This window comes from Calonectris borealis, chromosome 3, assembly GCF_964195595.1.
Source record: "Calonectris borealis chromosome 3, bCalBor7.hap1.2, whole genome shotgun sequence".
NCBI classification, from domain to species: domain Eukaryota; kingdom Metazoa; phylum Chordata; class Aves; order Procellariiformes; family Procellariidae; genus Calonectris; species Calonectris borealis.
The window spans coordinates 102,955,014-103,098,584 of record NC_134314.1 but is presented as its reverse complement, the minus strand read 5'-3'; the positions used below and the strand labels follow the sequence as shown (position 1 = coordinate 103,098,584).

Here is a 143,571-nt window from a genome sequence, read left to right as displayed (position 1 = left end):
GCAGGACAAGGGGTTGGGGGTGAGAGGGAGAGAGACGCAGACTGGCGATACCTGTTTTGTGCTACTTCACCTTTGACTGCTCGTGCAGCTCTTCAGGCCTGCCTTTGTGCTTCACTTTTTAATCAGCTCCCAAGATCTCAAGGTAAACTAGCTAGGGCCAGCCCTCCTGTCTCTGTGCCCTCTGTGCCAGCCATGCTCTGTCTCCTTCCCCAGAAAGCTCGCTTCCCTCTGCCAGCCCATGATGGCTGTCTACAGCAGAAGCACCCGTTGGCTCCATCTAGGCAGCCTCTCGCTGTTGCAGCACACATGCACAGCCTTTATCATAACAGGGCAGCCCTCCCATCTCTCTCCATTCATTGCACCTCTCTCCCTTGTCTCTCTCCATATCTTCCTTCCGGCAACGATCACATGCTCACAATTCCCTTCACCTGTTTCTGTTCTTGAATCAGCTGGTACTCATTAGGCCACCTCTTAATTCTTCTCCACATCTCCCCCTTTTTTGTTTATGATTTTGTAGCATTGCCAAAGTCCTATCCGAAACTCCCGATTCCAGAATTCTTCTCCACACTCCCCACCTCATCCCCCTCGGATGAAACGTGGGCACCTGCAGACAGTGGTGTGATTTCGATCAGCCTCCAACATCATCACACTTCCAGGACGACTGTGGCTTTCAAGCTGCTTCTAGGAGGTGGACAAACATGTGCAATGTGTCCTGCAGAGCTTCCTGAGCTTTGGACAGGTGAATGGTTTGCTAGAAAGTGGAATATGACAATCCTGCCCTCAGTGGTGCCTTGGGTAGGTAGGCTCATCTAGACTTGAAGCGTTGAGACATGCCATCAAGGTGCAAAATTACATGCATGTTTTGTCGTATATGTATCCAAAGCGAATTGGGATATTAGAAAGAAGGACTAGACGCCCTTATCTTCCAGAAGGGAGCTGGCATTTGATGGAGGCCCAGACAATCTCCTTTGAAACGGTACTAGTTTACAGGGGAAGTATGGGATTTGTGTTATTTTGGTGTCCCATTCTCTGTTGCTTGTTCTCAGCAGGAACTGTGCTTGCCCGCAGTGGTGGTAGATCAGATTTATTCACATACCTCCTCGTGTTTCAGTTGCTTTGACAGCTCTCTAACTCCTGGTCAAGGTGGGACATAACTGCAGATGGGACATGCAGAGAGCATCCCAAGGAATTTCCCAGGCATAATGTCTCTCGGGACAGAGGATGGGGATGTCTGAGCACTGGGAAAAGGCAGTCATAGGGAAGATGGTGATGTCCCTTGTGTGAGGCAGGAAGGCTTCTGCTTCTGTCCAATCCCCAGGAGCATGTTGGGGATGACAGGCTGGGGTTCCTGGCCACCATCTGGCCAAGGCCTTGCCTTTTCACACCATGGAGCTTCACTTGCGGGCAAGACCGCAGTGAGTGACCAGCTGATGGTCTCCTGCAGCCCTGTGGGCACCTGGCCCCATACGGAGATGGGTACCAACAGACAGCTGAGACAACCGCTTACCAGGCAGGAGTCACTGACCTGCCACAACATCCTGAGCTGTAGCTTTCTTCAACAAAATCACAGCAAATCACTTTTCTCTACCAAATATGGCCTTGTGAGCCCAGGGAGATGTGATGCTGGTAGGCGTGCTGCTCAGCTCCCAGCCTGCCTGGCCTCCAAGATGACTGCCACGGGGGTGGTAACCCACCTTGTCTCCCGAGGGTGGCTCAAGATTACAGCCAAAGAAAATATGTTTTTGTCTGCTCCATTGGTCTTGTATGTGACATGTTACCTGCTAGGTACTCCCATATGACTCATGACCACAAAAATAATAAAAAAACCTAATGGGGAAGCTGGCCTACAAGGGTGTTACTTGCTTGCTGTTATTGTCCAGGACTAGAGACTGCTGCCGAAGGCCTTCTACTGTATAATTACAGCCTAGCCTTAGCAGGTCTGCCGGTCCGTACGGCACTGCCGGGTGGCGTATGTGTCTATCGCTTCCATGGATGTGGCTCCTGAGGATAATTATGTGCACAGGAGGAGGACAGGATAGAAACCTGATTGGGATAATAAGGAGAACCTGCTCCATGCCACCATGGGATTACATGCGAGAGCCCGGTATTGTCTGAAGAGAAAACAGTTGAGATACCATCGGCTACTCCTGTTATTACACCCCAGAATTCATCAAGGGCTGAAGACAAAGAGCCGGTTAATTATTTATGACATATGCATAATAGGGGAAAGCAGGAACATGCAAAGGGCTATTTCATCATTTTTCAGCCTAGCGAGGCTGCTTGGTTCATATTAACCAGCTCTACTTCTTTTAAGTATAATTTCGAAATTTGCCAACAAACTCTTCCCCTCTGGCATTGGTCAGGGGTGCTCTGCTTGCTTAATTGGTACCTTCGAACCTGGGGTTTATTTTGCCTGCCTGCTTCAGCTTGTCTCAGGCCTTGGTTGTGAGGTCTCTGGGGGAGGGCTTGTTATGTATAATGGACTAACGTTTTTCAGATGGCACGGCTTTTCCCTTTGGAAGAAGCTGATTCATCAATGCGGAAACATTTTGCACAATGGTCTCGACTTTGCTTAAATTTCCAGTTAAAGGAATGATCAAAGCGCCTCATTTTGATACGGCCAAAAGCATTCCTTCTTGTCTCGCATTGCAGTGTGATGCACCAGACCTAGCTGGCAAGTCGGGGGCCGTGCTTCCCTGGAGGACGTGGGGGATTGTGTCCGAGCACAGGCGCGGGCACTGCGGCCACTGCGGCGGCACAGTCTCATGTTGCATCCGACGCTGCGTGAAAGCCCTCTACCTTCAGCAAGGCTGGGAGCTGATGGGAACAGTGCTGAGCTTCAGGCCGGTCCCCCCCACTTCTCAGAGGTCCACCTCAACCATGGCCTTCTCCTGGGGACCCGTCATGTGACCCTCAGGCACCCTTTCCATCATATGAAGAGTGTCCACAGGCTGGTGAAACGCATGCCTGCATGTTTTCCTCTGCTCAGATGCAGCTCTTGCTTTGCCTTTGAGCATTTTCCAGCAAGACCGAAGCACATCAATCCCAGTAAAGGAATGGTGTGTCTGACTGTGGATTCCTTTCTCCACCAATTTGTTTTTGTGCTCTTGACTGTACCCCCTTTTTAGACCCATTCCTCAACAGCACTTTCATTGCAGCCTAACAGGAAGTTTTTAATGAGAACATTGTTGTTGGGATCCACAGAGCAGGCTTTGTGCTGCTTCTGAAGAAAGTACATTTGGTAGAGATTATTTTTCTGGAATGGTTTAAGTAGGCACATGGAGAGGAAACTGAACGTGTCCCCACAGTGTTTCCTTTCAGTATGAAGCTGCCAGAAGGGCTGGAGCCAAGGCCAGCCTGGCCCCAGCATCTGTGAGTGCTTCAGGAGGGGTCGTAGCTGAGCCGGTCGAAGAGGCTGACCTCTCCACCAGGAGGGATGGCAGCTTGCAAATGGTGCTTCCCGGTCCTCATTCCAGCGTGGTCACCTCTGTTGTCCTCCTTGAACACCCAGGAGGGATGTCAGTATGTCACCATTGGTTTTCTCCCTGTGCAGCATGCTTTGTTTTTTGCTTTTTAATCAGTTACAGCTGCGGCCTCGTGGATGGGTAAGGTGAGCAGCATGCTGTGAGATGTGGAACTGAACATGATTTCAGATGGAGAGGCTGGGGTGGCAAACCACGCTATTAATGCAGCTGTAATCACCAAACACTGCTAGCTTGCAGAGAGGAACCAGCTCATTCCCACCTATCTGTAGCTACTGAGAAAACAGCTAGGGGATAAAAAGTGAATTTTCAGTATGACAGACACCGTGGCATGGAGCTGGGCCAGGGGGTCTTCCCTCCCAGGTCCACCTGAGCAGAGGTTACTGGGAACCGAACACTGCTGCATGTGTGATGGCTTTTCGCTCTTGTTCCTAGGGTCCATGTCAGACACGTCAGTTGGGAGTCCAAGCAAAAAGAACCTGAAGTGAAGGAGTAGGAGATACAACTTCCTCCTCATCCTTGGTGGCATCCTGTTTGTCTAAGGCCTGAAGACATGGCTAAAGCCTCCTGCATACCTGATGAGTGCTTAATTCAACAAAATCGGAACAGGAGCCTGTGTATTTAACGGACCCAAAAGCCAAGAACATGACACCTGTTATTTCAGGAAGTCATGGGTTGAGCAGCTGAACTTATATGAACTTTTTCCTCAGCAGGGGATTTTGGCAGGAAATCGTATTATTTAAAATTTGATGACTTACCAGTAGTTTGCTTCAAAAGGATCTATCCTGCCCTTAATTACGATCCCTAGATCCAGGACTTTTATTTTGTTTAGGTGAACAAGTGTTGTGAAATGCCTTTGTGAATCAAATCTAATCAAGTCGGTATTCTCCAGCTGGAGCCTGGAAACCTGCCCAGAGTGCATGGCAGGGGAGGACGGTGCGAGAGGCAAGGAGTGATGACAACCTGCCAGAGCAGAGCCGAAAAAGGTGGAGCAGTGAACTGGCCCTAGCAGACAAGGAGATTTCCGCGCTTTTCTTCTCTAAAACGCCTGAACTCCAGGACACACTGGGCGTGTGAGTTTACTCCAGCGAGCCTGAGGCAGTTTCAATTTATGCAACTGCTGTTTGCTCAGCAGATGAGAGGCCCAGCTCTCTCTGATCTCGGTGATGTTCAGAGAACCGACTCTTCTGTAGCTCTCTCCAGCATTCAGATGGGCATCCGCCCAATGCCAGGTGTGGATGCGTTTTGCGTTTTTCCAAGCCATGTTTTTGAGGGGGCTTGAAAATGAGCATCTGAGGACCCCGTAGAGACTTAAGAAGAAACAATTAGTATTCAAAGGACAGAATGAGCAGAAGGAAGGGACGTATTCCTGAGTTTTCATTCTGGATGTGTGATGGTGACTCATGTACAGGGTTTGGGTGGTGCATACCAAGGGGTCTTGGGCACAAGGATATACAGCCCTGTCCGCCTCAGCGCTCCAATAGGGATTGCTGGTATGGTTGCAGTAGCATCTGGAGGGAGGACTGTCCTCCAGGGTCTCAGTGCATCCCCAGGCCTTCCCTGAGTGATCTGCCAACAGCACATGAGCAGGCGGTGACTCTTCTGCTCCTCTCTCCACAGCTAAAGACTTGCCCTTTAACCAGGTCACTTTTGGGAAAACCTGGGATCCGATTTCTGCAGAAGTTTGTGTCTGTGGTGCAGCTCCACAGCAGCATCATGTGCCAGCAGCGTCTGCAAGCACTGGTGTTCTTATAGGAGACACTGGCAGTCCTGGTGCGTTGCTCCTGCAGGGCAGGCTGGCCACATGGAGGGAGCTGCGGCTGCAAATTGGCAATTCGGGATGTGCTGGTGTATGTATTCTGGACTGATCTGCACAGCTGGAGCGACCAGCTTAACTTAACATATGCTAATCTGAGAGGCAGAGAGGAGTCGTCTTGTCCTCCCATGTCTCCTCATGGGAGTCTGTGGCGCTGGCAGTACAGCGCCGTCCGGCACCAGCACTTACCACATGCTTATTAATGGTAAAATTAGGAGAAAGGTACCCAGCCTGTCAGCTGTCCCAGCTGACACCGCCAGGCTCACAACCTTCAGGAAATGCTGCGGTTCACAAAGTTAAATGAGAAGACTGCTTCAGCTCACTCCTCCTTCACAGCAGACAAACAAATGGGTGCATCCTCTGGGTGAGCATCGTATCCACACGCTGTGTTGACGTGCTGTGCTGCGCAGGGGTCTCAGGTCTTTTGGGGAAGGCGAAGAGCCAGAGCCCTGAAGCACGTGAGGCTGGAGAGTTCCATTGCTCTTCAGTATTGAATCCAAAGAGCCCGACGTGACCCAGAGCAGAATGTAGGACAGCCTTGCATCATGCTCGAAGTACACACCTGCCTTTTAAAAACAATCGGCAAGTTTGATTACAGTGCAGCGTGGCAGCCTGAACAGGGAGACAAACAGTATGACTGGTATTTATCATCGGGAATGTAATTATGCCTGCAGGTCCCATGCTGCCTGGGCCCCAGTGTGGTAAGGGTTGTACGAGACATGATAAAAGATCATCCTTGGCCTGAAGAAATTAGAATCTCATTTAAAACATCCCAGGAGGGCGAGCCAAATGGGGATGGTGTAAGGGACTGAGGTTGGGAAAAAGCGGGGTGAGTTTAATTACAGATAAGGCTGCTTCCTGGAGGCTCCCGCTGAGCTGGGAGGGTTTGCTGGCACTTTTGCCGTGCCACGTAGGCCTGCTCATGGAAACGGAGGCAAGACGCGGTGGCGTTACAGGCTTTGACTCAAGGAGGAGGGAGGTGGGCTGCAGCTATAGATACGTGTGTGTCTATATCTATATATATATATTCAGAAGGGGAGGAAGGAGAAGGCTTCTTTTCTCAAGGCTGGTGGAGGATGAGGGCACACCGAGCCCTCCGCAAACAGCCGAGACCACCGTCCCCGGTAGAGCAGGCGCTCCCGCTCGGCCTGTGCCCCCGGCGCTCCCCGGGGCCCGGGGCAGGAGGCGACCGCCAGGCGCGGCGAGGCCGGGGCCGGTGCCGGTGCCGGTGCCGGTGCCCGCCGCGCGGTGTCACTGCCGGCCAGGCGGCCGCCGCAGCGCAGCGGGGGTGCGGGGAGGGGTGCGGGCTTGCAGCCCCGGGGGAGTCGGCAGAGCCCCTTCTCTCCCCCGCCCCGTACCCTCTGCAAATCCCGCGGGCGGAGGGATGCTCCGGGAGAGCTCCCGGGAAGGGGCACCCCGGGGGTTTGAACACCCGGGAGCACGGCAGGCGCCCCTCACCCTTCCCGTGCCGCCCCGCCGGGTTGGAGCGAGCAGAAGTGATGGGCGAAGCCGGGAACAATCCCCTGTCCCCGCCGGGGGCTGGCAGGAGGCGCCCGCATCGATACTGCTCGGTGTGGGGCCCAGGCAGCTCCGCTCGCTGCTCAGCCCAAGGTTAGCAGCCAGAAGTGACTAATCCGCGCTTGGGGCAAAGCTGGGCTGAGTGCAAATGCTCGCTCTTTGATTTATTAGTAGTATTATTGATTTTCACTTCTGTCTCAGCGCGGGCTTCAGAGCAGCTTCCAGCTGGCTGGCCTCCAGCTGCTACAAAGGGACCTACAGCTACTGCCGCCTCACCTGCCTGCTGCACCTTTCCAATGCAGGAGGCACTGGAAGGCTCAGGCCTCACATTTCTCCTGGTGAAGACACATTTGGCATTCCTCAGCTTGCCTGCTGGTAATTATTCACACCGGACATGGTAAAAAAAAAAAAAAAAATCATAACTTTCTGGTTACAGGTGGGGCTTTTACACTACTGGAAAGGAGTCCAGGGCAGTTAGTGCTATCTTGGCGCATGCTAGATCCTCTTATTTGGGCAGGGGAGGCTGAATTCTGCAACCCCTAGGCTGAACACGCTTTCCCCTGCATTTTACTTTTAAAAACAGTCTTCTGCAGGGTGCAGATTCGGAGAGCTCTATTTGGGAATCTAGCCACAGGGAGAAGGGAGGTCCCTCAGTTCCCCAGCAATCTCCATGAGTGTGGTATTAACCCGCTCACCAAGGAGAGCCAGCTTTCCCCTTCTTGCCAGAAGCCTGTTCAGCAGGGTTACTGCAGGTGAGTCTTTCCTCCTGACAAGCAGACATATCTGAGCCAGTAACCTTGCTCTCCAGTAACGCACAAAGGGCAGCATTTGACCATGCTGTATTTTCAAGCAACCTTAACTTAATTCTCCTTTGAGCGATTTTAATAGCTTTCTCTGCTTTCTCTGGCTTCAGAATTTGCTTTGATAATTAAAGAGCCTGAAATTTCATATGTTTCTTTATGATGCCTGAAATTTCCTACAGAAATTCATTTTCTCCTCCAGTTTGAAGAAGTTACCAGATCTAGTGTGACATGACAGGCAAGAACTTCATACAGCAGGGCATACACTGAACAACAGTGTCTCAGCAGGCTCCTGCCCTCAGATACAACTCACTCGCTCAGGGTAGCTTTGGAAGGAAAAGCCCAGTATTTCTTGGGCATACTTGATCTCCAGCACCCCTGTATTGTTTGTATTTCTGTGCAAAAGTATTTTGACCTATGTGTTCAAAGCACTTTGCAAGCAGTAGATCACTTTGGGGGGCTGGGTGTGGCAGGTAATCAACTGGCAACTGATGTCTGCTTTGGGTGCTGGTGTGACCAACAGCCCCCCTAGGCAAGGCAGGGAGCAAAACACATGAGCAGCAAACCTTCCTTCCTTAAGCTTCCTAGGGGTTTACTCCATTCACCGGTCTTTTGCCTTTTAGGGGTGTTCCTCAGTTTAAAGAGCTCCCACCCTAGATACAGGTATGTCTCAGTGTGAGTGATATGAGCTGCAGCAATACAGGCTGCACTCATCGCTTCTGTGCAAGGTCTTACAGTTTGTTGTTCTCCCTGAGTGCCACACAGAATTATGGAATTCTATGATAGTCTTCCTTTTGGGTTAAAAAAAAAAATCAATTCTAGCACTCATCTTTCTAGAAAGAAGCTTCACAACATAACTGGAGCACACCCAAGAGGCTGCAAATCAGAAGAGAAATTAAAATATCCTGCATTCGATTTTATGTTAAAGCTAGCAATTTTGAAAGTGCATTTTATGTGCAGGGATGGGGAATAAGTGGATTTTGATTCACTCCTTGATTTTGGAGTTGGAAATAGCTGCCTCAGTGCAGGTGGAAGTATTTGCTTCCGCCACATGTCTAATGCAGACCTGGCCTGTGCATAAAACTATAGAGTAAATGATGGCTGCTGAGACTTGGCAGGACTGAATTCAGTTCTCATCTGAATTAGTTTTAGAGACATCTGGACCTAGAGATGCAAGCTGGTGCTATCCCGGTTGTGCATTATGCCACCAAACCATCTCACGCAAAGCTCCCTTCCCACAGGTGGGTATTAACAAGCACCACTTGTTTCGGTGCTTGCCGGTGCCTTTCTTCACTCCCTCCTCTTTACCAGCTGCCGGTTTGCTAGATGATTTCTGAATGTGGCAGGTGGATGCAATTTCCTTTCGTGACTGTTGCAGCAGCTCACACCAGATCCCACTTACCACCCTTTTGGGAGGTGCAGAATTAGGCGCTGGTGGGTAGAGTCCTGTGGAGCAGCAATGACTTTGAGGGGGTTGAGGATCTGCCTCCCAGAGCACAGCTGATGGATGCTTGAGGCCAACACCAGAGCCCCAGCACTCAGGAGACTTCATGTGGCCCCTGGCAAGGGTGATGTCTCTGTCACCAGCCAGCTTGGGCCCAAGCAGCACTTCCCCGAGCATGGGACTGTCTGACCCCGAGGGGAAGGCTGAGCTGGGCAGGAAGAAACTTTCCGGAGACAAGCACCTGGCAGGACTCCTCCTGCCCGGAGGAAGGTGGTGAGCAATTCATGAATGGTAGGTTGCTGTGGCATGAAGGGAGTAACGCAGCATCTGGACAAAACATAAGCTACACAGTCATTTTAGCTGCGTTAATGCATGTGGTCCTGCTTGCTTGAGGTATTTAAGAGATTAACAAATTCCTGCACTCCCACAGATGAATTAGATGATGTTGTGTACAACAAATACTGTATAACAAGCTTATTAAAGGCTGGAGAAGGCTTGGGCTGCTATGAACAAAGATGTGGGCAGAGATGTGGATTGATTTGAATGCATCTACATGATATTTTTGTCTATGGGGGTATTTTAAACCAGCTTTATAATTGACAAAGTTTCCTTAAGTTGAAAAAAAAGTCAGACTGGATACAAGAAAACACTTTTTCCCTGTGAGGACAGTTGAACACGGGAGCAGGTTGCCCAGAGAGGCTGTGCAGTCTGCGTCCTTGGAAGTTCTCAAGATTTAGCTGTATAAAGCCCTGAGCAACCTGGTCTGGCCTCATTGCTGACCCTGCTGTGAGCAGGAAGTTGGACTGAGACCTCCTGAGGTCCCTTCCAGCCTGAATTATCCTTGATCCTGTCTCCATTTCTGGAATTACTGGGCTTTGACATGCAGCCACGGCTCAATCCGTCTCTGTGTGCACACCCACACAGACACGAGCTCACCCCTTCCCTCCTCCCTCCCTCCCCGAGCAGCTGGTATTTTGCTGGTGGGTGATGTCATCCCATTTGCTTACTTAAGAGAGGCATCGTTAGCGAGTAAGTAATTTATGTAATGCTGTTGCTAGTGCAAATTAAGGTAGAGCCGGGTTAAGCAGGCCCAGAGCAATGAGGGCATGCTCTGCATGGTGGGCTACGGAGAGAATTGCTGCAGGAGGCTAGCGGGCCGGATTATAGGAGATCAGAGGATCGAGGAACGCTGGGTTTGTTTCCTATTCCCCATGCTCTGCACGGCAGAGCAGCAATGGGAGAGTGTTTTCAGTCTGTTGCTGTAAGGGAGCTCAGTAAAGGTGTGTTCCCTGGCAGTACCCTTTACCCAAAAAGACCTGCCTTTGGAGATCAAATGCAGGCTCAGCTTTTTAAGAAAAATAGTTTAAAAAATCGGTCACTGTTGTAAGATCACTTTTTCTCTCTGCCTGTGTGGATTTCTGTACCAGTTCTGCCTTCTGAGGCTGTACCAAACCCCAGAGCTGCTGAGGTGCCATAGCAGCTAAGGAGCGGGGGGATGTACGGACCTCACAGCAACAGCAAAATCTGCTCTGCCGGCAAGAGGGAAAACTTTAAAGGCAAAACTCAGGAAAAGAGGGAAGGAGCTGCTTGGAGGGTGTTTGAGCAGTAGATGCACCCTGGTGGTTTCTTCTCCCCTACTTGTGTACTATTACTGCTTAAGCTCCAGTGGCACTTAGAAATGACGGTGCTGTTGTGGAGCAGAAATGGTGCACAACAGAGTGTTTGCCACCAAGGATGTATCTCAGACCAAACAGAAAAGATGGATAAAGGAAGGACAGCAGCTAGCGAGGGCTGGCCAGGGGACATGGCACGCTAAAGCACCTATCTCCTGACTGTACCATACACCTTACCTTCGGAGATGTGTGTCAGACTCTCCATTCTCCTGAACTCTGAGGCAATATGAGTGTAGAGGGCTTATACCTGTCATAGCTGAGGACAGAGTCTGACCCCCCCCAACCTCATGTAATTTAGCAGATAATATTCCTGTGCAGCTTAGCCTACACAACACCGGTTTGCCCATGTTGCTAATGAAGGTCTGGTTTGGATTAGCATGCAGGGCTAGGTGATCAGAAAGGAAAAGAAATGCAAACATACAGCCCTTTGGTAGGCAGGATAATAATCGTTACTCACTGGCTCACTAACAAGGATCTTGCCACTGTAAAAGAATAAGTGTTATTGAACAACATCCTAAAAACGCCATTCTCTCTAAGGAGGGAGACCAGACCCATGGAAGAGAGGAAAAGAAAGCAGAACTGGTGAACCACATAAACATTATCGATTTTCAGAGTTTTAAAATGTTATTAGGAAAGCTGTCAGCATATCTTAGGTGACTGGAGAAAGGCAGGGGGACAGCTTCTACCTTCTACCCCCTACCAGGGGTTCAGGGCAGCACAGTCTGTTCTCCTGCTGATGGGTGGGAATCTGGCAGCCGTGAGCGCTGAATTGAGTGCTGGCTGAAGGCCTGGAAAGCCACCAGTGGCAGCTGCAAGTCAGAGGAGCACTGCTGGGCACGCAGCTGGGGTGCAGGGTGGAGGGTGCTCCGAGATGGATGCGACATGCTGGTCCCTTCTGGCAAAGCAGCGAGTGCCACGGGAGCTAAGCTGCGAACCCCGCGAAGAGGAATTATAGTAGTCAAGCCTGTGTCATCAGTGCGTGTATTTCTGCTGAGAGACCCTGATGGGATCTAATGAAGGGATAACGGGTGAGGAATACCTTTGAACCGCGTGAGCTCTCTCGGGCTTTCCCAGGAAAGGAGTGGCTGAAAGGACTGTGGAGGCTTGCCTTCTGCATCCACCTCCACCTTATCCCTGCCAAGAGGCAGTTGGAGAGGAAAGAGGGGATTTTCATCTTGCCAGCATCTGCCAAGCACTACATCTTTGCTCTAATTTGGGCTAAGGACAAAGGATCCCTGGTTCACCTGGGAGATTCCCGCTCCCAGTGTAAATCATAGCAGAAGAGATACACAGCTGGTATTAACCTAACCTACCTTCCCTCAGCCTAATGTGGGCACGACCCCTACTAGCAGTTTTGTTTGTGCATTTAATGACAAGTTCGTTTACCGCTGGGGACTGATGCTGGCACCTGAGCCTTCTGGGCGTGATTCCACAGAAAGTGGGAGCGCACCTCTGCCCCTCAAGCCGGAGACCTCTGAGATATCGTAGCTCAGCTACCCTCCGCGGAGAGGATGGGCTTGGGACCAGGAGAGGATGGGCTTGTGATCTGGAAAGGACCCGCCTTCTTGCACTCCTCCTGGCTGATGGACGCCATCCGCGCACCCTCCCTAGGGCAGCCTGCCTGACTTGGGAATCCATCCCCGGGTGCTGTCCTTGGGGTCGTCTGGCCAGGGAGAGCTGCTCTCTCCCTGGCTTGGTTTCTGTACGTTTTTGGGCATCCCAAAGGACTGTACACCAGTGTGTTCAGCCAGTCTGAGGGTGACTGAAATTGCACAGAGTTCAAAAGTAAAATTATTTGTTACTACACAAACCTAACTAAATGCACACTTATTGTGCTATGTATTGTTTTTAAGCAAAGCTATTCTTATAATCATATTCATTGACAATTAAAAGTTTATATATGGAAATCTAGCTAAAGATACGAATGTTGCTGCTTGATTATAATGACAAATTGCAAAAAGAAAGAAAAAAAAATAGTAGTTCTCTTTGTTCTGCCTTTCTTACCTGAAGTAAGAACCTGGTTAAATCAGTTAACCATTATCCTACACTTCAGAATAATGCTGCTAAAAATGAAACATAACATTAGGCTGTCATTTTTCTGTCGCTCACTTGAGATTCAAGCTGTCCTTCTGCAAAGCTTTTAATTTCCATTAAAATACCTTGTAGCAGGTGTGTGGAATTTCAGCAGCAGCAATCGACACCAAACTGGTCCAGCCCTCGCCTCCTTCAAGCACACCCTGCCTGGCCAGGGCTGTCCTGCTCACTGCTCACTCAGAGGGAAATTTTGCTTCTCCTCCCTGCAGAGAGCCTCTTGTAGCAAATCCAGCCAGAAGTGCAGCCCCACTCTCCTGCCTGCATGCCCTAACTGTGCTCCATGGGGTGTCCAGCCCTTGCCTGCTGTGCCAGGGAGGCTGACGGTTACTCATGACTGTGGCATGGAGAAGTGGGGCTGGCGGCCTGCCCCAGCACAGCCCCCCGCGTCGTGCAGAGAGCCGAGGTGGCTGCGTGGCTGTGCTGCTGTGTGCTGGTGTTGGGAAACGAGGGGTGGCTAGGAGAGTTTTGCTGGGAGCTTTGTGAGGCCAGTGGGAACCTGCTGTGATCCTCAGGAGCAAGCCAGGGGAGGAGTCCAGATGTGAGCAAGAGCAATCTCGTTTCCTTTACGGCAAGACTCCAGTGCTGGGATGATGCTGGACTTGGCTCAGATGGCACAAAGACCAGCCCTGGCAAGAGCCCAAGCATTTGCATGCGAGGGCCAGAATGAGAAAGACAGGTGGGCTGATGGTCTCGGCACGTGCTGTAAGGAACCATCTTACTCTGGTGAAAGCAAGAGGTGCAGGTCAGCTCTAAGACAGCACTACCCCACTAATGCCAGCGAGAGTCCCTCCAGAGACACAGCGCTGGGGTTTCCGCTGCAGGCAGAATCCTGTCAGTTTTTGCAGCACATCATCGGTTACGAGTGTGCCATGTCTGATGGGCAGGAGGCAGTGCTATTCGGGTAGTAATACACATTCTCATTCGGTTTGGCTATTTTGGTACTGGAGGAAATTTTTTCTCTGTTGGATCATGAAGAGACCCACACTGCTCCCATCTGTTCGAATAGTGAGTGTCTGATCGATCGGCCAGGCAAACTGGCTAAACTCCCTCTGAGATTCTGCTCCTTTGGGGGTTTGCTTGTCCTGAGCTTCTCAGTTTTATCTTTGAGCCGTCAGGATCAAATGGAGAATTTTTAAAAGCTGAGGAGAGTCTAGAAGTGAATTTGTTTCTAGTTTTAGCTGGAGGACTCTGTGCATGTGTTGGCTGGCACACAGCTGATGCAGAGGCCCTGCCTGAAGCCAGCCAAAGCACTTCGCCTGATGCAAATTCTCAGTCTCTCAGTTTTATTTCTTCCATTCACAGGCCGCCACTCTGATTTTTCAGACAATCCCTCTGCTTAATGGTAATTTTAGGATTTCACCAGTAGTTTCTAGACCTAGCTTGGCCTTGCTTTTCCTCCCCAGGTTGCAATGTCTATACATCACATCACTAGGGCTAAAAATATGTGCCAATTGAAACCAGTTTTAGCCATGGTGCAGTCCCCAAGCAGTCCTTGTGTGCAAGTTTTCATGCCAAGTCGAAGCAGGCATCGTCCAGCATATATAGCGGTGACTGATCCTAGGGACAGACCTAAGGCAAAGCCAATTAGTATTTGCCATCACATCAACTCCTCCCAGAGCAGTGCTCAAGGACATGATGTTAGTAACTTGGTACAGACATGTTCAGGCACAGGTGGTGCCTGGCGGTGAAATCTGGGCTAAGTTGTTTCTAGCAGTTCAAGTTCAATAGCTGGTTACAGGCTCGAAGGTAACTGTGAACAAGGGTTTTTACCGGTGGCAGAAGCAGGCTGTGGGAGGAAGGGACGTCTTGGTGCTTACACCTGCCACATTCAGAATGAGCAGTAGGAATCTTAAAAAAACTAATAGGCCTGCCCATGGTGCAGGGGTGCGTGATCTTGCAGTAAAACTGCCCTGCTTCTAGTAATACAGTCTTTATTCCTGTTCATTTAAAAGCTGTTGTGTGCCTTCGGTGCTGCTGACAGGGAGTGCTGGCCAGGGCCAAATCCTTCCTGCAGCTCTACGCAGTGGCTAACTTTTGACCTGTAATATTTGGTGGGCTTTTTTTTCAGCAGAAACTGTCAATCACGTTAAGCAACGTGGAGGACATATGCTACAGATAGGCAGAGATCATCAAGATTTGGGACTAGTTTGCTTATTGTCACCTCTAACCTGAGTTACATCAGGAAAGGCTGCTCATTCCTGGGCCCTGGTTCCTACCTAGGAAGAGATGTCAGTGCTCCTGGCAGCTCACCTCTGCTAGCAGGGATCAGCCCACGCTCGATCCCAAATTCCCTTGGAGTGCAGGGAGCTCAGCTCATCTGTAGTTTGATAGCTATTTTCCTTTCAAAGGCAGCGGTGAATGCAGTTGAAAGGCATCCCCCCTCCTTGAAAATATAGTTTTTAACTTTCTCAGAGAGCCTTGAAACTTCTGTTAGACTCACAAGAAGCAAAAGCAGTGATGTTAGGAATGAATGAATGAAATGTGCCTCATCTTCTGCTGAAGTTTGCTGTGCTCAGAGCTGTCACGCCTGGGACTCCCTGGCCAGCCCATCACAAGCCTTTGGGGTGAGCTGTGACTCATTCCCCTCATTCTGTTTTTTACACCTCCTCACATCTGCCCGTGTTTTTAGAGTTGTGCTCCAGTGAGAACAACAGTTTGTTTGCTCAGTGAAGGCAACATTACCAGTGCCTCAAAAAGCTCTAGATGGTCCTACTATTGGTGAATGGCATCAGCATTTTCCTAAGTTATGTGAAACTGTTTTGACATGCTGTCAGAAATATTATAAAGAAATAAATGGACGTTTTTTTTCAGTAATTGTGGTCTGACACAGGATGAGCTGGAATTTGCACCCCTGTGGCTTGCAGGTTGCTGAGCCCCTCTGCAACCAGCCTGTACTGCATCATGTTATTCTGCAGCAGCGGGACGTGGGGTAGTATGTGACCACCTTCCCCAGAAAAACATTTGGGGGGAGAGGCTTTGTGTTCACAGAACCCAGAGAGACTAAGATACCAGAGGAAGAAGGACATTTCCTTTGCATTTCCCTGGGACTGTGATCGTGACTTCCAGGTGACAGCTCCCTCCCAAAGGCCAGGGAGATACAAGACGACTTTGCATTAACTCACACGCCAGAGAGAGTAGGGCTCATCTGCCAGCTTGGTCCTGCAAGGACGGGGATCCTTGCAGGAGGGATGCAGGCAATTCCCAGTGTGTCAGTGGTCCCCTCACAGACCCTGGTGAGTTGCTGCTGGGCTGTCCTGTCCTCCAGGCAGCAGATGCAGCTGTGCACAGGAGTTGCTTTCCACACAGACAGTTTCATTAGACCAAGCCAAGCTCTTAATACGCAGCAGGGCAGCGGTGCTGGCTCCAGCGGAGTTTCAGCTGTCTGTAGCAGAGATGAGGTCTCCTCTCAGGACCAGCATCTGGTGTAACTTCCTTGCAGCCAGCGTGCAGAGTGAAAGGAGGCCATGGCTTTCCACAACTATTTTCCTGAAGTGACCCACACACTCACCTGAGTAGACGCCTAATCTGAAACCTGCTAGTGAAAAACCAGGAGCACTGTTTTTTTTTAATGTTAAAGGTACTGGACCATCTTATAGTTGAGTATCTTTTACTTCAGAGTCAGTAGCTTCCTCTTTTTAAGTTGCCTCATTGCACACTTATTAAAACCAGACTTCTGTGACCCTTATATTTTGTCCCCTTCACGACAGCTGCTAAATATGTGTTTAAAAAGCCCAGGTGTGTGTCTGCTGGTTTGTGCGTGGCAGGGCAAGTGGGAGTGAGAGTTTGTAATAGAGGACAGCAGGAGCTCTTGATTTCTTGCTCTTTCTATTGCTTTCAGATACCTCTAAAACAAAGTGCTCCACAGCCGTGCAGTGCAATCTGCAGCGATGAGACTGCACTCTATCTTTGTCATTTTGATTTCTTTCTTTTTTTGCTGACCTGAAAGACTAATTCCTGCCTCTGTGCCTTGCTGTCATTCAGTTCCTGCAGCACAACTCCTGTCTCCTGTAGTGCCCAAAATACAGTTTAACCAGTGACAGGAGGTCCTATTCCTCAGCCCAAAGCCTGAGAGGACAGCTTAATGTACATAATCAGCCCCCAAAATTGGTGTGCGTGGAATGTTTATGCATCATCCCCCTTTCCTAGACACATCCATCATTAAATCATCCCAAAACATGCTAAGAGCACACACACACATGTTCATCCTGTTACAGAAGAATCGCTCATTACAGATTCCAGGACTCCACACGTCTCAGGCAGGAGGTAAGCAACATGCCGGGTGCCAGCTGCACACAGACTGTCATCCCTCACATCGCACATCACTTGCTATGCACTGGTTGACCTCTGCCAAAACATTATCCCAGCAGTCACGCCACATTTGGCTGTGTAAGGGGTGCCAGTGGCCTCAGCCAAACAGAAGACCGTAGCATTGCATCCGTTAAGTGCAGGCTCAGAGAAGTGGCCAGATCCCTGGCTGCCATAAATTTTTGTTAGGGTTGCGCTAACCTCAGAGGAGCTACCTGCATTTGCAGTGCATAATCACCATTTAGGAATCTGGGCCATTAACAAGACAGATGGTCTTAATCCTCTTCTTATTGGGTCGTTGTGCACATCACAAGTAAGACTTATTGGACTGTTATGGGCAATCAGCAGAGACCTCAAGGACTAAGTGTCAGTGGAAATTGAATGATTGCTGCCTCCACAGCTGGTCCCTCCCAGCCAGGTTGGAGCAGATGGCAGGCGAGAAGCGCTCCGTATGGTACCTGTTCGGTCACTGAAAAGAAGACTGGTTCTCAGGACAGTTACAGCTTCCATAAAGAATAAATAAACCACCCACTGAGCCAAATAACAGCTCCAATAGCCAGGAAACGCCTTAAAGAATAAATGTGCAGGTAAATCCTGTCACAGAGCCATCTGAATCAGGATGCTGAAACCCTTGTGAGAGTTGACCGATGTGTTTCTGCTGAAAACAGCATTCCTTGCTGGTGCTATGATTTCATTACAGTTGGTATCATAACTCAAAAACACATCTATTGCCTTTGTCAAGCACCAGTATGGCATGACAGGGGAAAAAAAAAGAAGCGCTGTTGTACAAGCTCAGTGAAAACTTCAGCTTACTGCAACTCAATCTTTCTTTCTTCTTTCCCTTGTGCTATTGCCTTAGCCATTTTTGAATGCTGGCCCTGCTACTTTATAAAGTGTCATAACACCCAAGGGTGCCCACCTCCACCTTCCAGCTTTCTCTTGCTAGCATACAATGAACATCAGTTCAATGCCAAGGATCGGGCCCCATGAGTCAGTGCGATTTTTTGGCCACTCTCTGTGGCCCTTTTCAAATCCATAGCAAAGCCTTTCAGTAGAGTTAATGAATTATTCTGCAGAGGCCAGGCAGTTTCTGGAACGCTGGACTCAGACATCACAGAACTAATCCCCCTGTAGACCCATCACTGAAAACACATCAGCGTTTCTCCTCTTCAGCTTCCTTGCGTTCCAGCTACTGGTACAGGACTGGGTTCATTCTGGCTGAGCTGTGTTTCATGAATCATGGAAAGCCACTCCTTGCAGAGATGATAATCATTCTAATCTTCTATCATTATCTCCCAAAGCATCAGGAATGTGCTGGATAAATATTTGCAGCAAAAAGAGACCCTGTGACTGAGTTGGGTTAAAATCTGACCTTCTGCTTTGAGCTCATCTCCAGTCTAAAGCTTGAGCATATTGACAGGCACAGATGATTTGCTCTGAGCAGGGCTGATACAAGAGTAAAGAGAGGGTGAAGGCATTCCAAGCCAGATACTGCTCTGATGTACACATGGGTTAGATCCCATGGGTGTGAACAGAGGGAAGTCAACACAACTGTGGTGGTATACCTCATTTCTCCGGCTGAGCCATCCCGATAGATGCAGGGACTGGCTGGGAGCCTGGGCAGGGAGACATGCTCACACCCCCGGGCAGCGGCGGGAGGCCAGTGCCACAAGCTATATGGTGTGCACATTCAGGGGCAGTGAGGAAGACATACCACTTTGCAAGGAGGCAGGCTGCCAGCTGCTGGGCACCAAAACCCGAGGAGACAATCTGCCACTGCCGAAACACAGCCCACTCCTCAGAGCCAGCTTCCCCATGTTTGTGTGGCTCCTTCAGGGCCCACCACCACCACCAGGACGGTTTGCTTTCTGGTACGAGCTAACAGCGACTGGAGGGAAAGCTAAGATGGCAGTCAGACCCTCTGCTTTGAATGTTGCAGCTTGTTTGCCGTTAAAATCTCACTCTAGAAATTACATTTTCCCTCGGCATTACGTCTGTGTGTGCATTTCCCTATTAAAAGCACTCAGATTGTCAAAGGAAGTCGGTCACTGTCCGCAGGAAGCTGTGCTGGACTCTGCTCACAAAATGAAGACGAGCTGTCAGGCATGGGCAACATACTATGCGTTTATGTCTTCCTTGCTGAAAGACGATTTCACTTTAGCAATAAGCAGCTGAAAGTGGAACAGATTATTTGTTTCGCATTTTACTTTTTGTCAGAAATTTTCTCTAGTTCTGCTACTTGCTGCTAAAATGGATCCTCAGAGACAGCAGCGCCTAGCCTTCCCTCTTCAAGAGAGTAGCCTGGTCATTCAGGTTTCCATTTCATCTTTTTCTGGCACTTGATGTTTGTCTGCATGAAAAAAATAAGACAGCATTGAATATTATGGAATGTATTATTTGGGAGAATTGAGAAAAAGCAGTTTTACAGCAGAATAAGAGTGTCCTTGCAGTAGCTACTCTCAAATGAGACAGTCTCTTCCCCCTGGCAGGCGAGCTCTGAGCAGGCTACCGTTTCACAGTAATATCAGTACTCAGGAAAGAAAGGGGGCTTTCATTTTTAAACCAGGTCAGCCATGAGTTGAGAAAATAGTTGGTGTGAATTTAGTGCCGGCACCACTTAGAGACCGTCAGCCCTTGGTAAGCAGAGCTGCGGCATCCACCTCCAAACAGGCAGAGCCGTGGGAGAAGCTGTGCAGGTTTGTGTGCCCACTGCCACGAAGGACCTCCAGCCCCCCCGAGGCGCCGGGCCGCGGCGCGGGAGCACGGCTCAGTCTTTGTGCCCAGCTCCACGTGTGGCCTTTCTCTCCAGACCTCCAGCACTGGAAACAGGGGGTGCAGAGAGTGACCATCTCAGAGGCTGGACTGGGAACAGTACCCACTGCTGTACTTCAGACCTCTTTTTCCTCTGTGGAGGAGAGGCCAGGTGAGTACGGTGGCACAGAGACTGTCTTTTTACAGAGAATTAATTGAAGGCAATCTTGAACGGAGATGTTCAGTGGTTTTTTTGCTAACTTCCATGGGGGAATGGCTTGTCTTTTCTTGATGTAAGGGGGTGGACAGCTTTTGCATATGAAAAGAACTTCTGGCTTCTACATTTTCTCTCCAGACTGCCTCTGCTCTTGCTTGTAGAGCTGCCTGATCACCCAGTCCTCAGCGTTTCAGCACTTCCAGTCCCTTTATTTCAACAAATGATCCCATATATTAAACTGGTATTTTCCACATTGGGCCTAAAGTACTGAGATGCCTCACGTTCTGGGATTTTCTGTCAGGTAAGGGACACAGGGAGCGCAGTGCCTTGCAAAATCAGAGCCTGCATATTCTGAATTTTCTTCCCGAGACACTAAACATAGAAAAGAAACAAAATTCTCTGGTACAGTGGCAGTGATTTGCCTGGCTCATCTACAGGGAGGAAATCTTCAACAAAGTCTGTATTGGTTCCCATTTGTCCCTTCAAGTTCATGCAGATAATCCAGGATCAAAGCTTCCTTGGGATTTGCAAACAAGTTATAGCTTCAGCTTGGGAGGACACCTGCCATGTACTTCGGAGGCTTTGTGTATATATATATATATGTCTAAATGGGTGGCCTGGGAGTTATGGTTGGCCCTCACTGCCTTTGTCTCACAAAAAGGCAGTGCTTTGGGGGACATATTTCTCTGCTTTTCTTGCAACACTGTGCATTAATGTCATTCCTCAAGCTAAGAACAGATAGTCTTCATCTGATGGCTGTTGAAACAGCATGGACCAGAACAGAAAATCTTAGTAATATGCAGGCCAAATCCTGCTCTCGGCTGCACAGACTTCTGTGCAACAATTTGAAAGTTAATGATGCACTAGGGACACTGTGGTGTAGATGAAGTACCATAGTAAAGAAGCGCTGGTTGAAAAACCACTCTCAGAGCTCTCTCTGGTTCCTTTATCTCAGTGTAGGAGGTCATTTCAAATAAGGTCCCATGGGGATTTGCTATGAGCCTGGCTTTACTGGATATTTTTATTAGTGTCCAGTGGGACTGACTGGAGAATATATTTGTATCATTTTGCGATGACCTTCTTGCCAGAAAGGACTGAAAGCACCTAGAGTGAGGGCCTGAGTTAAAAATGATCTGGACTAACAGGGGAAATGGCCCAGAATGAAACTCGGTAATGACGAAGGTGAAATGGTATATTTAGGAATGTACTAGAGAACTATACAAGTGGCAGAAGTACTGCAAAATAAGACCCAGGGGTCACAGCAGGTCACGAGATAAATACAAGTCACAGGTATTCTACTGTGGCAATTGTTCTCCCCATCTATTTGATATCAAATGAGGACAAATCAGGTTAATTTGTGCAAAGGAGAACTTATGCTAGATATGAAGAAAAATGTTGTTACTGGGAAACTTGTGAAGCACAGCTAGTAGCCAAGAGAGGCCACAGGATCCCTGCCATTGTGACTTTAAGAATAGATGAGATGAAGACCTGTCAGGGATGGCTGCCGTGTGCTTCGTGCTGCCCCTGCACCGGCGGTGGGTGAGGTGACCTCCCCGGCCCCTGCAGCTCTGTGCACACTCAAGCCTGTGCAACATCAGTCGTATCTGCCTCGCAGCTTCTCCAGCAAAGTCCTTCCCCATGCTCGGGCCAGCCGATGACCCGGAGCTGCGAAGGGGGCACGCTGGGGAGCTGACACCAGCCACCACTGCTGGGAGGAGGCTTCGCCACCAGCGGTGGCCACCTTCAACACCTGGGCTTCCATGGCACAGGGATGGGCGAGTCAGGACCATTTTGCCGGTCCCTCCTTGCTGTTTCACTGCTAGGCTTGGAGCTGGTTCTGCCTTCATTTGGCAGCAAAGCGGACCTTATCCTTAAATCCTTATTTGAGGGAATACACTTTCACCACACAAATAGTCCCCAAATGTCAGTGGGCAGCAAGAATAAGACCTGGAGGAATAATATTTTTATTCTGCGCAAATTGTGGGACAATTGTAAAAACTTGCTGAATTTCTCCATGTGGAAGAAGAGGTCATAAGAGGGCATTTCAGCCACCATGTGCCTGTAAGGTCCTACGTGGACTTTACAAAAAGAAAAGGGGAAGTGACAGTCTTGTTGCTGCATTTAAGAAGAGGCAAAAGAGCACTGACCAGGCTTTGAGAAAATAATATAAGAGGATTGGATTGTGAAGTGCTCATGTACACTTTGAACAGCTCCCTGTCTGCTAAAACCCAAGATTATTTCAGAAAGTTGCCAAGCAACACAGAGACCATATATTGTAAAGACTATATAATCCAGACACTTGCTTCTTAAAAAATGAAAACAGGGTCTGAAGGACAAATCAGGAAAATCTTGCTTTTCTGAGCTTCTGTTGGGTTGCTTGTCCCTCTGCTCCTTCCACACACAGGACCCCCTCCCCTGCCCCCCATATTCCTTCCTTGCTTCATTTTCTGTATTGGGAAGAAGGAAAAAACAATGCGGTCAAAGAGACAACAAAAACCTATAAGAAGAAGCAAAACTAAGTGTGACAGCATTGCAGGTAATAAGAAAACACCAGTTAAGTTAGACATTAGCAATGCAGTTTCTATTTGAGCATTTTCAAATAGATCTTGATAAATGCAGCCCAGCTCTGCCCCATTTACATATCCCCCTTTGCCAAAAGGAGCAAAGGTAGTTGCTGTAACGCTCACAGGAGAGGAAAAGGGGGAAAAAGAGATGGATTTAATGGTACACGGTTTTGTCATTTTTTACTATTTTTGGTTCTACTCTCTGAGGGAGCCGGTGAATGAAAGGCTTTAAAGCAACTGCCTGGCACTACTGTATAAATGCTGGGGAAACGCATACCTTATATGTGCAGGGGGGTGGCAGGGACCTGCGCATAGTCCCCATCGTGCTACCTCTTCAGTCTCCTCTGCAGACTAAGCCCTACGAGCCCCTGCCTCTACATTCTGCACCACACTCATTGTTTCCCTGTGTCACTGCAAATGCCAGTAATAATTGGCATGCGCTCTTCTCTTCTAAAAATCTAGATGTTTCAAACTTTGTTTTTCAAAAACAGGTTGTTGGAAAAATTGTTAGCCTCTGAAATGCAGTTAATCTTTGGACAAATAGACTTTAAATGGTGCGCTGTTGTCTGGCAACTATACTATAAACAGCCCTCCATTTGTCTCCTGTGGGTAATCACTGATTTCTCGGGGATTAAAGCTTAAGTAACACTCCAATCTAGGTGCGTGCATCAGACCACGGAGTATTACAGCAGATTACTCCTCCTAGTATACAGCTTGCTTAACCATTTAGAATCACAACAGAAAACCAATGGCTGCAATGATAAGAAAATGAGCACTAGCTTGTCAAATAATTAATATTTTGAGTTATGATGTAGAACATTTTATTGGTAGGCTCACAAGGATTTCTCTCATACAGAAGAGTGGGGCAGCTGATAAGCATCAAATTAGAAGATCTCATCTAGGCTGAGCCTGAGTTATTTCAAATATGTCTTGATAGCTGCTGCCCAACAGCCTCTGCATGTTCTCTTACATTTGCTGCCTCATCCCGCAGGTATGGAGTTTTACCTTCCAGTGGCGTGCAGGACCATGCCGTAGTGAGATACTACAACTCACCCGTGGGCACAGAGGCTCAGGACTGATTGAACTGACTCTCTACGTGTTGTGAATACAATTTACTAGATGCATCTGCTTCCATAGATCACCGTCTGCTTAAGAGACTGAAAACATGTGCTATTGCTAAATCACTGCATTTAACACCTTCCCCAGTGAAGCTCCCCTGCGGCATGTACTGTCTTTGCTTGCTGATAGTCTCAGCGTAATGCTGGGTAATCGATGAATGGGGTGGCCTGGGGCTGTCCGTAAGGAAAGAGCAATTGTTAGGTTGAATTTAAATGAAATTTAAAAAAAAAAAATTAAAAAATCACAGGCTCTAGATTTAGAATAAATCTCAGCATTTGTGGGATTAGAGTTTCAAATGTTGACCTCCCACGCTGAAAGAAATACAGGTCTGTGGGTGGGTAATGCTACATATCTTATGGAAAACGGGCGTTTAACTGAAGGAATTATGTTCAAGACATTTATCTTAAGATTTACCTTAAAAATTCACATTTTAAAGAGAACAAGTTTGATATGATCTGAAAAACCAAACTCACGCTGGTGTTCCCCAGTTCCCCACCCTCCCTTTGCGATCCTACTTTAATGGCTTGTTCGTGACGCAGAAGCAGCTAAAATCTCCCCTCGCCCCTGCAAACCTCAGGCTCTCCAGGCTTTAAATACACAGTCAGGAGGCAGCAGAGGCAACATGCTCACTTAGCCTGTCCAAAACCTGGTGTGCAGGAATGGGTAAACTGTTGTGACAGCCCTCCACTTTTCCCAGCCCAGCTGAGTCGGAGCGGCTCTTGCAGCTTCTGCAGCAGCAGACCCCTCCGTCTGCAGGCTCAAGTGGAGAAAGTATGGGGAAAGCGGGGAGCAGCCTCCCTGAAGGGAAAAACCTCCCCAGGGCCGAGCCGGTGTGAAGGTTGCAGTATGCCAGCTTTTGTTTCCAGCTGTGCCAAAAGGCATTTGCTGCTTATGGCCAGTGTTTAAGCGCTCGGCAAGTTGGTGGAGCAGTGCAAGGAGCACCTCAAATGCTGCGTTGAAACCTACTTAGATACCACTGCTTTCCACGTGCTGTGTGGGTGTCCCAGGAAAGAATCTGTGGATATAAGTGCTACCCCAAGGAATGTGGGCTTAATTCAAATGCCCACGGGGTGCTCCCCTCTGAAACACCACCATTTCAGAAATGTTTATTCGTAAGCAATCGCTGGCAATGGGAAAGGGGTGATCTTTCCCTAACTGTGGGATGTAGGCTTTAAGGTCTTAGGAGGTAGTGACAGGGAGATTTTGTACCCTGCATCTTTTCTTAAGTATTTAAAAGAAGCATCTGTTAGCCCACTGAGGATACAGGCATCCTCCAGAGCTCTGTCTGCCTCAGAGCAGGAAGAGTTGACACAACTTTCTTTGGGAGGCACTACACAAACAGTGTGATCTCACTGGGACTTGTTTGAGTTTTCAGTACTTGCCTCCAGAGGATCTTTCCGCTGTTGTGTCCTCCAGTCTCAAATCCCCAAAGCAGTTTCATAAGTATACTTGTCGTCTTTCTTCCTACTGATCTCTTCTGGAGAGGATGTATCTGATAAAGTTAATATTTCTTGCACAATACATCCCATAAAGTTTCTGTGATATAAATAATTAGGTTATACGCTGTAGGGAGCAACAATTAGATTCCCTATTAGAAGAAACTACAGCATTATTATCCCCCCCCCCCGCCTTTTTTTTTTCCCCTGAATTCCCTTCCAGGTCAGCTCAAATCCCTCCATTGATTTCAGTAGACTGTGGAACGAACTCAGAGAGAGTATGGACAAAGTCTTAGTCCTGTTGAGTTTAATGGCAAAATTCCTGTTGTACCGAATGGATCCAAACGAGAACAAACAATTCAAAGCCCACTGCGACTAATGAAAATCTGTCAATTGCTGTCAGTTAGATCAACATCAAACATGTAAGATAAAATAATGCGTATTTGGGTAAGACAGAGGAAAAAACCATGCAAATATGGTGTGAAAGCAGTTATGTCTCTAGTACTAGAGGAATTTTCATCGCATAATGAAAATCAATGCTTAAAAAATTATTACCCCTGTAAAGGTGACATTATGGAGTGTGTCAGCTTTTGAGATGTGGTCATTTTAAAAGCCAACAACCTTGATAATGTCCTTTGGAGATTATTGTTTGTTAATAGTGTACATTAGGAATCAAGTAATCATAGAGAGTGCAATTAAGTGCATAATCACAGATATTTTTGACATCTGTCTACTTTTAGGCTCCATGGCATTTTTTTTGCATCTCCCTCCCCGCAGCCTAGTGTCTTCAATTAATTTATCATGACCATCTGTGTTGTAATTTTTGCTGCTCAGCTTGCCTTTCTACATCTGTTTTTTGGCTGAATATTTCATGACACTTCATCATTTTCACTCATAGTGCTAAAAATACGGAACTAATATTTGCTCAGTTAAGTTGCTCGGTTAAGATAATCAGCAGTTAAACAGATTACTACACTTCTGTTAAATGGCTCTTTATAATGGCAAACAGAAAGGCAAGAAGGAAGCAACAACATTTTAAAATCTGCGCATCAGCTTTTCTGATGCTGCTTACCTCTGATGCACAGAGGTAAAACCATCAGTGGTTCTGCCAGTGACTACAGTGCACACTTTGAATCCCCAGCTTACAGGATGTTTCAGAGAGAAAGGGATATGTCATGGCTGGAAGGTTATTTGGTTATTGTGCTCTGGATAGTCTCCGCTAGAATAAGTGTTTTTGAGGGCCATAGCTAACCACTGTCACTGCGTCAGGGTTAAGGATGCTCTGAAGTACATGAGGATCAGTGTACATCCAGCCTCTCTTCAGTGATACAGTATATCAGCAGTTAAAGCTGACTGCCCTCAGTGGGCAATGCATGCAGCAAAGAAGAAACATTTGTAGGTTTTTACTTCCTAGTGCCATTGAGGTTAGGGGTATAGTGCTCCTAGTAGGTAACTCATTCTACCTCCCTACAGTGAAGCAAACATTTTCTATTGCTTTCCCAGAGTCCTTTGAAATATTTAGCTTGGGGGCTCATCCACAATAAATATTTGGCTGTGATACAAATCTTTTATCTGAAGTCACTGCTTCTGCCTAATTTTCTTTCCTTAGATTTCTTCCTTTACTCTAGTTAATACTAATTTTAAGCAATCTTTTTCCACTCTTGCCATTGCAGCACCCCGTGATTCTGTTTTCTATGGCTTCAGAATCTCTAGGTTTTAGTAAACCATAGCAACTGTCATCTTCTCCTAAAAGAGGGAAGGAGAGCAAAAAACCAACATCAGAGCCTACCCAGGTAGAGTAACAGGCCTGTCACTCAGGAGCTTGTATAAGGTGACAGGAGAAAGCCTGTTCATTTCAGCAAGAGCTATCCTTGCAAGAACATTATGGTAAGTTTATCCAAGACAAAAGTCCTTGATGAAGTACAACCCTCTCTGCAATAGTCCTATCTAACAGGTTTTCCTGAGAAAGACCTGTATACTGTGCTCTTCATCCAGCTGTGCCCTGGATCGCAATATCCGAGTATCTGCCTCTTTTACTGACCCAGGATACTATTTTCTGAGTCATTTTTTTAACCTTCTGGATCGGTGGTCCCTGATGGCCTATCTCTTGGGTGAGGTCACACCCCGCAGCAGCTGAGGTATCAAAGCCAAGCATTTAAGCCTGGCTGAGCACAGCCCCATGCCCGTGACCCAGCAATGGCACGTGGAGGGAGAAAGGGGCAGCCCCACAGTGAGGGGGGACAGAAAGAGATATTCGCTGGAAAAGACATGGTAACATTGCCAGTTTTTCTCAAATGAGCCTCAGCTACGAAAAGGCTGGGGACTGCTGCTAAAGACTGAATGAACTTTCTCTTTTTTGCTCATAGTGCACTTCTGTGTGGGTGGGCTGACTGGATTTGAAGTAAACAGCAGGAAGAAGATCTTCCCAGTGAATGAAAAACTGCTTTGCTGAGGGAAAACAAGCACTACAAAAATATGACAAATAGCTCTGAAAGAGGCACTTTTCTAAGCAAGGTTTTAAGCCTATGAAAAAGGCAACGTTCCTTCTGTGAGCCCGATTATATTCATTGACGCACTTCACCAACTTAGTCAAAAAACAGCAGGCCCAATAAAATCCTACTACTTTATATTTTATTTTTGTCAGCGATTAAGTGAGATTATTTGCTTGTGGTTGGACCCATGCAGAAGATAGCGGCAGCATGATTGCTACCGATTGAAGAAGTCCACCTTTAGTGCCAGTGTCAGAGGTCTATGACTTTGACACTGAAACATGAAGGCTCTGCAGCTAACATCACGGGGGCTGCAGCTGCGGTGTTAGTAATGTGCTCAGGTGAGTCAGGGCAGCATCTGATAAATCATGAAAAAAAGCAGTCCCAAATGGACAGCACTACAAATTACAATATGGTGAGACTTGATTGTCATGGCGTGTCCTGGGAAATGTACTGCTGAATAAAGCTTTACTCCGTCTATGTTACCCGAGTGCTGCTACTAAGCAACTGATGATTTGAATGCTGACTGATCGGGTAAGTCATATCAGTACAATGGTATAAGAATCCTTAGTTTCAACTGCTAAATAAGGTATAGGAGAGGTGAATGATTTTTTTCCATTGTGAGGCTTATATGTCTGCAAAGAAATGCTCCTGAAGATATTCCCCAGTCATCAGTGTTTCTGATTCACAGCAGGAATTTCCCAGGAATTCACTGCATTGAAAATACAACAACTCATTTGCCTGATACCTAAGTATTTTCAAGATGGGGTTTGTTCTGCATTAGTCAGAGTTGATGACTTTTAAATAAGTTTTAATGGATGAAAATATAAAGGTCTTTAGTGATGTACGATGACTTTTAATTAAAACTCAACAATCCCATGTTGAGCAGAGCATATCCAGAATGTTATAAACCTCTGCAAACTGGGTAGTATGCTGGGCTGGAGTTGAAGCTCAGGACAGACACATAATCCTCCACAAATAATTAGAGCAGAAAATGCTTCTAATCTCTTTGTTAGTCTGGTTGTGTTATTTGATCTAATAATAAACTAGACATTAAAAAAACCCCTCCTCATACATTTTAATTTAGACTGCACGGGGCATCTTTTAACCTGTAATTTTTTAGCTGGTCTGTTTTGATTTATGCATGTACTGTACAGACATACATGGTCTGAAACGCCACTGGCCTCTGGCTGTTTTAAGTACAGCATAAATACCAAGATGTCAGAATTTGGGCCCTAATTTATGAAAGCTTTTCAGCAGGGACTTGATTGACTTTACACACACGATTAGGTTTCACGTGTCCTTGAGTGGTGTCACCAGTCCATGTGCTTTCCTTCACCAAGGCCGCAGCTCTGCGACCCTCTGGCGCAGCTCGGCTCCCCTTAAATTTGGTGGGGGTTTGGCCAATGACACTGGGGACGTCTCCGCACATTTTTGCACTGTGGGAAGAGGCAGGGTGAGGAGCCGCGGGCTCGCAGAGGTCACTCCCGCTGCCCGTGGCTGGGACCACGAGCGCGGCCCCGTCCCCTGACACGAGGCGCTCCGCGAGGTGCAGGGGCCTGCTCCCTTCACTGCCCGCGGCCCTGTGTAACACCCCTCTCTCCTTGTCATCTCACTGACCCCTTACCAAATACAGCTCTCCTCACTGACCTCTTACTAAATACAATCACTCCTCGGGATTTCCAAACTCCACACACATCCCTCGCAGCTCCCGGTGCCGGACCCCTTCTTGTGATGTGCTTATTTCCCAGATGAAGCGCTACCCTCTGACACTGCCTGTCCTTCACCTTCCCAACAGCACAGCTCTGCCTCCTCCTCCTCCTCTTTGCCTCCCCCATGCCCTTCCAGCTCCCCTGCCGACCCCTTGTCCTTCTTCGTCCCTCCAAACCCAGTGAAACCTGTGTGACTTCTGTGACTGAAGCCCCTTGTTCAGCTGTAGCTATTACTGAAGGCCCTGGCGATAAATACATTAAATAGAGCCATTTACTGCGCCGTTATTTATCAGTGCAAATTTAACTTATAGAGGTAAGTCCCTGCGGGGGGGGGTCGACGCCGACCCGGGGCCTGGGGCCGGGGCAGGGCGGACGCCCCAGCGGAGCGCGCCGCCTCCGGGCCAAATCGGTTTAACGTAGTCGCTATGGCAACAGCGGCTGCCGGCGGGGGAGCGGCGGGCGCACCTCCGCCCGCCTGAAGCCGGCGGCAGCGGGCGGCGAGCGGCGGCTCCGCTCAACTTCGGCGAAGGGGCGGTGTTGAGGCGGCGCTGCCCCGGCGAGGCGCGGCCGCTCGCCTCAGCGTCGGCGGCGGGACGGGAGCGGGTGGCCGCGGTAAGGAGGAGGGGACGCTGCTGGCGGCGGGCGGGGTGCTGTGGCCGTGGGGCGCCCGGCGGGACGGGGGTGGTGCCAACCGGAGGGGACCGCTGTGTGTCCCGGCCCTTTCCGCGAAGAGTCCGGGGTTGGGGTTTCCCAGTTTCTGCGTTTGCCGCCGGTGCGGTTATCGCTGCCCGGCCCGAGAGGCTCCTGCGAGGGAGCGGCGGGGCGTGCTGCCCGCCCTCCGCCGGGGCAGCGCCGTTAGAGCCAACGGCCGCCCGCGGCCCCGAGCCGTGAGGCGCGGAGCTGGGGTGGGCGACGGCTGGGCGGTGGAGGCGCGGGGCGAAGGCAGTGGAACAGCCACCCGGCTTTAATGACTTTAGAAAGTCCAAATTCCGTGAATTACGTTCGTTTCTTCGAAGTGTAGGCTCAGCTGCAGATCAGAAAACCCCACAAAGTTCTCAGGTTTTGGAGGGATTTTTAAACAGGTACCGAAGTCTGCCCAAGACGAGAGGCATCAGTTTTTTGACGTATCTTTTTAGCTGTATCTTGTAGAGGTACTGGACCAAGCCCTAATAGCTCAAAAGCACTGCTGTAAGCCTAGCTGTTATCCCTCATCACTAGGGCTAATCCATACCCCAATGTGGGTTTAAGCTGGCTACGCCGGTTTAGAGGGCTTGACTTTAAGCCACGTCCTCTCTCTGGTACCTTCTCCGCTCACTCTGGCCTGGGTCCATCTGTCCGCACAAGCAGCAGGAGCGCTGCTGCCAAAGGTGAGCCGGGATGGGTGGGCAGGGAAGGAGGCCGGGGTGCTCCGACAGCTCTCCCAGGCTGGGCTCGGACACGGCACCGCAGGGCTGCCAGCGTGGATTAGCTCTGGGTAACTGGTTACGTAAAGAACAGGCAGCCAAGGAGGAAAGCCTGGTTTATCCTGCCTTATGCTTATGCCACTCTTGCTTAAGATCTCTCAGATTAGACACCTGCCCCACTAAGTGTCTTCAGTGTGGAAGTCCAACGTATAGTAGTAACCCCAGCGTGGTACCGCTAAGGTCAGTCAGATAGCTTTGGAGTTATGGCAGTGTAACTGAGGATAGGCTACACTGCACATCCCTTAATGCGAACACAGTAATTAAAATCTGTCTCAAGGCAGCACTCTTCACAGTTTATATGGCTGCTCTTTGTGGATGGGCCAAAGGTGGGTCATAGAGCTATTACAGAAGAAAAGCGTGAGCTTTCCCAGAGCTCTGCCGGTTGCTCCCTATGCCGTATGTGAGGTCTACAGAGAGAGGCTTAAGTTTTCAAACTGTAAACTTAGCATTCTTTTTTTGGGTGCTAATTTTGAAACAATGTGTATTTTTAAGTAACTCCTGTCACAAGGACCAAACTTCATATACTGGTCCTAGTATTCTCCAATACAGGGAAAACTCCCTTATAGGTTAATAGTTCTGCAGTGAATTGAGACAGAGTGAGACTTTGGGGATCTCCAGTAAATATTCTTTCTTATAGATACTGTAACCAAGGTTCAGTACTGAATAGAATTGTACAAGCGTCTGTTAAAATGCATTCTCACCTTATGATGCAATGAGTTACTCCTGCTTTCACAGCAGAATCAGTCCTCAAGCTGGATGGAGAACGCACATCTCACCAACCCCTTTTCACAGCACTTAGTCTGGTCTACGCCACAATATATGAATTAAAAAAGCAAACTTCAGTCGACCTAACAACAGGTGAAATATGCTTTTGAGTCTGAGTTTCAAGCTCTTACTTTATATAATTATTTAGATATAAGTATCTGCAGTGAATGACAGTATTAGAAACTCCAGTTTGTGGCATTACTGCCCTTTAATAACATTGTGTACTTACAATGACAGTAGAATAGAGAAAGATGAGCTGGGGATCTCTCCGAGTTTTAATTTTGAAAGCCTTTTGTGTTGGAGCCTTCCATCAGATGCTATTGCTGCTTTATTGCAGCAATACTTTTTTTGTGGTTTGAGTAGTTTTAATAACAGGAAAGCTATGTGTCTGTGTTACCTTCTGAACTCTCATTTACATGGCTGAATGAATGGTGAAGAGTGCTTGAGGTCCCTCTGTCCTGACTGGAAACCTGGCTTTGTAGTCTGCAGAGATCAAAGTAAGATATAGAATTGAAGGTATGTTTGATCCACCACAGCAAGATAGCTGTATCTGAGCAAAATATAGGAGCTTTAATAAGAAGTTAGGCAAACAGAGCAAATCAGTGTGTTTTAACTTCCTGGCTTCAGTAGGTTTAGGTAACAGTCCAGTATAAGTTGTATATGATAGTGTTTTTATGGTTGCTATTAGAAAATATTGTTTAAAGCATGAGTGGGAATTTGGCATGAAAATAGTCCTGTTTCTCAGCAGATGGAACTCATTTGCGCTGATAAGTAGACAAACTGTAAAATGCTACTCTGCTTCATAAGCAGATTGAGTAACACCCACCCTTTTGCTTCTGCAGATAACACAGAGATTATCTTCTGTAGAGAGTCCCAGCCATTAGTAGAGCTTTAGGCTACTGGGCCCTTCCTTCACTTTTTCTTTAAGATCTGTAGACTGGATTTTCATCTGGAGTTAATCAACACAGCTCTCTTATTTCAGCGAGGTAAATCTGTTTTATATTAGTCCAGGTCTACTGAAGATCATGAAGCTGTACCAGTTAGATCAGCTACCTTTTCTCCTCATGTTTTGACTAATGATTGAAAAATGCCTTTTGCATTCGTGTCTGAGCTTGGAGCCCAGTTCATGCTGAATTCTTGTTTCTTTACCCCTCTTGCAATAAAAGTGCAGATGTAAAATGCACCAGATAGACTTGTTTTCTAAAAGATCGAAGCTCTAAGAATATATTACAAACTACACAAATGCTGGGGAGGTGAGAGCAGTATTTTTTGTGTGTTCTCAATTTTAAAGAGTTTAATTACAAAAAAAATCTTTTGAGGGCTACTTAGCTGTAGGAAATGTGACGTACCCATGTATACCATAACTGTTGTGGTATTTTCAGAAGGCCACTCAAGCTTTCCTTTGGTAGAAATGTTACCACTTTTGTTTCTCTCTTGTCTTGCAGCACCTTGTGATATGCTCTGACTGTCCTTCTGTTAGGCTACCTAAGCGGTGATTTTTAGAGTCATGCACATTCACAAATGGCTTAAGTGACTTGTAACTCTCCGTGGCAATTACACCAAAGACCCAGCCCGTTTCTATAATGCTGAGAATGCAAAGTCTGCTGGAGAAAAGCTAATACAGAAATTAGATTGTATAACAAACGACAGCATGGTTCTCACACATTTTTGAGAGCGCTTGTCTCTTTTGAGAAGCAGACTCAGGCAGCAGCAGGAGCTGTCAGCCTGCAGCAGGCTGGTCGGACTATGAGCGCTGCCCTGCTAGGGGCAGACAGGCATTACCTGGCATGCAAAGGCCTGCTGGGTGCCACAGTGCCCTGTCACAGTTAGCTCACTCTTAGACACCGCTGTGAGGCTCTCTTTGCTGTCCTTGAACACCTGCAGCCATGAAGACTTGACAATAAATTATGTTTCATTTAAAGTGTTGGCTTGATCCCCTATACTTCTGTTATTCAAAACTCCTTGCTACTTGTAACAGGGTCATGTCCCTGGATATATTTTAACCACTGTGAAATTTTTTTGTCCAGAAATAGCTTGTGTCCATCACAACAAGAGAATCCGTATGCTCATAAAGCAAAACGCAGGTTCTCTGCTGTGGTCTATAAGTAGACCCTTGCGTGTGCCCAAGAGTTCTCTCTCTTTATTCTGCAGGTCAGAATGAGGAATGCTGCTGTATTAATATCATGATATTTGCATTGCTTTTAAGTTTCTTGGTTGAAAAGCTCTATCTACTGCTTTTTCAGCATTAATTGCCTCGTAGCAACTTTGGGAGATAGAAGTCTGAGGTTATAATAATTTCCATGGCAAGTAGCTGTAAAAAAAATTTCACTAAACAAGAAGGGAGATTCCAGACAGATAGGAAGTAGGGTTCTTTGGGCCCTGGTAAGGTAAAAGTCTCTGTATGGAGAGGATAATGGTAAGTAACTCTGCAGAAAACCGGTGGAGAACAGGGATTCTTTTACAAAGCTATGGTGGACTATATAAATAAAATTGAGAAGGTGTTGGCAGCAGTTTCTGAAGTAGAACTTGCTAAGATTCTTTGTTTGGAACAAAATTAAAATATCTCCTATCAGGAGAAATAGAATGTGGGGTTCATCTATGATGCTGTCGCTACTTATGCTACTTCATGCAGGTATAGCCAGCACCATAGCCATGACCACAAATTCTGCCTGAGAAGCTGGTTAAATTGCATCAGTTAGCACATACAGACTTCAGAGATGGGTGTAACCAAACCAGCTTTAATCTATCTAGGAGTTGCAGTCCAGGGAGATACTTAGATGCCCTTTGTTATCTGAAGGACACTGGATTTTTCTGGATGATGTAATCCAAACTTTACTAAAGAAGCAAATAAATAAATAAAAAAATTAATATGCTCCACAGTTTCACATCATCTGTCTTCCCCACGACTGCATGTCTTTTTAAAAGTAGGATTATGAGCACAATTTGGGGGTGGAGCTTGTCCCACTTCTTTTAGAAATAATTTTCCTTGTTTGTTACCCTCTGATCTGGCATGTGTGGAAAAACGTTGAGTGGGTATCTTGCATGAACAAATTCTGTCTCTCTGCTCTCTGACTGCAGTAGAAAGGAACTACCACCCACAAGAAGGGAGGGAAGGCATTTCCCAGCTCCTCAGCCCAGTTTGTCAGTATGCTTTGCCTGGATGACAGGGGATTTTCTGGGACTCTATCTATAGCCAGCTGAGTGACAACATTTCCATTGACATCACTGGACTTTGGATTAGGCTCCTACTTGTTCAGCCCCTTGAGACTTTTCTCCTTCTGCTCTGACACAGCTGCCATACCCCTAGGACTAGTGAGAGTCGCTAAGGATTGTCAGTAGTCCTCCTGGACTGATAGACTGTGAAGGCAAAGGCAAACCACAGGAGACTTGTCAAACTGAGGGCATATCTTTATAGAGAGTCCAGCTCCCTTTTTTTCTCTCTTTTTCTTTTTTTTTTTTAATCACAAATGCACATTTCCCACCCTCTGCCTATTCCTTTCATGTCCTGGAGGGTGTTGGAAGCTGGGAAGCAGGAAAAGGATCAATGGAAAGGGAATTTTTTATTCTCAGAGGTTCATCTTCTACAAGGCAAACAGGTCCTGCTGATTGACTCATGGTTAACCAGAAAGCAGCCCTGCTGTAACAAGTTTTAGCAAGTGGTGATCTAGCCTGCAAGAGCCTGAAGCAGGCTGATGACTGTCGGGTTATGTGAACAGCCTCCAGTTGGACGAAGAACAGCCAGAGAGCAAGCTACAGAAACATACTTCCTTTGTTAGTAAAAGAGCTAGGAAAGGCTGAAATCCTGTTTTAGGAAGGTGAAAAAACAAGTAAGGCATGTGGACTTTGATATTTCTGATGATTCTTTGGTGCATTCTCTGGAGCAAGAAGAGGAAATCACATGGGGAAATATGGGAGAAGGTAAAAAAGTGGAAGATGAGGTAAAATTGTACAGAACATGCCATGAGAAGAGAATGGAGAAAGCTGCAGAGTACATGAGGAGAATGCAGGAATTGCTGACAATGTGGAGAACAAAAATGAGATTTGGAGAGAGGCAAAAAGCTTCTTTAGAACTAAAGCTAACAGGAAACTTTTACATGAAAAAGTCTCAGAAGGACTTGCTAACAGTCACTAAATATTGAAGAAACCCCTCAGAGGCTGTGTAAGAGAGCAAGCAAGGTATTCCAGACTTTAACATAGCTAAGGTAAATGTATGCTTAAAACTCTGTGAGGTGGTTGCAATCAACAGTGCAATCAACAGAGGGGAAGGTTTGTCTTCTAGACAGAAGTCTAGAGTCAATGAGGCAAAAGTCTTGAAACCCAGATCTGTTTCTGGAGTGGAACTTACATAAACCACTCTGAAATTTTGCTTGAATAACACCAGAGTAGTTCATCAACTGGATTATGTCAGCTCCCAGGATAGCCTCTTACAAGGAATCAGAAAATGGACTAACTGTACAACATAAATATCTGTTTTCAGATGGGGCAGTGTCTCTTTCTTTTAATAATTTTAACGTGAATGCTTGCAAAGTGTAAATTTGTCCTTTTCCCCAATAAGAAGGTCATGCTGAAACTTTTGCCTTCCTTTAGTTGCCCATATCCTGCCAACAGTCCTTTGAATCTTTCCTAACAGGAAAGCCATTTTGAGTGATTTAATGATTAGCCTGCATGTGAACTTTAAATTAAAAACAGCAGCTTACAATTAATGGAGCCCACAGTATCTTCTGCAGGCTGCAAAGACCAGTAGTGGGAAGAGTGGTGGCTTGTCAAGCCTGCTAAATAGGGATGGCCAGTTTCCAGCTCTCGAAAGGAGGAGATGACGGATGAGAGATGGGGAAGGAAACAATCTCATACAAACAAGACTCCCTTAGGAACAGCCAGCACAAGCTGCCAGTGTGCATGAAATGCTTGGATAGGATTTTTCCTTCATTTGAGAACAGGCCATTTAAACTGCAGATGAGGTGCTTTCCTTACTTTATACTCTTCTCACGAGGAAGTAGATTTTTCAAGTAATGTATGGGAGACAAGTGGAAGCCCCATTCAGAATCAGTGGTATCCGTGTTCCCATATCAAAAGCAAATCTGCCTGTTACCAGTGCTTTATGAAAGCTCTGGGACAGGGCAAAGCTCAGGTTCAACAGGCCTTGCTCAGACAAGGTATCCAAAATATTTTTCTAATTGATTGTCCTCTGCAATACTAGTGCTAGGTAAAATGGTTTTCCTCATGCAGAACTACTTGCTTTGAAAGAGACCTGTGAGATAAAACCATAAGGCAGTAAGAACAACCCAGGACCATGCAAAAGCCAGGGCAGGTCAAATGAGAGCCCAGGTCTCCTTGCTGTCTTTCCCAGTTCTGACCACTAAATTTCCCTCTTGCTCCTCTTCTAATGAAACAGCTGGTGAGTTAGGAAGAGCTGGAAGGACATTCCCTAAGCTTCACAGTTATACTGCTTTATACTGGTTTACCCCTAATGCCACCAAAGTCAGCAGAGTTAAACCAACGTGAGACCAGGTCATAGCCAGAGTAAAAGCAAAGTAAGCTAACCTTTTGCTGGTAAAATACAGAAAGGCATGCTCACCTTCATTGGGTGAAGGTGCAAATGGAAATAGTGATACCTTAATTGGTCAGATATCTGTAAAAGCTTATGAAAAATTGCTATTGTCACATAAGCTGAAAAGAAACAGGAGACTTTTAAATCTTTTACAACAGCCTGTGGTCTGTTCTGCTACTCACTTTTGCTAGCAGAGGGCTCACCTATGTGATACATAAGGGGTGATAAGACCAAGGAAAAGGCCTTGAATTTTAAGGATCTTCATCCTTAATAATGTGTAATGGTGAGTGGAGGCCACCATGTAGCAAGATCCAGGTACATGTTAGGATGGTGGGGTTATGGAGTTGAAGCTGTCAGCACATCAATTCCAGCCTGAGTTCATTCAAGTGTCTTGGGCAAGTAAGTCAGCGTCAGGCAGCCAGAGTGCTGTGCGGTGATTTGAGAGCTGTTAGCTGGAATCACCCTGGCGATGAAAGCAAATGAAAGGACCTGCTGCTCCTCCTCCTACAGAGCTCAGAAATGAGATAGGAGCAGGGTTACTTCCAGCAGCTGCTGGCTATGGCTGCTATCATAATAATCATACCTGATACTCCAAGGTGAAAACAGTGATCCCTCATGTATAAGCAGTGTAAACTAGCAAAGGCGTTAATGCGTATACAGTCTCAGAAGAATACCTGCGGCCTTACACACCTAGGTAGCTAGATCTGTGTCCTGTGGAAGTTTTCAGCCGTTTTATGTCTGTCTTCTGAAAAAACTGGTATTGCTTGCTGGGAGAGGTAGGATATAGGACTAGAGAAACTAGTCCTTTGAAGCAAAAGTTTGGCAAACTTCCTGATTCTAGCAAAGGCTAAGCATTAGACCCTGAAATTGTTTCAAACCTGGGACACTGTACAGACTATCCAGGTTTTTGAAGCGTTTTCCTTTAATGGTGTGACATAGTTACATCATATGAACATTTTTTGAAAGAGAACAAGACTACGTTATGGCAAGTGATAAAGGCATGAAAGCAGCTGAAGCTCCCTTCTCACCTGGTGCAGACAGTGACGGTTTCCAGGCACTGAAGGCAGAATCCTATTGACCATTACTTTTCTACGGAGTCTGGGAGCTCATGGCTCTCAGCTCTAGTGGGAGTACTGGGTAGTTATGAGCTTCTGGTGATTTGCATTGTCACTGAAGGCTCTAGGCCCGATATGGCAGCTTAAATCAAAAGCCTATTTTTCTCCCTTTTATGTCTGTCTTCATGTCTGTGTCTTAGTAGTGACGATTTGTTCAGGCCCTGCAGAATCAGGCTTTTTAATCCATTGCCCTCATGTTAACTTTTGACTCCACGTCCTGACTGGACTGCTGCCAGGAGTAGCCTTTTGGTAATCCCAGCTGCAACCATTATTTGTGCCACCCCTTCTCCCTGGGGGCTAATGGAAGGGAGCAACAAGGCACGTAACTGTGCTGTGTGAAGAAACAGATGCTGTTTTGCTCCTGTTCAAGTCCCTAGTGCCTGCTTTGGACTCCATTGTGTTTAAATACAAATACAATAGTTAATAACTTTGTTCCACTCTTGAAGTGACTACATGAAGGGATTGGCTGTGTCAGGATTTAATTCCATCTTTTGCTGAGCTGATTGGTGCGGTTTCTTCTGCCTTCTAAGTGCTGGGTAACTCCCCAGCAGCAGAAACCTCTCACTGAGAAGTAATAACAGTTTAAACCCTGGTATGTTGTCACTTCCCTCAGCCCAGCCTCAGCTCCCTTGGTGCTGGTGGTAGCACCTAAGGTGTGCTCTTCCAGCATAGCTGATAGTTGGACTTCAGCTTGTAGAATGTGCTGTAGTTTGTTCTAAATAATGATTAAAGCTCTGCCTGGCCTCCTAGTTAATGCAGCTGTTGCTCCTGCCAGTACTAGCTAAGTACAGACAAGCTCTACCACTTATGTTACAGCAGCAGCAAACCTACCCAGGTCACCTATTCTGCTCTCCCCCTGAGGATCCCCCGCTTGCTAGAACGTGGCTCCAGGACTAGTTTGACTCCATGTGTTGAGTTTTTGCATGTAGAGTGCTGCAAGGTCATGCCCTTCCATGAGCATTCAGACAGGCGAGCCCTGGCCCCAGCTCTTCCGTGTGGGCAGGAGAATGCTTCCCCAGCCTAAACTGGAGGGAGCAAGGTATCCTTATAACTTGACTTCAGACATAAGAACTGTGACTGTCATTTTAATTAGCTGGTGACTGGAAGTTCAAGGGAAATGGTGCCTCTTCACACTTGGTCTCGCCCTCTGCACACGTTTGCTGCTAGAGTTCTCAAGGTGCTCAGCACCAATTAATTCTAAATGGCTAATCCAGTAGCACTTTTAGGTGAACAACAGACTCGAGGGGTGTGCGGGGGAGAATGTTCTCAGCTGAGGTGTGTTGATGATGACACTGTTTTTTTTCTCTCCCTCCCTACCCTCAACCCACTCCCAATAAAGACACAGAGCACTATGTCACTGGCATCCTGGTTCAGGTGGAATGACCCCCCAAACCGCATTTCCCAGAGGAACCCCACAGAAATGGTGGTTGAGACGCTAATGATGGAGCTGAGCTGGCAGACCAAGCAGGCAGAGAAGCAGCAGCGAGAGCGGGAGAATGAGTATCGCAAGATCAAGACTGGGGTGGACTACGGCTGGCTGGTCAGCTATCCAAAGCAGAGCTATGATATCAGCCCAGGAGAACGGCTGCAGCTGGAGGATATGTGTACCAAAATACATCCTTCCTACTGTGGGCCTGTCATACTCAGGTACAGTAAAAGATCTGATAGTACAGACCTTTCCTTTCCCCCGCTCTATGATATGTGAGGAAGGAATGAGAGTTGTTAGGACCAACAGCAAAAAACTTGGCATCCTGTAGCATAAGTCATGTTGCGATAGCATCTTTGTGGAAGAAGGGAAAGCTGATGTTTTAAGTCAGTTTAACATGGTATCATTTCCTCCAAAAAGTTACTAAATGCCATTTCCCTCTGAGAGTGGCTCGAGTACTTTATGCTGCTGAGCAGCCAGAGCAGCTTTATCTTGCCTGATGAACAGTTACCATTTCGGTATTGTGATGGCTTTTGCTTCAGTCTTTAGAATCTTAGAATAACTGAGGTTTAAAGAGACCTCTGGAGCTATGTGCTTCAACCTCCTACTCGGAAGATGGCCAACGTCAAAGTTGGATCAAGTTGCTCAAGGCAACCTTGTCCTGTCCCTTGTTGAATATCTCTGAGGGTGGAGATTGCACAGCCTCTGAACAACCTGCTTTGGTGTTTATCCACTCTCATTGGAGCCCGCCTTCCTTGATTTAAGCTGTCCAGCAGGTCTATTGAGGTACTTGTCCCCAGTGTCCAGACTAGCCAAAAGGTGCTATTGTGTTTTTCAGCCTGTGAGCCAGGCATTCCCAGAGAAAGGAGGGATTGCAAGCTTCTCCCTCCCCTACCCTCCCTCCACACCCTTGACATGGAGCATGCAGGTGGGGCATGCAGTTGGCTTGAACAGCTAGGTGGTGCTTCTGCCTTCTGCACTGCAGATGTAGACACAGCCTCTGTGACTGCGTTGAGCCTTTCAAGTGCTAGACATAGGATTGCTGCTTGCCAGCTGAGTAACCTTCTGTGAGAATGCCTTCAGAAAGAGATCTAAGCCAGCTGTAGCATCCAAACTGGAAGGGAGGGAGGTGGGGGCTCTTCTAAGTTAAGCCCTCTCACTTAGCACAGTGCAAGTGAGGAGTAGTGACCTGAAGTCCACCTTAGCCAAAGCAAAGTTGTGAAATGGGCCTTCATAATCCACTTCCCCTGTTCCAACATGTTCTTCAGTTGGGATTAGAAAGAAGACAGTCATGGCAGGCCATATACAATGCGGTGCTCAGCACCCTGCAGTCCTTCACTGCCTATGCTGGCACCTGTTTTGCCTTGAACAAATAAATCTACAGGTCTTCAACTACAACCGTAAGAGGGCTGGAAATAGCTAGACCTCTATCTTACAGTGGGGACGGCCAGGAAAATATGCCGAAGCTACCTCTCTAGCTCTCATCTTGCCCAGGGCTGAACCTTGGAAGCAAGCTGGCACAGGGCTTTGGCTTTTGCAAAGATTGCCATGGTGGCAGAATCAGAGATTTGGGATCATTCAGTGGCCGAATTCTCCCCAGTGAAAGTTTGCTGGGAACAGTACCTACCTTGTATTTGTATAACTCCTAGCTATGCTGTAAACAAGCCACTATAAACCCCTTGGGGTTCAGAGTTATTTTCACCATCCCCAGGGCCACTGAGCAAGGGCTGTCTAGCAAACAGGTTATTTCCATGAGAGCAGGCTTCAGTTGCTGGATTTGGGAGGCCCCAAGGTTCATCACCTCCTTCAGAAAAGAGTATTAAGCTGAGCCATATGCAACTTGCTGCTGCTCTGCTTTTTTTTTTTTTTTTTTTTTTTTTTTTTAAACTGGGATCATGCAAGATGCGTGATTTCAGTGCAGCTTGTAGTGGTTGTTCACTGTTATTCAGAGTTCAGCGTACTGCTGATATAGATAAACACACAGCAACATTGGTGGGCTCTATGTGGGCATAATTGAAAAAGGATAAAACCATCCTCTTAAAAATCCTCTTATAAATTGCTATTATAGGCTATCACAAATTATATTACAGTATGATTCAAGAAGTGGCATGTTTTTGTTTGTTCCATACTATGCAGTTTGCATGGTTAGCAGAGCCACATTAAAAAAATAAGGCTTGCACAACCTTTGTTGGTTCAATTCCGTGATTGAGAAGGGAATGTCATAGCCACAAAAATGGCAGAACTGGACTGGGTCAAAGGTCTGTTTGATCTGATGTGCAATCTGTATGTGAGATAGAGGCCAGTAACATCAGCGTAAGGAAAAAAGAAAAGAACAAGGCAAGCAAATACAACAGTACAGACAATTACAGTATCTTGTATATAGCCTCCAACTTACTGTGCCTTGTAACTTGGAGACTTTTGGAGCCAGAAGTGGTCCTTCTGTCTATAATTGCCCTATGTGGCTTTTTCTTTCAGTAGTTTGTTTAGGTTGTGGGGTTCTGCTTTTCTTTTCTGAACTCATGTAAACTTTTAGCATTTGTGGTACCCCGTGGCAGAGTTCCACATCTGAACTACAACTCTGCTGTAGAAAACTGTATTTAGGTTGTCTCAAACTAACGTGTACTGGTTTTATCCAATAATCCCTTCTTCTTGTGTTGGAAATGTGAACAGCTGACCCCTCTTCTCTTCTACCTTCTAACTGAGAGCCCTGTGGTTCAGAAATCTTCATTGCTGAAATGGAAACAATGAAAAAGATTGGGGCTTGCCATGCTAGGAGCTGAAAATGTACAGGAGAAATAAGGAGCATGCAATCTAAAAGACCGCCAAAATTGGATAAATTCTCTCTCAGAAAGTGAGATAACATGGAAACTTCCCCAAAATTGCACAAGATGAGTGTAATAGGAATTCAACTGAAATCTTCACATTTCCAGTGAAGTACTTTTATCACAAGACCATTGCACTGCTGCTGTTTCTTCTTGAATACCCTGCGACTTTCTAATACGTAGTAACTTTTAGAAAAAAATTCCACCAAAAAAAAATCTATGAGCTTGCATTTGGAAATTCAGATGCAGAGCATGTACCTTACTGAAGCCCTTGGTTCTGTCTGAAATATTAAGCTTGATCCTTCCCCTTCCATCTTAGACATTTGAAGAGCTGAAGTCCTTTTTGATGTACTCAACAAGCATATAATACTTAAATAACACAAGTAGCATGCATCTTGCAAGACTGCAGTTTGTTTTGTTTGTGTCATTCTCCTCATACTAAATCCAAAACACAGCACTAGGAAGAAATTTAACCTTATCCCAGCCGAAACCAGGACACATGCAAGGTCTCCTCCGTGTGAGATTCGAAGCTCAGAGTCAAAGCCAGAACAAAACATTTTTGTATGAGTCGTCAGACATGTCACTTTATTTTCCAGAGGTCTAAATGATTATCCAAATTGTCCTTTTCTGTGGCTACAGTCACATCTACTGAGAGGCAGAGTTTCTATACAGTTGTTTCTTTAGATGTGGAGGAGGCGGGAAAGGAGCACTTCTTAAATGGGAGGGTTTTTTTCAGATCCAGTTTGCCTGTTTTGTATTTCAGGTCAATAGAAACTTTGAGTCTCTTGAAACTCTGGAAGGATTCAAGTACACCGCAAATACCATCGGGTATCTGGAGACTCTGATTCACCTCATACAAATAAAGCTATTGCATTCAGGTGTAATGTACCTTTCGGTTACTGGATTGGGGATCGCTGACTATATTTAAAATTAAATCCTGGAGCCATTTGAAGGAAGTGACAGTGACTTTGGTGAGGCCCTTAGTACCTAACTGCCATGGTTAAACTGAACAAGTAGACTAGTAGCTTGCTAATACAGAATGCTAGATTTTTGCCATCTTTACTCAGAGCTTTAGCTCTGTTATGGTCTGTTTCATTTCTTTCAGTTTCAGCAAAAGTGAAACAGTCCTTCTCTGCCCAGAGAGAAACAAACAAAAAATCCTGATAAGGAAATGTAAACCTGCATTTTGGTGATCTGAGATGTTATTAATGCTACAGGCTAAGGACTGTAATTTTCTAAGGATTGTGTATAGCTGAAGTGGACTTCCTAGTATGCTTGAATGCAAGACAAATGACTAAAATCAGAAATGGATTTATTTACAATTATGAGCTTAAGTTTGAGGTGATGTGACGTGAGTGTTGCCGTTAGTGTGAATGCCATAGTCCTTTGGGAGTCAAGTAGCCTTCTCTAGCAAAGCTGTTCATAGCTTTACAATATAACCAGAATTCCTGCTCAAAATATAGATTTAGGAGTCAGCAGCTAATTATTAGCACTAAGCACCCCACGTTTTCTTCGAATTACTAAATCTACTTAGAGCTTACAGTTCAGACAAGCACTCAGGAATACACTGGACTATAAGCATATTGTTTAAGTCCAGGGACTTCCATTGGATTTAACAGGTCTTTAAAGTTCAGGCTGTACTTAGGAAACCTACTGAACTGGGGACCTACAGAGTAACATAGGCAGGTGACACCGCTTTAAAAAAAGCAGTGCCAGTATGAGCCCAGCGCAGCCAGATTCTTAAAATCTAATGGCCATATGAGGAAATGGAAGGGTCACAATTTAAAGAACAAATTTGTTTGAACTGTGATTAAAACACAGCCTGGACTGGGGAACGTGCTCGTCCCTATGTGTACATATACATGCTCCTGTGCTGGCTCAAGGCGAGTTTTGTTGACAGTCACGTCTAAGACTGCGTGACTTGCATAATATATTACAGGTTAGCTACCAGTAGTATCATAACTTGTTTCACAAATAAGATAGATAGGTATACTTTTCTGATGAGTAAGGAAACCCTGTTGAGGGATTTCTAGATATGGTTGTGCAGTTGCCTAGTTTGAAACTATTCCATGCAAAAGTGCAAGGGCATTAACCTGTGCTAGAAGATAGGTGAGCCTTGTGCAATTCTGTGTGCTTAATTCCACTGAGCAGCTTTGTGTGGAGTTTGTTTCCCAGGATACAAGCCCATACTCCTTGATTCCAGTGGTTTTACTGTTTTTGTATGTTGAGTGTTTTGTGCAGAGAGCAGAGTGCCGGATCATCCAGTACATGAACTGGATTTCATTGATAGCTGGGGAAGATGGCTTCAATTATGCATAGGTGGCTGCAGCAAACATCATCTATTTTCTGACACACAGACTGGTTTAGCTAGGTCTCAGCCCCTGATAACCTGTCCATCTTTTCTGCTGAGAAATATTTGTGGCATGCACACCTTTTGGACTTCATATGTGGGCTGTCCCTTACACAAACATGCTGGTACTGAAGTTACATGGGCATTAATAAAGGGGCAAAGTTAGTTCATCCTGTTCGGGGAGAGGAAAGGCCCCCCCTTTCCCTTCCCCATCTGAATGAGAGTGGCTTTTCCTTGAGTGACTGGCAGACAGTGTTGGATTGCGTTCTCTTTGTTTCTTAGACCTGCTCAAATCCACATGAAGGAGTTTTTGTGTTGGTCCTGAAAAGTCAGAAGTAAATTTTAACAGCAAAAGCAGAGTTCACAAAACAATTCTTGCTGCCATAGCTAAGGAGAGTGCAAACAGGCAGATAGCTATGAAGGTGGAAAGTTACACTGATTTTAGAACATTATTTCAGCTAGATTGGTTGGGAGTGTTACTAGCAACACAGGGCATTAGCACTAGAGCTCTGTGTTCAGGGGGTAAATTTGCCATCGTACCACCCTTTCTCCCTCTTGTTCCCAGAGCCAGTCACTGGTCCAGTAATAGTCTGACACATTCTGCTACCTGCTCTGGAGCCATAATCCAACAGTAGACACACAGCCTCTAAAACTGGAGGCAGTGATAAGGCCTTTTGGGTGCACAATTGCCAATACAAAAGAAGAGGATGTACTGATAGATATCTATAATATGCCAGCACCTCTCTTTAAAATACACATGGAGATAAAATAACGGAATGACTCATTCAGTTCACCTCTGCAATAAAAGTCCTTTGAAGGTGCCTTCCCTGGTATAATAATAATAATGTTGCAAAGACTTGGGTTTTGATGGACTCATCTGTCTACGCTTCTGACTAGGATAAATGGAAAAGTGTATTTCTTGTGAAAACTGTATTTTTGGCTCTTTGATAATGCAACTGAAGTGCCTCCTCAGAAGACAGAAAGGATGTTTGCAATGTACAGCAAATCTGTTACCACTGTTATGTGCTAAACCTCAGCAAGACCTAGACTCTTGCTCTTAGAGGCTCTGCACAATTCAGTTTAGCATCATTGTGTAAGTACTTATGTACCAGCATGAACTACAGTGCCTCAGAGGCTTTTTGCACCCAAATGTTCAAAGTTTAGAGGTTTTTTGGTAGGGGGGTGGAGGAAGGAGTTTAGGAAGCAATTGAAATGGTTAACGAACATCTTGGTGACTTTGTAGGTTTTGTGTCAAACGCCTCTAGCTTGACCCTGAAAGGGACTGGTGCTTCTGCTGATACTGAGTTCCCTCAGCATGCGGTACTGGTGTCTCTACAGCTGTACATGTAGCTGCCAATACTTGCTGTGAGAAAAGCACACTGAAATATCAGGGATACGGCATGATGTTAAGATGTATGTCCAATACCAGGCCTCCACAGTAAGAGTCAAAAGGCATAAATGTACAGTCTTTTTGTTTTATCTCTGGTTTTCTTTCTGTCCTTATTATCCTGGGTTCCCTTTGGTACGCCATTAAGCAGTGCAATTCCATAGTGCACTAAACTCCCTGTTACTTTCCTAGGGCTTATCAAAAAGCCAAGAGGCAGGATCTTATTCTATCAGCTGCTGCTGTATTAGGGTTGTCGTATTTAAATGCAATCCTAGTGTTTTCCATCCTTGTTCAGTTCTGTTGGAGAAAAGTATCAAAATGCTTACAGACCTTATACACTTTAGCTTCCATTAAGTATAAATACCTGGATTTTAGTGAAGTACTAGGTTAGCTCTGTGTCTGCTTGTAAATATAATTTTTATATTAAGAACTGAATATTTATTAGAAGAGTAGCCACATTACCACCTGTCATAAAGGCATACTATTACAGAACAACTAGAATCTCTATGTGACCAGTGTGTGAGCCCTGGGAGTGGATCCCACACTCTCCAGGCTGGGGACCAAATCACCCAACAAGGCATCAGGAATGGTAGGTTCTCTTCTTGGCCCAGCCAGTGACCCACTCAGTGACTTCAAGAAAACTATCCTGCTCTGCATCTCATCTTCCTCACCTGCAAAATAAACAGTGGTGATTCTTCACTTCCCTGGTATTAAGCTAGCTTAATATATGTCAAAAAAACCATTTTGAGCTCTTTGCTGAGAAGGCACTGGAGTAATTCACAGTTGTCGAATTAAATACAGCATTGTGCTACCAATCAAGGTGTTATCAGCTGAGCCAGTCCATTATCTTACAGAAAGCCACAGGATGATGAAATACCACTTCACTGAAATTTAAACATTGAGACACTATCAAACATATAACAAAGAAGAGTTTTACAGGATTTTTGTTTGTCTAGTGGCTGTTGCGTAATGCTATGGGGGACGAGAACTGGCAACAGGGGAAGTCTAGTGGGACTTTCCCTGGTTTATCCTCAGCTTCTGGTAAGCAGCAGTTCAGGGACTACTTAGGCAAGGATTTGCACTTGGACAATCATGTTTAATCAGCAGTGATGGGGACATTTTCCACAAACTTGTCTAATCATTTTGTTTCTTAAGCTATTGATAGCACTGAGTTCTGATTTAATAGGTGTTGTGTGAAAAGAGCACTTCCTCCGGTTTCAAACTTGCCACCTTCTAGCTTTGTTTGGTGCTCCCTATTATTTCTTGTGCTTATGAGAAACAGTGATTCATTGCTTCCTTACATTCTCTGGCTTGCTTGTGATTTTAGAGACCTTGAGCATATCTTCATGGCCCCTCCCTGTTGTTGTTCCCTTCAGTCCAGGGAGTCCCATTTTGCAGGAGAGTGCAAGTTCCAGGCCTAGCACAGTGACTTGGCAGCAATCCCTAATTTGATGTTTTTAATCAAAGCTGTGCCTTGACTGTGCTTTCAGATTCCGGCAACTCATTGCTGAATATGAACCAGAAGTGCAGGAAGTATCCCGGATTTTCCGCTCTGTCCTGCAGGAAGCTGCCGAGAAGATCAAAGAGGAGGAAGATGCCAAGAAGCTTGCCAGGCAATGGAATACAAAGAACAAAACCAGCCTCTCCTTAACAACATTTAAATCCCGGTCCAGGATTTCCCCATTCATCAGTGACATCAAGACCATCTCTGAGGATGTGGAACGGGGCACCCAGCCTACCAGGAGGGTTTGGAGCATGCCAGAATTTCGGAATGCCAAGGATTACTGACTCTATACTGAACAAGGTTTTTAGACAGTGATCTTTCAAAATCCCAGTTAACCCTTTTTTAGCTCTACTGTTTCTTCCTTGTTCCAGCTCTCTCTTCCTGCCTGTCTCTCTCTTGGAAGCTGTGTCCATAGTAACTGCTGCTGCTGTCTGTGGTGTATGACACAATTTATTACCAAACATGCTAGCCTTTCCTTTAATTTAGTAGCTGTTCAGTAACCTTAAGGGCAAGGCTCACTTACTATCTCATTTTTATTACTGCTTCCTTGTGGAGAATGAATTAGTTTTGTGATGTCTCTCTTCTTTTCCCCCCCCAGCCTGGATGTAGTTATCTATAAAGGCTTTTGGCCCAAGCTAGTGAGAGCTGCTGGCTGGACCCATCTTGCTGAAAGCAAGACAGCCACTTACATGAGTAAGGCTTGCAGGATCAGGCCTGTGAGATAAAGCTAGTATCTGATTTGGAACTGAACTTCCTTTTCCAACTAATACTTTCCCCCGTGCTACAAGAAACTTCCCAGGTAACCTCAGCACTGCTCTTGATCAGCTTTTTGCTAACAATTAGCAATCCAACCTGAGTAGAAACAGACCCAAGCTTTTTGAGATGAAAGACCATTATTATTCCACAGCAACTAGTTTATGCATGCTCAGGTCTCTTGGGTATTTTCTCTTTTGTGCAGGCAGAACCCCCTGAACCTTGCACCTGCAGAGTAGATAAAAATGTAACAACCTGCTGTGTAGATACACAGGCAGATACATCAGTGCTGTGTCAAATGCTGTTCTTGGTCCTCAGTGTTCTGTGTGGCTGAGGTAAGTGCTCCACCCCACATCCCAGTAATAAATCAGTGGGCTGAAAGTAATATTTATGGCTAAGCGTGGAAGAGTACTGAAGTATAGTATCAATGTACAGAGAAGGGTGAAGGGAATCAGCATTCATCTACAGGGCTCTTTGTACAGCCGCAATAGTTGAGTTCATTTTAACAAGCTGCTGCTGTGAGTGACTGAAGGGCTCTGGTGGATGAAGGTTTGTGCCCCCAGTCTTCTCTCATGAGTGCTCACAAGAGAGCTTTCCAGTATCACAGGCTGCTGGCCAGTGAGTTGATACTATTACAAAAGAATCTTTAATGCAAACTGAGTAGCTTGTAGGCCAGCATGGTTCTGCAGAGACCTGGAAGAAACAGGAAAAAGCTGCTGAGGCCCCAACTCAGCAGCTGTAGGGAGAGCTCTCACCAGCAAAGAGAATGGCATGCTGTGAAAATCACAGGTCCTGTAGAGAAGCCAAGGGCTAGGATGCTTTCTAGTGACCAACAGCAGATGGGGAAGGAAGAACGGGATTTCCCTGTATGACTGGCTTTTGGGGAATCATCTCAGTGGGGGTGTAGCCTCCTGGAGGACGCTGTAGCTTTGTTGTTCTTTTGCCCATTTCCAACTCTTTTCCCTGGGGACCTTTGCAGCAGCATGTGGATACTACAGCCAAGATAAAACCCTCTGAAGCTGTGCCAACTCTGGGAAGAATTCCAGCACATGAAATCTATCCTAGAGTAGAAATGTGCAGTTTCTTCCAGAGATGGGGGAGGGCAGCATAAAACAAAGATCAAGATCAAACCCTCAAGAGCTCTCTAAGACTGTGGGAGTCTGCCTCTTCCCCTCTCCCCTCTGGGCTATCTAAGATTGCACATAAGGCTTTCTTACTAGCAGCAGGCTGTAGTTTCTAGTCCCTTGGTAAACTCTGCTGCCAGCAACCCTCCTAGGGACAGAAAGCAGAAGCTCACTTTTAATCAAAAACTCAGGGCTTCCAATTACAGCATCCAGTTTGGGACAGGCTATTTCAACCCTAGGTCAATGAGGGAGAGTTTAAAGCCTTCTGACAATCAGCTTGGTGTTTTTCAGCTGTATGTCCTTGTGAAGTAACGTGATTGTGTATATGAAGTAAAAACAAAGGCTTGACATACTTAGCATAGGCTTAGCTGTCTAGAAGATGTGGGATCTCTAGCAAGGGATCACCACACTTTGCAAAAAAATTCTTGTTTGGAAAAAAGTTAACCTTTTTTTTTTTTTTAATATATTTGCAAGCCACTGTATGGTACTGAAGGCTGAGATGAGTTAATGAATTTCATGCTACAGCTCTGTAGTCATTTTATTTGCACTCATGTTCTATTTTGACACCTTCAGTATTGACTGTATTGATGCAATATTTGATGGACTGCTGAGAGAGACGGGACATTCTGACATACTGGCATAAAGCTCTTTGTTACAGTACAGTGTCTGTAATGTGCTCACTCTTTCTTAAGGAGAATCAGGAGTAACTAACTTCCCTTCTCCAATGTACAAAGCCAAGGAAATCACCTGAAGGGTGTTCACACTATCACAGCAGCCTGTGATCATACTGTGTCCTTCATTAACAACCTCCAGCTAGCACATACCATTCTCATTTAACAGCCAGGAAAGGGAGACAAATCTGACCTTTGGTCAAAGCCACATGGCTTGAAGGCCAGGCTGTAGCAGTGCCTGTAGCTGCCTCAACTTACCTATAATTTCTATTTCCATAGTAAAATGTAATCCAAACTTTTAAACAGTACCATTCTCCCTGTACCTCTTCTGCAAGTTACACCAGGCTCACAGTAGCATCTGGTGATAAAGGGATATTCAGATACTAAGCTATAAGGTTTCTATTGTTACTACATGCTATCTAGTACTCTTAAAGGTATAGAAGTAGTATCATGTTTGCCTGTAGCCAGCTGCTTGGAGACTGACTGTGACCTTCTGCATTGTGTGTGCACCAGCAGGTACTGAAGCAGAGCTGGGGAGGTGATTAGGATGCACAACTGTGCTTGTGGTGCTCATTTTTCTTAGGAATGCTGTAGACTGAACCATAAATGATCCTTTGGTCACAGCATCTGGCAACAACTACCCACCCATGTTTGCCTTGTCCTAATTCCACATTTGGTGTGGCTAACTTAGCATCTTAGTTCAAATCAGGAGCATGTAACTCCTGATTGTCCCCACCTACTGTGCTATGGTCCATGGCACTGGGCAGGCACAGTGGGCAAATTAGATTGCTTTTGGATGAAGCTAACCCAAATGATCCATGGCAGCTGGCTCACAGACCATAACGCTGGACTAACACTGGTCTGAAGTAAACCCTCATGAAACTTGTATAGTGTGAACATCAGGTCCTCACCGACAACTGTCTGACTCTACAGCTCTGCGCCTCCTGGGTTGCACTATTTGCTACTGCAGAAAAAAAATTTCTACACAGCTCTGATGAGACCCTCTGATTTGTTCTTAGCCCGCCTGAGAGCTAGTCCAGTGTCTTAATTATTTAAGAAGAATAAAAAGTGAAATAGCAGCACAATATCATTAACAAACAAACAAGCGATCTGAACAAGAATCTTTCTAAATCCTCAGTCATTCTCTCAAAAATGAGCAAGGATTTTGTATCAGCCCAGAGCATCACTGTTGCCCAGTTGCTGATAGTGTTATGCTGCTCAAAGGACATTGTTATATCCAGGAAAAAGCAGTCCTAGACTTACTATATATTCTAACAAGTAATGGCGACACATCTATAGCAGCTCAGCTGCACTGCTCAGCTTCAAGGGGCCAACACTCCTGAGAGTCACTACTCACCTGGGAGAGACTATGCAGCCCTGCTTCTATGGCTTCTACAGACCAGCCTGGCCCACAGGCTGTGGTAGCCGGCAAAGGTGTGCAGGAGGTGAGGTTCCTCACCCATATCAGCATATAGTTCAGACAGCTGTCACGCCGTGGGGAATTGGAGTAAGCTTCGCAGGAAATACCTGTCTGCTGAGATTGCATTGGTTATACATTTCATCACGGAACCTCAGAAAATAAAAGCAAAGCTGTGAAATATAATTTTTTGTACTTGTCTTTAATTAAAGATCTCCTGAAATATAATCTGTCCACATCTAGCTAAACACAGCAGCTGTTCCACTGCCCTACTGTGCACTGTGTATGTATCAAAGGAGGAAGGCAAGAATGATAAAGGCACTTGATCTAAACAAAAAACCCCATCCCCTCTCTAAAGGCTACAAGTGCAGCCGCCTACCTTTATCTTGCTACCTCTACAAGCAGACCCCAAGTTTTAAGGTGATAAATAACCAGGAGCTCTGAAATTCTCTGAAGCTAAGTGGTTTACAGATACAACCTTGAATTGAAGTCTTCAACAACATGCTTCCAAGCACATCTTACATTAACGAGTATTACCACGAAATGAGAAGATGTAAGTGACAAAATGGATGTTTTGTCTCCAGATACTTTTGAGTCACTCCTATTGATTCTGTACCTGATCCTGGGTGCTAGAACATCTTAATACTAGCACATGGCCCCAGATGGCTCAGAGGTCCCTCTGCGAAGCATTGTACATGCACAGCATGCATGTGTTAAACAAAAGGAAGTAATTTTTTCCCCACACAAAGTATTACTGAAGTGTGGATTGCATTGCTCAGCACATTCTGGAGATCAGACAGATCAGTGGTTCCGAAAGAGGACTACACGAGTTGAGAGGGTTAGTAAACCACAGCGGTCAGGATGCAGCCTACAGCACAGGGCTTAAGCCACCCCTTGCCAGAAGCTGTGGACAAGCAAATCTCTCTGCATTGCTGCTTACGCTATTTCCCCAAAACATTGCTATAGGCCTCTCCCAGGAAGAAAACTATGGACGGCTAGGCCTTGACTGGATGGCCATTCTGGTATTCCTGTGTTCTGCTGCACCTCCCTGATAAAGGACAATGCACTGTAGTTTTGCCCCAACAGCATTCTGAGAAGCACTGGACTGCATGAGTCAATGCCTTTTTGGTTGTGCCCTGCAGCAGAGGCAGGGCTATTAAGCCTCCCTCAGTTCCACCCACCTGTGCCAGGCAGAGACATCCTAACTCAGCGCCTGGTACTGCCGTCCGTGCTGTGGGCTGTCAGCACAAGGGACCTCTTGTTCCCTTTGTACCATCAGACAACCCATGTTTCAAGCTGGCTTACATCAGAAAGACACTGTGCTGGCCCTGAGAGTTGGGTCTCGGTCCCAGGTCTCCCAATGACTACCATGTATTTTCTGTGCAGTTGCTGCACAAAGATATTGTCAAACTAAGGGAAAATCTTTGCAGGGTGAGATCTTAATAAACATAACAGAAAGGTGAGGAAAAGGGCTACAAAAAGCACAGTGAATTATGTGGCAATTCATGGTTATCTGTGTATACTGTACATTTCATAACCTTATAAATTCTTAGAGTTTTGGCTAGATAACCAGATTATAGCATCTCACCTCTATATTTTAGTCACAATTACATTTTGCCTCTACCAAATAAATCTAATCTGACACAGTAGCAGATACTGCAGCAGTGTGGGAAAGAGCATGTGTGTTTTCTAAATCAGAGTACCTACTCTCAGAATGTAATTACTGTTATACCTGTTTAGTGATCACAATGCCGTATTCTCAGAGGTCTCTATCAGGTCACAGTCCATGTGCAGTACCTTTTCCAACCTCATTCTCTGCAGTGTCGGGTTGCCTAAAGCAACAGATTGCACCTAATTTAGTCTGAAGACTATTTAAGTAACCAGATGAGGTATGAAGCAGTGACAATTACATACTCCTCAGTTGTGTTTTTTTTTTTTTTTCCTATATTCTGGCACCGGAGGTCTTCACTTATTTAAGAGATGGAGAAGAGCAGGGTGCAGTTTCTGAAGAACTCGGCAGCCCCAGGTAGCGATGGTGCAAGAACACCTGGTCCTTCCAGGTCCCTACTGTCTCTCAGCAACTTGCTCCTGTTGCATTCAACTACTTAGAAGTTAAAGGCTTCCTTTTGCCTTTGGCACACAAGCACCAGCCGGAGAGACTATTGTCTGTCCACAGCACAGCCAAGAGCAAGAAATTAACAAAGACTGGATTAAATTCAGAGGACAGCAGTAACAAGCGTTCCCCATAAACAACACATAATTAGGTCTTTGCAGGCTAATTATAGGGTTTCAGAATAAGAAAGTGCAAAGCCAATGTCCAAAGGTAAAAAAAAATTAAATTTCCGTGACAGTCGAGCTGGACAGCAATGCCACCTGCCGGCAGATTTCCCAGCACTGATTAACCAGCGAACAGGCAGCAGCTTTCTAACCAGCCCTCTCCTGACAAATACAGATTCCTCACTCTCGCGCTACCTTTCTCTCACACCCTGTCACCCAGGGAACAGCTCATGAACAGAGAGCAAAATGAACACAAGTGATGTTAGCTGTAGTGTTTAGAGCCTTATTGGAAGACAGCACCAGTGGCCAGCATGCTGGTATCAGAACAGTTGTCATCTTAAACATTATGCCTCTGTGGTCGATGTACACTTACCAGACTGGATATTCACGATGCTCTTCACACTGCTTGAAAAGGCTCAAAACATGCTTCCTTAGAGCCCTCAGCACCACGTTCTGCTCTTCCCTCAGAAAACACTAAATGTTTCATACTCCTTGTGAATCACAATTTAAGACTGAAAACAGGCAGGAAAAAAATACCTGTTGTCAACAGCCAAATAAATCACGATCTCTGCACTGGACAGTAATTTTGATGATTCATTTTGTCCAGAGATGGAACTAGAAGGCCAGGTGTTTGCCAACAATTTTTAGAAGCAGCTCCTCAAAAGCTTATCACCCTACAGCTTCAGGTATAACCAAGTAGCAGACTGGAGGATTTTCAGGTGTGCCCAGGACCTCATATCCTTCAGGAGAACCCACTACCACTTAAAAATCCAGCCATTTCATGGAGTGCCCAAATGAGAGTGGAGCTCCCAACCTTGAGAGTTGGGCAAGAACTTTGGAAACTTGTTTCTAAACACGCACAGCGAAGACCAGAAGGAGTACGTTTAACACGTACAACAAAGCATATCAGAGCTCCATCCAGTGGTCAAGGCCCCCACCTGCACCTCACCAGGGCAGGTTCAACAGGTGACCCCAGGGCAAGTCACTTCAGCCTCTCTGACCTCTGCTTTTCCCCTGCATTTAGAGCTCACTCAGTTTTCCCCGCTGCAGAGGATGACTGGGAAGCTCATATATTCCTGCAGCACAAAACATCCAAGTACATCAAAACAGCGTTAACTTGCCTAAGTTTAACCATACTAAATACTGAACAGGTATCAAAATTGCAAGCCCTGCTCAGTACTGCAGATGATATATCTTAGTTAAATGGGGGCAAGTACTTCCAAGACAAAGTGATATTTATAAGTATTTTCTCATCTTGATCTCTTGTATATTTTTGCACAGGCAAAGGAGTCAAGTTCTGGCAAGTCACGAAGGAAACAAGAGTAACAAAGAATTGCATTGCCCATGAGAACTGGCTGAATCACTTAATTACTTGCATCAACCATTCTTTCATGTTTGGGGTTTTGCCTGTTTTCCCTGCATGAGAAAAGAAATTTATGTAACTTTGCTCCATCCCCTTCTGATAACTTTTGGGACTACTACCAGTTATATCAATTGTGGAGAGATCTTTAGAAATACCTGGTTCCTTTCCTGCTTCATGACAATTACTCACTAGATCCAGGAGGTCCAAATGAGCACCCTCCACCATGGGACTGATGAAAACCACACAGCCATTTTACATTTATGCCTGCCTAACTACAGCACACAAGCGGGAAGTAGGACTAGTGTGGTAGCAAGAGCTTGAGGAACAACAAGCACAAATCCCAACGGACCAAGTCTTACCAATTCTGCTGCTTGTGGCACAACTTTTTGTAAATGGGATAGACCACTTAGAAAGAACAGTGTGCCAAGGAGGATGGGCATGGCAGCAGCAGCTCAGAGAATATATCCTTCCCCTCATTCCCACCCCAGTGACTTCTGTTTCTGGAACTTCTGTTCTTAAAAGAGGTCAGTTGAGTTCTGCATGATTCCCAGAATGGAAACCAGTGCAGGGACACAGAAAGTGGGTGTGATAGGGAAGACACACACACACACACGCACGCACACACACAAAAAAGTAGGTTTCGCATCTGAAAGACTTCTATTATTCAGCATTTTAGCAAGAATCTCAACCTCTCCAGCCAAGTAAGCTTCTGCAGCCCCTTAACACCTGACCTCTGCCACACTCCATGACTTCTGACAGCAGCAGTCTCCCTCCATCCCTTCCTCATACCTTTTCTATTGTTGCAGCTTTCATCTTCCCCCACGATATGCACTTTTTGAGACCTGGTAGCAAGGCTCTCTATCAGCCATTTGCGTATCAGGTCAACATCCCATGCCGCTTCACAGTTCCCTCGTGCAAATTTCTCAATCTATATTTCATCACATTCCTCTACGTCTCTTACCTTACTGTCATAACCTTCACTTCTGGTTCAGTCTTTGGTTCAGCTGCCACAATAGTAATCTGAAGCAGTATTAAGAAGCTATGCTTTAGTGAAAAGGTCAACAAAATTAACTTCTTTCCTGAGGCGGCAAGGCATGGACAATTATTCTGGCTGTATGGGCCTGTGCTTACTAGGGCGATTGGAGTCTGTTGGCCAGCTCCAAACAGCAGCCTCGAAGATACTCAGTCCCAAGAAGACACACGTGATCTCAGCGCTTGTGGGGAAAGATGGGGGAGGGAAGGATGCAACATGAACTCAAATCTCTGTAGAAACCCAAGAATCTACATGGAGATGGGTAGAAAAGGAGGCTTATAAAAGCAGCAACTGCTGGGAAGTTTCAGGCAGCACTTATAACTGACTGGGCAGGAGAGAAAAAAACTGAATCACTGCTACAGAACTTAAGCAGCTTGGCTTTCTAAATGATAGCTTAGAAGTAAATGCTGGCATAGAAATACTTTAAAGCGTCACCAAAGCATATCCAGCATGTCAAAACTGAACAGGAAAAATTCCTCCGTCCTGAAACAGCAAAAAAAAAGTTTTGTTTTGGTTTATTTTTAAAAGAAAAAGTGGTCTGAATCATTTTTGTACAGTCAGAGTTGGCAAGTACCAAAACCCTAAAAGAGGAAGAGACCACATCATATTACTAAAGGTCCATTGCCTTTTCCATACTAGCATGGAACAGTGAAGGAGTTTTTACCATCTAGACTGATCTTAAACAAGGCAGCCAAAAGGAGATTATTTCAATTAAGTCTGAACCTTCCAACCAATGCAGTTCTTTAAAAGTGCGATCTCTGGGTTTCCCATTCCTATTTGCTTTCTATCTTCCAAATGTCTACTTCCCCCCTCGCTCCCTAAATTTTCAGGAAATGATACTATCTTTACATAAAATATAACCTAGGGAATGGCAAGGATGTTAGTGTCTTTAAGAATGTGTTTGAGATTAACCTTGTTAAGAGAAGTCCACAGATAAAAGCTGCTTATCTGCGCAAGATGCTTTGGCATCGCTAGCTGCAAAGTAGCTACCAAAGTAGCATAAATCAAAGCATGATCCCCGTGAAAAAAAAGGAGGAGGGTTTTTTTTGTTTGGTTGGTTTTTCCCCTACTGACATTTCAGAACGGTGCTTCCAAAAAAAGCTTCCATCACCAGGTTAAAAGTCAAGGAAACTCCAGTTCTTACCTATGTGTGTTCACGTTTTATGTTCAAAAGGATGCAAGGACTTGCTCTTCGCAACCAGGGCTTTAGTCTCTAGAGAGTTACATCTCTGCAACAATTGCAAAATGTTTCACAACAAAAACAAACTAGGGAAAAGACAGGATTCTTGAGAAGGTTTCACCCATCAAAACAGTTTTAAAATTATCCCTTGAGCAATGGTACAAATCTTCAGATTCACTTAAAACACCATGGCAGACACAGACGCAAAGAGTTTTCCGTTTGTTTGCTCTTTAATGAACTCCCCATGCTCTGACCACTGTACACCTGATATTCTTGTCAAAGTCAACTATCCTTGACTCCTTTATCCAGGTATTCCTAAACTGTGGTTCCCAAGGAGCACTTGCTACACAAGGGATTCAAGTGGAATTCCCACATCAGGGTTATGTACACAGGGGCTTCCTGGATAATCAAAAGTCAAGGCTCTGGAAGGAAGTGAGCAAGCGCTGAGCAAACTACCACGGCTAACCCACACACGCAAGTTATGCTGGGGTCCAGTGGCATACCCAGACCTGTCTCATCTCACAGTGGACTGTCAAAACACCTGGAGGGTCACTGTCACTGCCTGCCTCAGCATCATTCCTACGGCTCTCTCTCTTTCCATTAGACTAAGATATGCGATATGCGTCTTGCCGCACTTCAGACAGAGGAAGATTTGATACACAGCTCACAGGATCAGAAAGGCAGGCCAGAACTCCAGAGTTTTTAGGTCTAGGAATTGCAACTCCAGAGGTAGGGAGTAAAGTATCTATTGTGAGCTGCCTTTGAACAGCTGATCCAGATAAACAAACAAAACCAGAGACCTTTCCTGCTTCTCTTTTAGGATAAAAATCATTCAGCTACCATTATTGCTCTAGAGTATTTTACTGTTACACTTTCTAGTGAGAGAGCAACTGTCCAGAGAAAGATCATATCTCAAACTCTAAAAGAAAATAATATATTAGTGAATGAACTGTCAACAAATCATTTATGTAAAAGCATGTTCTGTTTACAAAGGTCAATTTGCTCTTTAGGACAAGTAAAACCACTACTGGAAAAAATATACGTATAGAAACGCCTCATCTTTCAAATAGACATTTACAAATATTCCGCTTTGCTTAAACTACTAGAAACATTAAGACATTTGAAATTAAGAGTGCGTTCTGCATGCAGTTAGGATAGAAATTACATTATTGGACTTCAGTGTGTCATTTCTTATCATTGTCAATGACACACTCTTAGGTTCTTCTAAAACACCACAGCCTGGCCATTACCTTAGGATCTCAAAAGGAGGACATGGATCTTCATTAACAAGTTATCAGTTAGTCTTCATTTTGCCATTAAAAAAGGACATCCCGATTGTCTTCTCAGCAGGAGAGTCTGGTCTTGTCAAACTTGGCATCCTTTTCCCTGAGTTTCCCTTTAGAGTTTTGCTAGGCATGATGATCGTTGGCTTGGTATATTTACAAGTCCTTGGTCAGCACTCTTCCCATTATAACGCAGAGTTCAGAAATTCAAGGAGTTCTGCACGGTTCCGGTCTCTCTGTAGAGCAGAAAAGCAGAGGCAGCAGTTTAACAGACCTGTACTCAGTGGACCAAGGCTGCACAACCCTGCTTTCTGTGGGACTTTCACATCTCAGGCTGCACAACCCTGCGTTCTGTGGGGCTTTCGCATCTCAGGCTGCACAACCCTGCTTTCTGTGGGGCTTTTGCATCTCAGGCTGCACAACCCTGCTTTCTGTGGGGCTTTCGCATCTCAGCACGCTGCATAGCAAACACCACCCCATTCAAACAGCTGGATATGACTAGCTACCAGTTAGATTTGAGTGCCTGGAACAAGTGCAAGGCAATGGGTACTCAGGAGAGATGCTGTAGGAGACAAGCTGTCACTATCACTATTTCATGATGCATTTTCTAAGTGGCTCCCTGTGGAGGCTCCACCGGGTTGTCATCATGTAGCTCACAGCCTGCTCAGGAGGGAACTCACAAGCAGAACCGATGCAATTCTCTGGTGTCTGAGGCAACTTTCACGGTACACACAGCAAGTCTTGTGCTTTGCGAAGTTACCATTTTTTTCTATGCATAAGCAGGAGCTTGCAGCAAAACAGAAAGGGAACCATGAATTTAGATTCTTTCTTTACATAAGAGATGGCCCAAACAGTCAAAATGCTTGTTTTCAGTGTTTTTAAAATCACAATTTATAAAACAATTATTAAATCTTAAAATATTGTGAAGAATAGATGTTGTTCAATTCAGCATGTTCATGACCATGGACACCAATCAAAAAAGGACAAACATCAAATACTTGACATCAAATATTATAACAAGCAGGTTATTGGGATAAGGCTAGCAAGCATTCAGCATAATTTAACACAAACTTCAATGCCACAGAAAGAAGATAATGTATTTTTGATCAAATTTAACTTGGAATGCTCAGGTCTGCTTTGGTAGCTAAAGAATGAACTGTTATGGCTGAATCGGAATCCACCAAACTGGATACCTCAGCAAAGTAACACTTCTAACACACACTGACTGGTATCAGAAGCCCTCTGCAGATCACTCTAAGGTGTGGAAACTGCTGAAAAGAGTGAACATATTATTTAAGTTGTGAGTCCAAATACCCATAGCAATAGCACATAATGCTATTCACGATATCTAGCTCCCTGGGTATCTCGGCAAAAACACTTGACTGCTTTGAGAGAATGCATGCGCACGTGGTCCTAATACTACTATCATCTTTTTTTAATTCCTTTCTAAATAATGGCTAGCCTCGCATGCGTTAGAAAAACACAGTAAAGCAGCAATTACCACAATTGATCACAAGAGACTGGAAGAAGATGAGGACGATTAAAAACAGTGCAAATTAAATCAACAGAGAAAGCCACAAACCAGCTAACGTTACAGACTGAAATGCTAAGAACCTGCACAAGCATCCTTTGGTTTATCTACTAATGCCTGAGTATTCCAAGCCCACCCATAACACAAAACCTGCCAAAAGAATGAATTAAAATTTCTCAGATGACATCATAGTCACGTTAAAAGCTACACTCAATTTGCAACTCCTAACTGTAAGATCTACTCTTCTACAAAAGACTACTATTAGAAAAATATTAAAAGATACAGTATTTTTCCTTAGGGATATATAAACCATTTTAACTCTTACCTCTTTATCCTTCTTAGTCTTCTTTATTCTCATCTTAATTTTCTTTCCTGTTATCATGCTGTAGTTTTCATTTTTCTTTTTGTTTTTAAAGAACTAAAATGAGATCGCACATTAGAAAGACATAAGCTTTGCTTTATTTTGCAATGTTACAAATCTTAAATAAAATTACAGACAATACTCTTTTACACTGTCCGAAACAATAGAGATAGGTTTCTATTTGCTGATGACAAAACTGGTGGTGTTACAAACATTTTCATGACAGGACAGATTAAGTGGTTAGATGAGAAATATAACAGGACTTCAGACTCACACAAGCATACCTTGGAAAGCTGGACAGGTCCTGTTTTCTCTCTCTTTTTCTTCTTTTCTTTCTTTTTCTTCATTTTGTTCTCTTTTTTCCTTTTCTACAAGTATAAGACATATGCTCTTATGCTTACAGACTCACAAGGGCAAAAAAAGGAAATCGACAAGTAGCTCTCAACGCCCTGGCTAGTCAAGACAGCCACTACTGCTTGCCCTTACCACTGCTAAATAGGTACTATCTGAAGTACACAGAACGTCATGCAGCAGGGTTAGCAACCCTTGAGATCTTGAGAAACAGAAATGGTCTGATCCCCTATTCTCTCTCTTTTAATGTAACCCCAATATATAAAGTCACTGAAGGTCCTAATAAAACAAAAAAGAAAAATTACAACAGCGAGAATCTACTACTCTCTCACTGACTATAAATAGTTTCTTCTGACAAATTCTACAAAGTTATCAAGATTCTCCACTTCTCTTTTCTTCAGAGACTACTCTAAACTCTAGCTGAACCAGCAACGATTGGTAAAAGGAACCTTTAAATCATTTCTCCTTAGTATACACTCAAGTATACGCCAACCTATCAGTTCACCTACTGTAACCCTAAAAGCATGATTCAGATTTACATAGCCACAGACAAAAGCATTACATCTTACATGACATTTAAGGTTATTGCAATATGAGGAACTATTCTCTGTTTATTAATTACTTACTTCTCTTTGTAAATGTTTACCTTTTTGTTGTGTTTTTCTTTTTTCCTTTTCTTTGATTTAGATTTAGGAGAATCTAAAATTAAAAAAACAAACCAAACCAAAACAAAATCAAACCCTGTAAGTTTAGCATTCTGAAAAAGGCATTTGGTTTTACAGATAAGGCATATAGAAATGTAAAACATAAGAAGAAAATGCTTTAATTCAATTACATATATTAACACTGGTTGAAACTAACACTGAGAAAAGCAACACATTAAGTTACTGCCACTTACTGGTCTAACACAGAAACTGAAAATACCCGATTTACTCAGCGATTACTTATAGCAATATATTATATTAATAGAGACAATACTTCTCTCTTCTTTCTGCAGCTATGCTCAACAGATTGCAAATATCTGTTTTATAACCAGGGATCGTGACTCTCAAAGGAGGCAACAAAAAGGACTGCTGGGGCTGACAAACCACTGAAAATATCACTGTTCAAGGCAAATGAAAAACTTTTCGTACTTACTCAGCTCACCTTCCAACTTCAAGGTTTTTAGTAAATTTTGTAAATTTTTTTGTAAATTTGTAAATTTTAGTAAATTTAGTAAATTTTAGTAAATTTTTAGCCAATCAGAGATTTGAAAGATTACACTGTGACTGGTATGCGAGGAAGTTGATTTTGAAGCACCAGCTTTGACTATGGGACTGTAAACCTTGAGATTGTGAAACAGTCTTCCAACAGACTGCTTTCAAGCTATCAGCTCTGCAGTTTCTTTACAATAAATTCCAAGCAAAAGATAACATTATAGGAATATACCAAAGCACAGCCAGACTCAAAAGTTAGAAAGGGCTAAGGTAAGGCTGCCCAAGCAATCTTGTTTTGGCCTCCAAATGACAAATGCAGCACAAGCATGTCAGAAGAAATGATGAAAATGGTAATTCTATCACCACGTTCAGTCTCTTGGTAACAACGGACCGGACTAAGTGCCCACAGGGGATGGTGTACCTGGCCAGAAAGCTTTTTCCAAATGTTTGCCAACATCAGGAAAGGGGTACATTCAAGAACAATGGGCTTCCTTCCAGACTCTGAAATTCAATCAGTACACTATGGTGAACAGACACTTGCCCAGTTTTATCCCTTTGCCCACATCTCTTCCAGACTCAGTTTTTATTTCCCACCATTCTAGCCACGGTTCTCGTGACCACAAACCCTAGAAGAACTTCACTAGACTTCTGCACTGAACTGTTGACTTCCTAGGCTAAGCCAGGCCATCTTTTCCTCCTGTTCACTCTTTCCGAGTTGCCATCCCTTACCATCTGGCCTCCCCACTAGCTCAATTTCTTTCCATACTCGGCCACCCTACCTCCCTAGTTCTAGCACGGATTTGCCTGCTTGTCTCCTGTCTGAGGGAAACCCCCTTGCCAGCTACACCTACCAAGCTGCATTCCCAGTTTCTACATCCCGATGTCTCTTTTTCCACAGCAAAGTGTGTCCTTTCTGCATTCAAGTTAGCTTCATTTTCCATATAACCTATGTTACCAGCAAGGTTGGAGAAGGCGGGCTGGGCAAACAGCTCAAGGGAGCGGGGTACAGTTTCCCCCACTCCCCTCTCGTTTTTCCCAGCCACTGCCCAGTGTCTAACAGCCAGAGTTACAGCTGCACTCGCTAAATAAGAAAAGAGAAACACAGATAAAAAAATGCCAGAAGAAATCTCCATTTTGCTATCCCAAGGAATGTTAACTCCACTCCTGCTATACCTGACACACGAGACTGCGGCAACCTTTGTCACTCAAGGTATTTAACTGCAGGTTAGGCAAGATATTCCACTGTTCTGCTGCTAGAATGTATTTTTACTAGATCTAATTCAAATCCCTCCTGTTGCAATTTAAGGTCAGTATTCCTTGCTCTGAAAGTCACAGAATGATTTTTCACTCCCTCTCCATAATGGCAACTACCTACACCTATATATCTATCTTAGCTCAATTACCTCATGCCTTTTCTTGTCTAGATGGAGTAAATAGAGTTGTTTAAACATGCCCCTGTAGGACATTTTTGCTAGATCGTCTGCTCTCCCCTGTGAATGGGAAAACGTAGGGAATATTAGCTGTAAAGTTTTAGCAAATCTCTGAGCATGCAGACTGACAACTTGAGCCTAATTCAGAATGATTTTTTTCCTCAGATACATGTTTCTTGACATCCCTCCAAAAGATGAACCAGAAAGCATGCCAAGCATGTTCATACGACACAATATTTTAATTCTTTTTAGAAGTTTTAGAGTGTATCACATGAGATAAAATTCATTCAAGAAGAAAGGAAGACCTCCCCCTGTCAAATGTACAAGTTCATAGATTTGAATATTTTCAGAATTTATTTATGTCAGATACATTGAATCAAGCCACTGAAGTACGAGAACAAGTAATATTTCCATACAGATGTAAACCTGCTTCAAGAGAAGCAGAACTAAGTCTCTGTTAAACTGTGGAATACACAGTCACAAACATGAGGTCCTGTACCAGATGGTGAAGTTTCAGACGACCTTGATGTTAGACTTTTCATCAGGAGAACTCTAGTTCATACTACAGTTCTTCCCAATCATAGTAAAAAAGGATAAAATACACTTCAGTGTTTAGCCTAATACATTTTCTTAAAAAACAGCAATTTGGTCACTTTACCTGCAGTGATACCAAATATTTTGATACAGACTATCAAAACAATTTAGTCCTGATATAATCAGCAATGCATTCCCCCCGATGTCACAAGTTATACCCATAGAAAAAATCTGCACTTACTCCCAGGTAGTAGCTACCCCAAGCCCTCTAAGCAAGCAGCAGCTTAGTATGGAAAGTCTTAATCTTGCAATGCTTGCACATGTGTTCCCATTGAACGTGGTCATTGGTACTAATAAACTTCACGTGAGTCCTCAAAGCTAAACGCTTGAAATGTTAAGACCAAAGACTAAATCAAAAATCCCAGCTCTGGTCTAGATAGACGGGTGAAGTAGAAAAAGACGTGTGTTTTGAAAGTTTAATGAATACAGGGTTTTAAATATATACAGCATATTGCTACAAAGTAGCATTTCTTTGAATGGCAATTTCTATTTTGAAGTTATTTAAATTAACACAAGAACATTGCATACTGTGTGTAAAGAGGTACCTTAACACAGGAATAGGAAAGGGTTACGAGAGAAACACTCTGAACGGGCAGCATTGGTATTCTACACTGTCACTTTGTGGTGGTTTAGCCACATTTTTAAAAAAGCTTTAAATGTTTCCAGGAGTGCTATCAAAACTGGTAAACACCATGTCTACGCATGGAGGTAGCTTACCTCTGCTACTTGAAGAAGACGACCTTGATGATGAGCGTGATGGGGAGGAAGAAGTGGATGTAGCGCTAGAAGACGATGTGGATGAAATGGATGATGATCTGCTTCTACTGCGCTTTCGTTTCCTTTTTTCTTTTCCTTAGGATAACACAAGGCAACAGTGACAAGCATGCTAGTAACCGTGACCTACAGAAATGACTCTTCACAGAACTTAAACACAACGAACATCTATTTTGAGAGGTCGGTTGTGTTTTTTTCCCCTCTTCCAGCGTGCCATGGTCTATTACCATTAGCAAGTGACAATGCTCAGTATCAGGGTCAAACATGGTCACTGACATACAGGATAACACACATGACACCATAGCACAGAAACAGATTAGCAATGCCTACCTCGGACTTTCAGCCCTTCTTGTGAAGTTGCACACAGTGTCCTACTTTTTTCATCCTTTCTGTTATCCATATCTAGTGAGAGACAAAAGTACATTCAATAGCATCATTTCCAAAAGACTTTGGGAAAACAAAAAAAGCGCAGTGCAGAGGCAGAGGGAACCAGCGAGCACTTCTAAGGGCAGCCCCTCCACCACTCCTATCAAAGCACATCACACTATGGTGTCGTGCACATTTAGGCTCTCATCCTCTTGCATCAGGAATCAAGAGACCAAAACCCTGTTTTTGTGTCATCTTCGATGAATGTGCAGATGCAATTTTTTTTGCCACAGCAGCTCCATTGCAGGTTACCAGTGGATTACAGCATCCCGCCTAGCGCGGCCGAGGAAGCCCTCGGGGCTGCGCATAGCCTGCAGCCGCCGGAGGGCCCCGAGCCTGAGGGTCCCGAGCCTGAGGGCCGGGGACTCGCGTCCCGGCCTGCCCTACACCCGCCGCGCCGGCTCTCACCCACCCGCTCACGACCGTACACCAGCCCCGCCGGCAGTCCGCGGCCCGGAGGGGCTCCTCCGCCGGCCTAGCCGGGCCGGGCCGAGCCGGGCCGCTGGCCGGCACACGGGCGCGTACGGGCCGCGCCGCCATTTCGCGGGGAAGACCAGCTCCCACCCCCTCCCCGCGGCCGGGCTCGGCGCGGCGGCTCGCAGGACCCCCCTGCCCGACCCACCCCGCGAGCGGGGCGGCCGCTGCCGCTCCGGCTGCCTCCCAGCCGACGCGCTTACCAAGGGGCGGCCTGGGCCCCGCCGCGCCCCGGCTGGCGACCCGGAAGTGCTGGCCCGGGGGCCGGCGCTTCCTCTCCGGGGAGCTGGCGGCGGGTGGGCGGCTGGCCGGCCTCCCGCCCCTGCTCGGCCGGCACCTCTCCTCGGGACTGAGGGCTTCCAGCGGCCGAGGCGTCTCTGCCCTCGGCCTTCCCCCCACTTGGGTGGGCGCCTCGGGCGAGGGCGCCGGGCCTCGCACGGCGCGGCCACGCAAAGGAGCCCTGCCAGCCCGCCCCCGCCAGCCCAACGCCCCGGGGCTGCTGCGCTGGGCCAGGCGCCTCCTGCCAGGCGGGGACGCCAGCCCAACCCTGCGTGCTCTTGAAGCCCTACCTGGCCTGTGCGCTGAGCTCGGGCGGGTGTTTTGAAGCCTTTGCCGAACCTCGCCTGCGACTGAAGCAGAAGTTACTTATCCCGTGTGCCCGTTCAGAAAATTAACGGCTCCTGCCACAGGAGCCTGTCCCAAACAAGGCTTGTTCGGGCTTCCCGGGATCCCCAGGGCGTCCTCCCTTCCCCGCGTTTCTCACCACGCCGCCCACCCTGCCTGGCCAGCAGCGGCCACTGCCTTTGCTTGGTGCTGCCCCGCTGTTGAGTTCTGCAATTAGCCCTGACGGGCTGTGGCCCGGTGCATGGACTTGCCGCAGCTCCCAAGGAACAGCTCTGGGTGAGCCATGTCCAGCTGTGGCTCCTGCAGTGGAGACCCCCCAGCCCAAGCTTCCCCCGCCACCCTGTCGCTGTGCACCACCACGGACACAGTCCTTCTGCATGTCTTTATCTCCACACACGCAGACGTGAGTCAAGCAGAGTTGGCTGTAAATCAACTAAGGGAGCTTAGGTCCTGCCCTGGGACCTCGTTTCCCACTCCCTCTCGCAGTGCGAAGGCTGCTCTCGCGCTGCCCACAGCAGCAGCAGCAGCACAGTGCTAAGGCTGTCCGTCACCTCCACCCTACGTCCCGTATTTACGGCGCTGGGACACCCCGTGGCACTGAGCGGGTGTTTGAGCTCTCACACAGGAACGGGAGTCAGATGCTAACATTTTTCCCAAGCTGATTTCCAACACTTTGGGCTTAACCCCGCCAAGTTTTCCATTCCCATTTTTAAAATACCATGTTCTCAAGCATGAAGTAATCATGGGATATTGAAACAATTCCTCTTTTACTGGCCTGAACTGAAACAAATCCAACCTCAGCTGAACCCAAACCTGCTCCACACTGAAATAACGTCCTGGTTTGATTCCGATGGATCCTCAGACCTCATGGATCTTCGTCTGATCTAGTTTAGCTTAGAATTTACTGAACAGCTAGCTTAGGATTTACTGAACAGCTAGCTTAGGATTTACTGTGCAGCTGCTTTACGATATTCACGTATAAACCAAAATATCTGTGAAGCACATTGATTCTTAATCTAAAGCAGTGTCGGGGTTTTCTTTGGATTGTAAACAAAGTTTTGGGTGCAAATATCCAGTACTCCACACCCTTCTAAAAAGTCTGCTTAAATCCAGCCAAAAGGAATATATGCCACACTCACTCCAGAAGGATGGTAAAATTATTTATTCTTACATTAGTTTACATATACAGTGATGACATTTGGCTAGAAAAATGCCTGTATCTTAGTAAGAGATATTCAAACAACTACAAACTGTCAATAAATACATTAAAAACATACTGTATGCTGATGTAGAAATACCCTAGGCTCTTTTGGTTACTTACCCATTACAATATTATTGAAAAGTTTTTTGGTGTTTTTCATGCAACATCAAAATTTTTCCCGACCATTCATGCTATACAACATTTTTTTCTTTATTAGGAATGGGATGAAATTTAAAATCCTGTTTGTTTACAAGTAGTAAAAATCGCTGAAAATTTTAACATAAAACTCTCAATTGTTGTAATAAAAAGAACCAATTTAAAGAAGGTTGTCTTTAAAAAAATTGATTTTCTCAACTAATTCTTTACAAAATAGGCAGTATTTCAAAAGGGATGTTTCCATCACCCAGGATGAATCATTTGTGCTTCAAAATTTTAAAAGGAATATTCGTGGCAAAAACCTAAGCCCAACTGGTAGGTAGAGGAGAGACTGCGGTATGGACTGGCTAAAACTGAACATGCTTTCAAAATCTGTCCAGGAACACACTAAACACTTATCCACGTCACTATGCCATCACCTACTCTAACAATTAGAAATGGAGTTTTAATAATACTTAGCTCTTTTCATGCTCAAAATTCTTCACAAATATTTAAATAGTCCTAACGCTTCTGCAAGTATTATTATCCCCATTTTACGCTTGGGGTGGTAGAGGCAGAGAGGGCTGGGAATTTGCCAGGATACAGCCCGTATCCTTTCCCTCTTGCCTCCCTCCAAGTTCTTTATCGCTTTCTGTATTTTACACTTAACGTACTGGAGAGTCCCAGGAAACATGGGTGGTACGTTTCCGTCAGTTATTACTGGTTATTATGTAAGTTGTGCCACTTTGAAAGTTACATGACAAATATTGAAGTAATAATCGACATGAAGTCCACATCCGAAGCTCAGGATTGATGTCCTAGAATGCCACACTATTTTGAAACCAAGCTTGCTCTTTCTGTAATAAAGTGTTAAGGACATGAGGCCTAATTCTCTCTGTTGTACAGCCAAAATGACTCTTAAAGCCAGTCATGGCTGTACAAAAGAATAAAACCTGTCCCTCACCATCTGTCACTGGGAACACGGAAAACCCCTACAGTGGCCCGTTACGTCCTGACATCGTACAACAAAAAGGATGTCTAGATCAAAACAAAGATTTCAGATGTGCTAACCCACCATGAGATACAGATAACTAAGGTCTCTTCCCCTCCACCCCCGAATTCAAAAATATTTGTGTCTGAATTACATCCTAGAAACCGTGTGGGAAAGTAAATGTCTAGCAATGAGATTGCAGATAGAAAATACAGTATTTTGCCTTCGTCTTAGTATCAATCCCCAAATAGTATTATTTCAGTTGATATCAACATCCTGCATAGAAAGGGCATTTTTGATTTTGCCACATTTGCCCTCTTGAATTTTCTGCCTTATGCCTTGTAGTCTGTGCCCCGTTTTGATTTTTATCCCGCCTAGTTTACTCTTACTCTAAACTCAGCTTGGTTTCTTGCTGTCTCTTGACAAGCTCCGGGTTTGCTCTGCCAGCGGACTGCAGGAGCAATGGATAACGCTGCGGTGTTTCACTACCTGATCTGTGAGAGATGAGAGACACAAAATTCTGTCACTTGTAATAACAAAATGACTGAGTGTGCAAAATTACATCCCTCTTACAGGCACCCAAAAAGCTTTAAAAAGGCACGTGTATTCTTTGTCACTTGTTCCTCAGTGCCTGGTCTTGGTGGTTTTAGTGCGTCTCCAATAAACCCCATACAATCCACACATCCCCTTGCAGTATGGAAGGAACTTGGAATAAAAATTAAGATCTTCAGATGTACTTCATAGACAGCAGCTGTTACTCAGCGGTTGTCTCGCCCGTTAACAAACACTAGAGCTGCGCTACCTGTGAGAATCGGGTTCTTACAGCAACCTCACTCCCTAATCCATTTTCCCCCTTCTTTCCCAAACATCCAAATTCCTAGCAGAGGGGAACACTGCATGTTACATGGGCTTCTTCCCAAACAGATATCCAAAGCTCTTCCTGCCTTTTGTAGAGCTGGTAAGCCAGAAAACATCTCTTTTGCGCAGATGTGGGAGGCAAAAGTACAGGAGTTTTGCCCCTCTTCTTCCAGCAGCGCAGCCAAGAGCCGTCAGGCTGGCCGAGTACCCCGCTTCTGGCCATGTCCTGAGAGGTGAGTAGCACCCGCAGCTTCTTTTGACTTCAGATGGGGACTGTGGATGTTTACCACCTACGGAAATCAGTCCCAAGGCACTAGGCGGGAACAAAAAGGACAAAACAAAGATGATGTGACCTGGGGGTACTCTATACAGCTGAAATACTAGGCTAGAAAAGTAAGAGGCATTGGCATCTTCCTCTGGGCTTTCTGGAAAAAACAATTAAAACAAACAAAAAAAAAGATGCAAGATCCCAGGCAAATGTTTTCCCTGCCTGACCGAAGCATTCTCCCCACTTCAAAAATCCAGGAGACGGAGGGATCAAGATACGTTGATTCAAATGCGCTAATGTTGAAATGTTTCCATTTCAGACAGGTGAAATGCACTTGCACGCTTGGGCATGCCTTCAGTTCTGTGTGAGGGACGGGAGCCCACGGGCCTGCCTGGGCTCCAGGGGGCTTACTGGAGGAGTTCCATCTCCAAATGCCAGTCTGGTGACGGGAGCCAAGCACTCCCCCAGCCTGGACTGAGCCAAATCTGGATGGAATGCATGTTCGCATCAAACGGGACTTCTAGCTGCCTGTAAAACGCAGTCTTGAAAAAAAGGTTAAAAAAGGAAAGGCTGATGCTTTGGCAATTCATTATCTGTTATGCAGTCCAAAAGCCTCGAAACATTATCCGTAGCTTGACTAGTGGCAATTCACTATTGCATGGCTGGTAGTCACCAAGAAAGCATTTCTTAATGGTTAAAACAGTCACATTGATCGGGTACGCTTTTCACAATTCCTCCAGATCGGTTAAATCCACAACCACTTTCAAAAACAGAGTGTCATCTCTGATGTAGGTGTTCTTTGTGTTCTCCAGGATTGTGTGCGGCACGAAGCGTGGACATCCGGAGGCAATATTCATTTCTCCGTCCGGCCTTTTGAAACTGCTGCTATTGGGGTCAGCTCTAAAGACTTCCACGATGTGATTTTTTTTCCCACTTTGGTCCAAAAGCATAAGTGTGACTTTTTGCTTGAAAGGCCACAGCAGCAGCGAGTCAAACTCCCCTCTCATCACGACGAAGTAGAGAGAGACGTGTGTTCCTTTTCCTGAGCCATCCCCGTTCAGGTAGGCTCTCGCGCATAACCTGTACCCGCAGCGGCTGGTGTAAAAGGGCTGGCTGAATATGGAGAGGACGCGGCCTTCCACCGCTTCTTTTTTCTTCATCTTGTAGTCCGTGATTTTCCAGATTAATTTCCCATTGTAGCACGTGCCTTCCAAAAGCTTAAATCGTTCTTCATTTTTATTGAGCTGTGCTTTGTGAATATTGATCTGGAGATCGTGTTTGCTGGACTGACCTTCCAAAACAACTGGAGGAAAAAAAAAAAAAGAGACATACACTCAGTAAAATAAAACTGTCAGAGCACGGGATACAAAGAGCAACCAGACTGGAGCTGGCAAAACTGAACTACTCCAGCCCGAGTACAGGCTGTTAACTAGTGCTACTACACCTGTTCACTTTTTAAAATTGTAATTGCAGCTGGTAGTTGAATAAGGAAAACCAGTAACCACAAGCCAGATTTAATGCCCGACTATGGATAGGTACCACTGCTTCCATCACAGTGCACCAGCCTGACCAGCCCCAGCTCTCTGGCCCTGCAGTGCCACAGGAATTCGGGAGACATTGTGGAGTTGGGGAAGGCAGGAGGACGCAGCATGCACCACCACGGCTTGGTCTGAGAGAGCGAGAAGAAAGCCTTTTCTGGCTAATAGCTGCAACTGACTGACAGTAGCCTCTATTAAGAGCCTCTACCTAGCCACCAGTAAATCAGCAAAAAACCCACACCCCACGTGCAGAGAAGAAACGAAAGTCCCAACACACCCAAGCGCTGATCATATGTCTCCATCAGGGCAATCTTCTGTTTTACATTTTCAATTGTGTCAAACAGGGGTCGCAAGTCTAATTTGCTTTGTTGCTGGTTTGCCATCTGTATTAGCTGTTTCACTTGCGATTCCAGGCGCGCAGACTTATCCAGGTGACTGGCCAGAGCCTTCCCAGTTCATGCCATTGGAAGAGGGTGGAAGCAGAGGCAAGAGACATTCATAAGATCAGCCATATCATTTGAAATAAGATAAAGAAGTCTTTAGCATGTCAGCAATATCAACTATATGGTGCATTCGAAAGTTCTCTGCTGGCTTAGGAACCTATCCAAACGCTCCTTCACAATTAATTTGGCATTTAGTGACTGAGAAGCCACCCCTTACTCAGGTCCATTTGCACTGCATCACTTCATTCAACTGATTATTCAAATTTACATCTGCATGTTTGCCATGGGGATCTGGCCATGTGGATTTATACAGTGCTTTTTGCCCAGATCAGATATTCAAACTTCTTTATTGGTTAATGAAAAGAAAATACTGTATTGTAAAAAACCAAGAAGGGCTTGTGAAGTGTCTGGGAGACAGTATTTGTTATTGCTCTGCTATTAATAACAACTATTACTGGATAAACACATTTAAGGATACAAGAAAGCAATCGGCCAAAAAAGATAAAATTAATGTCTCACCTGTGTGCTTACCATCAAGTTGCTATTTTTACCAAACAGTTGTGTAAACTGTCTGAATTCTTTCTCACACTTTTTAATGGCCTCTGCTAGCTGCTGGATTTTAATTTCTTTACATTCCAGGCTCTTATACAGGTCAGATATCTACATATGGAAAAAACAGAGTAAAAACGCTAAGGCACACCAAAATATACAACCATCAAATTAAAACCTATGTGACTATATAGGAGAAAGTGGAAAAGTTTACAATGCAAAGCCTCTAACTTAGCTAGATATAGCACTACTTAATTCACAGTTCATGGATAAGCACTGGCAAGTACTGAACATAAGGTAGTCATATTCTCTAGTAAATCTGTGTGGCAACAGGTGCAAAGAGACACATATCTCTCATACCCATCATGATGATCCATTCGGCTCTATAGGGGGATAATACATACTTACATGCACACAAGTGCATGTGTGTTTCTGTGTGTATGTATATAGGTTTTTTTTTTCCCTCTACTGAGGTCTAACCAGTAAAAGAGATGAGTCAGTGAGGCATACTAACTCCAAAACCAAGTTGTAGCACTTTGGGGCACTTATTTTTATCATAAACAAGCAGAAGAGTAAGTCAACCATCGGTTTGGAAGCATTCACCTTAGCAGGACTGGGCATACGCCCAGTGTCACCTGCTGGGAGCCGCAGAAATGATCATGAGTGGAAAAGTGCTTGCAGCTGGCTCTGCACCACTCTGTGCTGCCTCTACAGAGGGGGTGACTCGGGCATCTAAAGGCTCCTTTTCAGAGCAATCTGACCGGCCACTGAAACTTTAAAATCTCCAAGCTTTAAGTTTTAAAACTTTAAATCTTCAAACCTCATATCCACTGTAAACAGAGACCAAAAGCAAATGAGGTAAGCGATGGCAACGAGCCTCCCACCGTGCTTGCTGGAGAATATACATGCCTGAGCACAGAGAGGTTTCCATCTAATTGACTGACTTCACTAGAAGAGCTTATTCTGACTTCTGAGGTGTGCAAAGACCATAAAAACAGTCTTTTAAAATGTAGCTGAGCTAAATCAGGCAACAAATGCAGAATGTCCTATCATCCTCCAACCAGCCAAGGACCGCTGAAGAGTGCTTGTTAAATAAAACTTACCTGTTCTTCCAACTGGGAGTTCTTGTCTAAAATCTGCAGCATGTGTTCCCTCAGGGCGCCGTTTTCATGTTCGGCAAGTTTCCCTCTTTTAACCTTAGTGAGGTAGAGGGGGAAGTGAAAGAATAAAATAATAAGATACGCAGATTTTTTAAGTTGTTAGTAAAAAATGTATTGATGCAAGCATTTAAAATGTCTCCTCTGGGCTTTGAAAGTGAGGGAATGGCAGTCCTGATTCCCTAGTAGAGCATCTTAGCCAATACTAGAAATGGTTGTGAAAGAACAAAAATTGGTTATTTTGATTAATTACTCTGATTGGTTTGGGAGACAAATCCCAGTCCCAGTACAAACAAGATCTATAAAACAGTACCTTTACAAGACAGCCGTACTGCTTATACGGGCAGTCCACTTCTGCCTCAGGACACACAGCGTGGTGCTTTTCAATCTGCATATATTAACAAAGAAACTTGTAATGAAATAAATACTAAGTAACTTGCAGCACTGATAAAATCTGAATCCCTGCATAAAGGGTGAATAAAGGCCAATGTCATGACACCACTGATCACATAAAGAGGAAAATGAGTATTCAGAGTCAATAAGCGAGCCAGATATTCTCCTGATACTGCAAAATGCCAATGCTTTGCAGTGACCGAATACCTCACTTGTAAGATGGGACACATATCCTTTTAGGACCAAACAAAGAAAATACTTAGAGCAATGAATTTTTATTGGCACGGGCCAATGTGGTCTGCAATGCAACTTTCAGTTTTCATAAACGTGTGTGATCTGATTAATCACAGTATATGAAAAAAGTAATAGTACCTCCTTTTTCAGAATTATTTGTGAACAGTTTTGGAGACAAGGCACAGGATAATCAGGACAGTCATTTTTCTCATGATTCTGGGGAAAAAGAAACAAAACAAGGCAATGGTTTGCATTTTTGTAAAGTAGTATACACCGAGGAAGCTGTGCAAAAAGCAATCCCAAACATAAATGTGCAAGCCCCATTTCACATTGTTGTTCATAAGAGAGCAACGGTAATTGGTATTATTTAGAGCACATTTATCATACTTTCTCCTTCAACTACTCAGCCAAATTTTGTTTCAGGAGTTGTTAAGCCCCATTGCAATGCTGGAAACTTTTCACTCAGCAACATTAAGAGGAAACGTGTGCTATGGATTCCCAGGGAATGCTTTATAATCTTACCTTTATGTTAATTAACACCACATATTTATTACAGTACTGACACATTTCTTCTCGAAATTTACAGTGCCGGCTCAAATGCTCTTTCAAGTCTTTCCGAAGAATTTGATCACAACATCCATCATTAATGCATTGCACACTTTCAAACAAGCACTGCTGAAGATGCTCCTGCAACACACAACAGCAAATTAAACCCCAAAGTGCTTCATTGCATCTCCAATTTCCCAACAGACCCACAGAAACATTCCACAGTTTGGTAACAAACAAAACTCCAAATACTTTTTCCTCCATAAACTTTCTCCTTTTCCAACCTCAAAACTAAAGTGAATGTGAAAATTTGTAGAGTCCTTTGCATGATTTCCATTTTTCATTCAATTGATATACTGAAAAAAGGCCCAAATGGCCAGTACGTCTTGGCAAGTTTTCTTGAGTCAGTCATCACGTGGCACCTAAGCATACAGAAGGTATGTACAGATGCTGTGGATGTACTAAAGCTACATAAAGCAAATGGTTTTTATTAAACAAATAACCCAAGGCAAAGCTGGAACAGGCTAACAGCCGTAAGATCTTGAGCTTAACATTTGTTACTTACAGTATATAGCTAAGTCATAATCTTTGTACTTAAACCACATTGCTATGATAACTCTGAAGTCTGAAGACAATCACTGGACTTTAGCTTATCATAAATATACAGAGTTCGCATGAAAATCAAAGGCTTCAAAATTTGATCAAGCAAACTAACCTGATATCGTCCCAGAATTATTTTTGAATTGCAGGCAGGAATGTTTTTGCAGAACACATGCAAGTTGAGAACTTCTCTTTTACAGCAGTTGTCTTTGAATACCTGTAAAGGAAGCAAACCAGCCTTCATATGCAGTCATATAGGATGTTATAAAGAATATAAAAAAGCAAAACATCACAACAAATCTTTTAAGCACACAAGTCTAGACTCCATAATTGCGAGCATGATTCTTGATAATTCATATTGAAAATGCATACTAAAAATATAAATTAAAACATATATGAATTTTCTAATAAGCATAGGGTTTTTTCCCCATATAGTTATTCCACAGATGCTGATCCATCCCACAGCCAGCAGGATTAGTAGCTCAGGAGCTATAAAACCGCTGCCAGAGCCTGCCTCTATCTAGAAGAAAGCAGCTGGAGCTAAGGGGCCCCAAAGGCCAAACCAGCTCTGTGCACGCTCCTCCGATGTTCAAGCAGGGCAGCGTGCCTTTGGGATGGAGACGATGCTGAGATATCCCTTCTATAGACTCTGAGAAACAGCACTGTTCCCAGGTGTCTATGCAGAGGCAAACTAAGCCCCCAGAGCAAACTTTCAGTCTTATTTATGGATCTTCCTGTAAAGAGCATTATAAAACTGCTCACTGTTGCACTACTGCCATCAAAATTTGCACAAAGTAGAAGACAGCGAATGAAAAACATAAATCACGTGGACAGTCTGATTACAATTTCCTATCAGGAGTAGGAGAGAGAGGGAGGAAACTTTTGATTTCACTAGAAAATTCATTCTGGCAGGACCACGTATGTAGCATACTTTCAAGCCTTGGCATATAAATAAGGACAAATGAATCCATTACAAAAAAAAAATCAGTAGCTTGCAAAATGAGAAGCATGAACTTATCTTTTCCTCTAGAAAGTTACCCAAAAGTAAATTAAGTCTGCAGGGTTAATGAGATATAATGGAAATAGTTAAGGCAGCAAATTATAACCAAGTGAAAACAAAGACAATGAAATAAACAAGATGACCCAGCAAGATGGGGCATTAAAAAGGCAAGTCAATAAACTCTCCACTGAAAAAGACATCTGATGACTAGGGAAGATTTAAAACTTTGTGAAACTCTTCGACACTTTACTGGAAATACAGAAGACTAAAATGAAGTAACTTCAGAACACGAGGTATAAAATAAAGCTTCAGCTATACACCCATACTTCCTTTCTGGGAGAGCATCACTGAATGTACCGCTTCCCTTAGCGTCATTTCAGAGACAAAAACTGCTCTGCCCTTGAGGACTAACAGACTAAGAGCCACCTTGTTTGTTCTCAGCTGTCTTGCCTTTTCCATGCAGATGTTGTCTGCTGAAGTAAAACTACAGCCACTTACCTCATGCATTTTTATTGTTTCTTTGTCGACAGGACAGGTGGGTACTGCATTCAACTCTCTAGATCAAAAGAAGAGTCATGTTAACCCACAGAAAATTTGAATTATTTTACGGAACTGGGCTATGCTAGAATCTGACTCTGGCAGAATTCAGTACTAGATACCATAAAAACCAAAAAAGTGCTTCGAAAACACTTTTGTCTGGCAACTACACAGCCAAATTCTGCCCATAGCTCTAAGAGGGCATTAAGCTGCAACAGTGAATATGTAACAGAAAGCAGAGTTTGTCCTACGAGTGTTAATAAGATGGTTTTTAATTAAGAGGACTTTGTCACACTCTGGCCATCTGCTGCTCGCAAATGTCATATCTGAAAAGATCCCATCGCGTGCATTAAACCCAGCCTTTGCCTAGCGCAAGCAGCACGCTCCTTGCTACACCAGTAAAAGAAGATCTAATGGCTCCTTCTTAAAAGGCTTCCAGAAGTCCTACAGTAAGGGACGGGAAAACACTTATCGAGGCAGTGCAAAAGGGAGGCAACCCAGCCAGAGAAAGCAGCAAACGTGAAGCATCTAAAATTCATAAAAGGTAAATGGCGACATCCATCCACATAAACAGGCTCCTCTGCAGCCTTCCTGGGCCAAATCCTGCCCTCGGGTACACCAAACAGTACGCAATGTATTCCCAGACAGGTCTGCGGGGTAAACTCATTTGTACCTGCAGATAAATCCCAAGCAGATGGATGCCAGCAGCCTTGTGATCAGACTGCAGTATCAGGTAATACTAACATCAGTTTTATAACTCCACTAAAATCAAAGAAATTATACAGAAGCAAATGAAAACAGCTTAATCTAACCACCAGTGCCAATACCATGAGACAAATGCAACAAATTCATCTGAGCAGCACAATGCTAGACAGACAGACCGAAACAGCATCTCACGCCGGAGTGCGTAAGCTTACATCAACAATTTCTTTATGCTGACTTCCCTGCAGTTACCAAAGTATTCCTCGCCAGCGCCAGCTAAGGTCTTCAAAGACACCTTTAAAACACCGAGCACGCAGTCATTGAGTTCAACAGAGTCTTTCCATTGACTCCTTCAGCGTTTTATCAGTATCGGTACTATCATTGTGGCACTCACTGCTGATTTATAGAAGGCGCTGACTTCTTTTGAGGAAGGGGAGTACGGGGACTTGCGGATGCAGGAGGAGTTTGTACTGACCTCAGAGAAAGAATGCACTGCTGGCAAAATCGGTGCCCGCATCCCGTCTGGTGGGGATTGTGAAGGACGAGGTGGCAGTAGGCGCACTTGTACCGGTCTTCTAAGGTTTCAACAAACTTGTAGTCGGCGTCAGGCTCAAAGTCCAGGGAGACGGCGCTGACAGAGTTCTGGCGCGTGAAGATGCCCGAGAGAGCAGCGGGTTCGTCACAGGCCATGGGAGCTGCACTGGGAACCAGACACAGGGAGAATCCCTTCAAATATTCACCAGCAGCCACGCCGCCTCGGCTACTGCTTGCAGCAGGCTGCCGCTGGCGGGAGGGTTGGCATCTGCAACAGGATGCGACAGATTTCAGAGGGAAACGCGGCGCCAACTATGGGAGAACAACAAAATGCTCAGATAACCACAAAACGATGGTTACATGACAAGCATCAAAGCGCACTTCTTTGGAAAAGAGTTTCACTATCTGAAAATCATTCTGCAGAATAGAGATTTGTATGTTTTTTAAAATTTTCTTGCAGCAGCTCCTAGTCTCAAAAAAATTACAAGAGTCACAGACACGGCTGGGGAAAGCAGAGGCCAAGTCTTGGCCCTGATGTCTGCCAGGAAAGTCTACACTTAATGTAGAGCCCACCCACATGACTTCACGAGTTCTTTGCACCGGTTCAAGCAGGAGACAGCTTTGTGGTTCGCAGCAAGGAGCACACCAAAAAAAAGACAGCAAGGGGATTTTACCTTCAGTTACAGGAGTCAAAGCCTCTTAACTTGACATCTTTCTTTTTCCCGTTGATCAGTCACTTAAAGCAGTAAACTCTAATCCTATTATTTCAAAGTTTTACTTAATTACGTGCAAGTTCTTGGCGATATTAATCCTGCCTGAAAGAAGGGTGGAAAAAAAAGAAAGAAAAGCAAGATTGCAATCAGAAGCATGACGTAAGTTTTTCTCTCAACCTACCAAAGCTCATACAGCACAGGAATGCAATGCTGATTTTCTAATAGGAAAAAACAGCAACATTTGTTTCCAGCCCAAAGGCACAAACCTTGAGATTTGCCACCGGTCCCTCAATCTTGCAGTATTTTTTTTGCAAGTAGCTCAAGACCTAGAGCCACTCTGGTTTTCATTTCTTGCGGCTTTGCATTCAGAAGACATTTTTTCCTTACAGGATGTGTACAAAAGCACAACGCACCTGAGCTCTCAGATCATTTCACAAGGGAAGCGCTCAATTTTATAGCTGTGCTGCATTATTTCTCCTCTGTATGCATCACCGCCCTGTCAGTCACTCAAGTCACTCTTACCGGCATCAGCACCGCTCTGAGAGCTCAGACTCAGCTCTTGTAAGGTCACCGAGGGTATCTGCTGCTTTCGTAGGGAAGCAGAGCCGACACACATCACCATTAATGACCTTACAGCTGGCATGAAACTGTATGCCAAGTACTGATATACTGTCCTACCTCCCTGCTGCAATGGATTCCTGGCCCAGGAAGCAGCGATTAGTACTGTGCTACGCACAGCTCAGGCACTGCACAGACCACCTTAGGCTTCAGAAAGCAACATCCATTTTCCTTTCTACTTTAATATCCCACACTGGGCAAGGAAATCCTGCGGACAGATTAAGCACCTGATTCAAAAACAAGCCAAAGCACTTAACCAATGAAAATGTATTTCACAGCAAACATTTACGTGCTCCTGTAACTCAGCACCCTTGTTCATGGTTGTACACCGTATTTACCTGCCCAGCTTGTGAGAGCCTCCCTGCCCTACACCAAGCTAAATGTCAGACTTACTCCAGCACAACTGATCATCTAACGTCAGTAACCCACAGGAATACGAGCCCTAATCATACTCCAAGCATCAAAACTTCTTATTCCAATTGGAGTTTGCAAATTACCCTGTTTGGTCCCTCCAAATGAACAGCCTTCTGCTTCAATCCAGAGATGATTGCCCATGACACTCCTTTCATTTTTAAACAGCTGACCTTTTCTCCTCTCCAGTTCTCTGACGCTTAATAAGGAGCAATTCTATTTTCCTCATGTCAACCAGAGATGCCAAAATGCTGCCCAAGGGATCACCAGCCTCGTGCCTGGGCTGCCTTGGTAGCAGACGCCAGCAGCAGAGCATGCCTGCCGCTTCAAAGATGCAGAGCTGTCACTGTCAGCTTCCACAGCACAGACTATCTACCGGACAAATTTCCTACAAACTCATTCTGCCGTTAGCCGGTGAGAACCCTGAAAGACGTTTCCTTCCTCTCCCTTATTAGTGCTCTCTCCCATTTACATGGCGTCCAATTTCCTGAGTCCTATTACACTGCAGGACTTACATCATCTGATGGTACGGTTTAGCAAGTTAATGCTGCACTGTGTAAGAACACATTAAAAAAAATCCATGTTTTACCCATTTTGCCTTTAAGGGTCTACCTTAACTCCAGAAGTACTTCCAGCTGGGGTGAACAATGTTACAGATGTTTTAGGCAACAAAGTTATGGCATGCATTAAGAAGAACACAGTGGCCAGCCCAAAATCCCATCCAGAAACTCCTTCAGAGCTCTCGCTGCTCATTAAATCAACCACATTCATTCCCATCTCTTTCTGCAAGGAGCACTCTGCTGTAGTACAACGCCTTCCAACTCTTGCTGAAATGAGAGCCTTTATCTCCTTAAACACCTTCACGACGCCCCCAACCCAGATCCCATTCCTAAAACTGGAGACTCTCGGCATCTCCGTGGAAGCGCCTCCTCCGCCTCAGCCTCGCTCAGGAGCGTGCCGCACAGCTGAGGGCACCTCAGGGCACAGGAAAGAGCACTTCAGGCGAAAGGCGAGCCTGCCTTCTGCTCAGAGGGCAGAACGGAAACCTCCGGGCGCCCAGACCACCGCCGCTGCCAGCCTTGCAGGAGGTTTGCTGCTGCGGGGTTTGCAGGTGTTTTGCTGGCGGCCACGGGCTGCCCCGGGAGAGGGCCAGCGGATGGCAATGCTTCACCCGAGCTGGAGAGGTGCCCGTGTGAATCAGCTGGGGAGACGGGCTCAGAGGAGCCGAGAAACGGCAGTCCTGTGCCAGACCTACCGCCGGCCAGTGCTCGGCAGGATGGGATCCAAACCATCGCAGGCGGCACGTAATTCCCGTCCCAGTGCTCACCGGTGACTCAGGGCGGATTGCAGAAGCTCTTCTTCCACTTCTGGCTCCAGCGCCCGCGCCCGTGCTCTCTGAACTGAAACCAAAGGGAAACTGTCAGGGGAAAAAGTGCTTTTTTGTGACGGCGAGAGCACGCCAATGGTTAACTGAATCAATTTCCTGCTTACACTAATGCCTGGCCCACGCAGGAGACAAGGTACGCTTTCACTTCTGCCTGTTCACAGCTAAGAGCAATGGGAAGGCGTCCTTTCTTTGCGTACACTGCGATTTTTCAGCACGTGTGTGAACTGTAATGCTGTTTCAAAATATTAGAGAGCGGCAGACTCAGGCTGCATAACGATGCTCTTGTGGCAGATGCACAACACACGCGGCAAAGGGATTTTCATTGCAACTCCACTACAACAGCACAAAAAAACCCCCAAACAATCTACGAACACTGAAAATCTACATGTCAAAAAAACGGATTTCCGTATACTGAAATGAACAGAATGAATTCTGACCGCACATAGAAAAGCAGTTTGAATCACTAGAACCTAAGCCCAAGCCCTACAAGCAGCTACCAAAGAGTGGGAGCTCAAGGGCAGTGCAGTACAAAGAGCTCCCAGCTGCACCTTCCTACCATTTCAGCATCCCAGCCCTGCCTGCACCCACGGCAGCACATGCAAAACGCTTCTGGAACAACTCTTTATATAACTGTGTTGTATGCAGATGCTTTAACCTCACTGGAAATAATGCAAAGGGGAGAATTTTCATAACAAAAACCCACTTACTTAAATGAGGGCTATCCTGTTTTAACTACCAGCACACCAAACTGAGCCCAAACGTTTTCCATTAAAATGCTCCACACTTAGTATAACTTACTATTCAGAAACTGAGTAAGAGACGAGGAGAACATGATAATAAGGAGAAGAATCAGCATGGGCATGACTTACTATAATATAGAAATTACATCAACGTTTCTAAAGCCACGTTAAAAGAGTTCCCCGCCAGCAGCGCTGCTGCCTATCTACGCCACCAGCAGTCAGAATGGAGAGAAGCGGTGTGCAATGCTGGTAACACGTTGAACTACTGTGGACAGGTTAACTTTTTTTAGCCATGAAAACGTACTTACTGCACACGGAGAAAACCATCCCCATAATGTGGTTGTTCTTTTTTAAGAGAATATCTTTTTCCTGTTTTCTCCCACGCAAAGCCAAGCCCCCCCGAAAGGTCAGCAGATTACCCCATGAGCTATGAGGGCACCACTACAGCAGGCTGCGGCACCAAAACCCCCAGGTCGGCAGACCCGAGGCACAGGCACTGAACGCCACCATGACTTTTGGACTGAGAAGGGCAAATACGTGAGTTGTTATCCCAGATTTGGTCATCATGCATGGACAAGACGACAGGATCCTTAGTCCGGCTGCCCAGAGAGCACGGCTTCTGTCAGGATCACTGTGTGAGGGGAGGGCGACGCAGAGCTACCTTCCAGGATTGGGGTATTGCTCAGTAAAAAGCCCTGTGATTGCTTCCCTACTTATCACGCTTCCATGAAATACATATACCAGGGCATAGAAAAAAAGTAATACACCTATATTCCTATACACCTGGCTCTAGTTCAGCTCTATTGCTTTGCCCTAAGGCACTTGGCAGGGACAAGTCTTAGAAGATGCCCTGTCCCTCCCTCTGAAAATGATCTACCTTTTATGGTACATCAGAACTGGAAGACTGTTGTAGTCACAGTGGGGAAAGTTTTGTCAAACTTAGCAGTCTAAGATCAATTCACTTCACTGGGAGCTGACAGGCAGAAATATAATGGAGGGGAACACACCTTGCATTAAAATTACCCTCTCCAAGCTGCCTTATAAACTAGGTAGATTAGCTGCCTCCGGTATTTTTTAATGAAAATAACAAAGTTATATTATTTACTACTAATATAAGGTCCTCCACATAAACACTGCATTTTGGGGACAAGAAATACATGCCCCAACTCTTAACATATGGAGCAGAACAGGTAACAGAGTCTGCTAAAGAATGACTAAAAATATCTATACACTTTGAAATACATATATAAGATATAGCAGATTATATGGAGTCATGTGAAAACAGCAGATGATGACATCTGACATCAATGAGGGATCATCCTTGTCCCTTCCAACCCAGGAAGAGTTACAACATTTTGACTGCTGACAATGAAATGGGCTTAGAGTCCCCATGGGGGAGAAGGACCCGGACTGAATCACTTGTGCCCCCAGCCCAGAGGTTGTGGAGGGAAAGGATCCCCTATTGCACCAACACAGACCCACCACTGATACTCAGGGCTCGCTCTTACTTCACCTGGCAGCAATTCAGCCTCGGGAGCTGTTCTGCTGTTGTCCTACTCGCTTAAAAACTGCGATGCAGTGACCAGCTGGTACCCGGGAGAGAATATTTCTAAGAGCAATAATTTCCTATTGGATATGTGCCTAAGGCCCTACAGGGGATGTTGCTGCAGAAGGCAGCAGAACAAATTTTTCTTTTCTATATAGACAATATTATCCAATTCTAATTCCAGTACTACCTTATTCTCAAAGCATAGTAAAACCTCACTAAGCAAGCATCAATTTGCTAATCTCCATAGGCAAATTTTCACTAAGCAGAGTAAGACGGTAGGGTTTCCTTTGCATAGAGTTACAGTCAAGCATTACAATAAATCCCCATGAGACTGGACTTCATTGGTTTTTTTAAAGCATAGATTACAACACAGATAGCATTTAAAAAAAAATTTTAAAAATACACTCTTAAAACTAATGAAGTGTGTCTGGTGCTGAAGTAGCTTTGATTTTATGGACAACTTGCTTATTTGCTACATCTGCTATTTTCCCTGGATCTCTTAATCATTAATTAATTAATTTTGTACTATCAAGAGATCTCTCTACATCTAATCAACACAATATTATTACAGTAATACAGAAAATTTTTGTCTTAAAATAATCTCATTCCCAGCTGGAAAATAATTTTGTTCCCATCACGTCTGTGCCAATACCTGGATGTGTTACCGCATTCCCGAGCACCAACAGAAATTTTGGTAAGAAGGCACCACCACTCACCCTTATGACACCCTGGCACCGCTTTGCTGATTCAAGGGGTGAACTCGGTTCCTGAGATGTTTCGGGGTCTGCAGCCTTCCCCCAAGGCAGCCCCGCGCTGCTCACACCCCCGTGTGCCACGGCTCACGCCTGAAGAGCCCTTCAGAGATGAGAGAGAATTCTAGCAACGCTAGGCTCCTGCCGGCATTAACAAGACACGTTTTGGTAAAGCCGTATCTGAAAACTGTAGCTGGTCCTCAATGAGGAGAAAATGAGCGAGAGAGAGAGTGCGCCAGCGTAAACTTTGTGGTTAAAACAACAGTACGAGCATTTTAAAACAGCAAGGGAGTGGAAATCCCCCAGCGTAGCTTTGAAAAGATCACGTCTAAAAAGGTTTTAAAAGCGTTAGGACAAAAGGCAAGCCATTGAAAAGTATTTTCCCTTACTGCATTGTTGTAGGGACTGCAGATTTTACCAGCTGGAGCAACACAAGGTTACCAAGAACTTTTCTCGTAGCTTTTGTCTGAGATAGAGAAGAGTTTTCACCGTTCACAAAAGTGGTGAGTGATGTGACCAAAGGAAAAAACACATGGGCAGCAGGAAACACACAAGGACGTAAGGAAAACCCAGGTCCAACCCTGCAAATCCCTCCACAGTAGCCCTGGCGAGCCCGGGCGGACCCACTCGTTGCAGGAAGCGAAGGGATGGCTCACGGAGGAAACGGCACCGGCTCGGTCACAGAGTGACTACATCAACTCACGCTACCGCCTGCATGGGCATTTCGCATTTAAACCAGAACTCTCCAACTGAGATAAAATCCATTTTAAGAAAATAAATGTTTCTATTTGGGTTTGTAATAATTCAAGTGGCCATAAACCCTAATGATTTTGTAGCCTGAATTTAACTGTGCACCCAGGACTCCTGGCAGCCTTCATCTCCACTGGCTGCGCGTGAGTCAGCCTCCTTCCCCAGAGCAAAGCACGCTGCCCTTACGGCAGTGCCACCGGCTCCATCTCTAACCCCACTCTTTCCTTATTCTCCTCTGCCCCCTCCCCTGGCTTTCTAGTCTCTCTTCTTTTTTCCCCTCCCCTAAAGTAAGGTATCTTTTTTTTTCATAAAAGCAATAATTTTTAGGTCTCCTGTTACTTAAAATACTAGTTTTCCAAAGAAAGCTTCTACTCTCTCTTGTAGTAAATGCAACACATGCCCTCTTTAGCCTTTTCCCTTTAACTGAGCTTGCTCCCAGAGCATTTCTAACCTATTTCAATTTCCATCTCCCCTCCCAGGAGGCATCTCAACCTACTGCACGTTTTCCTGAACCTTCCCTGAAGCTCTGGAACAGACAAGTCATCGCTGAAGTCAGTGGCAAAGGGAAAGGCATTGATTCAAAGGCATGCTGCTTCTTTATGGGATTAATCAAATTGATCCAAGTTGTATTTCTAGACACAGCCTAAACTCACTTCTACAGTCAAGCTTTTTAAACCAGAAGATACTCTTTCGTCCTTGCCATGAACTCATGTCCTCAGGGTGCATCCTGGTCAAGCTGTTGACCATACGCAACCTCTGCACAGGTTGACATCAGAACAGCAAAACAGCTTGTACGTGGGCTTTCCTTGAATGTGGCAGCTCTGGAGGAAGGACGGATCCGGCCGGTTTCGCTGGGAGGAGGCAGCGCTGCAGAAAGCGCAGTGCTCTGCGAGCACAGCTCCAGGAAGCACCATCTGCTTCTGGGAAGCTTTGGGGAAAACCCCAAATGGAGAAGTTGAGTAGGAGCAGGATCTTAATTTTAAACAATTTTACTCTGCAGATGAGTAGAGAGCAATAGGCCGGTGTTATTTTTCATGGGCAGCCCTCCATCTCCTCCAGCGCCAACTGCAGTGCTGAAACCCTGACCAAGTTTCAAGCAGGCTCAAGGGGATGAAGGTGAGTGAAAGACAGACAGCAACAGCATTTAGAAAACAGAATGAAGGAAAAGAAGGAGAGATACAAGAACAACATAAAGAAACAAAAGTTACTGAAAAGAGGTAACAATAAGGGACGAAGAGCAAGACAACTAACGGGTTTTACTTTTTTTTCTTTTTATGTATTGGAGCCAAACTGAAATCCTCACTTTTCCTAACAAATAATGGGCCATTAGACATTTTGCAGAACTAGGTCTTTGGGGCTTTAAAGTTTACGTCTCCTTCCCTGCCCCAAGGGGACACACTATCCAGGACTTCAGTTGCTTTGACCATTCAGTTGGTTTGGCCATGAATACCTACTCAAGGCGTAAGAGAGTCTTGGTTTTAATTTTCCACGCCCCTGACCCTTTGACTTAGTCTTAATGAAGAACTTAATCATCAACTCAATGGTTTTTCATCCAAATTACTAGGATGAACTCAAATTTTGCTAAGGATGGCCACCCCCTTCTTCTGACGTGTTCCCTTGTTCCAGGGGTAAATGATTCCCCCTGCTGCGGCCTCAGAAATTCATGAGTTCAGCGGATCTTGCTCTAACGCACACATGCATTTGATGACATACGGACACACATTTTTCTAGTCACAGTCCTCACTAAAAAGGTAACTGCTAACGTCAAAACCCAAATGCTATCGGGGACCCCATGAACTTGCTGTTGGGAAAGCAGTGACAGCAAAGACTGTCACCATTTTCTTTTCCTAAAAAAACAGGGGAAAGGATGTGTTCTTAAGCAGCCCTTCCCATGAGATCAAACAGGACAGGCTGGAGATTTTTGGAGGCGCGAACTGGGAGCAGTGCTTTCACGCAGCCCCTTCTCTAATCTTTCCACTGCGATCTGCAGTGGAAAGCTGCGCTGCCGCCCATCTGCGCACGCTGCTGCAGCCAGGCAGGAGCGCAGCTGCCGCAGCCAGGCAGAAGCGCAGCTGCACAGCCAGCCCTGCCACTGCTGCGGGCCTGGGCGAGTGCCGGGAGCAAGGCGCAGGGACCTGCCGTGAGGGGTGGAAGGCAGAACCGCCCCTTTTGGCATCAGGCGAGATGCCGAGTAAGAAGGATGCTAAACACGCTGCGGGCAGCATCCAACCCCGCTCTCGCTGTTGGCACCAGTTTTAGCTTTACTGCTCCCAGCAGTGAATGACGTCGCTGTTTTTAGTGACCTCAAGGTGCATCTCAGGCATCATCAAGGTCCACATTCATAATTCCTCAGTAAAAATCTGCCGTGACACAAGGTTTAATGTCAATAACAGCAAGACAGACAAATGGACAAGTTTTTTTTTCTTTATAGATAGTGCCCAGTAGCCTTCCGTAATATCTTTCATTGAATATGTGATCTGGCAACGGTTTGTACCTGCTGTCTCTAAGGCAATATTAAGAAATGAAACCCTTGATTTTTGTTTCTTTTACAGTTAGTGAGGGCCACATTCCAGTTTCAAGTGCATGGATATAGCAGACGGGACTGAAAACCATATGACTTAGCACAGGTCTGATCACTGCATGTCTCACAGCGACTACTTCGGGAAAAACTGCTTTGCAGATTGTTCCTCTCCTTGAGGTTTGGTTTGTCACTAGGTGGCTTTGCGTAACAATAAAAATAAAAAATAACTTTTACATTTCAATATTATCTTCTGCAAAATAAGCACACAGCAGAAGTGTTACCCCTAGAGAATCCCTGTATGCAAATGTCAGTATATGGCACACAAAAATTTGCTTTACCAGTGTCGTCCCCGCCCCAAGACAAACCTGCTTAACTATAGAGCACTCTGGGCAGTCCCATATCAAAACCACTGTGGTTTAGGGCGCAGACAGTTTCTCACACACTTGTTTATTTGTTGCAAGACCGAGCTGGGGAGACTATGGAAATTTTTGCAACATTTTTATTAACAATATGCGTGACTCAAGCTTCCTCACCTTCCCGAGCCCAGCCACACACGGGGGTAAAGAGGTTAGATTCTTTCCTGGGCTGAAGGAGGAGGATGGAACAACTGCACATTGCAGCCCAAACGGGTACAGATAAGGGACTGACGACTAACAGTGTGAATATTAACTCTTCACAGTCATTTGCCAAGAAACTTGGACAGAAAAGGACCAGAAAGCAAAAGAAGAGGTTCTGAAATCCTCACCGCAACTCAGGGCCCAGACCCAAGGGCGCGCTGGCCCAAAGGGATCCCAGCCAGCCCGCTGGGGTCCTGCAGCAGCACCCTCGGGTTGGCATGCTGCTCCGGGCAGGCCGCTAACTGCTGCTCAGAACAGCGCGTCTGTGAGAGGAAAGAAACTACCCACATCACTGCAGCCACCACCGTCTCAAGAAGATCAGGAGCCCAAGAAACGTTACAACTCATACAGACTCCCTGGAGGGCCAGAGAGAGGAATGCTCTCTCATAGTCAGCTATTTATTGATGATAACTAACACCTATTTATGTAAAATCAAAGGGTCAGACAAAGAATTGAAGAAGATAAAGGGCTGTATGTTAGCTTAAAGATAGGACACAAATAAAGCCCAGGAGATCAAGCACCCTACAAGTCTGCAGCTGCCCACTGAAGGGATGTGGCAAAGTGACCCAAACAATACGTGGCACAAAACAAAGAGCTCCTGACCTGGCCCGTAGCTTTGACGGCTGCTTAAAAACTATGCTCCTGCCTCAGGGAGACGGATTAGGGAGCCTGTGGGGTGAAAAAGAGCTGTCTGGTTTCTGCTTTTTGCACTCATTTGAAATTCCTTTTGTTAAAGTCTCCAACAGCAGCTTTCTAGCTTTAAAATCTTGTCCCCTCCTGGATGTCATTCCTCATTCTCTCTAAACTCCACAATTACTCCCGTGCCCTCCGCAGTTTCTGTGAGCGCCACAAGCTTTTCTTTCTTCCTTCCTGATGTTACTCTGAATCTTATCTTTCAGCAGCTTACACTTCTGCAGCCAAAGTTTCCTGCCAGCTACTGACAGATGTGCCCTACTGCCGCAGACCCTTTTCCTGCAGACGCTGAATTGTCAGCCTCTCCTCCACTATCCAGGCTGGGGATGACTACCAGCTCAGAGGTAGCCCGCTGCCCCCAGCCTTCCCCAACAGGCCTTCTTCTGCACGGTCCCTCAGTATCTAAACCTGACACAGCCAGCCTGTATTCCACTTAGGTCCATAACTTTCATCTCCCTCTCTTGGGCTTAAAGCATTTAGATCTTCACAATGTCTCACCAACTCCTTCTGCTTCAGATCGCCATATGATACGGTATTTCTTGTCCACTTACACAAATAAAACTCTTGCCCATCATCACCATCCTCCTCCAGTTTTCCAAACACTCAGTTCTCTTGAAATGCAATCTTCTACTTATTTATCCACTCAGGATGCTGCTGCAGGGATCATTTTTCGAAGCCACAGCTATAACCACATCACCTCTCTGTCTATCCCTCCACTTCCCCACTGCACCAAAACCTCTTGACTTTCAAAGCCTGTTCTAGTTTCCCTCCACTTGCCCTTGCATCAACTCCGGTGGTTTAAAAGGGCTGGTTTCATCTCGTGATGATACCAGGCTCCACTGCCTACTTGTTATGTATTTGAGCAAGTATGTACTGTGAGGGCAGATTTTTTGGAGCGATATTAGCAGGCTATTCTACTTCAAATCTCTTCTGTAAGATTTCCTTTGCCAAGCAGCTGGGAACAACTGGCTTCTGATAAGCTGTTACCACCGACTATCACACTGGTCCGGAGGGTCCCGCTATCTCCTATTGCTCTTGCACGCAGGCGTGTCCCTCCCTCCTGACTTGAACTCTAAACCCCCTTCAGCCAAGGACTGTGGGTTTGCCCTCTGGTTGCAAAGCTCCTGGCACACCAGGGTCCTCACCCACGGCAAACACTGCTCCACATGACAGAAATAAAAAAGATAATCAAGGCTAACAGCAAAGGAAGTTACTCTGGGAGGTTGGATCAAAAGCAACAATGCAAGGCAGTCCTCAGATGAAACAAGATGAAGCGCAACGCTAACCAGGCTGGTATTTCTGCATGAGAGCATCCCAGAGCGCCTCAATTTTATGTTCCTCATTAAACCTACATGCTCTGTGTAGCATCAGGGGCGGTTTAAAAATTCGGCCATGTTACTGCTGCCAGCCTGGAGACATGCCTGACCTGAATATACCCAGCTTTTCTTAGCACATCGTTGCACTCCTTCAGCCATCCTGTATTTACAAAACGGAAGTTACGAGGAAAGTTGCTCTTGGCTGGCACCAGGAAGGCGCAGCCAAGCTAACAATAGGCAAAGCAAGTCAAGAAGTGCAAGAATAGGAGCTCTCAATTTTTCCTTGTAAATCTTAAGAGTGTTGAAAGTATTTGGTCAAAGCCCACTGCCTCAGTACGCTCCCAGAGGGCAGTTAACCAGGGAAAGTCAGAGGACTGGCTGGGCCTCGCCGCACACAGGCAGAGGGGAAATTCCCTCCCCCCAGCAGAATTCAATTGACACCAGCGGGGATACTCCTGACGGTTCCCTGCAATTCAAAAAGATCAGAGCCGCTGCAAAGGCATTCATCCGTGCAGTCCCTGCTTCTTTGTTTCCTTCTCAGCCTCCAAAATTTCGGCTCTGCCAGCCTCCGAGGCACGCACCAGGCCTACGCTTCCCTGCAGCATCGCCGGGGGAAGGCGGCGTCGGTGCATCTGTTCGTGGAAGGAGAGCGGAGCCCAGGCTGCCAGCCCACACCCGCGCACGCCAGGCAGGGGCTGGGCTCAGCCCTGTAGACCGGAGGAAACCTCCAGCGCCATGAGAGAGGGGCTCTTCCACGCCGACGCAAAACTCCTGGGTGCCCTAAGTTCAGGTTTTTCTACACGGGCCTCCTTTTTAAGCGAAAAAGCGCCGCAAAAAGAAAAGCGCCGGGCAGACTTCCCCTCTGCATCCAAGGGGCAGGACGGAAGCCTTCAGAGAGGGTGTCACCCGCCGCCCCGGGCCTCCCGCCAACCGCCCCCCACGAACCCCACCCGGGGCCGGGCCCGGCCAGCGCCGCCCGCGGGCCCCGCGCAGCCCCGGCCCCGCTCCCCGGCACGGCCCCGGCCCCGGCCCCGGCGTGACCCCGCACCCGCTGCACCGCCCGGCCGGGCCCGGTGCCTGCCGCCCGCACAGCCGCCCCCCCGCCGCACCTGCGCCGGCGCTCGCTGCCCTCCGTGCGGGGCCGTGGCGGGGCCGCGGTGGCCGCCGCCGCCGGCGGGGCGCGGGAGGTGCGGGGCCGCCCCTGGCTGCGCGGGGCGCGGCTCCGTGCGCCGCGGCGGCGGCGGCGGCGGGGCGGGGGGCGCGGCGAGGAAGCGCTAGTGCCGCCGCCCCTGCCTGCCGCCGCTGCCGCCGGCGGGAGCCGCTTTCGGTTTCATGGCAACCCCCGGGCGGGGAGAGCCCGGCGGCAGCGCGGCCCCGCCTGCAGGGCCGGGGGACAGCACCGCGCCGCTCCGGACGCCGCCGGTGCTCCCGGACTAGAAGGGAGGCGGCGGTGCTCCCCCTGCCACCTCAGAAACGGCAACGGCGCTTTGCCGTAATCTAAGGCATTAGCTCCGGGCCCCCGTGGCTGGGGAAGGCGCCCCGGCAGCCCCTCCGCCTGCCCGGAGCTCGCCGCAGGGCTCTGCAGCCTCCTGAGCGCCCTGGAAGGTTTGATAAAGCTGGGACGAAAGTCCTCCGCGGGTACGGAGTTAGTTTTCCAGTACGGGCTAATGAGAGTCCACGGCGAAGAGCACCGCCGCGTTGGTAAGGATTGCCAGACTTTATCCACTCCTCCTCTGAGCAACACACCCTACTTGCATCTCTCCCTGCCTGGAGCACAGTTACTCTTTTTTATTATTTACATCTATGGTACAGAAACAGCAAAACAAAACCCATGCTAAATACGCAAAGAACACAGACATTAGCTATTACCATATGCTAATTACTTGTATTGTATTGCTAATTACTCAAGACATACCAAAGGATTTTTTACAAACGCGGACAACGCAGCCATCCTCCAGCCAACAGTACCGATGCAATTGTTTTACCGCTCGCTCCCCACCACCTACTGCTGCACTTTGCTCTGCCTTTCACATTAAACCACGTCTCGGAAAACCAGTCTCTAAGGAAAATACCGTGCACGCACATGCACAAAAGCACTAAGGCTGACGAAGAAGAAACAATCGGAAAAAGAGACAATTGGGCTGTGTTATCTGGATTGTCTTAAGATGACCTCTAAAAATAATAGTAATAGAATGGTTTCAGAAAGATTCATCTTTTGCTAAAATGACTCAGACTTGCCCCTCCCAAGGGTGTCAGTCCATATTGCATTAAGATTCCAGGAGTCCAGCAAAGGTGTAGAAGCTATTACTAAAAGAGAGACCTTTTAAAACACTCCCTCTTGCAAAAATTGAGGACTTCTTTTCTTAGCTTTTAGGAATATCCTGATTAGTCTGGGTACTACTTGTCTAGGAAGTTCACAGGAACATCAGTCAGAACAACAGGCATTATGTTTCTGCAAGTAAATATTTATAAATGTAAATAAATAAATAGTTTCTTTGGAGATGGGATGGGGTTCCTAAGACGGGCATTTGCTGCACTCATGATCCTCCTTCTACTGCAGAACATTGTAATGCCCCAGAACAGAGCTTCGTGGTGACAAAGATCCGTCAAAAGGATCATCAAATATCAGCGTGCAGGCATTACTTTTAAAATCACAAGTCTCAAGATTCAGTGAGCACAACAGGGGGCCTGGTTTGCATTAAGACAAAGTCAGACCCCCGAAGCAGCAGTAGCGATCACAACCCCAGAATCTCAGTGCTTCCTTTTGTGCCAGTCCAAGGGAAAACTTCCAAGTCAATAACAGCAATGAGGATTTATTTTGCCGCTGTATTATTTCAGTGTACAAAACTACACTGAAAAAGAGCTTTAAGATGAAAGAATAATTGAGGCAACTGAAAAGTAGCAGCCTTCACTCGTGGCGAAGCATTTTTTTTTCTAAAGTTCTACTTCAGTATCAATTTTAAGGATGTCTGTTATAAAAAAATGGGCCAGTTGCTTATTAAATAGTCCAGATACTGTTGCCTGTATATTTTGCCTCTCCTCCCTCCCTGACTATAGATTTTTGATGCCTAATTCATCAGTAACAGACTATAAGTGGTGTTAAAGAATTTATGTTTGCCTTTTATATCTCACATACAACTTCCTGTGATCTTAAAGCAGATGTCTGCCGCGACAGTGCCTGCTTTTAACTCGCTCAGAGAAAGGCAAACTCTGAGGTTTAGCTATTTCAACCTCAGGAAAAGCTGGAGGTTCACCACATTTATTAGAACTACTGTATTCAGCACAATTTACAGTGCACCATTTTGCACTGGAGCTGTGACAGCTGCTAACTCCTCTACTGCTTCCTTTGCATTTTAAAACGCACCTCTAAGCAAACAATTTCAAGATGTTTGTCTTTGCCCTGGCTTTGCTTTTGCCCAACAACCACATTTCTGCCTAGCACCAGCTGTAACTTCAGTCTATTCCTTTCTTTTGCTAGCAAGAGGCACAACAACATAGTTCTAGTAACCTTCATCGTAAACTCTTCCCTAAACTCCGCAATTCCGCTCTCTTCATACACAAACTGCCACATATATAAGCTACTGGTTCGTGTTCTGTTTTCTATGAACTGTGAAGTTTCCAGAATAAACATTGTATGATTTAAGAAAAATCCCAACAATACAAAGATGAACAAAAACCTAAGGACAGAGGTAACTATAATTCCTTTTGCTCACGATCAACTGTAAGACAAATTAAACTGCTTTACTATGATGTGCAATATTTAGTGATTGTTTTATTAATGCAGAAATACCTGCTTAGCTTCATACCCATTCTGATTTAAAGTGCAACAATTAAATCTGATAGTTCTTGTACATCCATATTTTGCAAGTGTTGTTCCTAGAAGACACATCGTTCAGATTATGCCTTGCATTTGTAAAATCTGTCATTTTTTAGTACCGTTTTGCTTTATTAACTAAAATAAACTGTACAAAAAGCTGTAGAGTTACATTAGCTTTGAACAATGTAGGATACACGTTCTCTGCCAAACTTTAGTGTGCAAACATTTTACATTTTTTAAAGTGACAAAATTAAGCCAACCTTGAAGTCAGAGTTCATTACTACATTACAAAACAGGAGACTAGATATGGCAAAAGAAATTCCCCACTGAAATCAACACCATTGTATAATTTTATTTCTAATTCTTAAAAAAATATAAATGAATTTAGAAGAGAATCACAGTATAAGGGCCCTAACATATTAGACCATTACAAGGTACATAAAAATAGAAGACACAGATTTCTTTGAAACTTTAATCCTTTGATTAAGCAGCAAGCATATCACTCTCCAGGCAAACACTGCTTAAAACAAACCCTACCCCCCAAAACAGGACGTGCAAACTGTATGCACATATTCTGCAAAGCACACAATAAAGACATTTTGCTATATACATACTTATTTAGTACTAAAAACGCTAGGAGCTCCCTACTGTGTGCTACAGTGTATGTAAATTAAGAAATACTACCTATCTCTGACCCTCCCTCCCCCCTTCAAATACAGCACCTTTGCCCAGTTATAGAATATTTAAACAAGATTAAACGGAATTACAATGTACTGAACAGTTTTATAGCAGTTGGTGATGGCCAACTGTACTGCAACACCCAACATTCTGCATACTGAAGTCTATCGACAAGAGACAAGACAAAAATTAGCAAAGGTACAATACACACACCTGGGAGACTCAATGCTAAAAAAAAAAAAAAAGACAAAAAGAAATCCTGAAGATGTATCTTATCACTGTTAACAATTAAACTGAGACACTTATGATGTCAAAATGTACCAGATTGGTTTTGTATCGGCTTTAAAGACTGGAGAGCAGCCAGATTTGTGTGTAGCTGGTGAGGGGACACTTAAGACTCCCAGAACACAAGTTTCGGTGACCACGAATTCCTCAGTGCTTGTTTTACAATCCTGCTTTTCTTAGATGAGAGGTCATCTGGTGCTTACGCAATGGCTAAGCATCTACTCTGATGCAAAAGAAAATTCGTAAGAAGGACCTTTTGTACAAGACCTCAGCACACCAGTGAAAGCTGTTCGGAAAGAAAAATCTCTCAAGTTTGGTCTGAAAATATTTTTAAGTGAAGGACTAAACCATAAAGATCAACACCTTAACTGCAAGTCAGGCCACAACTATCAAACTTTCATACTAGATTTACAAACGAAATAGGATCTGATGGGATAAGAACTTCCCTTTGCACATAAAAAAAGACCTTAGCCAGCTGCTAAACTGATCGTTAGACCATCCAATTCATCTGTGAAAAAGCACATTCCATTTTCAAATAAAGTCTCATTTTAGTCAAGGGCAAATCTAGTTAATAACAGAATGGATTTAAAAGGATTTTCAAACACCATTTCAGCTATAAGCAAAAACAATTTTCTAAATAGTATGGCAGTCAACATGAATGTTATTACATAGTCAAGAATGCAATATTTTTCAATAGCTTTGATTCAGATCACACAGTTTCAAACAGTGCTACTCAAATTTGCAGCCTGGTTTACTTGCAGGGTAGAGGCATCTACTTCTTTAAAAGAACTAAAAAAACACAAAACCAAAAAAAACCCCAAAACACTGGTGGGCATAAATCAAGGTTTCAGACAAGAACAGTTTAATGAATGCAGTGGGAAGAAAACCTTTCAATCTCTTAAAATTTGGAAGCAATAATTAATACTCAAGTGCAGATTTTACTTAATAAAACAAATCAAACAAAAAAACCCCACAATAGCCTCAACCCAGCTAATCATCTCCGCCAGAAATAGCAGAAATCAGAGATAATCATTTAACAGTCAGGCTGGGCTGGTAGCAGGTAACTGCCACAATATTCTACCACCACCACCAGCCTCTATACTTCCCTCATGAATTCTTAGGCAAGATATCAATGATCTAACATACACGAACTGCAGACAGCCATTCTCAGAGGAATGACATTCTACTGTACTTAAATTAGAAGAATTAGTGGAGTAACAAATTAAATTAATGGTTCTTGCTATATGGTTCCTCTCCTGTCATCCCCCTGGGTGGCAGAAGTTGCTGCCTCTCTCTCCACCCCAGCCCACAAGAGAGAGTGCAGCAGGAAACCGGACTCCTCTTTTCAGTTAACTTCTGTGAGTAGAACACATGTGAGATTTACTAAGTTTGGTACAATAGCTCATTGAGTCTTCAGAATACTCTTTCAGAGGAGTAATAAGACAGTACCTTTTTAAACAAGAAAAAGTGTTCTGGGAAAAACGTGAAGAGAAGAAACACCTACATTTTACAAGTGCGTGAAATGCTTCTACTGTTATCTAAACAGGGCCAAAAATTCTGAACCTAAGGCCATTATTTATTTTGCACTAAAAAGTAAAAAAAAAAAAAAGTAATTCACACACACACACAAAAAAACCCAACGCTACATTTAAGTCTCCTACAATATTATCTATTCCTAGATTTGACAGACTACTTTCCTGTAGTTAGATGCTTGACTATAAAGAACTGTAATAAAATAAATAGAGTAAAAATCAGTTAAACAAAATCTTGGTGTGTTGAACATTTATTCATTTAAGAAGTTAGCTTCCTTCAACAGTTATTCATATAGAGGAGGGCTGTATTGTAGGCATTGTTCTGCTGTACAAGTCTTCGACATAAAAATATTTTTATACAGGTGGTCATTCACGTGGTTCTGTTTCTAGTTATTAGCTTGCTCCTCTGTAAAACTGGTCGGATACCTGTGAAGGCTTGCTCTTTTCTCCCCTTCATTATTTGGAAAAAAAAAAGTACATCGATACAATTTTTCACATGTAGGAGTTAGCATAATTCTGCTTTATTTCTTCAGTGCAGAGTAGACTGGGATTCTGTCTGAATTCCAATAAGCGAGGGTGGCTGCTGGCCGCTAACCGTGGTTAACACTGGCCTTGGGTTTAGACGAGGAGGCATGGAATTAGCTGGGCGGATGAGCGGTGGGGGAGGCTGATTTAGAGTCGGCCTTGGCTGAATAAATCGCGCCTGCTGTTGAAGTGGCGGGGGCTGACGATGGAGAGCAGGAGCAGCAGGAAGCGCTGGACGAAGTAACGGGGGCGGCTGATTTAAAGTTGCCATGGGAGCGGTAGGTGCTGGAGCAGATGCCTGTGCTGGAGGTGAAGGGCCTAAACACTGAGTGGCCGGAGTGCTTTGTGCCTGCACAAAGGACAAAGACAAGACTGCGTGAACAGCCATCCCAGCCAGAACGCCATGCAGTTGGGCTGCCACTGTCCACTACACAGGAAACAGCATTTAAAAAACAAAACCAAAAAACTGAGAAGTTACTGAAAAGAAATCACCAATCAAAACATTATGGACAGAAGAACTAAAAATATTTATGAAGCAAGAGTCTTCTTTCTAGAACAAGAACTGTATTTTAACAATAAAACAGTAACGTGATCGTCACTATGAAAGGTGCAGTCCTGCTCCCAGCTGGTTAACGACATTGGCTGAAGTTCTATGCAAGCTCATCATCATTCTTTAGAATGCGGTTTGCCACTCCACACCAGTTAACCTTACATTATATCACTAAATAAAATGCTGTTCCTCAACCCATGCTTACTTATTTCTGGTACACAAAACACACCTCATCTTCTTCATCAGTGCTCTTTCCTGATGGCACATTAGAAGTATTTTTTGTGTCCTCCCCTAAAGCAGAAGCATCACCATTAGAAGCCAGGGTTCCTTGTTCCGCTTCCCATTCCTGCAATACCTCCTCTAAGTTAAACCGACGCCTGTAGTTTACAAAGAAGTTCTTCACTTGGCCAACAGTCTTGTTGCCAATTACATCTGCAATAGCTTGAAAATCTTTACCATATTTTCGGACACCTGGAAGGCAAAGTAAATAACATAGCTGTGAAGAATCAGTCAGACACAGCTACGTGTGATGTATTTATAGAAAGAACCTATGGGACCTGCAAACCAAGGACTCGCTAATTAGGAGGACATCTCAATTAGGAGAAGGCCTCAATTTCCATTAAAACAAAATAATTTTTAATTGCACAGCTATCAACATACAAATCAAGAACTTTATTAAAAGGTCATTACCCACTCTTCTTAAAGATCCTGGCTTACTCACCAAGCCTCCCAACCTAAAACCACAGAGAGCTGGCCTTTACTGAAGTAAATCCTTCAGTGTGCTCGCAGTAAGGCCAGAAGCCCAAGACAAGTTCAAGATGGGAGAGGGAGGGTGACCAAGCATGCATGTGTAGCTGTAAACAGGGTATAGCACTAGAAATGTCAAGCGACAAATGTTGACAGCCTCTATAAGTTCCCTCCGTGCCAGCTGCACGCAGATGTTTCTTTGCCCACAATCCGTGCAGCAGGAGTGGTAGAGCGCAGTAGCTACTGGACCAAGCACAGGGCAGAACTGGGGAGGCACAGTTCCATAAGTCATGATATACTGCTCATTCCTCCACTTGTGACATGGTCTACTATGGCTACGAAGAGCAACTGGCAAGCATTCACCTGGCAAAGACTTTTTAAAGCTTTCATTCACCATTTGAGCTGGGTAGAAGAATCTGGGGTTTCGGAACAACCACCTTGGGGAATGCAAGTAAATATAAGCTATTGGTGTCTGTTTATAAGACAGCCCAGCACAAGCCTCCAGGATCAAATCCTCCAGCAAGAAGCAGCATGACAGAAGATCTTTGCATCGTTCTTTTCATTCATTTCCATGTTGACATCAGTAGGTCACTTTTGTTTACAAGCACTTCACAAGAAAATGCTGTTGGTCCTTTCCAAAAATCCCAATATGTGCTTTTTAAAGTTCTAAAACTACATTTGCATATAACAGAAAAAAACGCTTAAGTACAGCATTCCATATTTTTTAACCTAAAATTGGAATTATAATCTAAAGTTTATTATTTTCTCTCAGTTGTATTTAGGGTATGTGTCTAGTTCCTCCTCTCTCCTGCTTAAGAAAAAAACTCCTCAAACTTTCCAGCATCCTAGAACACAGCTTTTATCTGCACAAAGTATATTTTTAATCACAAGTGTCCAAAGGTTTGGAGACTAGAAGAAAAAAACCCAAAGTTTTATTCCAGACTCAGTAAACAGAAGACTCATTTTTTGCTCTCAGCTATGCATAAGTGAATTACAATTTGACTCCTCCTGTGAAGCTCCTGATAACTAAACTCATTTGGAACATATTACAGTGCTTAGAGGACAGGCACTCTGTCTCATTACAGGAAGAGAAATTTATGTCTGATTTCACGCCTCACTTCAGAAAGTGAAGCAAAGGAATCAGAAGTTGCTTCAAATCTGAAAGCTATGTTCCTTTTCAACTTAATTCTGAAGAGTATGACCTCCAGCTTGTTCTGCTCTTTTCTACTTTCTTCGTTAATAGGCACTTCTGATGTGGTAATGTACACTCACTGCAATTTAAGAGAAAAGTTCAGCTCAAGGATAGTAACAACTTCTGCAGCTGAAGCTGATGTTTCAACTGTCAAGAGCCCAGATACATTATTTAAGATCTTTTCTGGGGCATACAAAAGATTCCAACCATCCTGACTGCAAGAACCTTGGAAAGAAAACAAAGGGACCCAGCAGAGCCATGTGGCAGGGCGTGTATCTAGGCAAAGCAAAGATAGGGATTTGGCTCTGTGCTTTATCAGTTGTACAAGGTATCAGCTATACTCCTTAAAAGCTGCGTGCGCCCACAGAGCACTCCCTCCAGTGTTTTAATATTCTTTGATTGCCCTACCATTACCACCCTAACTAATTTATAATGATCATTAAATGTCCACTGCAACATATCCGATGTCCTGTACAATTAATCAAGTGAACAAAGTGCCCAGCAGAACAAAGCAGATTTTTGTTTGAAACCTAATTCAGATTTCTAGTGATTTCAGCCTTTTCTGTTACTATGCTGTCTATACTTCTTCCTTCCCCTTAATCTGCAAAACAACTGAGCCTGTTGGCTAACTTCAGCTAAAGTTGTCAAAAATAAGGTCTTAAAGCCTATTTCAAACAGCTTGAAAACAGTGTATCTTGAGCCCAACTGTAAGAAATATCTAAAACCAAAACTTCCTTAGTTTAGCTACACACAGCACTACTCATTTTGGATTCTTTTCAGAGTGTTATTTAGTACTGCTCTAGCATCACCACAATGACTTCTACACAATGATGTAGTAGAACCCTTTTAAGCTGCATCAGAAACAGAAGTTGTTCAACACACGCTTATGAAAGTTCTATGCATAAGGTGCTGGCATATCTGTAAGACTTGATGCCAACTCATCCCTTTCAAATTGGTGCACATTACTTACACATCCTTATACAAATTCTGTGCTAAACACCACCCAAATTATTTCTAAAATGTTTAATCTGTTATTCAATAAGAATAATTTTATTAGGTTGCTGAAGGTGAAGCTCAAAAGATGGCTGCATAGCTTCACTTCACATGTATGAATGTCTTTCTCTCAGCTCATTTGAAAGTAGCCCTGATCATGGGAATCCTTCAAGCTCTTCAAAACTTTGCCCAGTTGCAAAGGTGCACTTGAACATGTGCGTGCTCACTGTCACAATGTTTAATCTTGAATGTCTAACTTAGAGAAACTCATAAATCCAAGTTTGATGCTATCCTGCTTAACGCTGTGCAGCACAGCAAACACTGACAGGCACACAAAACATTAGCCTAGGTCGAAAGCACTATAATACAGCACCACAACGAAACAGAAATACTTAACGGCAACCTCCAAGTTATGAGAGCTGCAGTTTCACTGTGATGGGATTACAGTGCTCCTGGCAACTACCTTACATACAGTTAGATCCCCGTTGTCCCAGCTGTTTTCCACTGCAAGGCTACGAAAGTCATGCACTGCTTTTCAATGAAAATTTTGTGGTTTTGAACAAGTCTTAAAACATTTTTGCAATTGCAATTTTCATATGGCTGAAATCTTAGTTTGAAAAGATGATTGTGCTCATACATTTCTATACATAAATAAAGTTTGTAACTTAAGAACACCTCAAGTGATGAACTGGCCCATTACATTCAATAACTATTCAGACAAAGTTGAACAGTAACCTGATAAATTACACTGCAAAAGATCGGCTCAGAGATCATAAGTCTGAGTCCATAACCCGATTGCAGGCAGCCACACTGCTTTTAAGATTACACACTCAGCTCTATTTTAAGGTGGGTTTTTTCACTACCTCCTCTTTAGTTACTGCCAATCTCTTGAGATTAGCCCACAGCTTTTTCATGTTTAGGAAAAACAGTACCAAAATTGTATTACTGCAGATTATTTTTATGATTTCCATGGTTGGATTTAATATCCGAATTCAAGTGAACAAATCACAGAAGTGCCACCTACCTGCTTAATGCTTATGATTTCTGTAAAATTATTAAAAGCACATGCCAAAATGTATCAATACATTTGATGAAATAAATCTATTTTAAATGTACAAACAAAATGTCCCCATGCTCAAGCCAACTTCCAAGTTCAAGCCTAACACGCATTATGGCAGCTTTTAGTACAGCAACCATGGCTACTTTCTTGTAAAAACAGAGTCAGGGCAAAAGACAGCGTGGCTCCTTCATGCATAAGTCTACTAGCTTAAGCAATTATTCTGAAACAAGGGATCAGGGTCCTTAGCCTGAGGGACGGGAAGTTAATACCTACAGCACTCTCATTCCAGGAGGGAGACTCTACTACTGGGCAGTAGGTAAGGGAGGGATAATAAGAATACTTTGTTCCTGGCGTTAAGGTTCTCTCTCATCTCCATTTTACACAGTGGCAAAGGAAGGGGACTAAAAAGGAAACAATACATGTAAGAAGCACATGTAATTCAATGAAAACAGGTTTCTTCCAGGCGGCCTGATTTTTCACCCCACCCTTAAGTATTGAGGCTGACTACCTTTATAAAACACGAAACATTCCCTAGAGAAGAGACCAGAAGACTGGAACTCCTCTCCACAGAGGCATCACCAACACTCATTCTCTTTTGCCCATGCTCCAGTTTTATTATTTACCTTGTCAGTCACATAATGCCATAGCTTACAAGAGCTAAATGCGTTCTTATCACTTCCCAAACTGATGCTTAGTGAGAGCTCCAATAACCAAACTACGAAAATGCAAGATAGTTTGAATCCTTTCATGCTAAGGCAGGCACAATGCACCTGGATTTTCCCCACTTCTCCAGCAAGCGTTCTACTTACTAGACTATCATATTAAACATAGGCATCTCCTTCAGTTGCATTTGGGAACAAAATAAAAAAAGTGAGCTTATTAGCAATACTGAGAGGATGAACTTAGGCTTGGAGATGCAAATCCCAGTCTGAAGCATGTAAGTTGAGGCACGATTTCAGACACACCGTGCTCTTCAGTATTTCCATTCATACTTCAAAATAAATCTAACTTTAGGTTCAGTTATCTGGCTAATAACTACCAGGTATGGCACACTTGACAACTTTACACTGATATTCTGATCCAACTGAAGGTTTTATACTAAAAATCAGTCTTTCATTTTAAAGGTGAAAAATACAGAGAAATAAAGCAGATGTGTATAACTGAGCTGATTATATTAAAAGATGATCCATAGAAGTGAGCCAATTTATAGTGTCTTCAAGACAGCGTTAGGCTCTCCAGATATTTCCCTTGCATGCTCCTTGATTAGGCAGTGCATGTTAAAGCAAGTCAGTTTTCCTTCATATAAATGAAGTAACTGCAAATTAGCTTATCAATAGCCTACTCGAAAATGTTTTTTCTCCCATAAGATTATTAGTCAAGTATCCATAACCAGTTTCAGACTCTTAAAAGGCCTCCAGTGGGTAGATATCTGCTCTTTTATTCCCTCATGAACAGAGAAAAGTAATTGTAAAGCAGTTTTACTTCTGCTTTTTCCTACTTTCAGAATACAGAGAGATGTCTTAGTAAGTGCTTGCTTCAAATTTTATTACTTCAACTATTACTTCAGTCTTCCACTTTAGAGACATTCATGTAAGATGATTTAGAAGATGATTGAAGGGACTTTTTGGTACTACTACAGTTGTTAAACCCAGCTTAGCTTTTCTATTCAAGATTTAATATGGGTAACTGAAAGACTAGTGTCATGTTGCTTGAATAAATGCCCTAAATATTCTCACTAGTTTTGCTGTTTTCACAGCAACTTTCTTGTAAGACCAGATAAAGTTTAGCTTTTCATTAGAAGGAAATACAAACATAAGCCTGAGTACCTCCTCAAATCCTTTGCATCAGATTTCAAGTTGCTACTACTATTAACATACCTTGTACTGCAAGAAGCTGCTCTTCTGTGGTCCAACGGGCATTGATTTTCTGATTAGACTATTAAAATTAGAAAAATGGCACAAAGATCATTAAAATGTTTCAACAGCTGCAAAATACCTGAGCATCAGAATGTGTTTTACTTGCACTACATTTTGTAACATAGATACAAATCTCTTGCTTATAAGCCACAAATTTATAGTTTGATTGCTTTCATGAAGAAGAAATGGCATTTAAGGATTTGAGCTTAGAACTCCACCAATAGTTTTTCCCTCTGTTTATTGTTCTTAATATCAGCTATATTATAACTTATGCACAAGGTAATGATCTTTATGCAGACAGAATTTGAATTTATAGTTACATTTATCTAAAATATTAGGACTTGGTGTCTGGAGTGTTTTGCATTCACGTTATGTTTCATATCCAAGCCTTTAAAACAAGCAAAAAGAGAACTTCAGTAGTAATAAATCATTCACTTTGGATGCCCAAATGTATATATAGTCATATTTTCACACAGAACATAGAATTTACTGCTAGCAATCTACATTATCTACTTTTAATCAGAAAAAAAACCCATACGGGGTTCAATTTCAGCTCCCTATAGTCATGAGCAGGCACGACATTTCAGTTTTTTCTGCTTCTTTATTCAGCCAGTTGCCATAAAAAAAGCCTACCACTAATTTCTTGTAAAGAAGCCAGACTCACCCCTGCATGCAATTCAATGGATCCTGTTTAAGCTGCTGCTGAAATGCAAACACTATGGTGCAGCAAAACACATTTCTGTAGCTTCTCACTAATGTAAGTGCAAGGCCACAAGTTCTAATATTTATTCTGATTTACCTCAGGAGGTTTGAATTCTTCAATCCCGCCTTCCATTTTCTGTTTAAGTGCACTGTTTACTTGCTTAGCATTTTGAACCTTGGTCAAAAACAACAAAGTTAATCAGCTCCACAAAGAAAGTTGGTCACTTTACACATATATCTTCACTAGGATTGCCACAAGTGTACCTCCTAAGTTAGAAAGAGAAATATTACGGTTTAAGGCTTCTCTACTTTTAACTGTTAAAAAAAATTTTAAAAATACAGCACAGTTTACTACGGAGAGAAAAATATTTAAGCCAGTCTTTCAAAAGAACAGTTTGTCTACAGGAATATTAAAAGTAGGACATAACAAGCAAGTTTTGATAATGATGCATATGTTCTTGAAGAAGAATGCAGAACATTCTAGACACAAAACTTGGTTCTTAGAAATCTAAGTGAGATGTACTGTATACATTAACTTCTTCCTTCTCCAAAAAGCACTTTGAAAAAAAAATGAAGATTTATGAGATGTTTCCAGTTAGTTCCTTCTGACAGACTGCTTTTTATTGACCTTAGATCATCATGATTTCCTCTAAGGGTGATTCTTGAAATGATTTAAAATATTTAAATAAAATATCTTAGTCTATAAAAAGGAGAGAGCTTTCAAATCGTACATATACATATCTATTAACCATTTAAACCTGACAGCGATGCACATAAGGTAACATAGGTAAGAAAATAGTTTTGCATACTACGGTGCACAGCTATTACAAGTGTTCTTAAGTATGGACACAAAAGCAGACAACTCAGTGGGAGATTCCAAAGGCTGCGTCTCTGAGATCACTGCAAGAAAAAAAGAGAAACACAACCTCAAGGCTGTAACTCACCTACACTTAGGCTAAAGAGTGAAACCCACCTATGCTATTTAGCCCCAGAGTCCTGCTGTGACAGAAAGAAGCATATTTCTCCTGTAAAAGAATACAAGGGAGCAAAAACCCCATGAAACCCTTTATCCACTCTATAAGGAGGCAGAAATTCCAGGAGATAAGCCTTGACTTTGTAGCCCCACCGCTCCTAGAAAGCAAGCATGCACACACTGCTGTACCCTTAGAAGCTGAATAGATGCTGTGTTTCAACTTTAAGTGCCAAAAGTTAATTTCTTCATGCAAAGGACGCAGGCAATTGTCCTCTCAAAGGTGAAGACTACAAAGCTTTTCTAAATTTAATAAGAAGTAGAAAGCTCATCAATTCAAACAGAGAAATAACTAGGCCCATGATTTCTCTCCCCCGCCACCATACTTTCATGGTACGTGGGGAAGGACTTCCAGAAAAACAGTTACAATTTTAAGCATAACAAATGTAACTTCCTCTGCTTCATTGGTCTTATTCTTACTTGTCACACAAATACTTTTAACAAAGTTAAAAAAAAAAAAAAATCAATTCAAATGTGACTTCTGTTTTCTCCTGTCCCGAAATCTGTAACATTGTTTTCGTGCCATAGTCCACCCCCCCTTTTTTTTTTTTAAGGAAGTCATCTTGTTTCATGTGATCCACAAGCGCAGATGAACATAAAAACCAAAACCAAATAATAGCTAGTCAGCTAGTGTCCAACATTTCTGGTGATAACTGTGGAACAAAATTAGGAAGACTCACATTAAGGAAGTTTCAGAATCTTCACAGATAATCTTCAAAATCATTACAATCAGAACAATCTGAGATGAAAACAAAACAAGACCAATAACCCATGGTACCTGTCGCTTTAACGAGATTAGTTCCATATCCAGCTGTCTAAGAATTGTGTTGGCTGCATTGGGACTACAGGAAACAGCTATCACATCTTCCTGGGTCAGGTACATGCCTTTTGGTGGACGGCATTTGGAACGCTGAGAATGGTGGCGATGCTGCAAGCTCTGATACTCTCTTCTACCCAGACCTATTTTGCTGGTCTGAACAGGCTGCTCATTATTGCCCTTTAATTTACAAGAAATAAATCATTAAAGAATAACAATATCTTGTATACAACTTTATTAAATAATAAAGTATCACATAGCATTGTAATGTCATATTTATGACAAAAAAACCCTAAGCTAACATCCTCCTCTGCATGTAGTATCCAAACTAAGCCTTGCAAATAAGCTGACAGAGCATACTAATAATTTGCTGGATAAGCCTGCATTAGTCTTAGAAAGGTCAGTTTTCAAAACTTTTTTTTTTAACATGGCTGAAAATACAATATAGAAATCACAGTCTGAATACTGTGAAAAAGGGCAAAAATCGAGAACCTCTTAAGTACGCAGAAGGTAAAGAATATATGTATTACATGTTTAAAGCAAGTAATTGGCGAATTTACACATTTATTTCTGGTCAGATATGAAGAGTTCAAGTGAAGATCAGGGGAGAAGAATGACAGAAAGTCAACCAGGACAGGCAAGAATGCAGGATGACACTTTCCCCTGTTTCAAGCACTCTATGGAAAGCGATAGTGCTGTTTGCTTTGGGAAGGGATTTGAGATTTGGAAGAGGGAGGATGGATGTATTTTTGCAGTCATCATAAGAATCCATGTAATTTAGCCTTTGTTGTTTGCTTTTTTGAAATGGAAAGGGATAGCAAAGAGGAGATGAAGTGTTTGTAGCTGCCGTTTTGATATGTTTGGACACCTAAAAATTTCAGCTTTGCCTTCAATGGGCATTGCTGCACAACAACTAGTCTGCATGTATGCGACTCCCTTAGAGCAACTGCGTAGGTTCCCTACAGACCAGGAGTAGAGAAGCAAAAATGACTTTCCCTGCAAGGATCTTCCAATTCAAAGCAATGCTAAGTACCAGAACAGAGATGGGATTCAGGCTTTTTGCTACTTCAGGCAGCTCCCTACTGCTCCTCCCTGCTGGCATCCATGCAGGTTAAGAGGAAGTGGTCATCTGATCACAGTGAAGAGAAAAATTGCAGCAGCCATTATTGTGTTCTGTAGCATTAGTACAGGTCAGCAAACAGTATTTTGCTCTACTATGCTTGACCTTCTGCCACATCCTCTTCCCAGCTAATGTAACATCTTAATCCAGTCCACAGACTTCATAGAGGCCATCTTAAAAGCACTTAAGATATTTGCACTTCCTTGGAAAGTTGATATAGAGCCTTACATCTTTGACATCTAAAAATCCCAAGGTTAAGTTTACTTCCAGCCCACTTATACCATTTGTTTTTTGGTTTTGCATTGCCCTTTCAGTATGAAATTGCTGTTCCTGTCTGTTCAATCTGGATTTAAAGTGAAAATATTCTCTTAAGCTTTTGTCTTGCCAAGCTAGAGTGTTTGGCTTGTTTTAGTTTTCTCTAGTAACAGAAAGTTTCCATTGCTCTGTCTGTTCAAGTAGCCTACTCAGTTTATATTTTGCTTAGGAAGTGAAAATACGCAAATCCTACCAGAAATATTAGATCACAAAATTATGTTATGTAGACCCAAATAGCTCATCAGAAACTGCAAACCTAATTGTCCTGTTCCTAGAAGTCTATGAATACACTACCTTCATTCTGGACTGCATTAGTGATTCAAACAATAACCAAGGAAAGTAAATTGAACAAAATAGCCCTTATTTAGAAGTGGCTTAGGCAGCAACTCAAATCAACAGACTGCAAGAACGTTATTACAACAGCAGAATGAAAAGTAAAAAGGTTCATTATTAGACCTTGTGCCATTTCAAGTTCTAAAAACATATCCTGGCACCTTAAAAAAATAAGAATCTCAAACTCTTTTACAGAAAGGGGTAATGGTAATTGTCCTTTTTTTCCCCCCTGAAGCAGTTAGATAAAGCAATACACTGAAGGTCACTGCAAAGCTGAGAATGGAATCTAAACCTATCAGTCTCTTACTCAACATCATGTTTGGTAGAACTGCAAAGTTTTATTAATAATCCCAGATACCACTTCACAGGAATGTTGAGGTTTTGCACTACCTCGCCTCTCATATTCTTAAGAAGCACGAACTGTCCCATTTTAGGAAAATCACAAATGCATTAAGATGATCAAGGAAACAATCAAACGTTTACACACTTAACTGTGTTTTTTTAGCCTTGTTCATAAATAACTTAATGTTAACCAAAAGAACCCCAAAAAAACCCCAAACCCGAACATACCCCAAACACAGCACTTATCTGTAAAGCTAACAGTAAGTGCTCATTAGAGGAGACAAAAATGTTCTTCTCTACATTTATTAGTAGAAAGCGTCTCAATAAAGCCACATATTAGTTGAAATGCATAACCTCGCTGTGGTTTTGAAAGAACCAAAAAAGTTATTCTTGGAAAAATGTCATTATGTCATTTAATTTTAAAAGGCAAAGAAAACATTTAGATTCCAATAACTCACAACCAGTAAAACTGTAAACGTATTAACAAGACAGAGGCAGGCGGAATGTTGTTTTACCAGGTAGTGATAGCATACATATCGTCTAAAACTTGAAGATCTCTCAGGAGATAGTGAAGGTAATGAGAGATGAATTTATGTCCACAGAATGGTAAAAACATACAATAAAATTTTGTTTCAATCGAAGTTGTCAACAACTTGATCACCTAAACACCCTGTGATTTCAGCAGGCTGCCAGCTAAACCTCTTTACTAAAAGTCATTCTTCACAATAACACATTCACAGAAAACAAACAAACTGACATTCACCGTTAAGCTATCTGTTACCTCCTTTTTGGCTTCTTTTTTGGGATCGTAATCACTATCATTTCCATCCATTGGATGAGCTTCTTCTACGTCATCATCACTGAGGACAGATCATAAGAAGCTGGTCATTTTATCTATTTTTTAACCCCAAATATAAATACGTATCAGGGTAAGACAGAATTATCTACTCTAAAATATCTACTCTAAGTATACGGCATCTCAAAGGTATTTCTAGTTTTGAAAAGAGAGCTGTTACAAACATACTTCCTTTATTAAATTTTAATAATTATTATGATAAACAAGCAATTCTAAACTGTAGTTTCAAAATTACTTTAAGCAGTGCTGGTGCTGCTGCCAAAAAAATTTGGTATCACCTTTCTTCAATTCAACTACTTGTGCCAGCAGGAACGCTTACATGGTCAACTATACCAAGGCTAGAAATAATCTTTCATTTGCCACATTAGTTTTAATAGATCAATTTTCAAACCACTGCACCAGGTGGATGAATAACCTTTGTTGAAGTCTGTGGGGAGCAAAAGGGGAAAATATGCGATGGGAAAACAGAGGACTGCTTTTTCACCAAAGTGCTCAAGATCTAGCAATTTGGGGGGTGGGGGGAGCGAAAACTGCTGAATTAAATCAAACAGAAAAGGTTGAAAAGATAATAGTTTAGTTGAGTCCAATCCAGTCATTCACACAATATAATTTCTGAATAAATGAATGTAAAAACACCACAAAAATTTCTAGTTATTACAAAAAAAAAAACCAACCCAAAATGCAGTATTAGAAGCAAATTGATTTTCTTCTGTAATTTTTCAGCTATAGGGTCACTAAGTAGCATATGAATTTTAGATTTCAGGAGTTCTTTTCAGTAACATATAATTAAATAGACCCTTTTGCTCTAGCTAGGCAGTTTTCCATAGATGTAAAATCATACTTTCCAATATAAACATGATTATGTTCCTTATACATTTAATATATTAAATCACTTTTTAAAAAGTGCAAGTTAATACTCCAGTATACTAAGTGCAATATAATTTTAATTTCATAGTAACTAGGTGAAACGTCATTCCCTTCTATCCAAGGCAATTTAAAACTATTTTGAGCTTTAATTATCTTTGACTGATAGCGGTTCTAAGTCTCCTAAAATAAGATTTTATATAAAGTTTTGTTATAAAACAGTACTTGGGCATTCTAATTGCTACAGCTTTTTACAGTGGTTGATCTTTCAGTTTTAATTCCATTCTAGTTGAAAAAAACCCAAACAAACAAACAAAATCAGAAAATCCCCATACCCACAAAAACACTCTCCTTTCCACACAATAATATAGGCTTAGACTTCTCAAATAAAGCATTATTTCTAAACCACATTCCCAGACTTCAGGTTTTTTTAAACCCTTGTTTTTACAGTTATCCATTAAAGCACTCAAGCATGTTCTTACAACTCAAACTGACTGGAGTGATATAGTTCTTAAAGTACAGGTACCAAACCCCTTGCTAAAAGCAGAGACATCACCACAGATGCTCAAACCTACGGTTCACGCTGAACCATAATGGCTGGAAATTACTCCAACATCTCTACCTAGAAAGACTACAGTCTCTGGTTAGCTACTTAAGAATATAAAACTTACCTGTCACCTTGATTATTTCTATTAGCTAGTTTTCGAGCCTGCCGATCCATCAAACTTGTCCTAGAGCGAGTTTTTTTCCAAGAATAGTAATATTTTACAAGGCTTGCAATAGTCTTGTCTGGGAGCTAGAAGAATTCATTAACATATTAATACTTTTTAAAATTAAAATTCCACCCAAGATTATAATTCTGCTCTATTTACAACCACCGTTACCCAAATATTTTAAATGCATGGATGAGATGGAAAGGAGGGATGTATTTCATGTACATTTTTAGAAAAGGGGGAGGGGAGGAGAGGCTTTTTTTTATTAGAGTTTTCTTAGAGCTATAGGTCCAAGAGACATGATGAAATTAACTTAAATCTTATATTCAAGGTTGTTCCTGAAGCTTTTACACAGAAATCAACACGAAATTTTAGCCCAAGCGGAGCCTTTGTTCTTAGTGCATCTGAACTGTTTAATGCTTCTGATGAAAATATTACTTTACCATTTGCTGGATCCTGTGAAAGCTCTTTCCATGGAAGCTAAATGCTTGTTCAAATAGGACTTTATCTTCAACTGTCCATTCATCAGGGAAAGGAGTGAAGTTAGGGAGATCCGCAAGGGACTTCTCAATATTGTGTTTATGCCAGAACAACATGCCGAGAGCCTTTGAAAAGAAACAGTCCCTTTTGGATTCAGTTAACTTTCTAAAGTGTTGAGACAAGTTAAATAAAAAAGGCAATTTATTTATTTAAAATAAAATTTGACTATCAGAACCCCTTCTCAAAACGTATTTACAATTTTATTGGCTATGTACTATAGGTTACAAAATTCTCTTTGGAGATGATACGAAGAGTGGGCACATCTGTACTTTATTAAAGGTATGAAAGCTAGACAATTTAAGGTTGTCATGGCAGCAGTAATTCTGAAGTAGCATGAACTAGGCTGATAGGCTCAAATCTGACCTGCTTTCTTCCTTTACAAGCATGTGTCACCTACACAGTTCCTTACAGGTGTTCAGGCCTTTATTACCAGCCCACTCAAAAAAGAAAATAAAAATACTTTTCAGCAGCCAGAGGATCATCCAAAATGTAAGTCTGAAAGTTCAAAGTGAAAGCGCTCTTTCTACAACTCTCCAATCCACAAATAACAGCACGGCCACTTCCATGTCACGTGCACCTAATAAGGAATGGAAATTGAAATATACTTTCTTACATAATTTCATTTCTTGATATTCTTAAAGAATTTTATGCTGATTAGACTTTCTGCCAGAGAATCAATGACAGATTTGATGCCAAGTCTGGCATGGGAATTGGGAAATGTAATCCACTCAGTTTCAACCATACAGTGCAGACATGATCACCAGTTGTTCATCAGCTCTCCAAACCCCTGATTTTACATCTTCTAATAACCTGGACATAGCAAACCTCTTTTCTTGTTAAAATGGCAAGTGTCAAGCACCTCTTGCAAAGATAACTTCTATTCCACTGTGAACACTCCACAAATATTTTGTACCAGAAGTTGTTTTGAAAATTAGTCTTTTTTGTAGACTTCTTTTGAGATCCCTCAGTACCCTCTCTCCCCTAACAAAAGCCAAGCCATAAACAAACATCACCAAACTGCAGGTATTCTGGGCATCGTTAACATTGGCAGCCTCTCTTTCAGATAGCAGTTGACTAGCAAGTCTTCGCTATTATGAGCTTCCATCCTCTAAAACTTGATCATACAACTTGTTTCCACTTGTACACCAAATATTTTTTTGCAATAGGTAATCTCACTTTTACATAAATTGGTCAATTTATGAAGTAAATTGCAACAGAACTAAGTGCAGACCAGCAAAGTTTTATCCTGTACTTTTTATGGGATGGTGACTGAAGGTTATTACTAAAGAAGTGAACTTGTTAGTTACTCTCAAACTTAGAATTTGATTTTGTTTTCCTGCCTCTGAAAAAACACTCAACTCAAAGTTGGTTTGCCTCTTTTTTTTTCTAATATGCAACAAATCTTTCCAGTGCTGTACCTATCGCAATTAATGGTTCAAAATTGTACCATATTTGAATTCTAATATTAAACATTAAATTTGTAAGCTGCTTTCCTAAGAGATTCTTTAGCTAAATATACACACACAATTGCATGACATGCCCAGTGTATCAAGAAACATACCAAACCTTTCAAAAGTGCACATTACAAGCTGAGCATGTCATGAAAACAAAGAGCTCAATCTTTTGCAGAGAATCCAGACCACAACTGTATGCAGATCCATTTAACTGCAGTGTTTGCTGCCGTGCCTGAAGAGAAACAGCGTTAATTAATGGTAACCAAGGGAAAAAAGAGTTGTGTTATACTTTTATATAAAAATCCTTTAAATGAGCACTCTCATTTCATAGCACTTACCTGTTCCACATTGTATCCATGTTTTTCCTTTGCTATTGCTATATATTCATCCACTGTAACAAAGCAATGTCAGAATTATTCTTTAATACTTTTAGTTCTGCTATAAGGTGACACACAATTAGCCATCTAACACGGGAAAACAGTCTTCCCATGCTTTAATACACTGCATAGGCCCAGGTCTCCTAAAATGCTAAATATATTCATAGCTTTATTAGTAGTAAATAAGCCCAGTGTCTTTAATCCAACATTTACTTTTATAAACTTTTTACACAAGCTAATTCTCAGTGAAAAAGATGCTTTCTTTCACATTTTTACTACAATAAAGACACAGAGGCTCATCATTTATTTATTTAAATCAGAGACTAGCTGGTTATTGAAACCCACTCCTAGGAACCCAGACACACTGGGGGGCACGTCCAGACACCTAGGTTAGTTTTAAATTGAACTGTTCATATTCCCAAACACGTTAAAAATTAATGTAAAGAGATCCTAGATCAATGATTATGCATATCCTCGATATTAATATAGTTTTCACTGACCAACATTAATTTTAACCATGGCATGAAGACAGCTTTCAATAGAGAATATGAAAATTCAATTATGACGTCATCAAATTAGCCAATAACGTATTTTAAAAATCATATTTGACCATACTAGAGCCAGCTTTGAGTTGAACACTTTCCACCACTTTGCAATTAAGTCCTGCTAGTTTTGATCTTCAATGGGTACTTTTTTTTATTTTTAAATAAACAAACTCTTCCCAGTCACCTTCCACAGTTCACAATTAAGGGGCAACTAAATATCGTTGAAAGGAAGCATGATTGAGAAAAGGAAGTAATTATATCCTCATTATTCAAATAGACCAGAGACATCCTTGCCATGAACTGTTGCAGCAAAGAATTAATTGTACTTTAAAGGAATGAAGAAGTGTTTAATAATCATAGTTGTAGAGTATTTTATTTCTAACTGTTCTGCAGTAGTAGAAGGTATGTTCCCTCAAAGGCAGAGGGACACAAACCTCTAACTACTGGTAATAGGTAGAAACTGTCCTGAGGACCAGGTTCTCATAACTGTATGCTCAAAGTTTATTCCCCTATATTATATATGGGAAATTCTAGAATAGAAGGCAGGTTTAAACTAGATTAAACAGATAATTGATCACATTTAGTCAGACGACTCCTGTATTTCAGGTCACTTTTGAAAGGAGAAAATGCTCAGTTTTTCCTGATAAGACATCAATAATAATTTCCCCTTGAACTGGGCCTCAACACATCTTTTCTGAATTTATCCACTGCAACTCCTTCTCCTAGCAATTTAGAGTGGCAAGTTCCTCATGTTTAGATGTTTTATTCTTCTATTAATAACTAAAGGTTTCACAGACACTGATGAAGATACAACATAGGCAGTGTGATTTGAAACAAAGACTTAACTATAAAATAAGAGGTGGTGATCTTTCCTTTCCCTGGAGTTCTCTAAATAAAAAAATAAAAGAGAAACTTTGTGTTTAATTTACTAATTTGCAATTTTACTGTGTGTAAAATAAAGAGTGAACAGGCACACCATGAACAATTATTTAGTTATACTTAAGCATCCAAATTCCTAAGCGGGGAAGGACTTACACTTGGCATCTGGAATATTATGATATGGAGACCATACAAGCATCCCTCCATTATCTTTATCAGTATATTTTGTGGCACCTGTAAGAAAAGAAGTAAGTCTCAGTATTTATAAATATGATCTAGAGAACAACTATTCATGGGACAGTAAGAAAAAGTCAACCATATTAAGAAGTCCAGTCCAACTGTTAAGGGGAGGGAAAAAAATCATTAATTCCACATTATTTCCTGAAGACATTGAATGGCTGAATTTGAACACTACTCTTACGAGGTTCAGTCATAACTGGATATTAGACAGGATCCTGGCTACCACAATTGGAGCATTAAAGCGCATTGCTAAAGTTGGCATGGATGCAAAATTTAGAGGTACTTGAGTATCAGGATCTACTGTGTTAAGTTAGGCTTCCTTAAAACAAACAAACAAAAAAATGAGATAGGGTGTAGAATACAGTCACCATCCCTGATCCTTTCAACAAGGAGCTATACTAACAACCATGCCAGAAACAATTCTGTTCATCTCTCTAGTTTTGATTTTCATAGCCATGTAATTTTGATATTCATAGCCAACCAAATTGTGTAGCTGTAGAAAGTAGTTAGGTGTAAGAGTAATCTTTTTTTGCTTGGTTGTTTTTTTTGGGGGGGTGGGTTTTTTTGGCTTTTCTTTTTGTTTGTGCTTCACCTCTACCTCAACGTAGCAAGGGAAGCAGTCCAAGTTACCTAACCTATCAGGAGGACAGAGCAATTTTTGCAATACTGATGCAACTTTGTACAAAGCACTAAATCATAGAGTCTTTGATTTTTAAAAACATGCTGTAAAAGAAAAGGAAATTCCCCAGTACTGGAAAAGCATTAACTAATCGTTACTTTTCATGAATATTTTACAAATGTATGCTACTACATAAAGACTCTTACAATCTATTTGTTTACAACAGTTTATCTTGCTAAGACATTGCTTACAACAATTGGAGCATTTACACTTGTGTCAGTATGAATTCCTTGAGGAATCACCCTCAGAGGAACTTTCCTTGCATCCTTCTTGGAGAAGGACAGATTTTTTTATTCAGTGAAACAGGTAACTTTTCACTCCATTTTAAGCTTCCACACTTTATATTTAGGTTCTACCTCTTGTTGAAGGAAACAAAACAAATCAATGCTCTGGAAAATAGAAAAACTTAGTGCTTTCTAATTATGTACTATGTACTTATGTTTTGTTGCTCTTCCTTCTTTAGTTTGACAGGGTTTTGTATTTGTTATCATCTTTGCAATCTTTAGATCCATTACGACTGTGAACTTGAAAACCAGTTAATTAGAAAAACTAAAAGAACTTATGTGTCTTCCAAAATGAGATGTTTAAGACAGATAACTTGTCTTTTACAGATAAAAGCACCATAAAATCTGTAACAAGTTAAAAATGTACATACGTTCATAAAGCACCAGTTTCGAGGCGTAAGCAGTATTAAACTCTGAAAGGGTTTTGGTATATAAGAACAAATTCCTTAATATAACATTCTACTTTAGAACAAAAAAGCATGCCATTTTTAGTCATTAGGAACACAGTATTTCATGAAGAGTAATGCAAACATGTTACAGGCACGTTTCTCTTGTCCAGTCAGTTTTTATCATAAGCAAATGACAGCTATCCTGTACTCTAACCTAACTAAGAGATGAGGGAAAAACACACGAGAATGCATGAAGTTGTGAGCAAGAAACGTCTAAACTTAACATGAGTATACCCTCAGTTTTTACTTCCAAAAAAAATACCAGACAGACGCCTGCAGAGAAGTGGATAACATGGATATTATCAGGTATTGAATATTCAAGTACGAAAGAGAAAAAACTTAGTTTCAGAGTCCTATCATTTGTGCCTGCAGGAGATCATGTATGCGGTGACACTCCCCTATTGAGGTGCCACCCTCACACGACTAACAAGCAGCTCCCACCAGAAGACTCCTTTTCGAAGCAGTGCTGTTTCTCCAGCAGGAATCAGACAACTGTTTCCATTCAAGTGGCATCTTCACACTGCCAAAAGGAATGCAAGGATGACAAAGGAAGGATGGGATGCATACAGGTAGCTCGAAGGAAGGCATCTGTCCTCCACGCAGGATGTCCACAGCTACAGTACAGGGATCCCTCCATCTCCATATGCAGGACCATGATCTACCTTTACGAGAACTGCTTCTGGTCCTTCACGCCCCAAGTATTCAACTGAGCAGCACTGACCCCAAAAAGGCTGTGTTGTATCTCAAGATCCATTCTTATTACAGATAGCGGCTAGAAATACCAGGCAACATGTTAAACCGAAGCATGTTAGAAGAGCAGAGTTGGAAGCCAGCAAGGAAGAGAAAGACCATGAGCTACATCTCAAATACCACAAGTCTCCCCCTGCCCAAACCCCACATTCAAGCCACTTAGGAAGAGGTTTCTGTACTTCAGCTGCTGCGCTCCTCTGCTGATACCACTTAGAAATAAAGGACTAGCTGCAGATGACCCACAGGCACCCTCCACTGCTTCCAGAATAGAGAAACTGTAGCAGCAAACTGACACTTTCTAAATTTCAGCTTAGCATTAGAAGTTCGGTACACACGGATGATGCTGACATGACTCCAAGTACTGAGAATAAAATGAAAATCTGGAAGCATACAAGACTTAATAAGGGCATTGTGGGACAGCATGGCAATTTAAAAGTATATTGGTTTCCAGCATACAAAGTACCACCATCTGCTTAAGACTAAGCTTTGAGAGTAGGAACAGAAATACAGAAACTAACAGGAGGAAGAACTAAATTTCTAAAGTAAAGGACTGGAAATCTTAAAAATAAATAAGTAAATAAACAAATAAATAAAAAAATCAGGGAATGTGAGGACAGATGGCATGGAATAAATGGAAAAAATTATATACTTCACCACACCATTTTATAATTTAAATTTAAGAAAGCCTGTTTTCATACAGGAAGACTAGAGGGAGAAAAGTTATAAGGATATACACAGAAATGGATTCCATAAGTGACCTTAAAAGGTATAAAACATTCTTCTTGACAGCCCCCCTTACCCCTGAGAAGAGAGTAAATAGGAAATAAGTATTTCAGCATTAAGGAAGCAAAATTCATACTAAAGCCTTTGGGAAGTCCAAATCCCAGTAGAATAACACTTCTCTAGCAGTTATCCCATGTGTGGATGACACAACAGCATAGTGCATCTCCAGTGATGCCATTCTCCACTACGCTTTCCAAGAGAATGCAAACAGCCCACAACATGAGGATACTAGCTTTGTAGCATCCTGCTACCCCTATAGGTGGGTCAGCAAGTACAACCAGAAACAGTTTCACCTCAAGAATATTAAGTACTATAGGAAAACCAGCAGGAGGAGACAAAAATCTGGAGTGCAGGAGATGGTTTATTAACTCAGTAAATTAGATAAGGAGATTTAGGATTTTTATTTTATTAAAACTGGTTTTTGCAGTGAGAAAATTTATCTCATTGCAGTAGTATCTAGTGACAATTAAAAATGCTATTTTCCTTTACAGCTCTATCTGAAGGCTTGCTTGTAAAGGGGATGTTGGGGGAGGGGTAAGAAAGAGCATGTTTAAACTAACTTCTCCTAATTGTTGCTTCCAACCACAATCCAGTTCTTCCAAGAGACACTGACAAACAGTTGACTCACTTTTTCTTTAAAAAATTCCTTATTTTATACATGAACTCAGGTTAAAAAAAATGTTTACTACCATCACAATTTTAATGACAAATGTTTTGTTCCTCAATGTATTGCTGTAGAGCATTGCTTACGAATATTTTTCAACACAGGCTAAGTGAAGCCAAAGGATTGGTATTTATTCTACTCATTTTAGTATTCTGTGTGTGTACCAGAGGGCTGACTTCGTATCTTAGATTGCTATCTAGTTTCATCCGTCATTGACTCCCTTCTCCCACCTATTTAAGGGGGTTAAAAAAACAGCACTCAAAGTACTGTAAATAAACACACATTCTAACATACCTGGTAAACCCTCAAAAAAAGGCATTAAAATAATTCCAAGAAAAAACAGCATTAAAGTTAGTTAATTAGAGATAGTGCCTATGTCCATATATGCAAACCTAGAAGTATGATGGAGTGCCTGTTACATCATTCGCTACAAAAAAAAAGTAATCTAAGTGTAGCTACGATAAGAGCACAGCTTTTTGTCCAGCATGACTTCCATCTCTAAGAAATGATGCCTCGAGACTCATCAGGAATAAAAAAAAAAAAACCAAAACACCACCAAAAAACCCAGATGAAAGCATGAGATCTTGCTGAGATCTCCTCAGATAACCGATCTGCTAACATGGTAAGTATGTACTGTACTTTTACACTTTATGGACCTTTTTTTTTTTTTTTAATTTTCTAAGACTTATGTGTTCCAAAGAAAGTTACTATCTTCTTGCCCTAATAATCAAAATACACACACTAAGAACAACAATACCATACACTATGCCTCTTACACAAGACTTACTAAAGAAAGATTTCCATCATTAAGGAAATTGATAAAGTAAAGGAGTATATATTAATCCCAGTTATCGGGGAAAGGAGCATCAGTTGAATTCCACCCCCCAGGAACACTTAGGAGCTCTAAAAAGTCTGGTTATAAGAGAGGATAAAATTAGTTCTGTAGTTACAAACGTGACGTTACTATTGCACATATAGTTTACAAAATTGAAACCACATAACCTCAGTTGTCCTACAAGGGGTGAAGAGTTCTTTTGATCAAAAGAAAAACAAACACTATGTGTTTTTCTAATTTAAGTGGCCTGAGGGAAAAACAAGCCCAGGCTGCACTTTAGAAACGATCATTTTTATTTACGTTTATTTTTATGTAGGCGATGTAAAAATAAAGGGTGTAAATGGCTAGTCTTATTAACAAAGAGACCTAGACTACACGCTCCTTTCTAGGGGGAAGGCATTCCCTTATGCCAAGATCATGCATCCATTTAATCCCACCCTCCCCCTTTCTTTCCCCCGGCCTTTTCTTTGGCCTGTGGGGACTTGCGCCCATCAAGAGGGGCTCGCTCCAGCTTTAGGAGGCACTATGTGAGAAGCTCTGGCCCAATCCTCTTCCGGTAGGAAATCATCTGACACCAATGGAGCCTGTTTGGAGAACAGGAAAGTAGATAGGCTTCATCTGACCACTACAGAAAAACTGAAAAACGCTCCTACGGTCTCACTGCTCAGTGTAGTAACGCAAGATAGCATTCTAGCGATTAACTTGCTAAAACTGAGTACCAGGCTATGCAAGCGTACCCAGTATTCCTCGGGGCGGGGCCGGGGGGGTGAGGAAGGCGGAGGAGAGCAGCTCAGCCTGCAACAGCGGGGCTAGCAAGGCTACTACAGCACACAAAACCAGGGGCAGGAGTTTCCCACCAAGCGCATCTTCCACCCAGCGCCTCCAGCACGCAGCCAGGTCCGCTCTGCTTCCGGCAGGGCGCATCACTTCCCACCCTTACCCGAGAACATCCATCACCCCTCGTGAAATATTTTTAAATCACCTTGTTAATATATTATATGCATTATGGTTTAAGGGCGGGGGGGAGGGGGGGGGAAGCATCCAACCTTTTTCTGCTTCAGCGCCTCCCGCCAGATACAGATAATACGGCTGATAATGAAGCGAAAATTTCCCACCGCGATGCCCCCCCCGCCCCGGGTGCGCAGAGAGCAGATGCTGCCCCTGCCAGCCTCCCGCCGCCGACACCGGATCGTCAGCACAAAGGCTCAAAAGCAAAATAAATACAACCCCGCGGCCGCCGCCGGGAGAGCGCCGAGCCGAGCCCACCCCAGCACCAAACCCATCCCTCCCGCCTCGGGAACGACGGCGGCAAGATGTCAGGTTACAGCCGAAAAGCGATTTACCGGGCTCGAAGTCAGGAATGCGCGCCTGGTATTCCGCTCCGACCCTCATTCCTACATCTGCAACGCAAAGAGGGGAGAGAAATTAACGGCTTGGGTGTCCCCGGGCGGGCGCCGTCCCAGGCTACCGCCGTGTGGCGGGCGGGCTGGCGGACGCGCCGCCCGGGAGCCCCCGCCGCCTCGCCGCGGCCGTGCGGAATAAGCCACCTCCCCCCCCCCGCCACCCCGCCCGCCGCCGCCGCGGATTAAGCCCCGACGACCGCCGGGGAGGGGGCCGGAGGGGGAAGGGGGAGTTTATTTCAGCGGAACAATGGGGACGGCGGCGGCGGCTCCCGGGAGACACTCCCCATCGTTAAGCACCGCGGGGCCGCCCGGCAGCCGCGGGGCCGCGCCGCGCGCTCCCGCCCCCCCTCCTCCCCCCCCGCGGCCCGGCCCGCCGCAGTACAGACGCGTGGTGGCGGAAGCAGCGGCGGCGGCAGCGCCCGCGCCGCCCCGACACCGGCGCGGGGAAGGAGGAGGCGGCGCGGCTCGGCTCGGCGCCCCTCCCGCCGCCTCCGCCACCCCCCTCCCCCCGCTGGCGGGGTGGCCCGGGGCCGGCCCCAGGCTCGCACCGTGCTCGTCGCCACTGTCACCGCCGCCGCTCTCCGGCTCCGAGTAGTGCCCGTTGGAGGGGCTGCTGCTCTTGGTGCCGTTGGGGGCTGCCCGGTTCTTGCCCCCCAAGAGCTCCGCTCCCTTCTCCATCATGCCCGGCATGTCAGGGCTTGGGGGGAGGGGGGGCGGGGAGCGGGGGAGAGCGGCGGCAGCGCGGGCTGCCGAGGGGGGGAAGTTAATACGGAGCCGCCATGTTGCCCCCTCCCCGCCCCCCCCTCGGGCCGCCGCCGCGGCGCCGGCACCTCCTCCTCCTCCTCCCCCCCGCGCTCCCCCTCCCCCGGCTCCACGCAGCCCCCAGGAATCCCTCCGCGCCGGCCCGGCCGGATCTAGCCGAGGGGGCGGGGATGCCGGCGGAGCCCTGGCGGCGCGGCGGAAGGATTCCGCCCGCCCCGATATCGGGGACTCGCTGACGCGCCGCGGGAGTCCCCGGCGGGCGGGGGCGGAGGGGACAGGGGACTATTTTCCCCGGCGGCGCAGGGATCCTGGCAGGGAGGGGTGGTGTGGCTAGTAGCGGCGCTACGGCCCGCGGTGAGGGGCGGGAGGTGCTGGGCCGCCATGGCCGCAGCGAAGGGACTGTGTGGGAGAGGAGGAGGCGCGGGTGGGGGGCTCGGCTGTGGGGCAGCGTCCGAGTGAGGTGGCGCGGTGAAGCGGGGCCTGAGGGGAGCGGCCGCCAGCGGGGCCGGAGGGCGGTCACCTCGGGGGGCGGGGCGGGGGCCCCGGCTGTGGAAGCCGATGCCGGGCGGGCAGCGCTGCCGGCGGGACTGCCTTCCTAGCCTCGGCTTGTGGGAACGTTTCAAACCAGGGTCAAGTCAGGTTGAGGGGATTAAGGGCATAGGAGAGCCGGCGCCAAGAAACGGGCAGCATTGCAGGTAGTTCCAGGTGCTGTGAAGCGTGTGTGAAATGGTGCTGATTTTTCTTTCTAAATGTGCAAAATAATTTATTTATTTAACATAATTCCAGTGTGTTACCGAGTGCTCAGGTGTCACCATCCAGTTCATATAAAAATATCCAGGTTTTAAGAGGAAAAAAAACCTGCCGAGACTGGCTCCAGATAGAGGCTGAGTTACAATAAGGTAACAGCCTTGTTACTTAATCTGGAGATGCGTTAGTCTAGTGTGTTTCTATGCAAATACACTTGATGTCGTTGTGGCTATATTTTAAATATATTTATTTAAATGTTTTATATTATTATAAGGTATTTTTAATGATGCAGTGATAATTTGGCAGTCTGATTTCCTGATGCAGGAAAAAAGTATGAACTTAACTGTTGAAGTTACCATTGCTATATATTGTAGTCAAATCTCATGTTCCAACTGAGACTATCTGACACAATCCGTTATACTTTGTCACATCGTGGTGATTCTTCCCAAACTTTGCCCTGGCAGCTGTCATCCCCAAGTTGGTTGGTTGATTGGTTGATTAATTTAAGAGTGCTAGCAAGAATGGTACAGCTGCTTTCTTACAGTGATAGTAAGGAAAGATGACTACTTGTATCCCTACTTGTGACTACTCAGTGTCCCTAGTGCTTTACAGTAGGATTGTAATATGATCTAGTTTGCCATGTTTGCAGGGTGCTGTTGTTTGATACTTGTCTTGAAATCAGCCCAATATGGTCAAATTCTATACTTTTGAAAAACCTCTGATTTCCATGTGCTTCCTAGAATATGGCGGAAAAATATTGTCAAGATGCTTTCTGCTCTGGGAATGTTGTGGTCTCTGAAGAACTGCTTTTGTGACAGCTTTTGGCAGCTCACCATCAGAAATGGGATAAAACAAACTCTGACTCCTCTATGTTTGCTGTTTTCTCTCTCTCTCCAAGAGTTGGAAAAAAAGACTAGTAAGGAGAAGATAGAAGCAAAGGTGGTTGACTACCTGCCAGTGCCTTAACAATTGAGGAAAAAAAGCTGTAATGCAATCTCACATTTTAATGTACACAAAAAAAATCACATAAGAGAAAGCACTCACAAATACCAGAACCACAGGAAAATCTTCAACTGTTTGCACTTTTTAGACGTAAAATCAGTAAGAAAACTTGCAGGAAATTGGGCTTTGTTATTTTAGCTCTCCCAGAACTGAGCATTTGAGGCTTTTTAGCTTTATTTTCTAAGGATGTGAGGTTCGGGCATACATGCAGTGTTATGACTGCATACGTCTGTCAGTTCTTCTCTTAACTGATAAAGCCACTGGAAATTTTAATAAGCTATTACAGCTTTCAGGAATGCTAAGTTGTTACAAGTGTTGTGAAGGTAATCACCTGAAAGGAAGAAAGATTCAGTATGGTTCAGAGGAGAATTGCCTTAAGCTTGCCCCTTTTTGTTTCTGTTATTCGCATGGCTACTGTTAAAACTGCATTTCAGAGGTTACATTAAAAGAGCATAGGTTCACTAAGTCAAGCACTTAAATATTAGCAAATGCATGTAGTGAGCTTTTTCCCCATGCAATCTTAAAAGTTGGCTTGCCTTGGAATATGTCTTCTCTTGTACGGAAGTCTTCCCTTTTTTATGTATTTTTTCTTCTTTCTTTTTTTCCCCTCTTCATAGCCCCTCTGTCACATTGAGTATCTGGGTGCTCCTGGATTAGATGTTGTATGCTAAAGTAGACTGTTGTTTGTGAGATTGGTCCTGCATTTGTTGTAGACACTACATAAAAGGAATTAGCTTAGACTAATATTACCATATATATCCTTATTCTTAATTTTTCTTTCTAAGCATAAGCCACAGAGGACAGCAATGTAACCAATGCATTCAGAAGGTATGGCTTGGGTCAGTCTAAAGATTCTTTTTATGAGCCTGCCAGTTTTTCATTCTTGGAGCTTATGCATTTCTTCTTAAAACTTACTTCCCAAAGTCATAGTTTTGGGGGGAAAGGCTGTATTTGCGCAGGAGGGGATGGATTGCTAGAGTGCAAAGTGGATTGCAACAGAAAGGAACAGAATTAAGGAATGGAGAGATTGCAAACAAGGAAGGTGAAGCGGTTGCCTCTGCCTTTTAACAGAGTTGCTGAAAGGCTTTAGTAGAAATAGAAGCTCAAAGGGAAACAGCTTTCACTGTCTATGAATTGACTGAGCTTCAAACCCACGTGGCTTCTAAGGTTGCTCCGCACAGGTTTGAGGCCTCTTGCAGTCATCTTTGTTAGAGCAGGTTCTTGGAATTCATTGCTTAAAATCAGGCTCTTAGACTGTGTATGTCTGCAATTCATTATTATTACCTTGCAGTGAGGAATAATGATAGTATTAATGGTTGAGCGGTGAGCTATGGGAAAGCGAAGACTGTTTATTCAGAAGAAAATAATTTCTTAAAATATGAGATGGTTTCACATGCCTATATTACTATAGAATCATTTAGGTTGAAAAAGACTTTTAAGATGATCGAGTCCAACTGTAAACCTAACACTAACAAGTCTACCGCTAAACCATATCCCTAAGTGCCACATCTACACGTCTTTTAAAGACTGCCAAGGATGGTGACTCAACCACTTCCCTGGACAGCCTGTTCCAATGCTTGACAACCTTTTCGGTGAAGAAATTTTTCCTAATATCCAATCTAAGCCTCCCCTGGCACAACTTGAGGCCATTTCCTCTTGTCCTATCAGTTGTTACTTAAGACAAGAGACTGACACCCACCTCACTACAACCTCCTTTCAGGTAGTTGTAGAGAGCGATAAGGTCTCCCCTCAGCCTTCTTTTCTCCAGGCTAAACAACCCCAGTTCCCTCAGCCGCTCCTCGTAAGACTTGTGCTCTAGACCCTTCACCAGCTTCGTTGCTCCTCTTTGGATGCGCTCCAGCACCTCAATGTCCTTGTATATTATGTCCATCTTGCCTATGAAATTTCTAGCTCATGAAAAGTACTGAAGATCACATGCTTGGCCTTTTTATCTTAAGGTGACAGTTTTATGCTTTCTGTTTTTTTGGAAAGAGCATTTTGACAGTTCCCTGGCTTGGGAATGTCACTTTATACCATTTAAAATCTGTGTCTTTTTAGATCTTTTTAGAAACGGGTCAAATTAATTTGTGTTGCTTCTTCAGAAAAATTACAAATGTATAATGTGTTGTGGGAAACACAGAGAAAATGGGATGATCATGAACTCTTTTGGCAATATCCAGCCTGGAAACTTATGCTTTAATGTGAAGATTTATAATTTCCTTTGGTATGAATTTTTCTTAAAGAAAAGTATGCTCTTTGTCTTCATAAACACATTAAGAAAAGCATGCCTGGAATCAAGGTAATTTCAGATAAATTACACTGCTTGGAGTCTGTTCTCTCCTCTGCTGGAAAATATATGGGTGTCAACTATCAAGTACTGTGTTTCTTTTATATTAAACACAACTCAGCCTGCTGGGTGGTAAGTGGAAGGCTTAGAGTGGACAGGGTGAGATTTATTGGTTCTTTCATACTGATGGTGGTTGCTCTGTTCTATGCAACGTTCTCAAATTTTCCAAAGACTCCATCTTTTAGTGGAACCAGTGGAAGATGATGGAAGCCATGGGTTTTCTACAGCTCCGGAAAATCAGACCATCGCTCTCAAGCTGGGCACTTACTAGTATTTCTGAATTCTAGTATGAATGTTTTATTAAGGCAGAAATCAGTAAAAATTTGTTCTATAACTGGTAAGTGAAATGCAACAATAAAACATTCACTCACTGACTCGCTGCTGTTAATATCCCCCAGCTGAGATTTTTGAGATTTTTTTTCTTTGTTTGCCTTATTTTTCTAGTGCTGTCTTCCAGTTATAGGCTTCAAGAGTTAGCATCACAGAGTATAGACTGTCTGTATAAGGACAGTCAGTAACTTATTCTTGGGAAATGGAGAAAATCCTGTTGCAGTTTCTTTGAGAAGTCTAAGGACTTCAGCAGTTGTAAACACTTTTCTGTTGTTGTTTCACCTGCCACCAGCTGATCAAATCATACTCTTCTGAAACCTTTGCCAAAATTTGAGACTTAGGCTGTATTGTGTTGGTGATTGATACGTTGGTATGTTGAATGAAGCTGGGAATGTTAGGACTTGGCAATCTGTTAAAAATAGTATTTTGAAATGGCTTGTTGCACTGTAGGAAGGCTTATGCAAGAACTAGCATAATGGGTTAGTACTAACATCCATCTTTTTCAGTGCATTGATCCTGACAGTTACGAACAGCAAAGTCTGCAGAGGAACTCATTTTGGGGCAGATGTCATAATCTCCATTCTCTCTTGGCAAGAAGCCTATTCTTGGTCTTCTAAAGATTTGTTGAAGCTCTGAAGTGTAAAGCTTGCTATCTTTTGAAAAAAAAATTGTAATTTCGATTCCTCTAGATGTGTTAAGAAAATATCTGTTCCACCTTTACCTATTTGTAAATTCTTGTTTCAGTGACTTCCTATAGTAGTGAGTTCCATTGATGCTGTATGACGATTTTTTTTTCTTTTAAAAGAAAAATGAAAGATTTTCCAAATATCCTCTTTTTCATAACATGAAATAGGTGTTCCTGATCAGCCTTTCAGTCTCATTATTTCATTTCTCTACATTTAATCTAAATACCTGGTAAGCTGTACCGTTTACAGAAAGTAAGGAGGGTTCTGTGTCCAGTTGATTATCGTGACACACCGTGGGAAAAGCCTGAGTTCAGCTGACTTAATCTTATGTTACATAGGCAACTTGGCACAATAGGTCATTTCAGAAAGTCATTTTACAGACATCATTTAACTACTTATATTTTTCTGTATCCTCTTCAAAGTAAATTTTGGTAACAGCTGGCAGTATGTCTTTGAATCAGAACATTGGCATTCAGTATTGTCAGTGAAGAACCTCACAGTCTGTGTATGAATAGCTCGTGCACGTGGCTGAAATGGCAGCATCTCTTTACAAATAATTTGGGTTTAGGGCCAGTTGCTTCCCATAGGGGGGAAAGAAAAAGGTTTTGTAATTTTTTTGGTAAGTTAGTGTGCTTTTACTTTGTCCTGTCTTACTTTTGCATGCAGTTACCTAAACTACTTTTCATAGGACTGTTCAGTGGAGAGCAGATCTCACCTAATTGATACTTAAAGCTGTTGGACTTCCATAAGAAATGTAATTTTACTTCTCCTGCATGGCATCTGGGGTTTTTTGCGGGTTTGTGGGGTTTGTTTGTTTGTTTGTTTTCTTAAATGCAAAGGAAAACAAGTGCTTGGATTTCATGCATTTAGTGAAACGTGTGCTAAACTTATGCTTTATTCTTTCTTGTCAGGTTGTCCATCCCTGTTGTACCTGAAGAGGTGACCATTTGCTGTGAGTTAATGATGTTTATCCTCCCTCCTATTTTTTTTCTTCTCCTTTTCCTTGGAAGTAACATTATGAAAGGAACATACTGTCCAAGATTTTCTTGCAGTTAATAATACCAACACTCACTTCCTTGAGAGAAAGGTCCTTTAACACATACCGGAATAAAAAAAAATTATGCTCTGGTACGTTACTCTGTTGTGTGCCTAATCCTGAAAAAGAGATAACCTTGCCCCAAACAGCTTACTCTTTAATGAGGATCCAGTCAGTGTATGTAACCAACATTAGGAAAAAAAAGGGAGCATAAGGGAAACATCAGTAATGTGAACAAACCAGGTAAAATGACTGTAACCTCGTATCACCCATCTATTTAAGACACAGTGTCATTGTAGGACTAATCTTGAGGGATTTGAAAGAATGAAAGGTAGTAGTGTTAAGAACCTCATTTGAGGAAGATGATGTATCTTTGCATGTGAAAAAAAAGTATAGAGTGGTGTAGTAACCAGTAGTGGCAGCTTGTTTTGCTGTGTGTCTTGGGCCTTGGACTGTAACAACATTTTATGCTACAGCATACTGGAACTTGCTGCTAAATTTTGTTCTCCATAGCTTATCCTACCTAGATTCTTGTGGTTTAAGGGCGGGGTGGGGCACGGAGTGTAAAGTGGAAAATAATACTGACTGTGTATGACCAAAAGGTATTACAAAAGTTTGTATTTTTGTTTTCCATTTCATGGTTTCTGTAGAAAAGTATATACTGTTTCTTAGAAATCCCTGTGTTATGGACCTATGTTGGATTTTGGAGGTCAGTGGCTGGATCATGTAGATACCAAAACATTATTGCTGTTCAAGTATGATATCTTTTCCTACTGTAACTATTGTTTGGCTGATGTAATGATCCACAGTTCAGGTATGCAGTTTAGGAAAGATCAGCGAGAGGTTCCATTTTGAGAATATCTATAAGATGGAGTTGCAAGCAATAAAAATATAATTGTTAATTAATTTTTCTGAAATGTGTAAGATTTATTTTTCCACATAGAAATTGTTATTATAATACCATTTCACTGGATTTTTCTAGGAGTACAAATGGTTCTTTTAAATGTATTCTGTTAATAAAAAAAAACAAAAACCAACAACAAATCAATATGGCTGTGTCTGGCTCTTCAGATTATATTATATAATGCTTTCAGGAGTGATGATTCTCTCTTCTCCTGTCTGAGGCAGATAAAACTACATAAATATAAAACTGAAATGCACAATCTTGCATTTGAGGGTATGGATGAATACATAAAGGGTCAGTCTACACTAGGAAAATTCTCCTTGGGAAGATTCAGCAGTTCACAGTATTTCTGCTGGAGTGCTTGTTAAACCAAGAGGAAAAACAAAAATTCATGCTTCTATAACTTTAGGGTGAAAATGCTGGATACCACTAGGAGCTTGCTATTGTTGGTTTCCACAATAGATTTTAGAAAAACACCCACTTCAAATTCACTCTCAACCAATGTATTAAATACTTTTATGCTGGAGATGAGGTTTTTACTTGCTTATATACAGTTCACTGTCTTTCTTCTAAATTACATCCTTTTTAATGAAGGTGGCTTTTATCCTTGGTTTAAGGGTCTACCTAATTAAAACTATAAAAATTAAAATACTTTATAGTCTGGGAGCCTCTTATGTGGTCCATTTCTGTTAGGCATATAGTGTTCTGAAAAACCAAAGAGATGATCCAGGTTTCAGAGTTGCACACTGAGTCCACTGCTAGAGATCCACTCCCTACAGATACGGCAGAACCGCCAAAGGCATCTTTGATAGATGATGCTTCTGCTGATGTTTCATGTATAAACGTTCACTTCTAACAAGCGTGTGTCCCAGCCCAACCACTCATTCCCTAACTTCACCTTCCTTTGTGCCATACGCTGTATTTTGGTTAGGTAGCTGGAGATAGGTTTGGATATGACGGTGTATCTTTATTAAAGATCGTCCTGATATTTCACTGTACTGTGTGACTTTACACAGAAGCTTTTGTATCAATTAATTGGTAGCAGTCTTTGCTTCACAATAATCAATGGAAGCATAAAAAGGAATCCTGTTCTAGTTGTTTAAATACTCTGAATTTCATAGAGCATCTATATTCATGACTGAACATCTGTAAAATGTAAGCTCCTTATGGACATTGTACCTGGCAGTGCCTGAGCTGAATATATTGTAAAAAAATTAATCAAAATTAGAAAAGGCATAAAAAAACCACAGCAGGTATTCAAGTGCTTACAAAAATCAATAGCCCATCAGACTTTAGGGTCAGATGATATTAGTCACTAGGACTAGATATGAGTCCAGTGCCAATAAAGGCCCTGAAAAAAATGCTATTAAGATATGATCAAACTTAGAAAATTAGGAATTTTTCTCAGTGCAACTGCAGCTAAAAGGGGATGTTTTAGGGCCAAAGTAGGAAAAAAAGAGATGGAAGACCTGCTAGCTAGCATAAGCATATTCCGAATTAGAAGTTATTACTCAGAGTCTAGGCCTAAAATAGCTAGCTTTTGGCTTTATTCTTTGTACAGCATATTATGAAAATGTACGATTAAAAGTAGCTTTTTTATATTATTAAATCAGGGACTACTGGACCACAGTTGAGAGATAAAAATGTACTCAGTGACTTAACATGGTAATATAGCCTGCAGTGCTTCTCGCTACTTAACAAAAAACTATCACCCAGAACTATGGGTTCCTAGGCTTATTGTGGACAGGGCATGCAAATAAAGCTATTTATTACAATTTCTTAGGAGGGGCCCCTGCATTCTGTTAGAATTCAAGCAAGCTGCACCCGAGTTGCTTCATTTTGCCTTGTTTTATATTGACCCACACACAGGAAAAACAAAGCCAACTGAAGTACACAATAAAAATGTTAACAAAAAACCTACCAGACCTGGAACCAAAGAAACTTGTGGTTAATTTCTTTTCCTCCTCTGGGTAATAACACTTCAGTGGGTCACTGCCTCTGCTCTGAGACTGGGAGAGACCATGGGCAGGGCAGGACAGGGTTGAGCCAAGAGAGTTTGGTAGAGACACCTGCAGTGAGGAGAATGGTGATGGTAGCTGATGTCCTAATCGGGATGTGTGGGGAATTTTTTGTGTTGAGTTGTGTGTTTTTTTTTTTCCCCCCCAAATCTGGAAGGATAGCACGCCACCTTCTGTTGAAATAAATGGAGATGGACATGCTGTCCAAAATTTTTCTATGCCCTTTTGAGTTGTTCTAAGAAGGAACAGTTCTTCCCTGTTAGCCCACACTCCAAATGTTAGATGTATAAATAAAAGAGTGGCTCTGTACTCTCTCATCAGTTTTATTTGAGATTTTTTTCTTCCATTCAGAATGGAGAATTTTTTTAGTTATTTTCCCATATTTGTTACCCATAAGATGTCTGGAGGAAATTCAGCAATTCCAAAACTGGAAAAGTGTCCATATTTACTTTTTGACAAATTTGTTATGGCTATTTGGGAATACTAACGTTCTTCAATTCTTAGGTCCAGCTGTGCAACTGGATATTTCTTTGAGTTAAACGTTTCATTTAATTTTAGACCGCAGAAATAATTGGATCTTTAGGAACCTCAGGCTGAACTTTGCCAATATCTGGAGCATTTTGGTTAAAATGAGTTGTAGAAATAAATTGAACAGTTTCAGTAAGATGCACAGATGTTTTCCCACATTCTTTCCTTTTGATAGACATGCGTGTACTCGTAGAACTATGGACTCACCTTAGTTTTAAGGTCTGACTTTGTTTCTCATTGCTTTTTCCATAAGATAACAAATAATGTTAATCACAAGCAACTAAGTATTCATGTATGTGTGTACTTAGATGGGGGCCTTAGCCTTCAAACTTTTGGGGGTAAGAGTTTGTGCAATAATGACTGCTTTATTGATTTTAATTAAAAAAAAAATTATCGTTATGTTTCCATCTTAGTTTGAATTCAGAATTTCCTTTTTTTGTTTAGTGTCTGTATGGCAGAGTAACTTCTGCATTACCTTCTGTAATTTGTTATCCTATCGATTAATGTATCTTATTTTGACAGTTTAGCAAAAGCCATATGGTAGTACACAAATGGAATTCATTTTAAAGATTGAGGGTTCTTTTTATTTTCAGGGTTGGTGGTAGTTTGTTATAACTTTGCGTTGTTATAATTCTGGTTTTTGACAGTTTATTTTTTTACAAAGAACTGATTTTACAAAGAACAAAACACAGTCTGCAAAACAGGGTAGAAATCAAAAAGACCTTGAATAAAACCAGTGCTTTTCAATATAAATTAATTAAATTTTGAGCACATGAGGCTTCCCTAACCACTGTGCTTCTTTACTGATTTGATGCTGTGGAAGTGAAATGACAAGTCCCAAAGAACTGACAGAGTCTAACAGCAGAAGTCTTGTGCAACTTTGGAAGAACTGGGTTAGTTCAACCTGAAAGGCAGCGAGAGCAGACAGAGGAGCATTGTAGCAACTCTTCGTGCATTTGAAAACTTGCAAAAGGGTTGGTGATTTTTGTGTCCACAGAAGAAAGGGTTTTTGATAACTTTAAAGACTAGATGACTTGGCAGTATTTTAGGAAAAGCTTTTTTATGAGATTTGTTAGATGTTGGAACAGATTACCTATAGACACAGTATGGCTGACTAATGGGAAGTTTTTAAAGGAAGTTACAGTAGTATCTCTTTGGAGTGAACCTTGTGATGGGATGAAAGAAAGGAGCTCTGTCCTGTTCCAATGTTTTTATTTCATAGATACCATGGGGTTTAGTGACATTTCCACAAATTAGTGCCTGGAACGAATGTGTTTGTTGATGATAGAGTTTTCAACATGTCTGTGTGTATCAACACTGGAAGTTATGATCGTGTTAGTAAATGGGTTGGCATAAATAGAGACTGCTACCAAAAAGGGAGGTGTCTCAGCTGCCTTTTCTGATTCACCACCAGTGCTGGGTTTCTTTTCAGGCTGGTTTTCAATTCAAGTGGGGTGACAAATATGCACAGCTTAGATGAAGACAAATCTGTCCTTTTTGCAGCAGCAGCTGCTCAAAGTGGCTGTGGAACAGTAACTTAAGGCTCTGCAGCCAAGGGACGGTCACTTACTGGAGTACTACAAGTCCTGACCTAGGGCCTTTTTCAGGAAGAAACAACAGGCTGAAAGAGCAGCATAATAAAATACAGCTGAATGTCCTCTATAGCAAACTGTGACCTTTTATATTAGTGTTAAGTGGAAGTGTTAGGTATTAAGTTCTGTCCAAAAGGCTTTAGCAAACAAGCAAATTAAGCAATTCCAGTTTTCAAGTTTCAAAAAAAATGATAGCTGGAGAGAGGTAACCATCTAATAATGAAGTCAGACAGTGTACGTGCGCTGCTTCAAGTGGGGCTTTGTATCATTTGCAAAATTTACCAGTAATGGCAAAAAAATGAGTATAAAATTTAAAATAATCACAGTGAAACATTAACACAGTGGCCCTCTGCACTAGTGGTGAAAAATTCCTATCACCACCAGGAATCATATTTGCAGTGGGGAGAAAGTCTAAAGGAGGTAGAAGATAAAGGAGAAATCTTCCATTTGCTATAACATTTTATTCATTTGCAATGTTACAAGGTAGATGTAAATCCTAACCTAGCTAAAATGGTACCTTTGACATGTAACTTGTAGGATTAAGCATGATGCTCTGAAAAATTAGATAATCAGAGCTAGATAATCAGAGACTGGACCACATAATGCAACACAAATTGCAGCCAGCCCACACTTCACAGAGTTCCAGAAAAAAATATGGCTTTTCTTCCTTACTCTGTGTCCCCTTGCTCCCACTTTTGTGTGCTTTAGAGACCTCAGAGTTTCTGTAATGTATGCCAGCTCTCTCCAATAGATATTCCTGCAGAGCCCAGCAGAAGCTAAGATAGCATGCACTTACCTAGCCCTCTGGCACAGTGGCTTAGAGGAATAACAACAGTTTTCCAGATCCCAGTTTTTCAAAACCTCACTCTTGGTTGTTAGCAGTTGTGTAAATTCAGTGTCAAAGGTTACAGTTACAATTTTTCTGGGGAAATTCCCAGAGAGTTTAAGATGTCTTCATGGCCTGTGCTGCTGAAGCTAACAGGAACTAAATAATCTGGGGTCTTCATATGTACAGTTGTTGGGTATAGATTTAGGTGTGTAAAGATGCAAATAAATGCTTCCATGGGATTTTTAAAAATCCAACAACATTTCAGGAAGAATTAGGAGCCTTTTTGCAACTTCAGGCGCTTGACTTTTCTCTCCTAACCTGTCTCTCTTTGGCAGCAAATCCAGGGATGGCCAGTGTGCAGTTCATGACCAGTTTGTGACAGTAGCACAGCTACTTCGTATGCCTGGCAGCAGGACTGGGCCATTCTGGGGTTCTAGGAGTCACCCGGGGCTGCCGACACTAGGACGCTCTGGGACTTGATCTGTAGCGCCTGCTGCAACGAAGTTGTCACCTGCTTCCTCCCTTCCACTCTCTACAATAGGTCGTGTCCTTTCACGGAAAAATGCCGTGGGAGGCAGCAGGTCGGCGGCAGGAAGATCGGGCTTGTGCGGCAGCACGTGCGTACGGTCAGCACTCGGTCACAACCGCGGGCCATGCTGCGTGGCTGAATCAGACCGTGCGCGTGGCCGCGCTGGAGCTGGCTGCGGTTCCCGGCTGTGCTGTGGCCCTGGCCCAAGCGTTACCCGGGAGAGAACTAACTGGGCAGTGCCAAAATTCTGTGGGAGCACTGCTAATGCTTCAAAAGCCCGAGTGACGTGGACCATCGTCTTTGCCATGCTGTATTTGCTCCTATTGTGAGAAGTAGCTTTTCCCTTTTTCATGCGGAAACACACTTATGCCTTGAATGTGCCCTGGGATGCGGAGCCCGAAGGTGCTGCACTTAACGAGGCGTGACAGCAAGTAAATGCCAATGCCAGCAAGAAAATCTGCCTTTTAAATTAAAAAGGTCTGAGTATTTTCCATTACTGGTAGATTGATAAGGGGGAAATAACAAAGTCGTTTAATCCCTGAATGAAAAACCGCTGTAAATTAAATATTTCAAAGAGTTTAAGACCTGTCAAAGGTTAGATTTAAATACTTTATCTCTCTGCTTCCGCTGAGCTGTTAATCATTTTGACCACGTAATACTAAGTAGCCTTCTGAAAGAAACCATCCTAGGAAAGCGTGAAACGCGAGCCGGGGTTCCGCGCCCGCAGCCCGCCGAGGGGCTGAGCGCGAAGCCTCCGGTGTTTCGCGGCGGCGTCCCACCCGGGGCGGGAAGCGGGGGTAGCTCCCGCCGCCCCGGGGAGCTGCTGCCACGAGCCTGTGAGTGGTTTTAAAGCACTTGGAGTTCCTCGGCGCGCCGGTGAGGGGCCGAGCCCCGCCGCAGCCGCCCCTGGGCGGGTGACGAGGGCGCCGTGAAGCGCCATCCGCGCCCTGACGGGCAGAGCCCGCTCAGGGACGCCACCTCCCCCCCCTCCGCCGCCGCTGGGGAGCTGGCCCCTCGTGCGCCCGCACCGCGGCGAGCGGGCGCCGCGTTTCCCCCTACGCTGCAGCCGTGAGGGGTGCCGGTGGCGGCTCGCGGCTCCGAGCTCCCGGGGCGGGCGGGCTCTGTGCCTCCCGCGGGCGCCCGGGCGGCTCGGCCGGCCGCCCCTCAGCGAGCGCCGCGCCTCCCCGCGCCGCCCCCAGAGGATGGCGCTGCAGCACCGGCCTTGCGGCGCGGCGGCGCGGGGCGCTGGCGCCCGGCAGGGGGCGCTGCGGGGAGGTCCGGCGGCGGCGCGGCGGCGGCCGCGGGGCTGCGGTGCGCGGGAGGCGGCGGGAGGGCTGATGCCGCACAGCCGTGCCGGTCCCGGCGGAGGCATGAGGCGCGCGGGGCGGGCGGGGAGCGGCGCGGCAGAGCGCGGGTCGGCGCGGCCCTGAGCGAAGCCTCCGCGCCGCGCTCCCGCAGAGCGACTATGGCCGGGGGAAGGCGAGGGCTGGTGGCGCCTCAGAACACGTTTCTCGAGAACATCGTGCGAAGGTCTAACGGTAAGGGGGGACCGGGGCGGCGGGGAGGCGCCGGCGCCCCGGGGCTGAGGGCGAGCTCCCACTGGGGCGAAGCAGCCTGCCGCTTCCTCGGCGGGGGCAGCCCCGGGCGGAGGGGCGTTGAGCCCCGGCCGCTCCCAGGCGGTTCCGCCGAAGCGGCGCATCCAGGTGCCGGGGCTGAAGCCTGTGCCGCCGGCCGGCTGCGCCGCCCGAGTCCTGCGGAGAGCCCCCGACCCGGGCAGCGGGGCGGCGCGGGGCTCCGGCTGCAGGTGCGCGGCACGGCGGGGCGGCCGGGAGATCTGCCGGCCGGGCTGTGCCCGGTGCGGGGCGAGATCCGCGCCCGAGGGGCGAGCCCGGGGCAGCCTGACCCGGCACGGGGGGCGAGGGGGGTCGGGCCACTGGTGGGGTCCGGCGCTCGGCGGGGGCTGGGGCTGGGGCTGCGGCTGCGGGGGCACGGCGGCTTCGGCCGGGGAGGCGGTGCGGGGATTCAAGATGGTCTCTGGGAAGGGAAAGCCCGGTGCTGGGGGATCGGCGAGGGCTGCCTGTCTGAGTTGAAAGGGAAGATTTGTCATAAGTGAGGAGAGAGTTTGCCATTTTGAGGGCTGAGGGTAGGTAATTTTTTTTCCTAGTGCACTGTAACCTGGTCTTTCTCTTGGAAAACTGTGGAGTGGAAAATGCCTCGAATTTCACAACTGCATGCAAATATGCATTAATGTTATCCAGATTCTTTCACTTAGGGACTTACCAAAAGCTGTACCCTCAGTAAGCCTGCGACCATGCAAGCATTTATGTATTTGTTTAAACCTAGCCACGTGCATTTTTTTAAAGCTATGAGCCTAAGTTCTGCCATTTTTAATGCTTCCATTGACTTCAATGGGGTTACTTAAGGGATTAAGAACTTCTGGTATGATTGAGAATATGCAGGATCAAGCTCCTTTTGAAGGCAAGACGACTGACTTAATTTAAAATATACTCAGCTTGTTCAGATAAGGCAAAGACAATTAACCCTCTTGATAAGCAACTCAAATTATCCAAAGAATGATTTTCAATTTTTTTTTTTTCAATTAGGCGATATTATTGCAGAAATAGGTTTTGATAAGACCAAGTTTTCACATAAAATTGTGAGGCTCTTTTTATAGGTTGTTTCTCTCTGCAACTTTCCTGTAGAAGGGAAGGGGTTGGAAGCTGCATTCCTGAAAAAATACTCACCATTCTTACAGTGAATCTTGCCCTCGTTTTTTAAAAAATGAAATATTACATTTCATCACATTCAGGCTGCTTCTCTAATATTCCAACACCAGTTATCTAAGGCTTTTCTCAAAACTGTCTTGAGTTTGTAGATTATATTCTTCATTAAAAACCAATTTTCTCTTATGACTTTCAGTGCCAAAACCTTGATGCAATAAATCAGTTGAGGTTTGGAGATGGGAGGAATCATGCAGCAGAAGCTGTGCTCTGTTTTTCCCTCTCTTCCCCCATTATTAAGAAGGTGTAGTGCTAGACAGCACAGGTAAAATGACAGCACTCCATTTCCAAATGCTCAGCAAGTCCTGAAGGCTGTAATCAATACCAGTTTTTAGATTAAGCTTGGTAGGAAGTGATGCGCAGTTCAGACATATTAGGAGAAGCTTAGGGAAGTGACTCAGGTTTAGAAGACCATTTCTTCTGTAACGCGCCTTCTAGTTTTTGCTGGACCCAGTCCAGCTTTGCTGTAAATGTGATGCCATCACATACGAACGCTGTATGAATCAGTTCTAACGTGGGACCATCAGCCTCTTCTAGCCTCTGTCTTGTTCAGGAGACAAGGATAGCCTCCTTTCTCTCCTCATCTGGCAGGGCTGTGCTGGCCGGTGTCGGGGCAGTATGGAAACATGCCGGTTCCTTCTTGCCTGTCTCGTCTTGGCCTGCCTACTTGGCCTTTGAGATGATTTGGGATGCCCACAAGATGAGTGCTTAAATGGGCCCATAAAGCTTGAGGTTTGGCTCCCCCTTCTTGGTTTCATTCGATTGGGTAGTAATGTGACCCACAATGAAACTATCTAGGCCATTTGGGATTTGCCAAATAAACTTTGGGCTTGTTGTCAAACTGTATTTGCTGGCACATGCAAGCAAGTTAAGTAGTGCCAACAGATATTGAGTTGATACAGATATAGGAATGTTCCTAATTTGGGGAGGATTCCCTTTGAGAGGAGAAGAATTTGGTCGTTGAACAGAAATAGATACTGAATAAGTGCTTCACTTAAAGGTATTTGTATATGACATGCATCCACAGTCATAGGTGAACTGAAGAAAACACATTCTTGCTACGTGTTTTATTTTGGGGCAGGAGGTGTTAACTCAGTGAAAGAGGCTGTATGGTAACAACAAAGTAATTGGCATGCAACTTCTTTTGGAAGCGTTGCTCTAAGGACAGCACTAATTATACCATTTTTTACCAGTAGTTTAACAAGGAATTCTTTGGACAGCCTCTCATATTAGATGTGGGACTGGTAAGCTGATGCACGTTCAATGGCTAAATGTAATAGCAGTGTACATAGGCATGCAAGTTCAGGGTTTTTCCATTAGGGTTAACATTTTGTTCATGTTCATATCACACCATCTGCAGCAAGACTCACCTCAAACTCCGTTGGTCTGAATCGTCTCCTTTAGTGTTATTAGGGACGAGAGCTGCTTCTTAGGTTGCAAATCAACTGAGACAGGTTCTCATGCACTAAATGCCAGCCAAAAGAGCTACGCTAGGGTTAGAAGCTGCACAGTATTTCCTCTCCACACGTTGGAGTAAAGAAGGAACTGAGAATTTCTCAGCCCATCCTGGGATGGCCTTATGATAGCACGCATAGGAAAGAATATATAAAGTGTCATCTGCCTAGACCTGTGGACCTCATCTGGTCCTCTGTGATTTCTTCTCACAAGAAGACCTTTGGATGAAGTGTGAACTTAAGATTCTTTCCTCTTTGAAATGAGGGACACCATAATCCTGCTTGTCTTGTATTTAATGTTTAAAAGCTGTGTTTCTATACTAGCCATGTAGAGCTAGAAAAATAAATGTTGCATGTAGTGCTTGGTTGACAAAAATTTGTTTGAAGCATTAAAATATTTAAAGACCAGAACACCCAATGGGACAGAAAATGAGCCCATGCTGTAAAACAGTGCAGTATGTAAAAATCACTAGTCCCTGATGGTTACTGCTAATGTGATATTAATGTTTTTCTCGGGTAATGTAATACACCCACAGTATACAAGCACTATAACAATAACAGTTATAATCTTGGTTCATGGCCAAGGCACCCAATTCAAATGGTGCAGTATGTTATAGAGAATACCGATTCTTTGTGATATTCCGATGCTTTATCAATAACTGGAGGCAAAAATACTTTTCAGTTTACATAAATGCCAGATAGATTCTGCAGTCCTTCCTCGGTCAAAATTCTCACTGAGGTACATGATAATTGCACACGTGTAAGGATGGCAAAAGCAAGCCCTGTCTTTACATGGCTTTGGGATTTCAGTGGAAGTCGCAGATGCTTTTCTGATTTATTGACAAAACAAGGAGATTGGAAGAAGGGGAGGTTAGAGGGCATAAGGCTGTGTGAATTTAGTCTTGCTTTCACTAAATCCCCTGGGAACACCCTAAGGAGACGTCAGGTGTGGAAGCAAACCTGCACCCTTTGATGGAGAATGCAGCGAGTTCCCTGTAGAGGGAAAGAAAAAGCGCCTTCAGACACAAATCCTGAGAATAACAGACATTTCCGTGATTTATGGCATTACTTCCACTGGAGACTATAAAGACCCAGTACAATAAACATTCTGCAACCTGGGCATGCTAACCTTGTACCATTGCCTGAGGAGAGAAATTAACTTTATTATAAACAGCTCTGAAACTGAAAAAACTGTTTTTGTGTTCAGCCAGAGAGAAATGCAAAGGAAACTAACAGAGAATGAAGAACTAAACCGAGTTTTATTTTCGTATGTTTGCACTTGAATAAAATGCTCGTTTAAATGAAATGTTTGCAAAGGGTCCTTAACCTGACAGTGTTGTGTCTACTGCAACCTGGCCCTGCCTGCCTTCCCTTCAAAACCTAAAGCAGCGAGCAGCATGGTATGGAGACGCAGACAGGGCTGCAGCTGAAGCGATTTGGGTCCAGAAACAGTATATGCATACTCCCCCAAAGGTAGGGTTTACTATCTTAAGTGTTGTGGGTCTAATCGCTTTCAGACTACTGAGCTGTTGTGTTGGTAGGGAACACATGTATGAACATGGCAAGCTCTGCATCACTCTTCTGTTTGTGATGTGCCAAGGGTAGTCAGGTCTTGGGCATCACTGAGGTACCTCATACTACTGCAACACTTCTGATGAATAGCATCAGTCATCAAGAAAGTATTTTCATCCTGAGAACAGGACTGTTTTTGTTGAAATTAGCAAGCATATTTTTGGGGTGGAGTACACTTTTCTGTTTCTGTTTGATAGAATATGTTTGGTTTCCTGATAGTTCATAAATTTCCATAATTTTCAATGAATCTTCAAGCAACACTGGGTGAAATCCATTATTTGCAGAGGACCGGCTCAGAAACCTTGTGCAGCAAATAAATTACATCATAGTGTGATCTTGTAAGGTTCTATTGAATAGGGAAATGCATTTTAGTGACTGTTTTAGATATGAAAGTACTGAAAAGGACAAAGTTAATTGTGCACAGGGAAGAGCAATATTGAGGTATTCCTTATGAGGTGCAATATCTGGGTTAAGCTATCCTAGTTCTTAAAGCTCCCAAAAGGGCTGACTTGGAAGACTGTAACGGATCTACTGGAGGTTTTCAGCTCCGTGCTGCAAGTTTAAAGTCTCCTCCGCCTTCTGGACTTCAGTGGGTTAATTTCAGCATAAAAACCCAAACGTAATGGAATAGAGGGGTCTGGCCTGGAGAATGCTTCTCTTCCCTTGTATGGAAGGCTCTTTGCCAGAGTCACACCTTGCAAAACGTGCATGGAAAACTGCTGGATCAGTAATAACATGGTGCTATATGTATATAGTGTCTTTACATGAAGATTTTCTTTCTCTTGCCATTACTGTGGCTTGCCCTGTGCAAGGCAAAGTGAATGTTATCCTCTACAAATCTGGCATCCAGTGGTTGAAGTTGAGTCTGTACCCTTTTGTATCTAATCCTGCAAGACCCAGTTTATTCAAACTTTCCTATAAAATAACTTTTGGCTGAGTAAAGTCCACGAGTGTAGGTCTGTCTGTTGGCACTGATTAAAACAAGACATTTAGCCATGAAAGCAGCAGACCTTCAAAAAGCACAAGGGGACAACTTGTAGGTTTCCCAAACTGAGAATGAAACAAAGGAAAGGGTTTCATTTCTTCCTGATATTCCTTCTTTTCTAAGATAACAACTGTGGAGACGCTTTTATTTTCATCCATGTTTTTCATATGATTGGTCAGTACATCAAAATATCTGTTCACTATTGGCAGGTTTTTTTTTTTCCTCACTATCACTAGAGTTGAATATAAAATGGTTTTTTGCTGGCTTTTACTAGGCCAGAAGTTTCTAGTTTTGTGTGTGCATCTTTATGCATTTAGAAATGTATGACCTGATTTCCTTAAAATGACTTTTATAGATAGTAAGAAAAAAACTGTACAACACAGAGATGATAGGTAATGTGTTTTAAAATTAATGTTCTGAAAGCTCAAGAAGTTCTACTGTGATAATTCAACATATCAATCCATTTCTGCATTAAATCCTAGAACAAGATCGTAAAACAAATCTTAATGAAAACCATTCATTGGAGAATTTGTTAATGCATTTTTGTAACTCATATAGCTAAAAGTGAGCAGGGAGTTAGGTCTTGTCAGATGCTTTTAAGGCTTTTGATGGCTGTAGCTATAATCAGTAAATCAAATGGCTTCTTTAAACTAATGGAAGACCCATACAATTGATGCGACTAAAACATGCTTTTTCCTGGATTTTTTTTAAGATCAGATGGGGGGAGAAAAAAACTCTGTCTGATTAAATGGTGACGTCTCACTGCTAAACAGTATTTTTGTCCTTTATTAAGAATGGTGCAATGTATGACTCTTAACACTGATGAACTTTCTAATTTATGAAAATTGTTTTATGCTAACATCACATTTGTCTAAATGTCTTTTTTTTTTTTTTTAATTTCTCGGTATGGACAGTACTTCTGGGATTGGCAAAGAATGATGCTATGCATAATATACATATGACAGCTTCTGTGCACTTTCAATTTCAGCTATTCTTGTTCCATTATTCTGCACTAATTTGTTTTATTTAAAAAAAATACAGATAATTATGAAGATTTTACAGCTGTTAGTGTTGGAGGGATGTATTCTTTTCAATTTAAACTTTTCTCGTGGTAGAGGCCTACTGTGAAATATTTGCTATAACAATGCAAAATAACAAATGTTGAGATGGAACCAGTAGTTTTTATCTATACTGCTGGCTGAAATTAGCATTCATTTTCTGTAATGATTCAAACTGAGTCACTTGAAGTTGTTTTTTTAGTTAGTGTCTCTTGTTATTTGTGGTAAGTATGATGAAATACATTTTTTAATAATTCTTTTCAGCCTGTACTTGCACTGTGCTCTGGAGTACACATGACAGTGTAAGTCATGTTTGAATAAAGCATGAAATGCCTGCATTTAGTGGATTGTGTTCATGCTGTAGCAGCCAAGGAGCTTTTAAATCCACTTTTTTTTCTGTAAAATAAATAGTTATATAAAACTTTTATAAAACATGTAAGCCCAAACGAACCTATCTATAGGGTTTTATAATATGTTGTTTTGTATTAGAATGAGGCTACAGCTTAGGATAATTTGGTCTCAATATTAAGGTTGTACAATTTCGAGGCCACTATGTCATTATTCTATAGAGAGATCAAGTTGTTCAATGGGATATTTAAACATTGATGCACTCCCACTCTAGGAATGAATACAAGAAGATACTGAGTGGATGTGTGTATCCACGTAACACCATTGACTTCTACAGGAGAATGTGGGTGGAAGAGCAGAATTCTGTCTTATTACTTTTATTCTACTATGTGAATAGTCTTCTGGTCCTTTGAGCAGCTCTGTACTTGCTTTGAATACAGTTACAGCACCTCTGTTAAGATGAAAATTTGGTTGGTTCCTGTGTCTTTCCTCCCTGAAGTGTGAGTCTTGAATCCCATGTATGCAAAGAAAGGATTGAATAGGTGCTTGAAATTCAGTTTGACTTATTTGTACTGATTTAGGGCCATATTTTGATCTCAGAAGTTACGTTTGAACAATGTAACTACTCAGTGTGACTAAATGCTTCTGGTTTACTTTTTTCAAAGCTAAGACTAAACATGAGCAAAAATTTATACATACCTATCCTTTGCAAATTGTTAAAGCAAAAGCACAATATGAGCTGTGTGACAGTAGCAATTTTGACAGGCCTACTTATAAACAACGTCCTATTTCCATGCATTGTGTTCCTTACCGAAAACGAAACGATCTCTATTTTCCCCATATCCAAATGATGCTACTTGTGATATAAAGTCACAAGTTTGTAAATACCAGAATTGTTTAGAAACTCGTCTGTCCCTTGTACTTAAGCTCTATGATACAGTCTTTAATCATATGACAGTTGCACATGATTCTTGCCTACCGCACATTTCTTATGCTGGCTGTGGCATAGCACCTATGCTGCCTTATGCCCAGCTAACGGAACAGTAGCTAAGGAGGCTGTATCCGCTGCCCCTGTCCCCAGTGACCACAGGTAGGGTAAGAAACCTATTTACTAAGCAGTTCTTTTAGTTCTGCTGTAGTAGTGGTTTGTGCTTTGTAATGCTAGAGGTGTAGGTTTGCTCCACTGAAGATCCATGGGAGGAGTTTGAGACATGATAAAAAAAGACATGCTGGTCTCAATAACCAGGGTTATGTCCTCACCCAACATGATGAAGGCTGTGGTCTGGAATGAGGAGGGCAATTTCTCTTCTGTTGGAGACTGATGGGAGAATTCGCAAGTTTGGTGAGGAGCAGGTCTTCCCACCACGGTGAACCTGATTC

General features: G+C 43.9%; 4 protein-coding genes across 18 annotated transcripts in view; 2 read left to right on the top strand and 2 right to left on the bottom strand.

Annotated features, from left to right (window-relative positions):
• Positions 1-29,851: 29,851 nt before the first annotated feature.
• Positions 29,852-51,951, top strand: RD3 (RD3 regulator of GUCY2D). Its single transcript, XM_075147013.1, has 3 exons — positions 29,852-30,032; positions 39,651-39,958; positions 47,787-51,951. Exons 2-3 carry the CDS (start codon positions 39,663-39,665, stop codon positions 48,082-48,084), a joined length of 594 nt encoding a protein of 197 aa, XP_075003114.1. The 5' UTR covers positions 29,852-30,032; positions 39,651-39,662; the 3' UTR covers positions 48,085-51,951.
• A 15,858-nt stretch (positions 51,952-67,809) lies between these two features.
• On the bottom strand, positions 67,810-91,617 carry TRAF5 (TNF receptor associated factor 5). Of its 9 annotated transcripts, none has more exons than XM_075147003.1 (13): positions 91,525-91,617; positions 81,346-81,490; positions 79,023-79,163; positions 78,290-78,514; positions 77,074-77,131; positions 75,691-75,792; positions 74,952-75,116; positions 74,568-74,645; positions 74,116-74,190; positions 73,749-73,841; positions 72,616-72,756; positions 71,931-72,099; positions 67,810-71,418 (listed from the first exon to the last, which is right to left on the bottom strand). In XM_075147003.1, the coding sequence occupies exons 4-13, from the start codon at positions 78,502-78,504 to the stop codon at positions 70,841-70,843; spliced, it is 1,674 nt and encodes a 557-aa protein (XP_075003104.1). In that variant the 5' UTR covers positions 78,505-78,514; positions 79,023-79,163; positions 81,346-81,490; positions 91,525-91,617; the 3' UTR covers positions 67,810-70,840. The 9 variants fall into 9 exon arrangements, with proteins under 9 accessions (XP_075003104.1, XP_075003108.1, XP_075003113.1 ...); XM_075147007.1 differs by having other exon boundaries at positions 81,418-81,490; positions 91,525-91,590; XM_075147012.1 differs by having other exon boundaries at positions 72,628-72,756; positions 91,525-91,558.
• Positions 91,618-94,559: 2,942 nt separating this feature from the next.
• RCOR3 (REST corepressor 3) lies at positions 94,560-121,527 on the bottom strand. 7 transcript variants are annotated; one of them, XM_075147002.1, is made up of 12 exons: positions 121,435-121,527; positions 121,233-121,261; positions 120,625-120,681; positions 114,754-114,831; positions 113,135-113,187; positions 111,246-111,407; positions 110,761-110,885; positions 109,151-109,229; positions 106,221-106,439; positions 104,510-104,587; positions 103,672-103,729; positions 94,560-97,601 (listed from the first exon to the last, which is right to left on the bottom strand). In XM_075147002.1, the coding sequence occupies exons 3-12, from the start codon at positions 120,671-120,673 to the stop codon at positions 97,366-97,368; spliced, it is 1,137 nt and encodes a 378-aa protein (XP_075003103.1). In that variant the 5' UTR covers positions 120,674-120,681; positions 121,233-121,261; positions 121,435-121,527; the 3' UTR covers positions 94,560-97,365. The 7 variants fall into 7 exon arrangements, with proteins under 7 accessions (XP_075003103.1, XP_075003097.1, XP_075003098.1 ...); XM_075146996.1 differs by adding an exon at positions 98,032-98,273 and having other exon boundaries at positions 109,133-109,229; positions 121,233-121,455; XM_075146997.1 differs by adding an exon at positions 98,032-98,273 and having other exon boundaries at positions 121,233-121,455.
• A 13,766-nt stretch (positions 121,528-135,293) lies between these two features.
• Positions 135,294-143,571, top strand: part of KCNH1 (potassium voltage-gated channel subfamily H member 1) — a 187,632-nt gene continuing 179,354 nt past the window's right edge. The window contains exon 1 of the mRNA XM_075147926.1: positions 135,294-135,532. Within this exon, the coding sequence (XP_075004027.1) occupies positions 135,460-135,532 (73 nt within the window). The 5' untranslated portion in view covers positions 135,294-135,459. The remainder of the gene's footprint in view (positions 135,533-143,571) is intronic.

Bases quoted from the DNA above. Each gene is read 5' to 3' on its own strand.
- RCOR3 (XM_075146996.1), bottom strand. From the start codon at position 121,374: ATGCCGGGCATGATGGAGAAGGGAGCGGAGCTCTTGGGGGGCAAGAAC. The intron at 114,832-120,624 runs GTAAATCGCTTT...CTTTTCTTACAG, and splicing joins CATTCCTGACTTCGAGCCCG to GTGCCACAAAATATACTGAT. The intron at 111,408-113,134 runs GTAAGTGCTATG...TTCTTTTCAAAG, and splicing joins ATGGATACAATGTGGAACAG to GCTCTCGGCATGTTGTTCTG.
- RD3 (XM_075147013.1), top strand. From the start codon at position 39,663: ATGTCACTGGCATCCTGGTTCAGGTGGAATGACCCCCCAAACCGCATT. The intron at 39,959-47,786 runs GTACAGTAAAAG...CTGTGCTTTCAG, and splicing joins TGTGGGCCTGTCATACTCAG to ATTCCGGCAACTCATTGCTG.
- TRAF5 (XM_075147003.1), bottom strand. From the start codon at position 78,504: ATGGCCTGTGACGAACCCGCTGCTCTCTCGGGCATCTTCACGCGCCAG. The intron at 77,132-78,289 runs GTCAGTACAAAC...CTTTTGATCTAG, and splicing joins CAGTGCATTCTTTCTCTGAG to AGAGTTGAATGCAGTACCCA. The intron at 73,842-74,115 runs GTACTGTTTTAT...TACCTCACTAAG, and splicing joins AGTACGGCTGTCTTGTAAAG to GTTAAAAGAGGGAAACTTGC.